Consider the following 140,812-nt stretch of genomic DNA (forward strand, 5'->3'; position numbering starts at 1 on the left):
AAACTTTTCTTTGTGTACCTTTTACACATGGTCATTTCTACAGAAAATGAAACCCAGGGCAAGCTGTCAAATTCCCCCCCCCCCCCCCGACTTCTGGATCTTCCTCTTCCTCCCCTACTTTTGGATCTGCCTATTATTCTCCCACCCCCCAATTTTTGCATCTGCCTCTTATTCCCTCCTGTGTTGGCGGCAAGGCTTTGCTGCTGCTTGGAGGTGTCTCAGGGGCCCAGCCCACCATTTCCTGTCTTTGCCTCAGCCAGCTGGCTACCACCTGCCGCCAGGACACCCTTCATTAGCCTGTCTTCTTGCACAGCAGACTGGATAGGCAGTTTAGGGAGCCACAGTGGGCACCTTGGGTAGGAAAACCTGCTCCCCTGCCTGCCTTGCAATGCAGCTTCTCAGAGGGCAGGCCAGTGCCAGGCTTGGTCTGGCTGCTTTGGAAAAGGGATGGATCACCCACTTGCCTGAGGCTGTTCCGCCGCTTCCACAAACCGCAGGCAGGCAGTGGCTGCCCTAACTCCTCATGGGGGGGCACCAAATGTGCCCCCACATGAGTCACACCTGGGGGACCAAACTTACATGTGAAATTACCAGCTGCTACTAATTCCAACAGGGGAAAAATGGGGTATAATATAGAAACCTTCCCAATCTCCACTGTAGCCATTAGCAGCTTAATGAGTTAACCCTGTTTCCCTAAGGCTGCAGCCTCTATCCAGTACCATCCCTTCTGCTGATATTTTCAGGTCAAAGTGCATATTAGGAGATGCAATCACAGATCCACAACAGTTTGGTCCTCAGTACAGAGTACAGCCCAACAGTGAGCAATGGCAGAATGGCCCTTGTCTCTATTGGGATAGGGCCACCAAGGCCATATTTCCCAGCTTGCTCCTGGGGCAGTTTCAACTTGCAACTCCATCCCAGCTGGCAAAATGTTGAATTCGATCTTGCTCTGTACTTTAACTATAAATTCAGTGATGCAGTGATGAAGATCATATTGCAGTTGTGATTTTTCTTTTTTATTCCTTTGAACAATGCTAAAATGTATAGAAAGATCTGTGTTCATGGCCACGCCCTACAGTTCCTATTGTTTTGGACATTCTGGTCTCACATATTTCACCCAATCCAGTCAAACTAGTTTCCAACAAAGGAGAAGATTTAAAAGGAGAGTGTTACTTATGCTCACACATAAATGAGAAATTTGCAAAAAAGATTGTTCGTAAAAACACTGAATGATGTCCCGGGGTGAAAGAAATGTATACACATTCTGCTAACTCCTGTTATAAGGTTCACATTGTACTTCTGTGATCCTGCAAATTCACTATGGGAACCTCAGAGTAAAAAAAGGAATTAAAGTTCAGTCAGTTCAGTTTTCTTCTGAAAAACGAACAGCTTCACTATCATTCAAGTTGTTCAGGAATCCTGGGATTTGTATGCAAGGTGACTTCCTTTGCCTGTCTGCAGAAGCTGGAAACGCCACCAAACACTAGGAAAGAATAGAAGGTTTCTGTGAAGCTTCTGAGAATGGAGATGCTGGAAGGCAGAAGGCCAATACCCGGATGCTGATGTTTTCAACAGCATTAGGCCTGTCCCACAGGGCATTCTGAGAAAGTTCAACATCTGTCCGCTACTGTCAGAGTCCAGGCAACATTTCAGGCACAGCACAAGGCTCATCTTGCATGTTCAGTAAGGAACTGCTGAACTGAAAGGGAAATTTGAGATGTTATTGATAGCAGTAAGAGGTGATAATAACTTTATAATCAAGATAATGGTCCTAATGCACAGCTCAGCTCCCTGTGGCATACAATTTTTTTTCTAGTTTTTGTATTGTTCCTTTTATATTCTCTTCCAAGAATGGCTGTTAGCAAAAGATCTTCAACCTCTATTTGCTGTTAAGTTTTAATCTCAGGCGCCTGATGGGAGGGTATAAGTGTGTTCTACTGTCTGAGAGCCACTGTGGTGTAGCGGTTAAGAGCAGTCGACTCTAATCTGGAGAACTGAGTTTGATTCCCAATTCTACCACATAAGCGGTGGACTCTTATCTGGTGAAAGGGATTTGTTTTCCAACACATGAAACCTGCCGGGTGGCTGTGGGTTAGTCACAGTTCTCTCAGAACTCGCTCAGCCCCACGTACCTCACAAGGTGTCTGTTGTAGTGAGTGAAAGGGAAACAGTTGGTAAACCGTTTTGAGACTCCTTACAGTTGAGAAAAGTGGGGTATAAATCCAAACACTTATTTTCTTCTGGTATATCAGTTAGGGAATGGAAGAATTTGAGACTTAAGTTTGGTGGAAAGTAGCATCAAGTCACAGCAAACTTATGGCAACCTTGTAGGGGTTTTAAGGCATCAGATGTCAGAGATGGTTTCCTGTTGGTTACCTCTGGATTTCATTGGTGGTCTCCCATCCAAATGCTAACCAGGGGCAACACTGCTTAACTTCCCAGACCTTATGAGATCGGGCCATCCTGGGCTATCCAGGTCAGGGTGAGACCAGTACAGAGAGGCAAACTAACCAATTCGGTTTATAGCATCACAACTCATCAGGTTGAATGCTGGCTGTGCAGTTTTCCTATAATGCTGACAAGGGCATTTAATGATAAGAGAAAATTTGTACCCACCAGGCTGAAGACTAAAAAGTCACAAGCTATTTTATAACATCATGGCAATGTTTAAGAATTATTTCAAAACAAATCTATACGATACAGGCACACAGCAAATTTTAACACAATAACAGCAACAGCTAGCCAGAATCTAAATAATTACTGGCCTCGTGAAAATTTCAAGGCTGTTCTGTAAAACAGAATAAAAAACATGTTACACAAAGCATCACCATATACAGGGAACACCAATTCCAAATCATGGAAATACTTACAAGCAAAAAACAGGGATTTTTTCTCAGTGCTCTAACTATAATCTACAGAAAATGATAAGACATTAGTAACAATATGTACAGCGTTCAACCAGTATTTTTGTTAACAAAGAAAAACAAATACTGCACCAAAATTACCACGTTGGGGCGCGCTCTGCAAAATTGTTTTTTCTTATACCTCTCGCCTCACCCTTGAAACCAAGGACAGTTCCCTGTATATGGTGAAGTTTTGTGTAATATGTTTTTTATTTTGTTTTACCTTCCCCTTAATCTTAAGTATGGAGACAAGGGCATTTAAGCATAACATGGGTGCTGGACCTGTGTCCCCCCAACTCTCTCCCCAGGCAGGGTTTCTTTTGCAATCTAAAAATACCCAATGGCAGAGAAACAGACAGGAGAGGTTATTTCAGATGGGAAAATAAAAGGCAACTCTTTTCACCCGACTGTGCTTTTTTTAAAGCTGCAGTACCTGCTTCGCAGGAATTCAGCAGGAGCCCAGTTCTGTTACGCATTGCATCAAGCTGGTCTCCCTATCATATAGAATGCTTTTATCAAGATCATTTTCTAGAAAAAGAACTTTCACAAAGGAAACAGGTCAGCATTTTCATTGTATGGGCACAACAGCCCATTGGGTAAAACAAGAGAAGCAGGAAGCACAGCCAGCAACAGCCTGCTTGGAATTGTGAAAACATATTTTTTTCGTTATTTAGATTTGTGGAGATAGATGCCTCTCGGCGCCCTCATGTTGCTCTCACCGCCATAGCCAGTTCTACTATGTCTTCACTGCAAAGCAAGATGGATAAAAATCAAAGATTTTTAAAAATTAAAAAAAAATCAGATTTTGTTTAAATCCTATTTTTTAATAAAATGCTTTTTGGGGAAAATCTCTCTAAATATAGTTTTCTGTTTAAGATACATTATAGTCCAAAGGTTATTCATCATTAAATAAGGATTGGTTTTTAATTAGGTAGCATGAGGCCATGTTTAAATTTTTGGTAAATGAATTCCATTAATCCATTCACAATGTCATGCTCTTCCAGAGGTTTCTGTAAGATTGTTTTGGGCAGTTTTTCCATCTAGAAGGTATTATTTCAAATGTTTGGTTCTGAAGTTCTCAAAACTGAATTTGTGTCTGCTTCTTCTTCACAGCAATAATGTTATAAAATACACAGAACTGAGAAAAAGACATTGATCCCAGTGTTCCTTTACAAATCTATGTACACAGAATTGATCTGCACAAGGAGCTAAGTGTAAGGAGGGTAGGCAAGACATAAAAATGAAAGTGAACCCTTTTGAGCAGAATATTCCACAAGTCTTGGAAATGGGATCTTTGTGTGTATAGCCTGAGGTTTATCAAATTATTCTCTCCCTGGAGGAGAAATTTTATAATGGCAGCATCTTGTAAAAGAGACCTAGTTTGGGAATATTTTAATGAAGTTCCTCTACCAGTGAGTAAATGCATGCAAAATGCAAATGCTGCAACAAAGAAATGCAAGGATTGGAGGCTTGACTGAAACCAGAGACAGACAATTATAAAATGATTGCAAGGTGATCTATATATTTCTAATGGTATTTAACCAAATCAGTAATTTTTGATATAATTGCAAAACTAATTTGAAAAAAATGTTATTCTAAAAATGAAACCTTAATCTGGTTGTAAATATTAAGATTATACCAGCAAGAATGAGTCTTTTTGTAGAAAACTGTGATGTAAATGTAGCCTACTGACTAGTAATTTAAATCAGTTTGATTTAAATCAAATCCACCCTGCTGCAAAGGGGGCAAAATCAAAATAAATGATTCAGTTACACATCATTCAAAAGTCTCTAGCTGCCCAGCAGGCAGTCTAGCTCTGAGCACAAAACTTCTAGCCATGAATCCACAGGCTGGGAAGACTCTGGACAAAGCGTATACTAGGCTTAGCTAAAATTGATGCATTCAAGCTGTTGATAAAACTACACAGCCAGGAACTCCTACATGATCTCTTCTGAGGAGCAGCCTCTTGTCACGGCCATGGGACTTAGTGCCAAAGGCTTACCTGATCCTCAATTGTTGCATTCTCGTTTTCCCCCAGATGTTACGACAGCTTCTCTGTGGAATGAGGAACAAGCCCTGGTCCTCACCTTCCTAGGAACAAGTGGTAGCTACTTAAGGCTGTAGGCATCAGGAAATGAGTGTTCTGATGCCTGCCAATGAACACGTGAAGTTGCCTTATGTAAAATCAGACCCTCGGTTCATCAAGGTCAGTATTGTCTCCTTAGACTGACAGCAGCTCTCCAGGGTTTCAGATGCCAAGGACTGAACCTGGGAACGTTCTATATGCCAAGAGATGCTCTGTCACTGAGCCGCAGCCTCTCCCTTGTCTACTTTCCACCTGCAGAAGCTGGCCAGCTTTGATTCAGCCGGAGCAACTTCAAAGTAGTCCCATCCCGCAAAAATGTTTGGTGTTAGGTTGTTGTTTTTAAATCCACTTTGGGAACCACTGTAGAAGCTAGTTTTAGAAGCTGCTCCGTCCAAGACAACGGAGACATCTGTTATGTTTTATAATAGGTCGTAAAGCATGTTAAAGCTGGGAACATATTAAATGTCTTGCTGTGACATTTTATCATAGTCCCAAGAAAAGTAGGGTTTGAAGCCAGGACACAGGACAACCTTTTGTTTGCTCTGTTTAGGTGGAATCCTGGTTTTTTGTGCAGAAAAGCAAAATAAACTTGGTAAGGGAAAGTCACCCATTTTTGACCTGAAGCCAATAAATATTTCTCTGCCCTTCTAAGACTTCAGCGACCAACCCCTAAAAGGATACAGAACCCTTTGCACAACTCACATTGGCAATCTGCTCCTTCAGGAGAGAAATGATTTTCCATTGACCCTTCACCACCTGGATGTTGAGGTAGATCACAGCTCTGCAATCATAAGTGTGCAGAATGTAAAATCACTGCTGAGGAGCTGACAGCAACCCTGACATAAGAAATGCTGACTGGCAAGAATGCTTCTGTCTTTATATAGACAGCACTGCTCAAAGAGGCAAGGATTCACCAGGCCATTAGCAATTCCTGCTGCCGGTGCATCAAAGGACCCAAAATAAACACTCTTCTTCTGTTAACTGTAAATTGTGCAAATCTGATTCAGATTTGGGTCACATAGGAAGTGAAGCGACAAGTAAATTACTTAAATACCTATAAACAGAGAAGCAATTAATCCAAATCCTATCTAGCTGCTGCTAACCAGTGGGCTCTTCCCTGCTTTCTCTCCCATGCAAGAGAGGAATAGGTGTCCATCTATAGGCGATGAAGAGTTAAATCCCCTTTCCCTACCATTCAGCATTGATTCAAAGTGGAGCTGTGCAAGTGTCCTTGTGTGTGCAATTGACCTTTTAAGGATGGGTGGAGATCTATGACCTTCTTCACATATGTTTTGACCCATGATGTTCACTGGAATTTTCTTTCCAGTGTACATTTGATGCCTCAGCCATTATGAGCCACAGCAAATATGCTTGTCTGAGCACAGGACGTGCACTGTTTGTATGTTTATAATTATATTGTACAGCAGGAAACTTATGTTTTTGGGAAAGTCTATATGGCCTCTTTTAAGTACAAAAGGAAAAGTTAGCATGTTTAACTTCTATCATTAAGTCATAGCGCCTCTAGCAATCACTAAGGATTTGCTTCAGCAAACACCATTCATGGCAGTTAATCAGTGACCCAACTCGATTAATGAGGAGCAGAAATCATCAGCCACTACTATGAAACTAAGTATTGCTGGTCATGAAGGTGGGCTAGGAAAAGGGGACAAATTCATATTTCTTTCATTTTAATTATATGTTGGGTTAAGATGAATTCCATACTTGGTAAAATTGTATTCCCCAAATTGCTGACATGCTAGATTGGGAGGGGACAGGAAGGGATTGCCAGTGGATTTTCAGGAATGAATACATAATGAAATTCTTTGAACTCACAGTAAAATTCCAGACATGACGAACAGGAAGAAGGTGTTTTGAATCATGTGCTGATGGATCCATGTAAACCAAGTAAGGTTTGGGTTAGATTTCTCCAGCTGTGTAACCCACATCTTTCCAGAATCATAGACAGTTGTCAGGCTTTGGAAGGGCCCACATATCTCTGATGGCCTCACTCTGAATACACACAAAGCACACACAAGCTACATACTTATTTAAATATATTTATACCCCACTTTTCTCTTGCAATGGGGACCCAAAGGAACATACAACATCATTTACCCTGCCGTCATTGATCTGAGCAACAATCTTGTGAAGTAGGCTAGGCTGAGAGGGGGTGACTGGTCCAACTTCATCCCGTAAGCGTCATGGCAGAGGAGGGTTAGGAACCTGGATCTCCCAGATCCTGCTCCAACACCAGTGCTGGTTCTCCTTCTAATGTGATTAAATTGGATTAAATTAAATTAGAATGTGATTAAATTCTAATGTGATCAAATTAAATGTGATTAAACTAGTATAGTTTGAAATGCAAACTCAGAAATGGAGCTTTAGGGGCATTTCAGAAAATTGGGGGCGGAGCAGGGAACCAGCAGTTTTGATTCATGGTGTGAAATTTAGCTAAGTCTTGAAAAGCCACCAACTGAGTCACTGAAGACACTGGGGCAAGCCAGGATCATGTCCCTGCTCTAAGGGATGCTGGAAGGATGGGAAAGAGGGGTCACTCTTTGATGGCTAACAGAATGCTCCCATGCTAACGTTCTTCAGTAAGGAGCAGGGCAGGCTTTGAAAACCATTTGAAACTAACAGGAGATAGAAATGTAACAAACCCATGGGCCAGTCAGTCACTGTCTCTCAGCTGAACCTGCTTCACATCATCATTCTGGGGATAAAATGAGGGGATGTTAACCCTTGCAAGCTCCTTGGAGAAAAACAGCATTAAAAAGTAATCAATTCGGAGCAATTATAAAAAAAGTTTTTAAAAATCAATTAGCCCATTACGTTCATTCAGACACATCCCACACAGCACTTTCTATTGTATTAGCTGGGTGAGAGGGGAAGAGAGTGCATTATTGCAGCTATTTTCATGAACTCTGGGGAAACACACTTTCCCTGTTACAGAAATGCTGCCTTGAGGACACCACTAACTTGTATGCTGTACAGAAACAGTGCCATTATCATGGGATAAAATTGTCTGGAATGAAAATGAGATCAGAGTAGAGGCCCTGCAAACTACATGCTTTTTACAATATCCTTCTATTAACTCACACAGCCTATATTATATTATGTTTTGTCAGTTGTGCTGAATGAAATATATACATACACGCACAAAAGAAATGTACAAATTGGTATCCCCCCAAAAAGATACCAATGTTTTCACAATGTAGGCGTCAGCAAATGTGCCTGGATACACACCTTGCTGGTCCTTCCGTTGGAACTTGACTCTCCTACATTACCTTCATCTAACCTCTTTAAAAAAAACCTAATTGGGTATATGTCTACACTTTTAGCAGTAAAAATTGATTTTGCCTATTGAAGGGAATTCTCTCATTTATTCAGCAATACTTGAAGTGGGGCATCTCTGACAATGTGCAAATCTGGTATCATTTTACAGAGGAAACCATCCAAACAATTGCCAATTATAATAATGAATGAATGGTTTACAGTATGCAGTACACAAGGGTCATTTGACAAAGGCATAAGGAATACTGCATTAATTGCATATATAAAGAGAGAGTCCATCATGGAGGCATGGACGTAGGCTCAGTATATTACAGAGATCTGGTTCAGACATGATGTCCTTGACACTAGATTAGTTAAAACACCTTCCCCTCTCTTGATACTGTACTATTACTGGGGAAGAAAGTAGCTTTTCCAAGGGATGGAGAAATGGCTTAGATGAAGAACATGGTACTTCTGGTATGAGTTAAAGACGTAGACCAAATAGGCAGACTCAATGGGAGACAGAACTGAAATTACAGAGAAGTGGCAAAAGCATGTTCCCATCATTGTCCAATCTATTACATTTGCACCTGGCAAACTTTCTAACTGCAGCAGATGTTACACTTGCACAGAAAAGCTACTCACGACCAGATGGTGTAGGAGAGGAATACGGAAGCACCCAGGAACGAAGGGAAGCACAGCAAGGTGATGAAGATGGTGCTCATATGAGATGCACGCCACGGTTTACTGGGAGACTGGCAATTTCTCATCAAGCTCATCTGGGAGGGGAAAATCCAGATGGTTTAAACTGTTTCATTTGTTCTTACCCACAAAAGACTTGGACTGAAGCTTCATCAGAAAGCAACTGAACAGGGGACATATACATTTGCAACCCCTAAGGAGAACAACAGCTGGTGCCTGTGTATACGCCTTTGGAAAGCCTAGCTGGCAGGCAAAGGGTTAACTCCCTGCTGTTATTCTATTCTAAACTGTAGCCACCTCAAAACTGGCTTCTCAGTTTGGAAACATAAAGGCTCCACTTTGTGCATTTGAATCTCATCTTATTGTCAGTGACAAAGCAAAAGGTAGGTTGGTTACTGAGGGACAGGGATCCTAGACAGATTTCCACTACTTTACACTATCTCCCTAAAAGATGAGAAAAAACTATACATTAGCTTTTGCGGTCCAGGTTTCCATGTGGAGGAGAGAAAACGCAAGGAAATAACTCCTTTTCCCAATGCTGTGGTGGCAAGGAAAATGGCTGCAGGAAGCAGGGAGGGCAGGAGCCCTTCCTCCCCCCAAGACTGTACTCTCATCCCATCTGGGCTGCGGGGAACACAGACTGAACTCTTTTTAAAAAGCTAACGTCTATCAGGTTTGGCCCTTAGCTATGGATTTAGAACTGTCCCTCCTTCCACTCAGCCTGGCTTGATAATTTTCTACCCCCTCCTTTCTCTGCACTGCAACCCTTTCTGCGGCCTTCTCCATGCTTGCGTCTGCCAAGGCTGCCTCAGTGCCAGGAAAAGAGCATTAGAGATGAGCAGCTCATTACCTTCTTAATATAGAACAGGAGCACCAACTTGAGGATTTGGACAGCTGGGAGGAGTGGGGCAAAGAAGACCCCCAGCCTGGAAGAAAGGGAGACAAAAAGCTATCAGAACAAGCTTGTGTGGTACTCGCAGCTACACAAACACACACACACAAAGTTTGCAATAAGAACCTTGCAGGATTTGGCATAATTCAAGGATTATCATAGGTTATGAAATGTTCTGACAAGCTGAAGGAAAGGTCAAATAGTGTGGGGTTAGAGACAAGTGGGCAGAAAGAGCCAATGATAATGAGCGATGTTGGGCTCTGAGGCTTTACACCACACGGATGCATTTGCAATTGCGGCCTGATGAGAAAGGTGTTTAAATATATCTTAACATGTTAAAAATGGAGGGTTTACCCCCTGATCAGATTGGCAACCTTTGCTATCTATCCCATTCATTTCTGAGATTCCATCAGACACTGCCCAAATATTTTCAGACTTCTCTCTACAACACTGAAGTCTAGAGACTTGGATTTAAAAAAATAGTACACCAAGGTTTCCCAGATTTTAACTTCCATTTCTTCACTTGCATGGCCATCCTGTGAATGCAGAGCTCTTACCTCTACACACTGGAAGAGATGAACATGTAACAAGTGTGAGCCCTTGAAGATGGATGTGCTTATTTAGTGGAGCTAAGCATACAACGCAAAGGATTATGCCTAAATTATAAATGGTACGCAAAGAACCTTAATTTAAACATAGCAATGATTTCAAGAAAGGGAAGTAGATCTGAAATTTAGTGAGATGCTGCATTGGAGGCTTTTCTCTTCCAATCTTTATAAGAATCTGCTGACCTGACAATTGTACCCCTTCCAGGAAAGTTTAGATCTGGCTGTTATGTTTTTGTAACTTAGCTGTTATAATGTGCAGTACATTAGCTGTCCTTGGATAGTTTGAACCCTAAACGTAAATGTCACAGCCTGAATGCTCACAGGTGTGGGGAGATAGAAGTATGACCTATTAGGGGTATTGGTGAAGTTCTAGGTCCAATTCAAGATGCTTTTTCAGCTCTGAAACACTTTGCAGCCTGAAACTTGCACATCTGAGACAATGCCTTCCTCCTTTGTCAAACCTCCTCCTCTGCTAAGTTCTACTGACTGAGACTGAGTTCTACTAGGGAGACAAAACTGAAAAAAATCTACACAAGCTCTGAAAACGAATGCATAGTTCAGTGGTAAAGCTGAAGCTGGATGGGAGTGAGTGCACAGAAATCTGTAGGAAAACGAAAGCAAACCTGTTTCAACAGGCTTTTGAAAGTGGCTAATTAGGCCCCATTAGTTTTAGTGCTGGCCTGGATATTTATTTTAGTATTATTGCTATTGATTTTTGCTATTCTTGTTGGATATTACCTTAAACACTGTGGAGGGGTAGGCTGGCCCTAAATATTTTGAATTAATAATAAATACATTCTAAAGATGCTCAGCTTTCTAAAAAAAATGTTTTATGCTTCAATCTCTTCAGTGTGAGAAAATTTTAGCAAACCCCTGCATGAATGAGTAAATAAAGAGGTAGCAATCCTGCAGAGGATGGGAATGAGAATTTCTCACCAGGTGAGGGTTTGTCCATAAATCAGCTCCAGCACATTTCTAGCAATGTCAAACTCTGGTCTCTGCTTATTCTGGCTTTTCTTCTCCAAAATAATTCTGTATAACAGAGATGCAGATTAAGAAAACAGATCAAGACAATTTAAAAATTGGCTGCTGAATGCCTCCCTCGGATTCTTGATATGCATACAGTTACATTGAAAGTGGTTCACAGCACAAGCTATCTAAATTAAACCGATTCAAAGGACAGAAGTCTCAATTATATAATTCAAGAGCAAAAACAGTACAATACTATATATATATACACACAATAAGGTATTTTTACAGAAACAAAAAAATTTGCACAAAAAGTGCTATACAATTATCTCCCTGTTACTGCCCCTGCCCTTTCCCAGACAATTTTCTCTTCTCAGTTCCCAGCAAAGACATCTTTCGTAATGGAGGAAGTAGCAGGCACCTTTCACAACCCCACCGCTCTGGCTTTCATCCACGTGATCTACATTTTCCTGGGTCTGTCTGTGAAGAGGCAAACTAATGGGGAGAACCATATTAATCCTAATAGTGTTCACTCAGAAGTAAATCCCATATTTTCCAATATAGTTTACTTAGGATTCTAATGAAGGGATGCAAATAACATCCTCCTGCAGTTAATAGCAATTTTAATGCATCTGGCTAGCACCTCAAGGTCAGAGACTTCTTTTCATTCATAAACATACATTAAAAATGTAGGAACAATTTTACCCTCTCGCTAATCTCTTCCTTCTTGACTACAAGTGCCTCAAGGTATATACGATCTGTACTACGGTAAATGACATAGAGCACATTACAGATAGAGGGAGGCTTTTATGGGTTGGCATGTTAGAGAAAATTTTAATATTTGGGAAAGGGTTGTCTAAGCATTACCTCCAAATCAGCTCTCCAAAGAAGATGTCCAATAGGGTAAAAATGAAATCTATCACCACCAAACGGTATAGCTCCTGCCCCACAAAAGTTTCCCAGCACTGTGGAAAGAGATTAGACATTAGAACATACAGAAAAAAAACGGTTCTTCCCACCACTGTTCACACAGCTCCCATACCCCCAAATCCTTGCAACAGGCAAATGATCTGGAAGCAGTTCCCAAATTCATACAGTGCTCAGCCCGTGGGCTACCTTTGTGTTAGCTAGCAGTCACTTACAGGATCCAACTCTTATTCCTACAGCATATAGCTACTAGCAGAGGTGTAGCTAGGGAAAATGGAACCTGGTGCAAAATATGAGTTTTGCTCCCCCACCCCAGTTTGTTTGTGGTTTTTGTATTCTTTAGTGTTTTTTCAGTTTTTGGGCTGCAGGGGGTGCAGTTTTTAGGCTAGCAGAATCAAAATTTCAGGGCATCTTTAGGAGACTCTCCTGATGATACCAGCCAGGTTTGGTGAAGTTTGGTTCAGGGGGTACAAAGTTATGGACCCTAAAAAGAGTAGCCCCATCTACTATTAGCTCCCATTGGAAACAATTTTGGTGCTGCTAGCTTAAAAACTGCATCCCCTGCAGGCCAAAAACTGAAAAACTAAAAAATACAAAAAACAAACCTGAAATTTTTGCACACACACACACACACACCCCCGGGCCTGTGCCCGGTGCAACGCGCACCCCCTGTCCCCCTTGTAGCTCTGCCTCTGCTACTACAGGTGTGGCTCTCAGTCCTTTGCAATCCTGCTTGGCAAATGCTTCTCTAATTAGGCACATGAGTTGAACTGAGCCAGGGCTGAAGAGCCAGATCGACCCACTGACCCTCCTTGAGGAGAGGCAAAGACAAAGAGCTTTTCAACCCCAGTAACAGCACATTATGTTAATGTTCTTTCCATAGAAGTTTTATCTGATCGTTCCCATTTGCTTGATGACTTGCTCACAGATGAGGTACATGGCACAGATGAAGTACATAGCAGGGTTGGCAGAGAACTGCATTACAGCCTTTGTTGCTATTCATGTTTGGGAGGAATGAACTCAAAAGCTCTTTGCTGATGTTTCAGCTGGGAAGGTAGAGTGGGATCACAGGGATTGTGCTGGTGGCTAGAGAAGACAGTCTTGTGGGTCAGACTGATCCCTTGATGACAAGACTTGCCTGTTCCCATTTACTGATAATGCAGCCATCTTAGGAAAAATACTGAGGGACATCCCTCCCCTCCCCCACATGTACATTCCACCCAAGGGGCACATGACATACTTGTGGACACAAACCAGAATGTCCTTGCACACAGTCATGAGATGCGGAGTCCATCTGTGCAAATTTCTACTCTTCTGGAGCCTTCTGCTAAGTACCTTCTCAACATTGTATGGGGAGGGGCCACAGTCAGTCAAAACTCATCCATTTGACTGTAAGATCTGAGCAGAACCTGTTTTTGCTAGACAGAAAGGTCTCTGCTGATGGGAGAGTCCTTCCTACTTGCTTTTGAAGGGGGCAGGGTTCAGTTTGCAGTTGAGTAAGGGAGTACTAGCCCATCCTTAATGAAACCTAAAGAATAAGATACCATATACTGTGTTCTGTTGAATACTTCAGTTGAAATCAGATTGATAAAATGCTTTTCTAAAGTATAACACTTAAAGTATTGTGTAGGAATCTAACCCTTCTTTCGATCCAAACAACACTAATAAAATCTAATATTACCAGGCACCAGGCAAATAATTCACAAAACATGATGCAGCCTGCTCTCGCTAAAAGGAAGTCTATAGAATTTTGTTACATTTCCAGCTTCCAAGTATCTTCCCAAGAAATCTCTCACAGAGAGCACAGTTATAGTCCAAGTGGGAGGTCAGGTTATCAGAACCTGGATGGTTCTGTATTTGAGAAAAAGGGACATGATCATTTGACCTAAAGCCCTTATCTTTAGCATAAACCTGGATCATCCTAAGCAAGAAGACAGGCTGCTTGCTGTACAGAACCTTTTGTTTGCAAAGGGTCTCATTTTGTTAGAGCAGATATCCATGACCTGTCACACTGGAGGCTATTTAACCAACACTGAACCAAAGACAGAGGAAAAAGTCTCCTGTTCCAGTTACACAAAGCCACTTTTCTCATTCCTTCTTTTCTGTTATTCTGCGAGATAAGAATTTGGACCAGCCATTGTGAGACGTATCCCAGAAACTTCTGCAGTTCTCACTGACCTTGATCTCTGAGGATGTCACTTTCCAGCTCAGCCAATGGTAACACAGCAGGCCTAAAATAACCATTTTCAGAATTAAGTTCCTGCATGGAAAAAAAGAGAAAAAATTCCTGGAGAAAAAATGTGCTTCCCAGTCAGATTAACCAGTAACCCTGATCCCCCCCGCCCCCCCTCCACTACTGTGAAGATTGCCAGATGCAACCTCTTGTCTCCTGATGAGATTGCTTTTTGATCTCCTCTGGGTCTGATTTCTGAAAGATAGGAAGGCACAACAATGCTGCACTGGAATCAAATCTGCCTGCCATCTTGGAGTGTGTTTGTACCATTGCAAAGGAAGGACTGCCCCACACAGCAGAACCACATGCTGAGATCCAAGCCCCCTTGCCTGTTCACCTAATGACAGCAGTTGACACAATGCGTAACTATTATTATTATTATTTATTATATTTATAAACTGCCCTCCCCCGGAGGGCTCAGGAACTACACAGGACTCAGGAACTACACAGTTCCTTGCTCCTGGATACATCCCCAGGATTATCAAGCAAATGTGTATTGGGAGTTTTAAGGTAAAACTTCAGAATTCATTGTTGTGTTGTAGCCCAATTTCAATCAGGATCTCTGCATATGGTAAAAGGGAACTTAAGGCTTTCCTTCCCAACTCTGTAAATGATTTTCCTGACCTGAAATGGTCCAGGGAACTGTCAACTTGCCCAATTACAAGGACATTTATCCAAAGGGGCAAACAACAGTTCCACAGAGCCATTTCAGCTTGAAAACAATGTGTGAGGGAAGAGGGTAATAAACCTCCCTTGTGCTGTATGCCATGGTCTCAATATTAACTGGAACAAAACTACTAACAATGGTTGAGCAACCAGCACCATTTTGATTGTTTCAAAGAGATTGGGAGCTCTTGTAACAGATCTTTAGTTCAATGAGAAGCTTATATGGTCCACTGTACACTGATGAAGGCTATCAAAACAGGATAGAACCGACAATGTGTCTGTGAATTGTTTGAATTACTTTGGATAAAACTGCTGAACAGTTTGAACAAAATAAAGAACTATGACTGCGCTGTTCCTTAAGTATCTAATGACAAAACCTCAGCAGAGAAAGACTCATTTCTACAGTGCTTTTGCAAGTCAGCGATTTGTTGCCTTTATAACATAGGATTCCTTGTTTCTTGTTTTGCTCATATAATATTTATGTATCAATGCCCAATCTTAATTGGCCACTGCCTGTCTGGAACTCACTGTGCACGTCTTCTTGATATTCCCTGGGACAGACTAGGAGTGATGTATCATGCAGTCAGGCCCTACAAAATGTCCAGAAAAGGCAGCAGAAGCAGCATGTCGGTTATCATCTGACTCCCTTGATTTAAGCTTCCAGACTCTGGATTACCTGCAGATGGCTATGTATACTTCAAGGACTGGAGACTCTTGCTTCTCCCAGACAGCCAAGAGGTTGTACATGTACGGCATGAGCAAGTTAATCAGACAGACCAGCAGAGGCAGGCCCAGAAGCTCGGCTTCATTCCCGGTCTGGCTGCTTGTGAGCCTCTTAAGGTGAACCTAAGGAGGAGACACTTAACGTATTACCTGTTCCACAAGGTGCAGCGCTAGGCATTCCCAATGCCTTCCCACATTTAACTCAAACTAAGCTAGGACAGGATTTTGGCCCCAGTAGGCTTCTTGCATTACTGAAGAGTCACTCAAATTGCAACAAGAGTCATGCCTCAAAACAGCCTCAGGAGAGGAGAAATTAGTCTCTGTCTCAGTCTATTTATTACACTAACAACATGCAACACAAATGGTTATTTTAATTTACTAAACTCTTAATGTGCTTTGCTGTACTCACATAGACCAGGGGTAGGGAACCTGCAACTCTCCAGATGTTCAGGAACTACAATTCCCATCAGCCCCTACCAGCATGGCCAATTGGCCATGCTGACAGAGGCTGATGGGAATTGTAGTTCCTGAACATCTGGAGAGCCGCAGGTTCCCTACCCCTGACATAGACCAACAGAGAAATGAAAACGAGGAAGGAGCCCAGGTGAGGACATCAAGGATGAATGCATGGCTCGGCTTCATAAATGTTTGCCCCTGAGACTGGTCCCAGAGGGAGCTTGTCACCACTGCAGTTTAAATACTAGCTGGGCCATCCTAAGAAAAGTTAGACCCTTCTAAATCTGTTGATGTCCACTGGCATAGGAGGGCATAACTGAATTTGGGAAGGTGCTGTAGGCCATCCATATGGAAGCCATCAAAAATATTTCCAGGATGATGCTATCAGGTTACAGTCAAACATCTGCTTAACAAATGCAGGGGCTTCATTGCGCACAGACCTTCTAGCTTAGCATCTGCCAAGAATGTGCCATGCTTTTCAGCATGTGTATGTATAAACATGATGCTCAAATAGATGCTAATGTTGTTCCTGGAGAACACACTGGAAAAGAACTTTTTGATATCCTCACATGATTGTACTGTGTAAGATCCTCCATCAAGGCTGGGTGGGGGAAGAGTGAGAGAGAATCTGATCATGTATTATGGAAACAGCAAAGTCATTCCTATCCAGATAACTCCTACAGGAATTCTTTACAATTTTTCCTGGGATCAGGCACCGTATCTTGAGAGCACAGTGAAGGGCTTCCCGTGAAGGATTCCCCTTCATACTTCCAGGAAATCAGAGATAATAACCAGAGACCAAATCCCATTGCAGCTGAATGCATAATACATTTTGGAATTGGAGATCTTACAGGTCACTTACGTGGTGTATGTATTCAGAGAAATAGTAGACAGCAACGACACAACCCAGAACTGTGCCTAGGGATATCGTCCAGGCGAGCAGCAGGACTACCAGCCTCTGCAGCCTCTTACACAGGTTTAATGGGTGTGACCTGGACTGCCGCTCAGCCAGACACTCCTGTAAAAGGAAAGCCAATCAGAAAAGTCCATGAGCACAGGCCTGAATCATATCTTCCAAAGTAAGTGGCCATTAAAGAAAGCACAGCATTCTAAAAAAATGCACCCATCCATAAAGGACCAGCAGCAATTCTATTGATGGAGACAACCTGGGTCCAGGGGAGTGAGCTATAGGCGTAAGGTCCAGGGGAGGTCCAGGGGAGTGAGCTATAGGCGTACTTAGAACAGGAATTGAGGAAAAAACAGTTACAAGAAAAGATGGAGGCATAAGAGAGATATAGTCTTCAAGAAATAACATCTCATTCCAGTGGAACACCTGTGCTAAATCTGCTATGGCCAAAACAACTTAGTCTTGTGACACTTCACAGACACCAGGGTTGGATTTTGTGTGGAAGTCCAAGAACCTGTTTCAGAAGGCCTCCCCAAGTGGTGGCACAGAAAATGGTAATTCATTCCCTTTGTGTAATAGTGCGGTGGGAGGTTGATGCTAGATGTAGGACCATTCTGGAGTAGTTATTACTTGAACCATGAGTAAGGTTGCTCAGGAATGATAAAAGCGGCTATCTTTCCCATTATTTCAGTGCAGGTACATATGGAATGATTGATTATCCTTTATGACTAATGAGTGTGAAACTAGAGGTCCATGTTTATGTCACCTGTAAGGCCCTGTTGTAATCACAGCCAAGGATTATGAGTGGGAACTCTTTTTAATTCAGGGTGGGTTTTGTATGGGGTGGAGATTCCAATGCATTTTATCAATTGTGACAGGAAATAATAGTGGTGCAGGGGGCGGGGACTTGCAGGAGGTCTTTCTCTGTGATTGCCCCCAGGTTCTGGAGCAGTCTCCCCTTGGAGATTTGCCATAGGTCTACCCTTTAGGCACATGGTGAAGACCTTCCCCTTTGCCCAGGCATTTGTCTGCCACCCCTGAAAACCCCTCCTACAGCTGCTGATCTGGGTGGTGAGGAAGTGTGGATTGGGGTTAATTTTGTATGTTGATGTTATTGTTTTGTTTTAATTGTCATAGTTTTAATGTTTTTATTGTGATGTTTTTATTGTTTTCAACCTGTGTAAGCCGTCTAGAGACTTCGCTATAAGGGTACAAATATTTATAAATAAATAAACACTGACCACAAAAATGTGACCTTTTAAATAAGGTAGGGATGGCAGTTATGACAGATTCATTAATCATGGGTAAAAACGTTTCTTCCCACAAAGGGTGACGTAAAAGCAAAGAAAAATATGTTTCCAATTGTGACATTTGGCCTTTTAAATTTGTTCTTCTACACTGCTTGCCTATGCTATGAGAAAAACCTTGTCTGTACATGCACGTGTGCACCCTTAGTTTAGTTGATTAGACTTATACCCTGACCTCCCTGGGATACAAGTCTAATCAACTAAACTAAGTGTGTTCATGCGCCCATGTGCACATACACACAATGTTTGTCTTACCTAGGTTGACAAAATATCTTGAGCCAGTCTGGTTAAAACCCTTTCTCTAACACTAATGGCAGCTTACATTCTTTCCACCTGTCCCATTCTCCTCACCCATAACCACTTCCTGCAAACATACAATAATTAACATTTACTGAGCAGCCCATAACAGTGATGTCATAGAATGTTCACAGCATTCTAAGAAGGGTGGGCTGTAACGAACTTGCCCCACCCTGAAGGGCTGGCGTACAGCAGGCCAAAGGGAGAAGGCCTTAGCAACAGCCAGAAAAAGAGAAAAAGGCTCCACAAGTAGAGAACCGACCTGATTGGTTGAGAAGGGTCCAGTAACGTTTGGAAAAAGCTAGGGGGAGCCAGTATGCTTACAGCACGGAGAGTGAAGGCAGTGCTGATCGGAGTCTGTCAGAGAGCAGAGCAGAGTTGGGCAGTCTGTCAGCTCTGACAAGAGAAGGATTCTGACTCAAGCTGAGGAAGCTTGAGGGAGTGTGTGGAAGGCCCTGAGTCTTGGTGGAGTGTGAACCGCCGCTCAGGTGCCTGGCAGCTAGCCTGCCCAGACATAGTCTGTCCGTCCCCTGTTCTAAACCCAGTCACCAGAAGTCCAGTCCGAAAGGGGGCATTTTAGGCCTGAGTAGGGGACTGATAGAATTGGTGCAGGGTGGCTAGTGTGTGCCAGTCCTACCAGACTTAGACTTGAGGTATATGAACAAGAAAGGGGTGTGTGGAACAGAGACCATCTAGTGTCTGTGAGGTAACATCTCAAGAAATAAGTTTTTCCTTCTAGGCAACCGCTAAGCTTAAGACAAACTTATTCTGTAACCGACAAGCTTTTGAAACCTCTCAAATCACCTGAGAAGCCTCTCTGTCAAGCCATAAATAAACATTTTCAGTTTTGTTCATTTAAAATCTGTTCCAGTGTTTCTTTCTGTCAGTGTCTGTGTTCCCCAGTCAGGGTGGTGTCCCCCTTTAGGTTACATTGGTGGCAGCGCAGTATAATAAGCGCCTTTACGTTACATGGACCATCTTTGAATGTTGAAAAATCAGAGGTGCCTGACATTATGGGAATAACCCTACATTTTATGAAAGAAATAAGCTTGTCTTGTTCTGAGTTTTCAGTAAAACATAAAACTCCATTACATGAAATATCACACCTTGACTATCTATCACAGTAACCTACAAACTTGATGGGGGATCAAGATAGCCACAGTGTGAAATGTTGCATCTTGGCCATCAATTACAGTAACCTATAAACTTGATAGGAGATCAATGAAGAATTTAGCTAGTGCAATACCTCCCTCTTCCTCTTTGCACCTCCACACTATGTTTTGCTTACCACAATATTGTTGTGCCATGTGGAAAATACCATATGATCTTAAGGAACAAGTTTGTTAGTCGAAGGCTCCTATGTCAGGAATTTTGAATTGCCACCTAACTTTCTGATTGGTTCAGAAAGAGTACACCCTCCCACTGAGAACCCTGGAAAATATGTATCACAAAGAAGCAGGTTTTCCAGTGCAGTCCTAAAGAACACTTTCCTAGGAGTCAGCCCAACTGAACGGACTTCAGAAGGATTCTGAATAGACCTGTTAGTTGCCATAGGGAACATTGCTCCTTTTTCCATGGTGATGAGATGTGAGGAAGACTGTAATTAACTTGGGTAGAAACTACCGGTATGTTCCTTTTGTTTTTTATGTATTCTGTAGTTCACCTTTATCAATTTTCCCCGTTATCTGTTTTGTGTGTAAAAATAAACCTGTAGTTTGGCTTTGAGAGACTTGATGGATTATCTTCCTCAAGCACAGCTGTTTTAATCATATTTTGCCATTATTACCTGATGTCAGGGTCGCGACCCTCATAAGTTTCTGTTTCGTGTTAAGTTCCTGTTTCTCCAGTTATCCCCGTTCCCGCCACTAGGAAGGACTGCCCACTCCTACCTGTATATATACTGGAACTGAGGGCAAGAACCCTCAGTTCCAGCACCCTGTACCTTAGGGTAACACAAATCAATAAAGTTCGTTCCTTTGTTTTAAAGCCGACTTTGTCTGAGTGTGTCCAGCCTTACACCTGAGGTGGGGACAGATCCTGCCCATTAATCACACAAGCACACGGCCTTCCATCCAGGGGTAAAGTACTATCTGATCTGAAACAGACTGCCTAATAAACCCTGAGAATTCCCCCTATTGAGTTGCCATATCACTTCCTTTTTCCTTGCCAAAGTTGCCAGTCGATTAAGAGATTACATATCTGTTGCTTAGATATGTAAGTCTTTATCTTAGATGCTAGTTGTAACCGTTACAGAAAGAAACTAGATTAATTGCTTTTGTGATTGGCCTTTTTATCTTGCTGTATCAGATGATCTCATATGCATGTTGATTGGCTAGTTGCACTTATGTTGCTTATCTCTTATTTAATGGTAATCAATCAGGTATTTAACCATATGACTGTGATAAATCAAATTTAGAGAAAGATAAAATGGATGTCTTTTTTAATAAATAAACATTCCTGTGAAAAGTAAATAAGATTTCTCTAGCTGGAAGTCTCAGAACAGTAAGAGGCAAGATCTCTTGGTGAGATTCTGGCTACCTTGGGCTTGTTCAATAATCTCTGAAAATGGTGTGAAAGAAGATGAAACCTGATTTGTTTTAAAACTATCATTAGCTATAATATGATTTAGCAATGCTAGGAACACTGGTAATTGTAGCATTCATTTCAACAGTACTTTGGGGTTAATTATTGTTTGCTTTTTTCCTGTCTTGCTCAGTAAAATAAATCCTGTTCAATAAAATTGAAATCCTGTTCAGTTGTCTTGTCTGGCTTACTAATCGTCCAAGAGAAAAAGGATGGACTCGTTCCCAAAAATATTTTTGTATTATTAGAGTAAGAGACAGAAAAGTTTCTCTAACATGATAAACCATGGGGAGCTCTGAGTCTAATTAGTTTTTACACAGACAAAGCCTTGAAAAATGTCCAGTGCAGAGTCTCCATTAGGGTGTAGGGGGTAATCTGATGCTACACCCCAGATAATGGTAGGGAACTCAGCAAAGGTGTATCTCTGGAGCCCAAAAAATGCTGGGAATATGCAGAGCCCATTGCTGTGGTCAGAGAAATACAGATATCAGAGATCATCACACAGAGAGTTCAAAGAAATGTTTTCAATTAAAATCTACACTGTAGATGAGGTTATCCACACAAACAGCAGATCACAGCTGACACGGGTTAAAACTTTTGGTTGGTTAGGAGTAGCATCAGCATTGCAGCATAATGGGCAGAACAGTTTCTTGTCAATGCAAGTTCACATTAGTGAAATGTGCTGCACTTGAGCAGGAGTTGCAGATGCCTGACCCAACTTTTCCCAAAGAGGCCCCTGGAAGTTTCCCTTCTACAGCATGAATTCCCCTGCTCAGTATTTACCTTCAGCTGAGTGCAGATGTTTTCACTCTGAAGTCGAACAGAACAAGCCTGGATCACTTTATAGTCCCAGGCGCAGAAGACTTTAACTGCCAGGTCCCCAGAGACACTGCCTACACGATAGCTTTCCCCAAAAGAACGAGACATGCTGCAAAGAGAAGATACAATGATTATGATTTTTTTTTTGCACCTGTAGGCCAGAAGATAGCCTTATTTTTACGGCACAGACTGAAATCAAGGTATAATGCAGAAATTATAAGGTACTCAGATAATTTCTAACTGCAGTACAGAGTGAAGGGCAATATGAGATGGCTGGCTGTTGTGGGTTTTCCAGGCTGCGTGGCTGTGGTCTAGTAGTTTTTGCTCCTAACGTTTTGCCCACATCTATGGCTGGCATCTTCAGAGGCAAAATGTTAGGAGCAAAACTACCAGACCACAACCACACCACCCAGAAAACCCACAACAGTCAATTGATTCTGGCTGTGAAAGCCTTCAGTACGAGATGAAGTCTTCTACCTGCAAAGATACAGAATGCTGTAGGAAAAGACAGAGGGTGATAAGTGCCTTGAGACCATGCAAAACAAGTCGGGGATGCATCTCACCTGTACACTAGAAGAATGCATGTCACAATGAAGGAGGCCCCAACAACAAACACATAAGCCAATGGCATATTGTATGGCAGACGGACATCTCTGGATTGCTGGCAGTGTGTGATGTGATAGCCAGAAGCACAAGGATCATTGAGAGTGAAATTGCTATAGTAGCCATAATACATCAGTGTGTGAGTGAAGTAGCCCTGAAAAGAGGAGAGAGACATTAACAGCTGCAGCTGTGGGATCTGCTACTCTTCAGAGATGGTACCTGCATGTGGTTTCATGGGGCTTTTCACACATGCATGCGTGCTACAATTAATGCAAGCTAATTTTGATAGATAAAATAGACAGAATTTTTTAACCACCTCCTATCTAAAAAACACTGCTTTTCTGCACTCACACACATTCGGGTGCCAGTCACTAAAAAATAAGAGATGAACCATCTATATCTCTTATCACAATAATAAAATTGTATATAAATTGCCAATTGTCAGTTTCATAGACTGAAGCAGGGGCTCCCTAAGCCTTATCCTACACGGGCTTTAGCTTTTCCCTGTTCCTTCCCCAATATACAGGTTTTATCTGGATTTTTAAAAAAAACCACTCAATTGTACCTGGGGTACAGTGGGGGTGGGTGGGTCTTATTAGCTGTAAATTGAGGGCCAATAGGTGTGATGATGTCGCTTCCAGAACTCACACCATCACATTGCTGATGTGGGAGGTGCTCCATTATTTGGGCAAAACAACTTCTACCATAGAAAAGGAAAAACAGCTTCTACCATAGAGTTTTGCCCCAAATAACAGAGTGTCTCCTATGTTGGTGTTGATGTGACAACATCACTTCCAAAAGTGACATCATTGTGCTAATAGAGCTGAGGCCCAGACCTCTGGTGGATGTCTGAACAGCTTGTAAGACCTCTGCTGGATGTCTGAACAGTGCTGGGGGAGGGGGTCTGAAGCACGGGTTCCCCTGCCCCTGGTGGGGGCTTGGCAACCCCAGTACCTGGATACCCTGATGCACTATATATCATCCAATACATGCCTTTGTCAAAGGTGTGCTAATTTATCCTAAAGATGGATGAAAATCAGATTCACAAAACCCTATAACAGATATGCCACTCAGCCAGGTCGTAGAAAGGGGGAGAGAGGAGAATATGATTGATACCTCTTATCATTAGCAAGAGCCTGATTTCATCTGATGAATACTCACCGCTCCAGTGAGGAGCTCAAGCCCTGTGAAGGATTCGCTGTTAGGTATGGCAGAAGGGTAAGCAGCCTGCATAGCGACCACAAAAACCATCAGGATGAGGAACAAGAAAAGATTGAACGTAATCAAGGTCTTGAGGAACAGGAAATAGGAGAGAATGCTGGATCCAAAGCGACCACTGATCTGCTTAAGGGAATAATGCCAAGGCTGGAGCATATGAAAGAAGGAAAGCCAACTGTACCACAGATTTCGGAACCCCTGTGGGGAAAACAAGGAAATTCTCTTTAGCTGAGCAAATTCTAGCCAGAAGCACCAGAGCTAAACTCCTTTGATTTTTAAAAAATGGAATCAGGGGTTCAAGTGCTCCTACATGAAAAAGAAAGCTGCCAGTTTGTCCTTGGCAACCATTTGCCATCATGCCTATGCAAGATGAAGAAGAGGACAGGCAGCTTCTCTTCCAGATGGTTAAACACTCTGGTCCCATCTTTCTTTTGTGTCGTAACCAAGGAATCATTTCCATTTGGGCAGCTCCAAAAAAGTGTTACAGAAGTGACAACTTTTGCCCAAACTTTGGAGCACTATGAAGCTACTGTATCCAGAGTCACCATCCCGCCAAGAGACTTCTGTCACTGTCGCAACTGACAAAACATACTTGCTTATTTACTCAGTGTAATAACATGGCAAGATCTTCCTAAAAAGTTAGAACAACTTTCCTGCCCTGTTGGAATCAACAGAATCTTTAAAGTTAGCAAAAAACATGACACAGTAGGCTAAAGCCTTCTAGCAGTTCTTCCTTCAGCTCTCAAAATAATTGGACATTCCTATACTCTGTCCCATCAAAAGATAAAAATGTGGGTCTGTGTTCTTCCTTGGAAGTGAAAGTAGTGTGCTTCCACTGTAGAAAAAAAAAGTCCTGATGTTAAAATGGCCACCATGGATAAAACCACATGTATCTCTTGAATCCCTTGGGTTATCACAGTGGTTTTAACTGCATTATGCTCAATGGCCGCTGAGAATTCTCCATTATTCAGCTTTTTGAAATTTGAACCCCCTGATTTTTCCAAGGTGGCCACCACAAGTAAAGACACCTGTATCTCTGGAATCCCTTGGTTTTAACTGCATTCTGCTTTACTTAGGGATTCTTCTCCACTTATCGGTTTTGCAAAACCCAAACCTTCCAATTTTGTTATTTTCACCTGGTCCCCTAAGATGGCTACCACCTCCTTTCAGTACAAAGAAAGTCCAGGAAGTGGCTGTGGATTAATTCAATAATGAGTTTCTTTCCTTCTGTGTGACAAGGTAAAGAAGGAACTTAATGGATATTTTCTCCAACTTCCTATAGGAGGACACATTTTCCCACAATAGTCAGTGACCTCAGAGGGTGGGGGTGGGGGCGGGGGGGGGGCAGGCTCCTAACAAGGAAGATACATATATTTTTAAAGATTATTTTGCAGGGTGTTTTACAGCTAGGGTGTGAAAAAACGAATGATTTCATCTGTACAAATGGAATTAGCTTCCGTGATGAAGTGGGGATCAGAATACCTTTAACAGAAATGAGGTTATGCCAACATTTTGGCAACATCGTGCATTAGGCTTACTCACAAATTCTCCTCTTTGTCCATGAACAAGAGGTGGTACAGAAAATCCTCTCTTAAACTACACAGAATAGGGTGAGGTTCAGTACTCACTATGATGATGTAGTATTTAAGCCGGCTGCAATGTGACAAAGGAGCTGTTGTCTTAGGTTTCCTCAAGGTACCCGAGTGTCCACTTGAATCCTGCCTTAAAAGCCAAAGACAGACAGGAGTGCTTAAAATCTGTGCTTCTGGATGGAATCAGGTTCTTTGCATGGTTTTCAGGCACAGAACCATCAGCATCTAATTTTGCATTCCCTGATCAAGAACAGCCTATGAGCAGAAAAGGCAAAGTACACTTGCCTAAAGTCCTCACCTGAGGCCACGCTTCTCTGCCAGACTCAGCGGCATAGTTTGTAACATACTAACACGCTGACTTGCTGGCAAACTCTGGAGTTCTTTCACCAGTAGGCTGCGCTTGGCTAGGGAAGAAAGAACAGTGACAGTTAAAAAAATAATGAAGTACAACAGTATGTTCAATGAAGGACTTGGATATTTTGGCACCAAAAGAGGTGCGTGGGGGGGGGGGGGATCTCAAATGGTTGGCCATCTTGCTCCCCCTGGATTCTGGAATGCAGCTCAGTTGTAAAAAACACCACACAGACGTAGAGGTTGAAAGCAAGAAAATGACAACACCATTTTGAGGCTGGTCTTATGCAACTCTTTGTCCAAAGAGAACACTTGAAGCCACTTTATACTGAATCAGACTATTGGCCCATCAAAGATAGTCTACTGTGACTGGCACTGGCTCTCCAGGGTTTCAGGCAGACATCTGAAGGGTGAGACAAATCCATAACCTGATACGGCAGTGTTGCAGGACCGGGGTGATTTGTAATATCATTGACCTGGAAATATAAATTGCCTCATCTATGCTAGTAAGAGAGCTCAGTTTGTATAATGTTCCATCAATATCTGGAGAGAGGGGTTGAGCATGAAAACATATGAAAAATGAGGCCACATGAACAACAATTATTTCCCTATAAGTTTGATCCACCAGCGATCCATCTCTTCGCTGTAGCAAGGGCCAAGTGTGAAACATCTTCCGAACTCTTTCAACAGACTTACTAGCCATTTCTTCATGACTGGAATCCAGGCCTATCTCAAGCTGCCGGAGGCTAGGCCGTGCAGAGTGGGACACTTCCTGCAATGGGGGACGGGTACTTCTACGACGCAGTCTGGCAGTGCGATTATAATACTGGGAAAGGATGGCTCCTCTACTGCGACCTGAAAGCAGACAGCAGGACACAATAGGGGTTCGGGGGAAGGGGCAGAGTAAAGGTTTTAATCTCTGAATTTCAGCTTTCAACCCCCACTCTCAGAGAACAACTAGACTGGGATCAGGGCCACAAAACAGGAATGCTCATTCACCTCACCGATTGTACGGCTGGGCATGCTGGCTAGGATGCGCAGCGTAGCAGAGGAGAAGCCAGGATGTTCCTCAGTCTGTTCTGATGCTTCCAAAGCCTCAGTCTGGCGGGCAGAAGAAGCTGTATAGGCCACATTCTCTGGAATGGGAAAACAGAATATTTTTGTCTTAAAGTCATGGCAGTGAACAGCCAATCTCCTGTTACCGGTAGCTGCCCTGTCAGAGCTGGGATCCCCCATTCCTACTGTTTATCTCCAATTTCCTATCAAATTTAGCATTCATCAGCAGTTCTCAGACTTTTTGAGCTCAGCCATCTCCTCCAAACTTATTCTGCCATTAACTGCTTTGTTCACAGCAATGGAAATCTTAGCATGCAATCATGTACAATCACTGCTTTGGGCAAATACCTGAAGATTGAGGTGTTTAGATCAAGACAGCTTTGACCCTTTATAAAAACACATACCAAGAAGCACTATTAAGACAAGACAGCAACTCTATCTAAAAAGACTGAGGGGGAAAACAGTCATCTCCCCACATGCCCAACGAAAATGGATGAAGATTCTCTTCTAGAAAGAAGAAAACTGCCGTGTGTCTGGAAATTGAGGGATCATCCCAGATTCCCAGCACACCCCCAACTCACAGGCTGGCCAAATGAGGAAAAACAATGTTGACACGAGGAATCCCACATTCAATGTGCAATTGTGGTTATCTCTTTACCGAATGTCTTTGAAAGGCAAATGTGTCACTTTTTACCCATAGTGAATACATATCTGTGCTTCACTGAAGTTCTCAATACATCAGATATGTTTTGTACAGATTCTGATTATGGTGGAAAACACATAGACTGAAGTTGCGTAGAATTAGTCTAGACTTTGAATGCCTTAGAGCCTTGGTGGCTAAACTATGGCATGTGTGCCAGAGGCGGCACTCAGAGCCATCTCTGAGGGCACATGCCCACAGAGTTTGTCATGTGGGGAGGCAGAAATGGAGGCGTAGCTAGGCCAGAGTGTGCCCGGTGCACATTCTGGCTCCCCCCTCGTGCCCCCCCCGCGGCACTTCATTCCATGTACTTTTAGGAAAGGAGCAGGCCGAAGAAGCCTGCCTGCGTTGCCTGGGCCTGGTGGGAACTACCTTTCCCAGGAACACCTGGGAAATGTAGCTCCCACCAGGCCCAGGCAACGTAGGCAGGCTTCTTCTCTGGGATGTTCCATTCCTAAAAGTAAGTGGGGGGCGTGCCGTGGGGGGGCAGGGGGCGCCATAGAAGGGGGGCGGGGGGAGTGCGGGGGGGCCGCAGGGGAGGCTGGGGGATTTTTCCGCCCCCCACATGACCAGAATCGATGTGCCCGGTGCATTGCGCACCCCTGCCCCCTGGTGGCTTTGCCACTGGGCAGAAAATCATCCCCCCCACACACACACACACATCTAGGCTGGGCGCCCAACTACCATCAAGCTTACTCCCGAGTAATGTGCACCTCGGAGCCAACCATTTTTTCTAAACGAAAACCTCAGTATTCAGGTTAAATTGCCGTGTTGGCACTTTATGTATTTATTATTAGATTTTATATATCGCCCTACCCCCAAAGGGCTCTGGGCAGTGATTAGCAATTTGTGGGGTTTAAGTGGGTTTTGGATTGCAGTTGGGCACTCGGTCTCGAAAAGGTTCGCCATCACTGCCTTAAAATTTCTGGCATTTAGTTATGTTCGAAGTGTTAGAGACTCTACACTGAAAGTGGAAGCTTCACTTTATACCAAAAGGCAGGGTACAAATTAATTAAATAAATAAACACACTTTCCTAACAAATAGTAGCCTAGTAAGCAAGATTATTTAATTTATTATTGTTCTTATTTCCATGGGTGTGACAACAACATAATAATAATGATTGTTGTTGTTGTTGTTGAGTGGAACTCAACCAGCTTTTTAGTTGGTGAAAAAGGAAGGCAGGGTCCACTATGACCTTAAAGAAAGCTGTGCTGGAGACCATGGACCAAAAAGCCATGTTGGATAGGGATTCTAATAAGGGGAATTGAGTGACATTCAGCAAAAAATCAGAGTGGATCCACTTCAGTATTAGTAATCACAATTATTCATAATTCTTTTTATAGATGTGGAACTGAGCTGTAACAAAACAAGCACAAGGACCAGTGTATGGATATTTAGATTAGACAGGGATTAAGGTGTCCACATGCTGTTCCTGCACTTGGCAGGCAGAGAGACAAAACACATGCCACAGATGGCACAAAGGAGATGCGCTACTATAATATGCTTATTCACAAATTAGTGAAGCTTGTCCATCTAATATGGCAATTACATTGCCTGAGATGTTCTAAAACATGGTCCTGTTGTAGAAACTTGCTCTTTCATTGACTAGAAAAGATAGCTCTCTTAGTTGTTTGGACTCCACAGCTTTCTAAGTAATGTGTATCTGTTGATTTTGAGAAGCACTTGAAAAATTATAACATTTAATTACTTGACACAGTCAGTCCATCTGGCCTGATCACTCAGTGCCCAGAAGAAATCTTCCCTAGTAATTGTCCAAAGAAAATATGAGACAGCCATGAGACAAATCTTGAGGAAACAAAGAACCCACAAATCCTAATTTTAATGACGCCTGAGAATCTAATATCTGATCACTGTCAAATTTGTTTACTAACTTATGACTTCATGTGTTTGCAATTTGGTTATTTCGGTGACTGATAATTGTGGCATTTCACTCATTTAGCAAACTCAATGAGATATGATAAGTATCTTTTATTTGAGAATACATTATTATTATTATTATTATTATTATTATTATTTATTTGACTTAATATACCGCCCAATCCCCGAAGGGCTCTGGGCGGTGTACATCATAAAATCACATAAAACATCATAAACATCCATAAGTTATAATAAAACAGCAATTATAATATATCAAGATGGCGTCCTATCTAGACCTAATCCCTTTAACAAGAGGGGGTAATGGTCCCGGTGGTATAAGGGAACCATAGATCTTAATAATGGATCCCGTTGGCATTGGGATTCCAACCTAGGGGAAGGAAGGAAGGGGGCACTCAGTGGCTGGTTTCTCTAAAAGCCCGGTGGAACAACTCGGTCTTACAGGCCCTGCGGAAATCCCCAAGGTCCCGCAGGGCCCGGACAGCTGGAGGAAGAGTGTTCCACCAGGCAGGGGCCAGAGCCGTAAAGGCCCTGGCCCGAGTGGAGGCCAGCCGCATCATTATTAGCTATTTTTTTCCAGAAGTATCTGAAGTGGCTCAAAATTAAAAATATTTTCGTTTTAACAGCTTGTGGCCAGACAAAGGACTTTCTCCCATACTAGTATTGCCATGGAGAGGTTTAATACTGCTGAGGCCAGTGATATTTTCCTCTCAGTGAAATGAAAAGGGATGAAAAGTTTTTCTCCTTCAAAATTATGTAGGAAACATGCTTAAGTAGGAGATAGGGGGCGGGGGAGAAAGAATGGAGAAAAGCCACTGAAAACCAACAGCTCATTCAAAATGACAGTAGCATGCATTTGAAAAGAGAGCTACTATGTGCCTGGTAGGCATATTCTAAGGCTCAACCAAAGGGCTCCCATGGCTCCAAGGCAAAGATCACTCTCATAGGATGTTAGTGATTTCCTTACAATGGGAAACCTTGCTGAGGTGAGGTCATCTAGGGGATTCATTGATAGCTTCATAACAACATGAGAAAAACTAAATAACTGGAAAGGCTATCAGATTAACAGAGAGTCAGACACCAGTTGTTAAATTATTTGAATCCCACCACTGGAACCAGTTGTTAAATTATTTGAATTCCTCCACTGACAGGCACCAAGACACACCTCTTTCCCTTGAGGGGACATTTGTCATCTGCTGCATCTCCATCAGCTCTTGCTCAGCCAGCCAGCTCTGCTCCTGGATTAGCTGGTGGAAGGAATCATGTACAGCACCTTCATCATAGGGACTTGGGGCTTCACTGCAAGAATCAGAGAACAGGATTCAGATCCATTCAACTAGCAGACTCTCTCAAGATGACAGCATTTCAACTTTCAGTGGATTCACATAAGATGATCTTGGAGTCAGATATATAATGAACAAGCCTAGGAGGGAAAGAAATCTTACCAGACTGTATGCCTCCTCAGCTATAGCTGTATGGAATGTCAGATTCTGTATACAACACCCTAGTATAAAATATATAGCGCCTTGTGAATAGGAAAACCCATGTCCTGCCAAGCTGTTTCTCCGAAGAGGTACTTCAAACATTATAGCAGAAGCAGGCACACTTACCACTAAAAACCATAGTATTTAAAAAACAAGCCATTATAAAACAAGCTACTCGGTCTTTAAAGGTGCAAAAAAACCAACAACTTTATTTGAGCCCAGAAATTAACAGATAGCCAGGGAAGTTGTTTAAGTATTAGCAGGATGTGTTTCCTGTGTTGCTCAGCTTTTGAACAAAGTTAAGTTTCCAGATAAACTTCAAAGACAACTCTGCACACAACTCATTAGAGTAAGTAATTAAGAAGTGATCAAACTTTTTAAGCAAGTTTGATCGATTTACTAACTCATGGCTTCTGGCCCATAACAACTTGAAACTTGATTCCTCTTTGCCTGCCTGAAAATCCACCCTGTACTGGCATGACAAGCTTTTAAAACATGTAGTGTGGATATCTATTTGTAGTCAGCTAAAAGCATCTCCAAGCTCTGAACCTGCTCCTCCACGTATCCAGGGCAGGCTTAACACAAACTTCTCCAACACCGTCACCACTGTAAACAGCATTTTAGACTTCTCTGGACTGAGAAGTTTTTCTAGCACTTGGTGCATCTTGCCCAATTTCAACTTCCTGGCTGACAAAGAAACACATTAACCAATTCTTGTTATTTCTCTCCATTTCCAGTATGAAGAACCCAAAAGCCTCCTTGCTGACTTTTATAGTAATGAGATCTTGGGAAGTACAAATTATTTTGTGTGGAGGAGTGACTGACAAATGAAATGTCTCCCTTTCAAAATCTCCTAGTCATCAGCCATGTGTGTGCCACATTTAAAATCTCTGGAAATATCTTAACAACTTGGGGTTACACTTTGTCTCCCCCATTTTGAAGGACAGAAGAACACATATTTTATTTTCAAGCAACTGAGATGCCCTGAGCTACACATATATATCAGTTTCAGGGTTTGTTTATGCTTATGAGGCAGCAACATTGAAAACAATTTTAAAATGATGGCAGTGCAGTTTGAACATCAGATGTGCATAAAACTGTATCACTCACCTGCCATTCTCGGGGCCAAAGTTGAAGGTCAGTGTGTGGGCCATCTCGACAGATCCACAGCCTCTTGTCTATCAGCTCGTTTCTGTCTTCACTTTTCAGTTGCAGACATCAGAATACCACTTGATGTTACTTGTGGGAAAACTGCTTGGGCTCATCACACCAGATGTGCAAGACTTGGAAGTCAAGACAACTGATCTCACCTTTAGCTGATTCCTAAGGCCAGCAAAGCAAGAGCGGGGAGCCTGTACAATATTTAAGCCTGTATGCTACAAGGAACATAAAGGGGGGAAAATGTAAAGCTATACACACCATCTCCGCATGCAAGATTTATTACAAAAGACCAAGTTTGCATCATGCAACAGCTGTCCAGTCACCCTGTCCAACACCCTGAAGAGGAGGAAGGAAGCAAAGTCCACACAAAGGCTCCAATTCAGTATGGTAGTGCAGTAACTTTGCTTGGCATTTCAACACTCAGATAACGCAAACACAGCGGCAAGTTCCAGGCTTGTGTACATCCGGCCCCTTGGCGTGGGAAGGCAGAGAGGACCATTCTGCCTTTCTGGGACTGAAATTTGAGGGGCATGAGGAGGTCTCCAAGTTTACCTGCAGATGTTTTTAATCCAGACTGGACAACAGCAGAGTCAGATAAGCAAGCAAGGCTAAAGTTTCTTTTGATTCTCAGGGTTCACTAAGCAAACCTCACCACATGTTGCCTGGGTGATAAGCATTTTTGCAGTCTGAGGCACAAGGACGGCATGGCTGCAGAGTACAAAGATAGCTTAGCCCCTGCGTTCTTGGAGGAGGGGGAGCACAGCTCGCTCACAACTCTGGCAAAGCTCTCTCTCACGAATGCTTCACTTGCTTTGGGCCCTGAACTGCAAGCAAGCAAGGCAACTAGTGCTTCCTGACTGACAGGAAACCTCTCTTCACCACAATCTGTCCCCTTGCAGGCTGCAGGAGAGATCTTAAACTGGGAGGCAAACAGAATAAAAAAGGGGAGGTGACTAGGTGCTTGAAACAGGTTATACATAAGAACGCCTGTCTGAACAGTATAGCAAGTGTTCCAAGCCAGCAAAACACTAAATTCAGAATATGCCATTACTTTTTCACTTCAAGATTATGTACAGCAAAAGTTGCAACATGCATTTTTCACTTCCAAGGACGTATTATTTCACAAACCTGCATCAACAATGTATAACAAATAAAGCGACTCAGTTATATCCTTTCTTTTTTTAAAGGATAATCTGGTGGTTCCAACGGCAACCACTAGTTCCAGTCCTTTGAAAATTATTTGGAAAGATCCGGCAAGGCAGGAGCTTCTAAGCAGTGGCCTTCAGCCATCAGAATGCATTGCCCCTTACTTCTGACCTTCTGAAAACACATTTCCAGAGGTCTTTTGGTGGTGGATGAATCTGAAGTGGAGCTAGGACTTGAAAGTCATAGTTGGGAAATTCCTAGAAATTTGTGAATGGAACCTGGGGAGGAAACTCAGCAGGGATGAAATGCTAACGAGTCCGCCCTCCAAAGGGGCCACTGTTTCCAGGAAAAGTTTCTCTGCCATCAGTTGTTATTCCAGGAAAAATCTTGTCTCTGTCTAGAGGTTGACAATCACTTTGGAGCTGGCTTTGCATGTCCATCTAAATGCCACATAATGCCTCAAACCTTGCAAAACTATAAAGTCTAATAATCTGTGGCAGATATTTATTTAAAGTGCTAAGGAACCAGTGGTGTATCTGCCAGAGGGACAAGGGGAGTTAATTGACCCTGGGCGCCACCCTGGGCTGCTCCTTCAGTTGGTGGAGGAAGGCGGTGGCGGTCCCAGGTGACTAGGTGCTTGGCAGTGCCAGGCCAAAGGGCAGCTTGTGGCAGACTCCTGGCCCAGCCTCTGCCTGCTAAAGGAACAGCCTGGCGGGGCGGGGCTGAGGGGCAAACTGGCCCTGCCTGGGACCCCCACTGCCCTCCTCCACCAGCTAAGGTAAGTGGGGCACAGGGAGGGGGCGTGGGGGCCCCCCTGTCACTTTCCCCGGTACGCCTCTGCAAGGAACACTACTGAGTGCTACATTGTCAAAGGTACTTTTTCCATCGACCAGCTCATGTCACAGCTAAGGGACCAAATTTCTGCCTTACTTTTAAATTTTTAACTCTGTAATCAAATTTGACCTGCCTTCTCTTTCTTCTAGTCTTGTATATGCCATTTTATTCCCTTTGCTGGATTAAATATAATTACATCAGCGTGGTGTGTGTGTCTGTGCTATCAAGTCACAGCTGACTAATGGCAACCCCATTGGGTTTTCAAGACACTAGACGCTTAGTTGTGGTTTGCCAGACCCTGACTCTCCATAGGCTGAGAGATTTCTGAGAGAACTGTAACTGGCCATGGTCACCCAACTTCATGTAGAGGAGTGAGGAATCAAACCCAGTTCTCCACCACTCCTACCCACCACACCAAGGTGGATCTCAGCATTACATAATAGAATGCTGAACTAGGAATAGGAGACCAAGATTTAAATCTCTACTTGCCATGAAACTTCATTCTCTCTCCGCCTAATCTATCTCATAGGATTATTGTGAAGGTAAAATGGAGAAGGGGAAGAACCATGACCTCTCTAGAGGAAGGGAAGGGCAATGTACAAAAGAATAATAAAGAAATGTCACACACTTTAAAGCCATTGCTTTCTGAATCATTTAGAACTTCATCCACTCCATAAACTTTCAGATTAGAAAATAACTGGCTTTCCACTTGCATGTGAATTACATGAGCCGTAATGAAGCAGACCCTAAAGTGCCAAGCCTTGCTCTCTTGCTGCTTACCAGAATGCAGAGGTACAGTCAATGATGCAAACAAAAAGCAATTGTTTGCCCAGTCAGGGCTGCCAGCCCTGCCGCTTCCATCATTCCCCCCCCCCCCCCCCAGCCCCCATGTGAATGAAATGGCTTTGTCCTGTTCTGGCATCAGCTAAACAAATAGCCACACCCGTCTCCTTCAGTCTAATGCTTTGGAATGTTCCCCACCTTTGGAGAATATTTCACCTCCCAGAAACTTTCTGCCCAACCCCTTATGGGACTACAGTCTTAAAGCTTCCCCCCCCCCCCCCCCCCCCCGCCCCCAATGGAATGTTCTCCTGATCAGTTTTCATGTAACATTCATTGAAGGAGGCAATGGACACTCTCAGATGCATTCACATGTAGAAAGGTATTTTGCATATGCACATGGCCTATTGTGTTCTTTTTCTCTTTTGGAAGTAATGCTTAACCACAGAGAAGCAGCCCCCCCCCCTTTTTGTTTTTGGCTTTGTAAGAGGTAAGGATTAACCTAAGGTTGTTCCTGGCCTTTGATAGGAACAGCTGTACACAGTCTTATACCCTGTAAAACTCAGCAACAATTTCATAGACTGACATTATGAAGATAATTCTACTGGCCAAGCTATGCCTGGACATGAGAGAGTTAAATGCAGCAGATTCAGTTTCTCCTCCCAGCCCCCAGATGCAGGAATTTCAGTGTTTTGCTCACCTACCCTGTAGCAAGTCTAGGCAGGGAATTTGGGTTGGGTGTGTTATATCACTTTCTTTACTTATTTATATAGAAAAAGGATCCAGTCTGTACATTATTATGCATAATATCTGTAGGTACTTGAACCCCTCAGTGTGCATGGAATGGGATGTTGGCAACTTTATGATCAGCAGCATCTTCACACGTATGCTCAACACAGGAAAAAAAGGATCAGAAACGTGCAGTAACAACTGAGGTCTGAGGTGATAAGCTATTTGTTGCCCTGTATATAATGATGCCTTAGAGATCAGCCATAGAAACACAGGTGTTGGTCAGGGACTAGATCACCATGCAACAACTCTTATAGAGAAGGATAAACCAGCCCTGTTATCCCAAAAGTCACTGCTACAATTTGAAAGCCCAACTATAACCAAATATGCTGAAGGCTTAAGTTTGAGCTAATTCCCAGCCAGTCACTATGGGTTGAAATACAGATGATAGCTTGTGGGAAGGAATCCCTCATGCTGCCAGTTGAATACTACTACAGTAGCCAGGCAAGAGAAAAACTGCTGTTAGGCTGTCTTTAGTGTAACTGGTAGCTCCCACCCTCCAAATACAGGCAGAGTACTTACTTGCATAAGATCTTTTACTCCATAGAAATTTTCATGCGTCCACTGTTCGATGCAGCCTACATCCTACTTTCCTGGCAAGCCTGCTGGCAATTTTACAGTCGCTCTTAGCCTTTCTATGCAGCAGCTTCTGAAACAATGGGAGTGCTGCCTGCCCAGGGCTTGCGGGGTGGGGGGTGGGGGAGAGAGAGAGAGAGAAAGTGTTCCAGGGATCTCCACCCCTGCTGTGTCAGGCATTACAGGCTGCCTTTTCACCCTCCCCCCTTCTCTGCACTTTCTGCAAATGTCTTCTTTCAACTCCCTTTTCTGGTATATTTGGACATCACTTAAGTCTTCAGTAAAGTAATTGCTCTACTACCTCCCATGCCCCAAATATGCTTTCTTACACTAAAGCTGAGTTTCTGAGCAGATTTACTGTCAAGGAAGTATATTTAAATTGCTGGTAAATCTTTTCAAGTTAATGTCTTTGGGATCATAAGGCTGCTGTTAGAAATGATGACTCTGGTAAGCAGGGGTGGGGGGTGGAGTGGGGATAGCTGAGGCATTATCCCCCTCCCAAACAGACCCCTGCTGCCAATTGCAAGACTAGCTTCCAAATCATGTTATATTTTCTTATATCTGAGTTACTGGCATAACTGATGCAGCTCTGTTCTTACATTTTTCCATCATAATGGGTTGGTCTTTGAACTCTCTTTAGTATGCAGGAACCATTATATATCTGATGGCATTTTACAGTCAGTAAATAATGCAAAGTATGGATTGAAATAAATGAACCCTTAAAATCCACAACTGCCTGTTTTATTTTTAATTTTGATTTCTACCCCACCCTACCCCAGCCAAGGGCTGGTCTCAATGCAGCCTCAGAATTTGTAAGGATAAGAATTGTATGCTAAGGCCTTCATGTTGTCACTTGATAATAACTTTTTGCCTAATCCCCCAATATAAACATTCTGGTTTCCACTCCCAGGTTCTTCTGGCTCAAAATTCTGCAGAAACTTGCAGTTTTAGAATCCTGAGAGGTCTGTCTCTACTTGTGGCAGGAGGAAGGGTAGAAACAGGCAAGTGTGTATTACACCAGCAGCGTTTTTCATTAGTCAACAACCAGATTGATTTGACCACTGCTGACTGCTGCAGCAAGAAAAACCTGCCTATAAGGAAGGGATCCTCTGAGTTCAATCCGATTCTTGGTCTGCTTTCTCCAAAGTTATACCATATTAGCTGGCTGGACCACAGGATTGAGAATCAACCGCAGCGTGTACCCAACCTGCATTCAGGACACAGCTGCAGGTCACTGATCAAACAAAGGAATTGGTAAAACATAACAGAATATTTAAAAGCTTATAAAATAAAAGAAACAACTTTTTCATAACTCTACCCACCCCAAATATCCCATGCTTGCAAGTATCACCAACCTTGTAACTTCTTGCATTTTGCCACGAAACTGAATATTCTAATGCTGTCACAGAAACTTCTCCAACTTTCCTTCCTGTGTTTGCAATCAGACCACACCCTGTGCCTCACCTGTACTACAAAGGACGATGGAAGTTGTAGTCTTTTTTCTGAAGTAAACTCCTAGCACTATTTGATATTCTTTTAAAAGGACAAATGATACAGCTTCCGTAGGGAACAAACAATGCTGTTTGTTCAAATGGGCTCCCCCAAAGATCGACTCAAGAAGGACTATTTTGATAAGCAACTAAACTTCATGAAATAGTTCTGGCTAATGAAATTTTATGTCACAATAACAGCATAATCCTAGATTACTCCAGTCTTTGACTTGTGAAAAAAGAACTTGCCAGTTGATACTCCTAATAGCTCTTCCATTCAGGAATCAGCCAAACTTTAGTTAGAGATCGATCCTAAAGGAAGGCCCTGTGTGGATCTCAAGTCTCAGGTCAGCCAGTGCAGGCAGAATCTTCTTGCACAGGGTTTAGTTTTTAATTGGAAATTCTCCTCAATTTTCCCTACTCAACTTAAAATTCTATCTGCACCCTTCAAATCTATAACAGTTTTAATGACAGTTTACCTATAATTGCTTTCCTCAAGGTATCCTGGAAACTGTTGCTTAATGACTGCCCTGAGCCTTATCTTTCAGACATCTCTGTTCTCACTCACAGAATGTCAGTCCCCAGAGTCGTCTGGGGAAAAGAAACGTCTGTACAACAAGTTAAGACTGTAGTATAGACATTCAATACATATTCCCTTATTGTATGCAGTGCTGACTTCCATGGCCCTTTCTAAATCCAAATGAAATGGTAATTCCCATGGAAACTTTGAAAATGGGAGGAATATATAGTTGAATCTCAGTACTGAAAAGTAGACAATTTAAATGTCACTTTGGCTAGGTATATTATAAGAACCAGCCAACACATTTGTATCTCAGAATGCAGCAAGGTATACAAAAGCATCAACACCCTGAAGTTTTCATAAGTCTAAGTGGAGCTGCTACCTCTGCTGAATTGCACACATTCAATATTTTGCATTTCTGCATTTCACCAGCAGTAAAGATACTGGAGCCTGATCTTGTCAGATATCACAAGTTAAGCAGGCTGACCCTGACAAGTGTTTGGATGGGAAACCTCCAAGGAATGCTAGGCTCGTTTCACAGAGGCAGGTAATGCAAAGCACTTGTTAACATCTCTTGCCTTCAAAACCCCACTAGGGCTCGCCATACTTCAAATGTCACTTGACTCCCCCCCCCCCCAAGAAAAAAAGGTCACTATTTCTTCCCAGCATGCACAGTTGCACTTGGAACAGGTAACCTAGATAAAGGATACCAGTGCAAAACATGCTGCCCACAGTGAATACTTTTCAGAGAGATGTTTTTATCCCCCTGCCCCAATATATACTAGTAATATGTAAAAATACTTTTGTTGCATGACCCCACCCAGATATTGTGACCCACTGCAGTACAGGAAGTTGCCTGTTCCTGTCACATGGCCATGCTTCTATATCATCCCTTCTAACAAGGAAGAAAAGAGTCGTAACTGAGGCAACTGCTTATATTTCTTGCCTATTTCTGGAGGGAGTGTCTTTGCCAGAGCACAATTTAGGGGTGACTGGATGGGGTTTGGTGGTACAGTGAACAAGATGGCATTTCCTTGTTTCACAAGACTTCAAGAAGAAACAACATTTGTGAGTACTACTTTCCAGACAGATTGGGATGAAACTATTTGTTTATACTAGGGATTTCCAACATGGTGCCAATGGGTGCCATGGAGATCACCAACACCTTTTCTGGCACCTGCCAAGTGTTTCTAGGAGTGGGGAGGGCCAGGTAGGGCTTTTGGCCGGCAAGGATTCTGATTGATTATTAGAGATTTGATTGGCTGTGCAGATTAATGTTGCTTTAGCAGCTGTTGTCACTACAGCACACAAATCTGCACTGTGTTACTGAAGTTAAGCTGTGGGCCATGGCAAACATTTTGTGGCTGGCTCCACCTTGTAGCAGCCGTTTTATTGCTGTATCCACCATGCTTTTCACAGTCATGTGTGATTTCCCTCTGCTCGAGCGATAGCATCATTCCATGACACTTCGCCTCAATGTTCAGCTTTAAAGTGTACGCCCCCCTCCGTGAGATCTGTCAATCTTACTTTACTGTGATGATGTCCAATTCCCAAAAAAATGTGAAGGACAATCTAGGATTAGGCTATAGTGTAGCTATAGTCTTTGAAGGGCAGCCATGGAGCACAAGCAGGGTGGTAAAGGATGATTGAAACATCTAATTTCAGGGTCTTTTCTTTAAGGCCTCATAGCCTGATTTTTGTTGTTGTTGTTGTTGTTGTAGGAACTGAAAGTTATGGAAGACTTCCAGAACCTACGACATGGACTTCCGCAGCATGATGTTCTAACCACCAGCCCAGACTTGAAGACAGAACCCTCCCTGGAAGGGTTAGGTGACCAACAGCTGTTGCTCAGAGCCATGCCTTATTCCATGCAAGAGAAGCGTTTCCTCAGGTTGGGAGTGAGATCATGAGGGAAATCATAATTAGCATTGTGCTGTCTAACTGCAAAGAACGTCTGACACAGTCCATAATATTGGATTAAAACCACAGCCCGTGACACAGCCACAGGCCAGAAAAATGTTTTTCTCAGGAAAAGTACTCTAATGGGTAGAACAGCCCCACGGAGTGGAGATATTTGCTATAGAAAGATGGTTACGATCCACAAAGAAGTGGGTGAATTCTGTATTTATAGTTTGAGGTTATGAATCTGTTTTTAATTACATCACCCTCTTATCTCGTAACAGGAAGCTAAGAAGCTATCCCTCAGCAAAACATTTGCTGACTTAGAGTGATAGTAGTTGAGCAGAGAGAGACTGTGTCCCTCTTTGGGAGCAGGGGGAAGCAGCCTAATTAGGAACATGGACGTGTGATTCCCTTCTAACTCAGGCCCCTTCTGCACATGCAGAATAATGCACTTTCAATGCATTTTGCAGCTGGATTTTAACTGAGTGAAATAGCAAAATCCACTTGCAAACAATTGTGAAAGTGGATCGAAACAACGTTATTCTGCATGCGCAGAAGGGGCCTAAATCTCACAGTGCCTCACGGTGCCTCACAGATTCGCAAGGCAGAAAGGAACCTTGAACCCATTTTCTTTGAGCAGGCGGCTGAATGCACCCACAGAAAGAGAGGTGTCTGCTTGGGTGACCTGGTGCCGAAGACGATACAGGGTCTATAGGCAACTTCAAGAAGGTATCTGGAATCTTGCCAGAATCTGTCAGCTCTGGAAAGCTTCTCTGGATGAGATTGAGGGTAAGAGGAACATTCAGCTTTATAAGTAGATCTGCTGAAAGAAGGTCACTGGCCTACTTACTGGTATCTGTGTCAAACTTTAAAACTGGGGCTGGGACTAATGAGAATGTGTCTGTGGCATCAGATCAGTTGGAACACTTGGAGGAAAAAAGAAAATCCTCTCCATCATTGAGAAGGGACCTAGTTTCATAAATGCTGCCACTCAAGAGAGCCCTCCATCGGCCTGTCTAATTACTTTTATAACCCCTGAGCAGGCTGGTATGAGGCAAGGGGGACCTCTAGAGGCTGGCTGGCTGCAAAGGTGTTAAGAACACAGAAGGAAAATTTAAATCTGCTTCTGAAATACCTTTGAGTCATGGGCTTATGTGATTAGTTGTAGATCAGGAAGATGAGGCAGTCAGTCCATGAGTAAGGCTATTGCATGCTTTTGTATGTTGACTAAGCCCTGTCCTGGATGGCCCAAACTAGCCTAATCTCATCAGACCTCAGAAGCTGAAAATGGTTGGCCCTAGTTGGTACTTGGATGGGAGACCGAAGGAATACCAGGGTTGCTATGCAAACAAAGGCAATGGCAAACTATCTCTGCTGGGTTGCCATAAGTCAGTTGCAACTTGATGGCACTTTACACACTCATATTAATTAAATTGAACTGTGTGGATATTTCAGCTTGACCAGTGACTGGCAAAAACTCTAATGAGGCCTGACTGAAACCAACAAGGGGGCAATAATATGGGTCAGGGGTCTGCAACCTGCGGCTCTCCAGTTGTTCATGGACTACAATTCCCATCAGCCCCTGCCAGCATGGCTAATTGGTGATATAGGCGATTGTGAATTTGGGCACATTGTCTCTTGTGCGTCATCTCTGCCTCCACTTTTCCTCTCAGGGATTTTTGGCCCAGGCATCCACTCCTATTTCTATTTCCTGAAGTTCCTGCTTTTTATCAATTTCCTGGCTATGCTGCTTATCACAGGATTTGTACAGCTGCCTGTTACCATCTCCCGTGACACAACCAGTTTTCTGAAGGGTCCAGGTGCGGGTGAGTCCTTCAAGTGCATAGGCACTAGGGTTTCTGTCGGCACTCCTACATTGCTGCCTGAGGGCTGGAGGATCAACTGAAATGCCACCCACGTTCTTTCTCCTAGAGCTGGAGTGCATGAACTACAGCAGTGACATCAGTCATAGATCAGTCTGGCAACACATTCAGGACGTCATCACTGGGGAAGTGAGTTTGCAGGAAATATGGTTTGCAGGTCATTTCCTGGGCAGGAAGTTTTCATGGGGAGGCAAGTGTGTGGGGTTGGAGATTCAGGAATGTACCTGAACTGTGAAAAATTGAGTGGTGGAAAAGAGGGAGACCCTTATGTAAAGACAGGTTGTGGTCTCTCTTGGATTCAAGATGAACTGGTAGAAGAATGCCCACTAATTCTTTTCTTAACGTTCTGAGTTTAAATCTTTGAAAATGATTGTGGCTCAGGCCTATCTACAAGTTTCTTCTCATTTCTTCTTAGGGCTATTTGGAGCATTCCAGACTATTTTATGGTGCTTATCATGTAAAACAGGATAACAACCACCACTATAATATACACTTAGCCTACCTGCTTAGCATCTTGGGATACCTCTTTGGTTGCTTCCTCTGGATCTTTTGGCGGTAAGTAGCCCAGATAGAGACCTGGTCTCCAAACTGACAAGGTATGAAAGTATGAGAGGGAGCCTGTACGGGAGAAACGTAAGTAGTAGCAGAACAGAAGGTTTGAGACAGGGAGGGATTTACATATGCAGTGTGTTATGACTCTGGAGTTATTAATTGCTCCCTTGTCTCAAAATGTCACCTTTTCCCCATAACTCAATTGCAAAGAGGCAAGATAATCTATCACTTGACATTAATTCTCAGTGAAGAACTTCACCACTGCATATTGTATTTATACCATGTCATGCTGCCCAATAATTAGAAACATTTATCTAATGGAATAGCAACAGTCAATGTGGTGTGTTGGTTAAAAGTGGCAGACTTTAATCTGGAAAACCGGGTTCAATTCTTCACTCCTCCACATAAAGCCAGCTTAGTGACCTTGGTCCAGTCATAGTTCTCTAAGAACTCTCAGCCAACATGGAGGTAGGCAATGACAAACCACCTCCAAATGCCTCTTACCTCAAAAATCTTACATGGTCATGGTCACCATAAGATAGCTGTGACTTAATGGTATTTTACACACACATAATATAATATTGACAAGAGAGGGGCTTGCAATGCAGAAGTCCTGTTCCTCCCCTTCCAGCTCCTACTTCCCCCCACTTATTTCCATTCCACTGGTACCTACTCCACAAGTTCAGGGTCAGGTTTGACTTCCCCTCTTCTCTTGCAATTTCCTTCCCTTTCACAGCTGTTCTCTCCAGCTGTGCTTTTCTCATCCTTTTTTGATGACCAGTATTGGCATCCTAAAATGAGTCTATATCAATCTAATATTCCACCCAAACCAGTTTTTTGCAACGTGTGTTGGGGGGTACACTACTTTACTTTTAAACATTTCAGATTTTTTTGGCAAAACTGAGAGTTCCCCAAAGTTTTTGGAATCTGAAATTGTAGCCAGAGGCTGGCTCCATTTTGTAAATGTTTTGATCTACACAGTCCCAATGTGTTATCCTTGGTTATAAGGATAAGTAAAATCTCCTTGTCCTTTCCCCATCTCTTCTGTATTCTATAATAATCTATCATATTTTATCCCTTCCTTTCCCACTGCATCTCAAAGTGGTTTCCTGACTTTCATGGCCTATCAAAAATGTCCATTTTTTCCTGCAATGTCTATCTGAGAAGAATTTGGGCATCACCAGTGCTGATTCACATCCCCTGTGCGGATCTTTGTGCTGTGACAAGCTCCATCTTCTTGTTCTACCAGCTGGGTTCTATATTACATATGACAATTATATCAGTTTGCCAGGAGAAAGTTTGCCAGGAGAAAGGTCGTGGGTGCCTCCACTATCCCAGCTTCAGCCAAGAGGACCTCACTGGTGGGCTCTGCCAGCTCTACTGAGTCATCATTGGCCTCAGTTTGGTCAGAATTGCTAGAAGCAGATCCCTTCTCTGCCCTGGCTGGACTGGTCCACATCATTAAGGAGAAGTCCAGCAACTTTCTCTCTGGCTTCAGACTCTGCCTCCTTTTGAGAGGGTTGCCCTTTTCTTCGTTGGTCCCCTGGGTTACCTGAGCCAGGAGCAAGCTTGCCCTGGAACCCGGTCTATCTTTGCTTTGCTTCTCTTCCTATCCCTCGTCTCAGCCCCAGGTGCTACTTTCCCTGAAACCCTTTCCCAAATCCTCCTTTCACCTGACAGCTTCGCTGACGAGGTTGTAGTCTGGCTCTACTCTGCTTGGGCTTTTGCCCGGCCCTCCGTTCCCTAGCCTGGCTTCTCCTGTGCTGGCTGAGGGACGCTCTCTTTTCTGGTGGCCTGTGAGAAGCCAATCTCAATCCTCAAAAAATGGAGAGGTGAAACCTACTAGTATACCAAACAACACAAAACACTCTCCAGTGGCCAATAGATATCAAATGCTAATACATATAATGTGATATAAAGTGATATAAAGTGCACCTGTGTGATACAAATATACAAACTCATCAACAGACAAGTGTGTTACAATATACATGGAGTATCACCTATGACAATAAATAACAATAAATATGAAAATAAATAACAATAAACAACACTATTAAAAATGCCTCTGTTTTTCAATGGGGAAAGTCACTCCAGTATTGCTACTACAGTCCACTCAGCATGTCTTATTTGCATGAAGTAAATCCCAATGCTTTCAGAAGGCATTATTCAAATAGCCTTCACAAGAGTCCTCCGCTACTTCTTGTAACACTGACACAAGCCGTTTATAGTCATCAATCAGACCTGGTTCAGTTATTCTCCTAGATTTTTGTTTCTTCTTCAGTGGATGGCAAAAAAACCTTGAGTTGTTTAGGACTTAACCATCTGTGAGGACTTAACCATCCATGGGACTTGACCCTGTGTAGTTAGATAGCTTCGTCTGTTGAATTGGCCATTGGAGAGTGTTTTATGTTGTTTGGTCTGAGAGAAGTCTTTCACTGGTCTGTCACCTTCCTGCACCCTCTAACTAGCTTCACCACCTGGTCCTGGGGTATCCTGATGAGCTCTGGTCCTGTGCGCTCAGCCTGGCTCTCTTGGGGTCAGGAGCTCCAGAACTGCTCCTGGTTCTGGACAAAGGCCTTACATATCTGTGACAAACCAATCTACTGTCCCAATATGCAGAATTGTTGCCAGTTTGGTGCAATGGCTGACACTACGAGGTGAATTCAAGACACGCATCAGGATCTTTGCAGAATGGGATTTCTGCATCCAAAATCCTGAGGTGGCTACCCTCAAACAGCGGAGTATTTACAATGTCCTTAAGGTACAGTATAGTTTGCCGGTGGAATATGATAATCTGATCCTATCCCTTTACCCTATAAATTAATGTGTAAATTCATAACACATTTTAAATTATCTATCACTTAAACTGCTGGCTAGACTTAAAAAATAATGTTTTTTGAAGTATGAGCTAGACATGTAAGCATACACATGAAATCTTTTTCCTCTCATAAGCCAGGGTGCCCTTTAAGCTTTTTTGACTTGTGGCCTAAAAAGGGCATCACATTTCTTAGTTATTTGAAGAAGACCTAGAAGAATGGCTCAGACATTAAGCTCCTGGTCTCCTGTGATATTTGCCTGGGTTCGAATCTTCATTCAGCTCTCGTGTCCCCTCGTTGTTACCTTATTTGTAAAGCCAGGTTGTAGCCATTAATAGTGCTTGACTAGATTGAGATCTACAGGAGCAGCCCAGAGAAACAGGATTTAAACCAAATTCCTGCCTTTAGGGTAATATCCCAATGTTAGAGGCACTCATTGTTTCCATCCTTGGATTACTGTACATCCTGTATCCTCAGATGTTAGAGCTTTGCTGGAGAGGCCTTGCATGCTTAAACCTTAGAAACACATTATTCCTTGCACTGATAGAATTGACTTTATTTCTCTTCTGCATGGAACAGATTGATATGGCAGAGCAGACCCGGCGTGCGCAGAAGCGACTGCGGACATGGAAACAACTAACACAGCTCTATCTGCTACGCCTGCTAATTAATGGCGTCATCTTGCTTCTGATTTCTGCTGCTTTCTTTTGCATTCACTTGGCCACAGATGTTTCCCAGGTAGGCCACCTCCTCCTTCCTAATCAGGGTCAGCTCCATAACGGGACCTTTAGTGGCTAAGCCTGAATCTGGATCTGGAGTTCATGTTCTCCAATCTGGATTAATTGCTAGAGCTCAACTGAAAGCTTGAGCTGGCATGATGCTTGGTGCTTGCTGAGCAACAGGCACAAGGACAGAGATCAGTTGCCAGAACTGGATCAGGGACTTTGAGCTCCTAGACTGTATACCAGGAATGGCCATGTAGGGGCTTCTCATTGCCTGCCAATTCCAATGGTTAGAGTTGCGTAGCCTTTTTTTCGTGTTGTACCTGGAAAAACTTGTGCCCTCACGTAGGCCCCTTCCGCACATGCAGAATAATGCACTTTCAATTCACTTTGCAGCTGGATTTTACTGTGCAGAATAGCAAAATCCACTTGGAAACAATTGTGAAAGTGGATTGAAAGTGCATTATTCTGCATGTGTGGAAGGGGTCGTAGTCCTGGGTAGCTCACTTAGTTATATCCCAGTTTCCCACCATGAGATTAGTTCAAGCCTCCAGATCCCTGAGAGCCAAATCCTTAATTGACAGCTTACTTGAATTTCCCTTCATACTTGTTCACTCACAGGGTGTGAGGCAGATAGTGGTGAATTGTGGAAAATCGGGCACTTAGATCTTCATGGTATATATAGGATAGATTACTTTTCACAAATGATTATATCACCGTGTAATGAATGGCCAAGTTAATTCTAAAACTGAAAGCCTCACTGGGACAAAGTTCCTGGATTCTGACAGATATTATCATGATAGAAACATCCACTGCCCATAAATATGCTTCCTTGTGCCAAATGCATCTCTGACTTGTTTGTTCCCAGCAAGATGTTGCCAGCCTCAGTGTAGTAAACCAGTATCTGCCACCTGTGGTCATCTCCATAGTGAATGCTCTCCTGCCCTTTCTGTTCCATGCTCTGGCCCAGTTGGAGGGCTGCTCTCCCAAGACTGAAGTTAACCTTACTCTGGTCAGGTAGGTGCTTCCACTGTGGTGTCGTCTTTGAGGAAAGAAAATGACAACTACAAATGCACTGTTTTATTCTTTCCAGAATGTCGATTTCAGTTTTTCTTAGAACAAACAATAACCCCCTCTCTTGTAAACATCCTTTGTATTCTGCTATGCGTGTGAAGTGTAAAATGTTTTGTTTTTCTGTTGGCTGAAATGTTTATGGGTGAAAGTAGTAGCCTTAATCAATAATGTCTAAGTTTTAAAGTTATTCCCTTGTCAAATAGATGCTCTGGTTTTCACCAGAGCTAATGGCTCATTGGGCCCTGCTGTAAAGATGTTCAAAGGAAAGGGTTAACATAACAAAACCTGTTATCAGGAACAGGGTGTTAGAATTCACACTCAAACCCTCCTGAGTAACTTAGAGACATCTTGTGGCCCTGTGTATTTCCTCCCATAGTATAATAATGCCAATGTTGCTTTGATCAGCACTTGGAAGTATGAGAACCGTATAGTCTGCTGTCAAAACATCTCCCGGATTCTGGAATAAACAAGGTGTCACATGGGGTCAGGCTGACACCTAAATGACCTTGTTGCCCCATTTTAATGTAAAATCTCCACACAGGGGAGGCACTTAGATGCGTCTTTTAGATCATGGATCATATGAAGGGGGCTTCACATGTACTGGTATGTTAAGAGAATGGTGTATTTTACCTCCCCAATGTGATGATGCTGACTTTATGACTCTGTAAACTGCATAAAACCTGGAAACCCATGGTATTCTGGGCTTCTGCCTTCAATGGAATTTGGTGCTGCAGCAACAATAAACCATTCCTTTTATTTCACCCTAACTCTCGCCTCCTGAGTGTTAATTGGGTCAGGGCTCAGGAGAACATAACTGATTAAAAGTTCCCTAGACACATCACCACCTCAGGGGTGACAGATATTTATTGTGGCAAAAAAAAAAGTTAACAGGGAGGAAGAGTTTACAGACTTTGCCTGTGGTGTTTGTTCCAAAGTTTCATGCTGGATTGGGCTGTAAGACACCCAGAAAGCCTATTTGAATCCTCCATGTGTCCCTCTTGGTCCTGTCAACAGGCACACTCAGAAAATTCCAGGCTCAGAACATAATTCCCAGGCATATATGGGGCCAATTTGGATTGGGACCATGGTGTGCAGGCAGTGGGGGTTTAAACTATTTGTGCAATTTTTTTGATCTGAAACAGACATGGGGAGATGCTGTTCGCTGCATTGGGGAAGCTTCTGTGTTTTGCTGTGTTACACATAAGCTTTCCCAGAAGGACAAATAACTCCCTGTGGCCTTTCACTAAGGTCGTTTTTGCATGGTGGCAGAAACAGCTGTCCACTGGCATAATTAATGCTGGTGGATGCACGAAACCATTCGCATGGTTTCGTGCAGGCAGCGCCAAGGCTGCTGCGACTTGCAGAGGCGGCTCTGCACAGAGCTGCCTGCAGGTCATCCTGTTCACCTACCTCTCCTCCTTGCACAGCTCTGGATGGCTGCCAGGAGTCAGAGGGCAGCGTGGGCGAGTCTCTCCAGCTGTCCAGAGCTGCACAGGGAGGAGAGGTAGGTGAATAGGAACACCAGAGGGGCCAAATGTGGCACCCTCATGCTTATATGCTTCGCACTGCACCAGCGGGAAGACGCTGCTTTTGAAAAAACTCGCTCAGGGAGCGAGTTTCAAAAGCAGTGTTTTCGCACAGGTGGGGGGGCAAGCACAGCGCTGCTACATCGGGCAGCTGTGCAAACAGCACCCCAGGGATGGTGTTTTTACCATCCCTAGGGCGCTGTTTTTCGGCTGTGTGTAATGAAAGCTTATGCCTCCAGCACTCTGTCCCCATAAATGCCAGGGAATTAAATGCTGAACACAGAACTCCGGTTGAAAGGACCATAGCCAGTACATGGGGGACATGAGGAGTTTGTAACCTGTGATCAGGCACTCTTTTATTATGTAGTAATTGATTGTGGTTTGCATATAAACTACTTAGAAAGCTGGTTGTGGATGTATCATCTTGCATAGTGGTAAAGAGATGCAGCTGCAGATCTTGTGTGCGAATATGTGGCAAAAGTCATCAGTATTAGCTCACAGTCAGTTTCTCAGACCCTAGAGTATGTGGTTTAAGTGGCTAGGCAGAACTGTACACCCTGTGTGTAAAGTGTAGTCTCTTTTGTCTTATAGATGTGTGATCCTGAAGCTGTCCAGCCTGGGAATGTTCCTGCTCTTTCTGAGCCAGAGGGTCCTGTGCACAGGGAGAAGAAATGCTCCCCAGTGCCAACCATGCGGTTACAACAAACTCTATCAGGTGACTGGAGATACACGGGATAATCAGGGTGCACGTTTCTGGTTCAGAGCAAATTGTGCCAAATAACATGTTCGGATGTGAAACATTCTGGAATTAGGCATCTGTCCATATGGAAGAGAATTAGTTGTCCTTGATGTGGAACGGATACACTGGTACTTTGCATATCTAGCCAGTGAAAATTACTTTATATTTTTAACAGCATCTCTTTCACTAGTCTCTTTTGGCATTCCTTTCCCTGGCATCCTTCCTTGGACATTAGTGTGTCTGGTTTTCATTTGTGTTGATTCCAACTCACCCTGGACTTTTTGCTTAGCTACAGTTCTGATTGTCATCCTGCAATAAGGAAATCCTGGTTGATTATGAGCCACTAGTAGTAAAGCCTACTGTACGAACAGACACAATGGGCTCTAAAAACCTGTTGGTGGGTTAATGGTGCCCACTGGGGAGGCTAAATCCTTCTGCCTTTCCCCTCCTCTTGGCCCCACAATTTTCCACAGAGAATGAAAACCTAGGCTAATTATTCAATTTTTAAAAGCTTACTTACAGATTCCCACTGTTCCCCCCCCCCCCTGCACAGACCAGCTCCCCTAGTTTGCAAGCATGCTCTCCTTTCTCACATTTTACACACACATAGTAGTAGTAGTATTTACTGCATTAGCCATAGGCTCCACACACACATACACAGACATATTCGGTTCTCCTAACTTTGCAAATGGGCTCTCCTTTCTCAGATTTCCCCATGCAAATAAACAGACAAGTTTCCCCAACTTTGCTGTCTTTTCTCAGCTTCTCCCTACCCGCCCCCCACACCCCTCGAGAGGCTCTCCTAACTTTCCAAACAGGCTCATCCAGCTCAGCCCCAACTTGACAGAGTTTGTTCCATGTTTCCAGGCAGGAGGTTCTTCACAATTCATCACAAGGATCTAGTCCTGAAAGGGAGAAGCACATTATGGAGGGTGGAGGGAAATATGGCTTCCTACTGTACTTTCCCCCCTTTTCAAAGCTCTTCACCACCAGGGAGAGGCACACAGTGGAGGGAGGAAGAGAGAATGGCTTCCTGCAGCAAGGGCTGCTGGGAAGTGTAGTTCTTGCCCCTTTGGGGCAGCTAGAATGTGGGACTTCCTGGTTAGCTGAGGACTATACTTCCCAGCAGCCCTTTTCTGATTCGTTGTTGGGAACATGCTGCTCAATTATATAGTGAGATTAAATCTTTTTGATTTTAATTCATTACAAATGACCACCTTGAATAATATACAAATTGAGTGGTGATTTTCTCCATGGAATTAGAATAAAGGGCAAACATATGCTCTGTTTGTACCATCAACCCCTATAAAATGATATTGCACACATTCACTGTGACTTTAGCTTTTAAAAACACCAATAACTCCATGTGACAGTCTATGTATATTACACTGACATAGGATAACATTCCTAGAAATAGCATTCCTTGTGTGAGTCACTCTGGTGATATTGTTGTGCCTGCAGTGCTGGGAAACTCACATTGGACAGGAGATGTATAAGATGACTGTCTTCAGCTTCTTGACCACCTTGGCATTTGCTTTCCTTATCAGTCTGCCACGGAGGTAAGCCAAGAGATCACCACTGGTGTTCATCTACCTTAGGGTTTCCTTGACAGTGGTCCAGGGGCAGAGCGAGGGGGAACTGCGCTCGGGGCATGCCTGCGCCTGTGTCCCTGTCACGCCCCCCACTCTGGAACAACACCACCGCCACACCCCTGCACCGGCGTGCCCCCGGTGCATCACACCCTACCCCGTCCCCTTGGTGCTACGCCACTGTAGTGGTCCTTTCAAGGGCCAAGCAAGTTGTTTTCCTTATCAGTGGGTAGGGCACTTCTTTCCTTTTGGAGGTGTTATGTAGTTGATCTTCTCTGTCACTAGCTTAGTTCCCAGTAATACTGGGTGGTATGGAATAATAGCATTGGGTCAGTGGTCATCTTGTTGTTGCTGACTGGAGAACATTTGTAAAGCAAGATGTATTGCCCATGAGCAAGGGGCAGAATACATTACTTTGCTGTAGTTCACTTCCAAGGATCCAGCTTAGGTAGGAAGCTGTGTGCAGTCTTGCTGCAACTCTCTCTCTTTTACTCCCAGGCTGTTAGCTAAACATTCATCCTGTGCCCTGGCTCGCTGGCTTGGCAAAGAGGAATTCCTGGTGCCTCACAATGTGCTGGATATTGTAGCAGTTCAAACAGTCATATGGACTGGGATCTTCTTTTGTCCTCTCCTGCCTTTGGTCGGATGTGTGGTCATCTTCCTTACATTCTATATAAAAAAGGTAAAGACTCTCTTGCATGTTTAAACAACACATACTACAAAAGGATACCAGTGGGTTTTGAGCACAACTCAGGGGATTAAGAGGTGGTATCTCAACACTTGCTAGTGATGGAGGACTTTGGCACTATATATATAGAAGTGGGGGAAATGCATTCTGTGTATGGCTGTCAAAATATATCTCATGGAAACTGAAACTGCTGGCTGAATCCCAGAATTGTGGAGAAGTAGGGTGAAGAAAGTACTACTCTCCCTCTCTTTCCTCCTTCCTCTTCCCTAATTCCTAAATGCTAAGTGGGAACATAGGACCCTCATCCCACTATACTTCATGATTTTCATCTCTCCTAGTGACAAGAGATTACTTATGCTCCAAGACCCCTGTGTAAAACTGCTTTCTCACACAATCTCTTTCTCTCACGCCAGTACACTTTGTTCCAGAACTGTCGGCCTTCAACTCAGCTGTTTCGAGCAACCCATTCTAAATTCTTCTTTCAAATTATGTTACTACTAGGCTTGTTTCTGGCCTGTGCATCTCTGGGCTATGCCATCAGCAGGTAAGTGAAGGGGAAATTGAGGAGTAGACAATCTAGGCATAAACATTTGGTGAAACCTTTCCTTGACAGTCACTCTTTTCTCTTTCAGTGTCCGCCCATCTCAGGCCTGTGGGCTGTTTGTCAACTATTCAACTTCTTGGCAGGCCGTGCCTAAAGCAACGTCCCACCTACCTACCTGGGCACTGCTTATTTGGAATTATGCCACATCGAATATCTTCTGTCTATTACTCTTGATGCTGCTCAGGTGAGTCCCATTTGAGACGTAAGTAAAAATACATGGAGGTAGTGATGAAGGGAACACCTACATTGGGAATGAGGAATAATTGTTTAATCTTGTTTCAGATCTCATCAGATCATGGTTCTGATGCACTTGTACCTCTGACCAACTCACTAGTTTTGAACACTGAACAACCAAACATGTGGTCTACTTAAAGTCTATTAACCAAAGCAGGTTTACCTGTTGCTCATTGGCCTGGCAACTGTCGATAGGAAAGATGACACACTGAAGTGGTTAACCTTGGCCCGATATACATGGAATGTTTATTTCGAGGCTCTTCACTGCACAGTGGGCTTGTGGTTGTAGTTTTCCTATTTACACATAAGGAGGCAGACTACAGCCTGCAGCACAGTTTGTCTGCAGAACTCTGTTGGGCCTCTGCTTCTTCCGGTTCCCTCAGTTCTACCCATCAGCTTCACCTTAAAGGCACAGATCTCACCACACCTGGTAGTCTCAAGACTAGAGCTGAAATTCCCTGCCCCTCCTATTCCCCCTCTGCAGAAGCAGAGCAGGGGAGGTGGTATGCAGCCAAAAAGAGACCATTGTTCTGTTCCTTACAAAAGTCAACTCGTTGTTATTATTATGTTTTATGCCTGTTAAAGGTTAATAAAGATAAAGAATGTTATTATTATGTCAATATATTGATATATCAATATGAGCATTTAGAGAAGCAGGAAGGAGCCAGCAACATAGAACAGGGGCAGTGGCGTAGCATCCACAGGGTGGGAGGGCATGATGCCCCAGGCGGAGCCGTGGTGTAGGCATGGCCAGGCCGTGGCAGGGTGTTCCAGGGCGGGGTCACTGCAGCAGGGGCACAGGGCACACGCACACCCCGGGGATAGTTTCCCCTCGCTTCGCCTCTGAACAGGGGTGAGGGGAAAGACGTGGACGGCAGTGCAAGGGAGTGGGAAGGATGGCTGTGAGTGGAGGGAAGATGTCTGGGGCAAAGCTGTGTTCACTGTCAAGTCTCCCTGCTCTAGCAGCGAAGCAAATGAAAAGCCATGCTAGAAGTGGTGTTGCTTGCTGTGGAGAGATGGAAAGTGAAAGTGGGGCTCCAGGAAATAGGTCTGTACAAGAAAGCATGCCGTGACAGACATTCATCCCCACTGTGCCGCAGACATCTTGTGCATAATCAGCCATTAGTTGCCATGTCCAGTCCTATTGCTCTCTTGGACTTAATTCAGACCATTTACTTTGATCTATAATGACCACTGGAACCAGAAACCTTTCCCTCTCCAAGAACCATGTTCTGCCTTCAAGCTCTTTTCAAATCAGGCAAGAGAAAATAACTGATTTTCTTTGTATTTTATGCACCAATGGAATCAATGCTACGGTGCTACCAAAAGGACAGGACTCGTTTTTTAATTACAGAAAGACTCTTATCTATAGGTGTAACAATCAAGACCCAATTTTGTGCCAAAACCTTTCTGATAGTATCTCACCAGCATGGGTGATATTCATTCCCCTATCCTGTGCCTAAACCATGAAATTAAATCCCCCTTTTAAGGTAGTTGTAGTCAGGTGTGGGTCAGACCCTCACAAACAGTGAAACCACTCCTGTAAAAGCTTTAGACTTTATTTCAGTATATAATTAAAGATTCAGGTACAAGTACTTTTTGATTAAGTTGGTAGAATAAAATAACAAAATCTAACTCCGAATACTTTTAAGTACAGTCTCAAGCAATTCCATGGCTTCAGCACATGTAAGCATGTGAGCGAGTGAGAGCTGCCTGTTTTATAGAAATATCCCCCCCCCCCTCATGCACACACACACACACTTCCATTTTTTCAGGCGACTTTTTCATATTTGGCCAGGATGTTAACAATTAGGCCAGCTCTTTTGTTGTTCAAATCGATCTCAGAAGCTTTGATGTAAAGCCCTCTTTCACCCAACAGGATGTTTGATAATTTGACCAAATCTTAAATGTAATCCTTGATCTGTGGAATTGGTTCACATAAGGATGTCTGTCTCTCGACATCTTGAAAAACTAATTTACAGATGCTCTAGAAAATGTCAGTCTTGGCAAGAGCTCATCAATATTATTGATGGTAATTCTATTATTGTAGTGAATGGTCTAAAACCTGATGCTCTAGGTATCATCTTGTTGAATCACTTGTATAGTCAATCCCCAACACTTTTAAAAAGCATATTATGGGTACAACAAACCTGCACAACATCTACCAGTTCACACGCAGAAAACATCTACAACATCTGCCTACATCAACATCCTCACCAGTTCACCTGATTATCAGTTTGATGCTTTGATAACATCAGCAGGACAAAAAGAGTTCACAGCTATAACTGTTGTTAAGCAGTCTTTATTTTTAAAAACTTAACTGTGAATATGTATTGTCGAAGGCTTTTACGGCTGGAATCACTGGAGTGCTGTGTAGTTTCCGGGCTGTATGGCCGTGTTTTAGCAGCATTCTCTCCTGACATTTCGCCTGCATCTGTGGCTGGCATCTTCAGAGGATCTGATGTAGGAAAGGAAAGCAAGTGGAGTATATATACTGTGAGGTCAATAGGTGAGGCCATCTGAATAGAAGTAGCTTGGCATGTGAGTAACAATGAAGTCTGTAGCATGTAAGTCACAATGAAGATAGCAAGGTCAATAGAATAGAATAGAAGTAACCTGGCCTTTGTTCCCTTTGATTGCTATTATCTATAGTTGTCCTGTGTTTGTGTGGAGCTGATTAGTCACTGTCTTGATGCTAGTGTTTTTCAACACTGGCCGCCAAATTCTGTTCATTTTCATGGTTTCTTCCTTCCTTTTGAAATTGTCCATGTGCTTGTAGATTTCAATGGCTTCTCTGTGCAGTCTGACATCGTGGTTGTCAGAGTGGTCCAGAATTTCTGTGTTTTCAAATAATATTCTGTGTCCAGGTTGGTTTATCATGTGTTCTGCTATTGCTGATTTTTCTGGCTGAAATAGTCTACAGTGCCGTTCATGTTCTTTGATTCTTGTCAGAGCACTGCGTTTGGTGGTTCCTATGTAGACTTGTCCACAGCTACATGATATGTGGTAGACTCCTGCAGTAGATAGAGGATCCCTCTTATCCTTTGCTGAACGTAGCATTTGTTGAATTTTCTTAGTGGGTCTGTAGATTGTTTGTAGATTATGTTTCTTCATCAGTTTTCCTATGCGGTCAGTGGTTCCCTTAATGTATGGTAAGAACACTTTCCCTCTAGATGGCTCTTTATCTTTGTTCATGTGGCTTGTTCTTGGTCTTGCAGCTCTTTTGATGTCTGTAGTAGAGTAACCATTAGCCTGTAGAGCCCAATTTAGGTGATTCAATTCATCTTGAAGGAGGTGAGGTTCACAAAGTCTGTTTGCGCGATCTACCAAAGTGTTTATGGTGCTCCTTTTTTGTCCTGGATGATGATTGGAGTTTTTGTGCAGATATCTATGAGTGTGCGTAGGTTTTCTGTATACTGTGTGGCCCAATTGTTGGTTTGGTTTGCGGATGACTAAGACATCTAGAAATGGCAGTATTCCTTCATTTTCTTTTTCCATAGTAAATTGGATGTTTGGGTGGATCTTGTTGATATGGTCCAGGAACTTGTTGAGTTCTTCTTCTCCATGGCTCCAAATGATGAATGTGTCATCCACATAATGGAACCATATGGTGGGCTTTTTTGGTGCTGTTCCAGGGCTTGTTCCTCAAAGTGTTCCATATAAAAATTTGCTATTACAGGGCTAAGAGGGCTACCCATGGCTACTCCATCTTTCTGTTCATAGAATTCATTATCCCACTGGAAGTAGCTAGTAGTGAGGCAATAGTGAAACAGGGCTGTGATGTCTTTTGGGAATTTCTGGTTAATGAGTGCCATGGTGTCTGCTATGGAGACCTTGGTGAATAGGGAAACCACATCAAAGCTGATCAGTTTGTCATTGGGGTTGAGTTTAAGATTGCTGATTTTTTTCAATGAAGTGAGCAGAGTCCTTAATGTAATGTGTAGTCAGTCCAATATGGGTTTGTAGTTGTGCAGCCAGGAATTTCGCCAAATCATATGTAGGGGATCCGATTTGACGAATAGCAATCAAAGTTAACTGTGAATATATCTATAACTGAGTTCTTGCAGCCACATTCTTAAAATCTAAAATGGCATTACTTCTTTGGTGAGTTGGTTGAGTGGGACCCAAGAGAAAGAATTGTTGCCATTAGTATGATGGTATCTTCCTTTCCCACAGCCTCATCCTCACCATCTACGTTTCTCAGGCACGAGCAAATAGACAAGAGATTGAAAGGCTCAAGAGGCAACGAGTACAGGTGAGTGGTCCTTCAGGTATTTCAGAGGAACGTTAGCTGATCTATAATAAAAATATCCATCACTGCATCTTTAATAACCTGTGACTGGATGATGTTCTGAATTCAGTCTGTGTAACACAATTCATCTCTTCTTTGCATTCATCTAGTGTGTCCAGGAAAAATGGTGCCTGATAAAAAAACTGACTTTGCACCTAGTAGATCTTCCATGAGTTTGGTGAGAAAAGTCGTCGAGAGGAAATAAACATCTTATGAAAGGACTATACTGATATGTCAATAGCAGGAAAATTTTCCTCGCTTCTGAAGAGGGACGAGAGCTCAGAATGACCAAAATCTGCTTAGACTGGTCACAGAAGAAGCCAAGGAATCCCCTTTCTCTGGTTGGTTTTTATACTGAGCAAGGTCTCATTGTAATGGGGACAAACTGGCTCCTACATTCACTCTCTCATACCCTTGATCTGTATCTACTTTCTCACTGTTTGTACAGGCTGCCTTACATATTGAATTATGTACCTAATATTGATCTTTCCCTCACAGTCTCACACTGGAACAAGCAGGAAGCTTGCTACTGTGTACTAGAAATGTTGCTGTTTTGGGAAAAACAGGCATGTCAATAAAGATATGCATGCTCATGAAACTGACATAAGAAAAAGGGTTTTCTATATTTAAAACTTATTCAGTAGATCATGCCATCAGTCCTCATTAAAGTAGTCTGTTCACTATCCGGATTATGAATGTCTTGGACATGCAAAAGAAATCGAGTGGAATGTAATTCTGTCCCAGATATCATTATTATGGTTGTACAAATCTGTACTTAAGATATGTGTACATGATATGCATGAGGGTGAGTCTATTTGTGAGAGGTGCTGATATGGGTGCATAGGGAAAGGAATGCATGCATGAGTATATTTGGGGAGCTCCCAGAGGCGTATCTAGGGAAAATGTAGTCCAGTGCAAAATCTGAGTTTTCTGCCCCCCTGTATGGGCGGCCACCTCCTTCCCCCACCATGACCAAACAACAGTTTTTTGCACCAGGTAATCTCAAAGTCAACATCATATTATAGAACATGCATTAACTCCGGGAAAAGGAGGAGGGGTGTGTGGGGGGGATTTCCAACCCCGCATATGTCTAAATGGCTGCAGCCCAGGGATATTTCACCCCATATGTCCCCCTGAGTGGTACGCCCAGGGGAGCTCCTAACCTTGTTTTCCATAATAGGCCAATTTATATTTTACATAGGCAATGGCAAAGCTGTTACTTTGTCCCATTGATCAGCAAGTAACTTTTCTTGGACTACTCCCTACTCTCCCTGAAATGTCTGTGTAACATCCAGCGTGCTGCAGAACCACAGACAAAAGGAATTACTAATTCCAGGAAGATAAAGCACTCTGACATAATGGTTCACCTTTGTCCTTAGGCAATCAGTGTTTGGAAATCAAGCACAGTAGTTTGATTGGGTCACATGTTTGAGTTGCTATGGGAATGATAAGGAACTGTAAAACTGAATACAAAGAAAAGAACACCATAAACCCATGCAAACCTATTCTTCCCATTCCATCTTACCAGTGCATGTATCTTACCAGAGTGCTTAGAATTATGCCCACTGAAATCTAACACAGCAGTTGTTCTCATAAACTTTCTGGGGCAATGCCCCTCCCTCCTTTGGTGCCATAAAACTTTTTTGTTTCCTTCTAGGACCCATGCAAACTTGTAAAATTCTGAATGTCACCACACCACTCCTGGTTCATTCAATCTCAGAGATATTGGCTGCATTTAGTGCTACAGCATGAACATTCAGTCTATGTCAGTGGTGGCGAACCTTTGGCACTCCAGATGTTATGGACTACAATTCCCATCAGCCCCTGCCAGCATGGCCAATTGGCCATGCTGGAAGGGGCTGATGCGAATTGTAGTCCATAACATCTGGAGTGCCAAAGGTTTGCCACCATGGGTCTATGTTATGTGTGATTGAATGCAAATCTTACATAGATAGAAGACCACTTAGGTAAAAGGCAAAGGTGTGAGCACTGTGTGAGCACTAGGTCATTACTAACCCATGGGGTGACATCACATCACAACATTTACTGCACAACTTTGTTTACAGGGTTGTCTGCCATTGCCTTCCTCAGTCATCCCCAGCAAGCTGGTGATTCATTTTATTGACCTTGGAAGGATGGAAGGCTGAGTCAACCTTGAGCTAGCTACCTGAAACCAACTTTTGTCAGGATCGAGCTCAAGTCGAGCAGAGCAACTTACCTCTCTGTACCGCGGGGCTTGCTCAGAAGAAGACTTACAGCCCCATTCAGGTGGCAGGCTGCGGTGTGATGCAGCGCTGCCCCACTGCTTCCTGGCTTGTCAGGAGAATCACAACTCAAAAAAGCCTCCCCACCTCTAAGAAGCTTCTATGGGCCACAACAGACTTATGCCAAATTTTGATGGCTTAAGTCTGAAGTGCGGCCTGCCACATTAACACTGGCAAAGGCCAAGAGGGAGCTGACTAACACTGGCTCCTCCCTTGACTATGGCTCCAGTCCACACCCCCACTATGCCAGCAGCTGGCAGGCGTCCAGTAGAGTATCCCAGGGGGCCCCTGCGGTGGTCTCATGCCAATACAATTCTCCCTTCTGCCCTGTGGAGGGCAGATCCACCAGTGCAATTGCGCACCCCTCCCATGAGCAAACACCCCCCCCCCACTTTGGATGGGGCTCTTAGCCACTCATAATCCAGACTCCATTTCTGCACAGACTTATCAGATGACAGCACCTGGGATGATTATCTGTGAATCTTCTGAACAACCAGGAGCCCTCTGGCTAGAAAATACCATCTGTTCCTCCCCATGGTCATGGATGCTCAAATAGGGAAATCCAAATTGCTGCCCCATTGTGGCTCTTACAGTCTCTGGCTGTCTGTAAAGAGTGACTGCGTAGTAGATCTCCAAGCTTGCTGCTGACAGTAAAAAAACACTATATTCCAGCTACATTTATACTGCCACTGTGATTGTGAAGCTGATGTCTTTGATTTTGCTTAGTAAGTCAGGCTGATTATGTCTGTCTCAGTGACTTTCTCCCCTCACTTGTCCCCCCCCGCCCCCGCCCCCAATCCTATCTGTGTACACAGTTTTGTTCCTATCTGGCTCAAAAAAAGCCTTTTTGTTTTGAAAAATTTTAAATAAAAATTATTTAGCAAAAAAAAGAAGTTAACATTTGCAACAGTTAACATTTGCAACGATTTTTCTATACTGTCAAGAAGATTGTTTTCATAGTTTGTTCCTTTGCTGAACCACTTCTGAATTGTCACTTTTGCCTCTGAGTTGTATATCTTTCCATGTAATGACAAACTCCCTGAGCACTCACCCACGAGAAGGATGGCAAAAGGGAGATGAATTCTTGGGGAAGGCTTCCTGATAGCTCCTGGGGCTCAGAAGGAGTCTTGGGGGAGGATGAAGGAATTCCTCCAAGGGAAGGTAGAATTCTTGGTTGGCCACTGTGTGAACAGACTGCTGAACTTGACAGGCCTTGGGGTGATCCAGCATGGCTTTTCTTATATTCTCAAAAACTATTAAACCTGCCAGGTGTGTCAGCTCTCTCTCAGCTGCTTTCGAAGATTGAGTGACAGACTGGGGGCAGAGGGAGAAGCCTGAGGGGAATTTGAGACATAATCCAATGGTGAAAACAATGTGAGGATTAGTAACTTTTATCAGCACCAGAACTGTGGCATATATTCCACATTACGCTTAGCAGGAACAATTCTGTGCCAGAGAAGGAGAGTGGTGAGAACCTCAGAGGCATGCTAAGAGGCTACGCTTGAAAGAGAGACCCAAGATGTTCTCCTGATGTTCTTTAAGAAATAAGATACAGGGGAAGTGAGATGTTGTGCAGAAGATTAAATCACTTTTGTCCCCTTTATGAGTGATTTATAATGTACCAACAGAAATGGGGGAAACCTGGTATAAGACAGAAACTGTAGGAAAAAAGACTGCACTAATGAGCTTTGGTGACAATGCAATTGATTACAATGTCACCACAGCTTATTAGCATGATTCCCCCCCGCCCTAATCTCATCAGATCTCAGAAACTAAGCAGAGTCAGCCCTGATTAGTAATCAGAGGGGAGACCACCAAGGAATGCCAGGGTTGTTGTGCAAAGGAAGGCAATGGCAAACCACCTCTGCTAGTCTCTATGCTTGAAAACCCTACTGGGATGCCATAAGCTTGACTGTGACCTGATGATGACACACACAGATCAGTGCAAATGCATACAGTTATTCCAGTTTACTATACTCTGTCCCACCAAAAGATAAAAATGTGGTTCTGCGTTGTCAGTGGAAGACAGAGTAGTGTACCTCCATTATAGAAAAAAAGTCCTGATATTAAAATGGCCACAGCGGATAAACCATGTGGTTCTCTGGAATCCCTTTAGCTATCACAGCGGTTTTAACTGCATTCGGCTTGGGGTCACCTAGGGCAGGGGTAGGGAACCTGCGGCTCTCCAGATGTTCAGGAACTACAATTCCCATCAGCCCCTACCAGCATGGCCAATTGGCCATGCTGACAGAGGCTGATGGGAATTGTAGTTCCTGAACATCTGGAGAGCCGCAGGTTCCCTACCCCTGACCTAGGGATTCTTCTCTGTCCATTGGTTTTTTCAAAACTCACACCTTCCAATTTCATTATTTTTTCCTGGTCCTCTAAAATGGCTACCACCTCCTTTCAATACAAAGTAAGTTCAGGAAGTTGCTGCAGATTAATTCAATATTGAGATTCCATCTTTCTGTGAGACAATGGCCCTTTCCGCATGGGCAATAAAGAGCGCCCCAGGGATGCTAAAAACAGCGTCCCTGGAGAGGGGTTTGCATGGCCGCCGCTGCTGCATCACAGCAGCACTGGCCTCGCAACCCCCGAGTGGCGCGAAGATGCTGCTTCCGAACCTCGCTCACTGAGCGAGGTTTTTCGGAAGCAGTGTCTTCCAACTGCTGTCATGCAAACAGCAGCGGCTGGAAGGTGCCATTTACCCCCCTCTCCCGAATGCCTTACCGTCCCCTCTGGCCTTCCAGCACATTGCACAGGCCAGGGGACACGCCCCCCCCCCCACCCTGCGACTCCAGAGCTGTCGCACAGGGGAGGGGGGCATGCCCCTGGCCTGTGCGACGCACTGGAAGGCCGGAGGGAACAGTAAGGTGTTTGGGGGATGGTGTAGCCTCTGGGCAGGCTGCACTGACTTCCCCACCCCACCGGGACCCGCTCTGTGCGAACGGTCCCGGGGGGCGGTGCATCAGCGTCGTTTATGCCGATGCACCCCCACAGCGTGGCCATGCGGAAACAGCCAATGTATAAGTTTGCTGAAATCCATGGGTTTATCAGAGGACTGCATTAGAGGACTGCATTAGAAGAGTCCAAGACGCTTTTATGGTGCATAAGCCCCCTTCTTTGAACTCCATAGATCCTGATGTACCTGCACCACCTCCTTTTATAGGCTCCCTTTCATCCCCAGTGCAAATCAGCCTTTCTTCCCATCCTCTTGCTACTCCTCTGCTCAAAACAACAACTGTCCATAGGTGCTTTTTCAGAGAAAAATTGTGCAGAACTGTTGGTAACATGCAGATTGGCCTGCAAATAAAAGGGCTGGCAAAAACATCTGAATATGGCTGTGGAAAATAGAACTGCTGCCAAACAGAGTAGATAATATTAGGCTAGAGTCAGGACAAGGCAGGTTCATATGCATTCATTGATGATCATTTTGCTCAATTATACTTACTTTGCATCAAGCAGTTTTCAAACGTCTACAGAACCATGAATCCTGCTGAAACTTGACATCCCAAAATGTCTTCAGTCTGGCATCTGCTACCAACTGGGACGGTCTTTCAGTATTTTCCTTGCTTAGAATAAAAAGTGAACTCATTTGCCTAAAATAATCTGTATGCAGAATGTGAGGTTTCTAATGACACTTTTTTGCATTATTACCTGACAGTAGAAACCTTTAAAGCAGGCACAGGTTATAAGTGTTTGTTTCTGATGATCCAACTATCTGTTTTCTCTACAGCTCTTATCTCTAGCCTACAGAAGATATAGACTTATGCCCAATGACAAATGTTGTAGAGCAGAAATTCCCCACAGTTCTGCGCTCATTAGCACTTGAACAGAATTCAGATATCTTGGCAGGAAAACAAATTATCTTCTCCTAATCCCTGGACCCCCTCCAACTATCCTTCACTGTAAACACTGCTAAATACAAATATCAGGGGCAGAATGTTCTGGGCATGGACATGCAGGTAAATAGCAGGATCTAAGACCAGTGGAATGGTGGCAACAACAGGGCCATATCCAGACAGGGACTGAGATGGTACTTCTAGAAGAGCATGCGTGGGCATCATTTCAGTCAGTCCTAGTTTTTCATATTCTTTTCTATAGTATATTGCAGCCAACCCAGGTTTCCAATGGAGTGTGCACCTAACAGAGAGCTGCAGCCAATTTTAACACTCTCATCTGGGTACATATAGCAATGTGAATTTCTAAACATGAACTGTCCCAGTCCTGGCTATGAGCATATTAAGTCTGTGAGGAAGCAGATTTGGGGTGGGGTGGGGGGTTGGGCACATGTGCATTATTGCTCCAAAAATCGAGAACAGGTAACATAATATCTTGAATTAGATCCATGTATGTCAGTGGAAAGCCTTTGCACTACAAAGAACAGAATAATTTTAGAGGCAATAATGGTCACAAGAACACATTTGTGTAACAGATAGTGAGCACTTTACAAAGCAGTTAGTGTTCAAATGGAAACACATTCACCAGCAGGCTACCTGCCCAAGCTGCAAGATACCAGCACCCCAAGGCTGCTGTTTAATCCACTGCAATGTAATCTATGGCCCATTACGCCTGGAACACTTATTTCAACACTGATCTCTGCACAGTGGGCTCTCTTCCCATTTCTCTTTTTATACTCAAGGAGGCTGCCCACAGTCTGCAAGGCAGTTTATCTGCTGAACTCTGCTGGGCCTCTGCTTCTCCCATACACAGGGATTTTTCTGCAAAGTGTCCTAGCCAAACTGATCCACAATTTTATCCCCCTCCCCTCTTCCTCATTGTTTCCGTTTCCTCATTTTCTCCCCTCCATTCGGGGAGATTGACTACCACCCTTTTTTTCCTGATTTCTTTGGCCTTGTGTTAGTTTGCTAGACCATCTCGATTTCTTGTCAATTACACTGGGTCTGTTGCTTCAGCAACAGAACTTCAGCATGCATTTATTTAAAAAAAGCTCCCAAAGCTTCTGATCCTTTTGAAATGGTGACGTGAAAAGTGGGAGGAATTGCTGTGATGGGGGAAAGTGGGGTAGACTACTGCAATAATAAGCAGTAAAAATATGAAGCGCTCTTAAAGCAATCGAGATCTCAAATTACAATGAACCATCATTTTTCACAGTCAATCTGAAATAAAGACAGTCTTTCACTTCCCCTGGAAAGAACCTAGACAGTGATGCTGGTATCTGAAGAGGAAGGAAAAGCCACAACCAGCCCAGGGGGGTGGGGAGACAGAAACTACCACAATATAATGTGATCCTGCAGAGGTACATCTGAGGACATGTGCAGAATAATGCACTTTCAATCCACTTTCAATGTACTTTGCAGCTGGATTTTACTGTGCGAAATAGCAAAATCCACTTGCAAACAATTGTGAATGTATTGAAAGTGCATTATTCTGCATGTGTGGAAGGGGCCTAAGCCGAATGGGTGTAAAAGGGTTGTAATTCTGCTTAGGAGTGTACTGATATTTATTTATTTTTATATTTATACCCCGCCCTACCCCCAAAATGTCTCGGGGTGGCTTACAGTGGCATAAAATCACTGAGTCTTCACCAGTTGGGTCTTCAAAGAAAGACTAACCAGAACATAAGAAAGAGCCTGCTGGATCAGACCACAGTCCATCTAGTCCAGTACTCTGCTACTTGCAGTGGCCCACCAGGTGCCTTTGGGAGCTCACATACAGGATGTGAAAGCAATGGCCTTCTGCTGCTGCTGCTCCAGAGCACCTAGTATGCTAAAGCATTTGCAATCTCAGATCAAAGAGGATCAAGATTGGTAGCCATAGATCGACTTCTCCATAAATCTGTCCAAGCCCTTTTTAAAGCTATCCAGGTTAGTGGCCATCACCACCTCCTGTGGCAGCATATTCCACGCATCAATCACACCTTGCGTGAAGAAGTGTTTACTTTTATTAGTCCTAATTCTCTCCCCCCCCCCCCCCATTTTCAATGAATGCCCTCTGGTTTTAGTATTGTGAGAAAGAGAAATTTCTCTCTGTCAACATTTTCTACCCCATGCATAATTTTATAGACTTCAATCATATCCCCCCTCAGACGTCTCCTCTCCAAACTAGAGTCCCAAACGCTGCAGCCTCTCCTCGTAAGGAAGGTGCTCCAATCCTTCAATCATCCTCGTTGCCCCTCTCTGCACTTTTTCTATCTCTTCGATATCCTTTTTGAGATGGAGCGACCAGAACTGAACACAGTACTCCAAGAACCTTGCCTCAGTTTTGTTGACAAGACTAAATGTTGTTGCTTCTAGCCCCAACTGGGCGCAAACGAGGAGCCTAGCAACCCGCCTCGCCTAAAATCCTGCCTTGGGACCTGGGCGAGCGCGCGGCCCCCACTCCCCTGCCCTCGGGTTAGGTCTCCACCCTGGAGGCGGAGCTCGTGGACGCGCAGGCACAAGTTTGGGCGAGGCGGCTTCAGCAAGTTCCGGGCCGGGACGGTGGTGGAAATCAGCGTCAGACTCATGGAGAGCGGCGGGAGCGCATATGGAGCGGCGAAGGCCGGCGGCACCTTTGACTTGTGGCGCTTCTTGCAGCAGCCACAGGTGGTGGTGCGCATCCTGAGCGCGGTGAGCGGCGGGGCTCGTAAGGCGCCAAGTGGGGGGGTGGGGGGGGGGGAGGCAGGCGGGCTGATTAATTATTTGCCGCGCCAGAGACCGTCTCGCCCTTCTTCTCGCTGTCCCGGGTGGAGTTTGGTGCGCCTGCCTTGATGGTGCGGAAGGGAGGGAGGGCGAACGAGCTGGGTAGGCTGGCCCAGGTGTTTCAGGAACAGCTTGAGGTGGGACTATTTCATTGGAGGGGACGGCTCGTTACCGAGCCAGGCACCTGTGCCTTGGGAAGGGAGTGGCCGGTAGTGTCCTGCGGCGCTATTCCAGAGTGGACGCCGGGGCCGATCCATCATGACTTCACAGAGGCCTGTCCCGAGCCGCTGCTAGGAGGAGTTTAGGTAGTTTGCAAAGTACCTGCGCTTCCGGACGGATCTCGTGGGACTGGCGCCCTCTCCTCCCCCCGCCCTGGTACTCTCCCCTCTGTGTGCTCAGAAGTGGAGACGTTGGTGCCCTTACATGCCTTTCCAGAACTGTGGTTAGTTAGGAGGGCTCCTCCAAGCGTCTTCGCGCTCTGGGGGGAGCCGGAGGCAATTAAACTCCCTAAAGGCCTCAGCTCTAAGTGCGGGGTTGAGGTGCAACCTGGTCATGTGGGTGTCAGCTGATGGGCAGGGGGTGAAGGAGGCGGGGGCGGCTCGTTTCAGTGTCTGTTTACTAGCTGGTGACAAGCATGTGAGTCTGCTTTAGGCTTCATGTTACCATGGGCGGCTGCCACCACTGCTTGGTGGGTCCATTTATTAGTGGACATTTTTGGGGGCAGGGAATCCATCAGTGCCCTGTAACTTCTGTAGAGGGTGAGCAAGAGGGAACAGGGGAGCTAGCGGCCAAGCTGTGTCAGGCTCCAGACACTGTCCTTCCTGACCGTCAGGCTGCCTTCTGAGGAAAGGTGCATCCTGCTACCGCTGTACTTACACTTCCGCTTTCCAGCACTTCTGAAGTGCTGCTGGACTTGAAAGTAACGGTTCTACTGCTCTGTGCTCGCCAACACAATTACCGTCGCCAACACAATTACCGTCTGAAACTTCTGCTTTCTGTCTCTGCCTCAGCATTGCTTTTTTCAGATCCAAGTCTCTTTTTTCTGGACAGTGACCAAGGATGCCTAGTTGTTGACCTGTAGCTAGGACAGCAGTAGTTCATTTGAGGCCCACTTTATGTTCTGGGAGTCTTAACATAGATCTGGAGGGAATTTTTTTTTCTCAGAAAGGAAAATTTTGTTAACAGAACCCTCAGATGGTGCCTTAAATATTATGTAGCCTTCTGTCATTTGGTGGAGATGCATCTTCAGTAGCTTTAGTGCTTCATCCCCAGTCTGCATAGTACTACAGAACTCTGCCACCTCATTTAGGCATGGTATCTTGCACTCACCGCAGTTACCACTTCCCTTCTCCTGGGTGTGAGATGAGACTTTTGCAAATATATGGGGTCTGCAACTTGATAGTGTACACAGAATGAGAACAGCCATGTAATCTTCCAGTGTGGGCAAAGACACATGAAGATAAGTGCTGTATTGGGGTAACAAAAATGAGGAACACACATACCGGATGTGGGATACATGGCTAAGTAGCAGTGCATGTGAACAAGATATTGGTGTATGGGTGGACAGTAAGTTAAATATGAGCAGCCCGTGTGAGGCAGCAACAAAAAAGGCTAATGCAGTCTTAGGGTGTATCAACAGAGGCATGACATCCAAATCATAAAATGTCATACAAACACCATACCTCACCTGGGATATTGTGTGCAGTTCTGGAGGCCTCACTTCAAAATGGATGTGGACAGAATGGAGCGAGTGCAGAGGAGAATGATGAGGATGATCAGGGACCTATGAGGAGAGGCTGAGAGACTTGAGAATAGTTTGGATAAGAGAAAATTAAGGGGGACATGCTTGTTCTCTGTAAGTATTTGAAGGGCTGCCACTTATGGGAGGCTAGGGAGCTGTTCCTGTTGGCAGCAGAGGGTAGGACTCACAATAACAGATATAAATTATGAAGAGAAAGGTTCCACCTGGATATTAGGGAAAACATTTTTACAGAAAGAATTGTGCAGCAGTGGAATCAGCTGCCTAGAAAGGTGGTGAGTTACTCCTCACTGGCAGTCCTTAAACAATGGCTGGAAAACTCCTGTCTAGGATGCTCTAGGTTGGTCCTGCATTGAGCAGGGGGTTGGATAAATGGCTTGCATGGCCCCTTCTAATTCTATAATTCTATGAGGATGTTTCAAAAGTCATGCTTACATAGATGCTTGGGGCTTGGAGGTTTGGTTGGAATTGTTAATGGCTTCATATCCCATCCCAGATGTGTTGCTGAATCCCCTCCTTACACACTGGAAGGTGCTAGCTTTATATTCTTCCTTTGCAGGTGTTTGCACTCATAGTTTTCTCCTGCATCATTGGGGAAGGTTACACCAACCGTCATCCATCAGAACAGCTTTATTGCATCTTTAACCATAGCGAGGATGCCTGTCGTTATGGCATTGGAATTGGTGTGCTTGCCTTCCTGGCCTGTGTATTCTTCTTCATGGTTGATGCCTACTTCCCACAGATTAGCAGTGCCACGGATCGCAAGTATCTCGTTATGGCAGACTTGGGCTTCTCAGGTATTTGATGCTCATGGGGGTGGTCTGAAGCAAAATATTCAAGGACTGGATATTTGTGCAGCTGCTACTGATTTTCCTATTCCTCTCTCCTAGCATTCCCTCTCCAAAGTCTGACAGTGATGCCCTTTTCTTGCTGTCAGAATGATTCGTGTTTGGATCTGACCTGGTGCCTGTTGGAGTCTGGTTTTTTAATGAATGAAAGTACCCTACAGGAGAAATGGCTTGAGTAACAGGCCCATTCTGCATGTAGTGCTTCCTGTGGTGCTCCCAGCCCTGTGGTTCCTTCGCAGTGCAGTCGTCTTGCATTTCCCTGTTTAAACACAAGGTGGAGCCCCACTGTCTGACACACAGCCACGATCATTCTCGCAGCTACCTGTCCCTGCTCAAAAGGCAAGATATTACCTTTTAAAAGGCAAGATATTACCTTATGTTGATATATAAATATTGTTGGGGCTGCTTTTGGTTGCTTTTGCATTTTTAGGGAAAAGCTGGCCAATGATTCCTGAAGGGGGGGGAACATTCCCCCCCCCCCCCACTCCTCTGAGGGATCCATGGCTGGCTTTTCCATAAAAAAGCAGAAGCAACCAAAAACAGCCTTAGCCGTATTGATATTATCTTTAAAGAAACAAAAAAGCAACCTTCATCTTGCCTTTTGATTGAAGTGACCCAGAAGGAGGGAAACCCTGCATTGAGGCCCCACAGTTTCCCTGCTCTCGCAATCTGCTGGGAGCTCAGAATCTCTCGCAGTTCAACTCTAATGGCATCAGTTCAAGAATCTCTGCCCCGCAGGAACCATATGCTTGCTGCGGGGAGTATGCCAGTGTACAATCAGCCACAGAAACACTAATATTGCAGTTCTTTGGCAAGAGTTCTGTTGGACAATGACTGGGATCCTGATGTTCCTCAGTATAAACAAGCACGCCCCATGCCCTGAAGAAAATATCAGCAGCTGCTTGAATGAGACTGCTAGGCAGTGTTAAGTGTACCCTGAAAGACTCTTGCATAGAATGGATACTGGAATCCATGTGAATCCTAGAGCTGAATGAAGTACTACACAAAGAAAAATGGTATCTGTGTACTATTTATTTATTTGTTTATTTTGTGCAATTTGTAAGCCACCTTTCACTACAGGGCTTAGGGCAGCTTCCAACATGTGAAACACGGATCATATAATAAAAAACATTTTTTAAAAAATTCTATCCATTAGATATTAATTGGATGGATATTCATGGCATAACCTCAAAAAGTCATCCTGACTGATTGGAGAGTAAGCCTAGCTTGCTCATAATGAAATTTCCAGACAAGTCAGATCATACTCTGATGTGGCAAAGGTAAGCAACAGCTGTGATTCCCCCAGTGAGAAAGAAACTGGAGAAAGCATAATGAGAAGTTATAGTAGAATGCCCATCAGCTGGAGTTTAGCATACAAGAGTGATTGGTATGTGTATGCTGTATAGCTTTCTGTTGAGTTTTCTGCTTCCAAACTAGTGGTGTCTCAGAACAGGGGCTAACAGAAGTTTCTGTATACTGTTAATAATATATTGCAGCTTTCTGCTCCTAAGCATTCTTTTTCTTTCCAGCCCTCTGGACCTTTTTGTGGTTTATTGGATTCTGTGTGCTGACAAACCAGTGGGCATCAACATCGTCTGTGGATGTAAACATTGGGGCTGATTCTGCTCGTGCTTCAATTGCCTTCAGTTTCTTCTCCATTTTCTCATGGGTGAGTGAGGATTACTCTCTCTGCCCCTCCCCTCCAAGAGTTCATGCTTGAACCTTGCCAGCTAGCCAGTTCAGGTATTTATCTAGAGACTGTCGAAGGCTTTCATGGCTGGATTCAACTGGTTCTGGTGGGTTTTCCAGGCTGTGTGGCTGTGGTCTGGTAGATCTTGTTCCTAACGTTTCGCCTGCATCTGTGGCTGGCATCTTCAGAGGTGTATCCCAGTGGGAAGTCTGGACACAGTGTGTAACAGACTTCCCTCTGTGATACACCTCTGAAGATATCAGCCACAGATGCAAGCGAAACGTTAGGAACAAGATCCACTAGACCATGGCCACACAGCCCGGAAAACCCACCACAACCACTATTTAGAGACTGTGGGGAACTAAGTAAAAATTGGTGGTTGTTATTTTGTACCTTATCACAGCCAGAACCCGTTTGAAATCTTACCTCTGCCATTAACTGACAAGGTTGCCTTGAGCCTTTCTTGACCTTAAAAAGGTAAAGGTAGTCTTCTGTGCAAGCAACCTGTCTTTACTAACTCATAGGGTGATGTCACATCACAGTGTTTACTAGGCAGGCTATGTTAGCAGGGTGGTTTGCCATTGTCTTCCCCAATCACCTACACTCTACCCCCAGGACCCTGGATACTAATTGTACTCTTGGAAGGATGGAAGGTTGAGTAATCTTGAGCTGGCTACCTGAAACCAACTTCCATTGGGATCGAACTCAGGTTGTGAGCAGAGCTTTGACTGTAGTAATGCAGCTTACTACACTATGCCATAGGGCTCTTTTATTCTGGGCCTAGAAAGTGCTATAGAAATAATGGTGGCCTATTTTATGGGGGAGACATGTTAGTATTAGGTAAGGTATTAGGGTACTGTACCAGAGAAATCAGTGATTTGTGGGGAGGGAATGTCACCTTGCTCTTCAGGGAATACTAGGAAGCAGCACATTCATAAGGGGCAATATTATGATCATAGGTTTTCGACTCTCTTTGTGGTTGAAAAGCTCTTGTGACACACAAAACCTTGTAGAACTCAGCCCTCTGCCATTGCTTTGGCACGTCTTCACAAAAATAAAGAAAAAACCAGAAACAATTTAACAAGCATAATGTTCAGATGCAAAAATTATAATTAGTACTATTTGGAGAAAAATGCCTGGAGAAAGAGGTGTAAAATCTCATGCAATCCTTGGTCCACAGAGCCTAGGCTGGAAACAACGTTGTAGTACATTCAGGAGCAAAGTAGTGGCATTGCCAAAGTTAACAGAACAAAACCATGAAAAGTTGGGGTTCAATTCCAATTGAGACTCAGCTGCAAGTGATATTGTTCTGATTTGCCTGTAAAGTCTCAGTGACAGCATGGCAAGTGTGAACCAATCTACTTAATTAAGAGCAGGTGCACTCTAATTTGCGGGACTGGGTTTGGTTCCCCACTCTGCCACTTGAGCTGTGGAGGCTTATCTGGTGAACCAGATTAGCTTGTTCACTCCAGCACATGCCAGCTGGGTGACCTTGGGCTAGACCAGTTGTTCTACGCTCTCTCAGCCCCACCCACCTCACAGGGTGTTTGTTGTGGGGGGGGGGGGGGAGAAGGGAAAGGAGATTGTAAACCCCTTTGAGTCTCCTTACAGAAGAGAAAGGGGGGGATATAAATCCAAACTCTTCTTCTTCATTTCTAAATACACTTAAGAATTTAAATGTAGGAAATACTGTAATTATCATTTATCTGAGCGGTAGCATTGGTGAGCTGCTGCACTCTGCTCTGCCTAGAATTTAGCAGGCCAGTGTAGCCTCTGGGGGGCTCTAACCCTTAGAGTTCGAAAATCTGCAGTAGAGAGAACCCCAAAAGGGGTATACCCTTCAGATTCTGGATATATGTGCTTGTTAATTCTGATGGAACCAATTAGTGTAAATCAAACCCTTATTCTGAACCAGTAGTCTGATTTGGAGTGTTTTGTTTTGGGGGTTTTTCAGTGGATCTGTTCAAGTTCTGTTCTAATTCAGGGTTTTTTTTAGTTCAGGTTTGAATCCTGACCATACTCGCTATCCCCTCCAAGCTACTCTAGTGGATGAATTCTCTTGTTGATCAAACAGATAACTTCCTGTCTCCGCAGGGGCTCCTGATCACTTTTGCACTTCAACGCTACCGCATGGGTGTGCAAGATTTTGCTAACAATTACGTTGACCCGGCTCCAGATCCACCCACCCCCTACTCCAGCTATCCGAATGTCAGCCACGAAAGCTACCAGCAGCCCCCCTTCACTCACATGAGAGAGGACTCAGAGGGCTACCAGCCTCCACCGGTGTATTGACATGCTACCGTGGTTAAAAGTATCTAGCAGGGATAGCCATGAGTGCAGTTGATTCACTGCTTGGTTGGGGAGCGGGCATCCACTGCTAAAGTGGCAAGGCTGCCAGGTGTTTTTTGTATGGGATAGGTTCAGGGATATTCCTGCTCTCCTTTGCCGTTTCTGAAAGTGGCTTCTCTTAAAGAACATGCTCTATGTTCCTTTCAGCTACGGGCTGAAAGTATTCTTTTTGGCTTGTGTGTGAATTATAAGACATGACATTGCTGGATCAGTGCAGTGGAATCCTCAAGAGTGGGCATCAGATCTCTTTGTTGTGGCATATTTCTGAGATAGGTGATACAACTTATTTTTTCCACCAACAGCAAGTAGAGAGTTAAATGTACCATTCTTTTATTCCCTAGGGAGAACTTTGACGTTCCTAATTAAGGAATATGTTTTCCCAGATGTGCCATTATGCCACTGCCTAGATAGCCTTTTTCACTGTATTCACAACTCCCGTGTAGGGTTCAATTCCCATGGCTCCTATGGTGCTGCTTTTCTAGATTGGGTGAAGGAGGTGTAGTTCATCCTTAGTTCTGCTTTTTCATCATGGATGGACTTGATGCCAAAGCCTATATGTGCAGGCCTTTTTGGTTCTGTAAAACCACGTGTATATAAAAATGTGGACTTAACTACTGCAATATGAGTAGACGTTGACTGCTGTATACCTTATCTATTCAGTCCTAGTTCACAATGGGGAGATGAAGCTTCCTTCTGGATTAGGTATTCAGACCATGAACTGCAGCTACTGATTCTGATATGCGCATATATTATGAGAAGGCATGACAGTTCCTATTCTGAGATAGAGATACAACTTCAGGCTTTCAGTGCCAACTTTTCCTGGATAAATAAAACTTACAGGAAGAACTGTCGTCTCCTTTCTTACACAATTGCAAGCAGGTTATCTATTTCCCAACTCTACTTGATATTAAAAAAATGTTCTCTAGTAGTAGGAAGAAGGTTCAGAAGTGTTGAGCACCAAAACTGAAATAAATATTTTCACTTCTACTGTTTGGCTTGTGTTGCAGTTTGATTTGTCTTCGCACACGTTAGTGGAGATCATGCACACCTACATGGGGCAGTGTAGTTAAGGGGAAATTGTGTCTGTAGGGAATACAGTTTGAGGTCTCAGAAGCTGCCATGGCAGACAAGCGTAACGCTAAGTTGTGGTTTTTAGGGTAGTCTCACTACATCCTGCTTTTATGACTCAACCCTCCACCCCTCCCCATTTATTGTAGCTTCAATACTTTAAGTTACTAGGGCAAAAAGGGCTTAAATGCTGTTAATACCCTTTACTCAGCTGACTTGTAAGCTTCAAAGGAGTATTTGGCCTGTTTTCACCGATTGAGCGATACTTTGAAAATCTATGCCTAAACTTGTTTCTAAGCATGTTTCTGGTTCTGACAAAACAACTAAATTCAAAATAAATAAACTTGAAGTACAGAAACTAAGACTACATTCAATATTTTTAAATTATTTAATAAGATTATGAACACCGGCAAGCCATAAACATCCCACAGCCTTAGTTACTATTAAAAAGAAAGCGCCATATTCCTAGCAGAGGACCAACAGTTAAAAGTGCAAAAGTATCCTCTGAAGCAGGTGCAAAAAACCCGTTTTTTGTTAATAGAGGCAACTGACACTAACAGTTCAATCCGAATAAATTAAAGACAGAACTTTAACCAAAATTGTACTATATGTAAGAATGTAGACACCAACAGTGCATCTTATACAAAGCTATTCTAGTCAATGCCCCTAAAACCAATGGGTCAAGGACTGTAGTAATTCTTTACAGGAATGCACTGTGAACTAGTCACATCACAGAACACTTTATCCCATAATATCTAACTTGAATTAGCGAGATGCACGTATGAAGTCAATAAATAAATGCTTTTATTCAGTCTGGTCACTTCATAAGGAGTTCGATAACTCCGATTTAAGAATCCCATACCAAAGAAAGGGGTTAAACCTTTAAAAAAATTCATTTAATTAAGAGGAACTTTAAAGGATAGAATGTCGGAGTATAATTCATGCCCGGTTTTTAATTATGAAACAGGTTCTGCTAGCAAGCCCAGCTGCTCTTTACTGTTGGGGCAGTTAAATCCAGAAGTAAAAAGGCAAGATTCATCAAGAGAAAGACAGCAACACAGGGAACTGTTTCTCAAGACAACAGGCTCCTGAAGGGATCCTCTGCTTAAATGAGGAAAACCCCCAGCCTGCTGCATTGTGCGCCTGCCTCGTTTTTCCTGGAGCAACTGCTTCCTATGCATCACCATTAATTCTGTGAGTCTGCTAAGTCCATTAAAATCTTGCTTCCCACTTCATTCAGTTTGATGGGCTCCACTGCATGATCTGACGGGCAGCCAAGACCTTCCTGGGTACGGTTATCTCTAAGCCTCTGTTTCCTCCTGGTAGGTTCTCTTTGTCCTCAGGCAGTGGCTGGTGTGATCGCTTCTTAAAGTAACAGACGCGGCAGACTGAATGATATTTATCTGCCCCTCCAATCACTTCTACCTGGTTGGACAAAAGGCGATACGTTAAATCCCTTACAAAAAAGCAGCATTATTCTGATAGTCTATAACTTATACTTTTGACACAGATGAGAACCCTTCTACAGAACAGACTCTTACCTCCTTCTCTATTCCCAGTCTTTTCGTGTAAGAGGCCTCCCGATAACACTCCATACAGACCGCATTTAATTTCACCACACTTTCTGCTAAGGGGACCAGCTGCAAGATGTTCCCAAAGGCCTACGGTGAGAGAGTCAGGCATATCATATCTACAGTATACGAACAAATTAGAAGCCACATGGAGAGAGGAAATGTCAGCTTACCTTCCTCTGGAAGGTCCCGTCAAGGGCCGCAACAATTACTGTCTTCCCTGCATTGGCCATTGCCTCAGAAAACTCTGCAATATCTGGAAACTGGAATGAGGGGGGAAACTACATTACTGTCTCTCTGCAGCATACACACTCCTCAGAAACTATAGCACATATAGAACATCCCTCAGAAACTATAGGAAAGTATTATCCAGGAAGAAGAAAATACGTTTTCCCTGATCTTTATTAATGTACATAACTAACTTGCATATGAATTTAAGATGGGTTTCTCTTTTTCAACATGACACATGTATGAAAAAAAAATATAAGCGTGAATCCTATAACTGCATTCCATATGCATTTCACTCTGGCCCCAGAGCAGCTCGCTTATTCTGCCACTAGAACTTCAATTTACAAAAAAAACAGTGGCTGCTTAGGGGCACTTGTGCAAGCGAACATGGTAGTTGTAGAGGAAGAGAGCTACACTACTAGAACTAAACACGTTCAGAATGTCATTGTAGGATCCAAGCTCTAGTCTTCCTTTGAGTCAAACAGAGTAAGATACGGAATATCCAGAAGTGTTCATATGATACTCTTACCTATGTCTACTGAATATAAGTCTGTATTCTTCTGTTACTTAAGATACTGCATGCAGAGGTGCTGTAAAGGTCCCCAACTGATACAACTAATTGAAAACTTGACAAATAACAGAAAGAACTTACAAACTGGCCCTCATCAATGCCAATCACAGCAGAGCTCAGGGCCTCTTGATGCACATCTTTGAGATTACAAGCTGACAGGGCCTCCATGGTGTTCCTGTCCAGAAAAAGAAATGTTTCTGACATCAGAATGGCTCTGTTCCAGGTTTTTGGTCTCTGGAGAACTGTCACACAAATGAAGTCTAGCTTTGAAAAAGCTGTATTAACATAGGGCAGAATCACAACAAATTTTATGCATTGGAACGATACAGCACCTGGTCACATGTTATAGTGAATGTGCCTACATCTATTTATGAAAAAGAACAAAAAAGTGTTCATTTTACAAAAGAAACGAGACCACTACCTGTGTAAATGTGGGGTTTAAAGCCTACGTTCATATGTAAGTGCATTTAATTTACCAGGATAATTACCCATCTCATGTATAAAGAACAATCAAGTGTACACTGTGTACATCAATTATACACGTGCTCAGTATAACTTGTGAACTGGGCGATTATGTATTTTAAAATACGGTTTATTTTATTTCTATCCCACCTGCTCCCTCATTGCAGTGGGGCTTGGGGAGGTTAAAACATATAACATACATGATTAAAATCCAGTATATAAACACAAAATTAACTTCAGATTAAGACATTACATTATATAATATGGCCCTAAAAACTCCATGATGTCACTTAATCATTTCTCCCATATGGGACGGGGAGAGACCTAGTTAGTGTCAGCCCTAGGCTGGTACTAGCATTTTGCGGGGGGAGGGTGTGTGTGGACACATCCAGTGGCTACCAGCAGCTTCACGGAAGACCAGAAGCAACACCTCAGAAGGAAATAGGCAGGTAGATGGGGCGGTTAGCTGATGTCACAACCTGTCACTTCCCTCAACCATATGCCTGGTGGAACATCTTGGTCTTACAGGCCCTGCAGAAATAAGCTAGGTTATGCAGGGCCTGGGTCTTTCTAAAAAGAAAGTTCCACCAGGCCTGGACCACAGTTGAGAAGGCTCAGGCCCTGGTTTGGAACAGCTTCTGTGGGCCAAGAATTACCAGTTTGTTGACACCTGTGGAATGCACAGTACTTCGGGGAAAATAGTGGGAGAGATGGAATCATAAATAGGAGGGTCCCAGACAATACATGGTCTAAATATAGTAAATATGAAGTACAGTAAAATGTTTGTTTTGTACATTAATAAAAATTAAAAAGTACAATGGTTAGGCTGTTGGATTAAGACTGAGGAGACCTAAGTTCAAATGAAGCTGACAAAGACCCCTTCTGTACATGCAGAATAATCCACTTTCACAATTGTTTGCAAGTGGATTTTGCTATTCTGCACAGTAAAATCAAATGTACTTTTAAAATATCTGGTTGTCTGTGCTCTAGCTACATATTAAGCTTTGTGTAGGGCAGTCCAAGATTACACATATCACATAAAATAATGGCAGATGAGTAGACAAAAATAATACTCATCTACATAACGATAAAGGAGTTAATTATGAAAAACAGAAGAAGGTATCCTAGACCAGGTTGTCCATCTTTGCCTTATTGGTTTTTTTGGTATAAGCTTGTCTTGCAGAAGTAGCTCAAACTGAGCTCAACAGGACTTACTCTCAGGGAAATCTTTATAAGACTAAAGCCTGAGTCTTTTCTATCAGTCCAGTAAAGGAATTATTTATATGCTTGTTTAATGTTCTTTACTGTGTTTGCTTAGCCATAGTAATGACACAAATATATCAAGAACCCTGATCACTAAGTTGTTTGTAAGGTATGAACTGGTTGTGTGGTTTAATTGAGCACATGCTAAGTATGCATATACGTCTTGCCCCAAAGTTATGATTTCTGCTTCCTCCAGAAAGCATGTCAAGAGTCTGTTTTAGCAAACAAACTGCCCTTTCTTTCCTCTAGCCAAAGGACACCATTAGAAGAAATTTACCTGTCATGTGTGGAGATCCCATTGGTACAGTAGCGTGTATCCTTGGCATACTTGATCAGCAGACATTTGTACTGTGCAATTTGGAAACGACGGACCCGGCGCATGAGTTCAGTGCTGCAAAAAAAAAAAAAAAAAGTAGGACATGTTTAGCAGCAGATAATAGCAAGGAGATTTGCCTATAAAAACTGTGGTCCCCCCTCTGCAAGATGGCAATATGGACATGGATGCAATCAGCTGGATGAAGACACAAACTAAAGAAGCACGTAGTCTGCTGTATCCTACCCTGTCCCGCAGGATCCATTCATGGCCCAACAGGAAGGAAGGCATTGGAAATCTTACCCTACCTTGAATAGAGTACTCAAACTAGTTAGAAATTGTGCTGCAAGTCAGATTCAGGGTACAATAGAGTCCTTCTCAGCCATGATACAATAGATATGCAACCCCCACTCCCCCAATGTGCCTTCATACAGTTTTGCCAGGAGTGTTGGAGAGCAAGCTGTGATACTGAAGAAACAGTCAGTCAGCTATATGCCACGGGTAAGCACACACTCCCCATGCCACTTGTGGAACTAAGACTGTAGGTAGACAATACTGGTGTAATAGGCTCAACACCCAGACTGCTAATTCTAATTAGAACAATATTGATTTTGTATACCTTTTCCCAGAGAACATGGGTCCAAAGATAACCTAAAATGGAGAGGGAACAAAGGATAAAAAAGATCAGACACATCCTCACCAAACACTGCCCAGAGCCCTCCGGGGGTAGAGCGGTATATTAAACCTAATAAATAATAATATACTGCAAATTGGCTCCACTGAAAACATGGTGATACAGACTCTCATCCAATTCAGGAGGTTTTCTTCTATGATATCAAAGACAAACTACTCCCCAGAGCCTCTTCCCTAGGCTGACTGTACTAACACCCAATCTGACAAACTAGTATTACTAATTTATTGATATTCGTGTTTTTGACTTTCAACTTATCTGGGAGGCCCAGGTTTGAAAAGCAGTGCCATGGAAGCTTTCTGGGTAACGGCAGGCCAGTCGCGCACTCTTAGCCCAACCTGCACTGCAGGGTTCTTGTGAGGATATAATTGAGGAGAGGAGAACGATGTAAACCGCCGTGGGTGTTGTTTTCAGAACAGAATGGCGGGCTACAGATTTGCTAAATGCCCTCTCCGGTTTCTGACTCTAGCAAGCCATATTATCCTATTCCCCACCCCTCCTTTCCCAGCTAGATAGACGCATCACCCAAAATCCAAACGACCCCTCTTCCCGCCCCAACCGTGTAACTCGACAACTGCAGCCCCTCCTGTCCAAAACTTTGACAAATATTCATATTATATTAGATGCATCGTCCCCGCCCCCGCTTGCCTGTATCTGACCGCGGGCCTTGCAAGGAGACCCCGGCTGTACTCCTGGCATCCACGGGGAGTTCATAATGCTGATCCCAACCACCACTCCTTTCTCCGATCAGAACCGCTCAAACTGATTTCGGGCGAGCGCCGTTCTTGCCTCCTTTACACCCAGAACGATGGCTTGTCCAATCAGAAAGAGCCGCGCCAAGCTGGGGACAATCAAAAGAATCTCCGCCTTCTCCGAAACTTGGCGGGAACGAATTTCATAGTACGATTTTCCGCTCCCGACCTGCTCCACGAAGGGAATTTGGGGCGGCTGATTCTCTTGCGCTCTGAGATCGGCGGGAATTTTTTTTTTGTCAGACTGCGCTAAAGGTTAATTGCCAGGAATGCCTGGATCCATTAAAATGCACCGGATAATTTAATCGATGTTCACATAACTGAAAAATGGAGGCGCCCTATGACCTGGTTAAGGATCCCAACTGCGACTTGGAAAATTCATGCAGCTATTTGGATGGAGCAGCTGGGCAGAGATTGTATGGCCACAGAGTCTAGGCGCCAACTTCCTCCAAGGGAGCTGATCTCTGTAGTCTGGACGCTGGAGAGCAACTGTAACTGCAGGAGAGCTCCAGGCGTCTTCCTTAGAGAAAGGGCATTATCTTTTAAAGAAAAATTTTAAATGGTGGAGAGTACGTCGCTCTTTATAGTTCATAATAAACTGTTCAATCGTGCCTTTTTAATACAATCAGTCGTAGTGTGAGTGTTCATGAACCAGAGCTCTGACAAAGTGGGTTCTGACCCACAATGAATTGGTAAATCTTCAAGCTCCCACAAGACCCTATTGTCATTTCACCCTACAACTAGCACAATTATAGTTAGAGATTCCAACTGTAGGTTAGGGAATTCCTGGAGATTTGGGAATGTAGCCTGAGGAAGGCAAGGCAGAGTTGGGGAGGGGGCTCAGCAGGGTATAATGCCATACAGTGCACCCCCCAAAGCAGCCATTTTATTCAGGAGAATTGATCTCTGTTATATGGAGATCACTTATAATTTTGGGATGTTTCCCCAAAACCTGGAAGCTAGCAAGTCTAAATATATGATGAGAAAGTCTAGCAAAACTGATCACCACATTACTTTCTAGCTTCATCTCACACCTTGTATTGGGTACAGTTTGGTTCTCCAAAGTGTTAAGCATTGAGACAAAGTGTTTGGAATTCCACGCACACACTGGTTGTTGATTATTCAGTAGTTGTCCCTGCTGAAAGATATGAATTATTACTGTTCTTTTTCAGGGCTTCTGTGCTATCATTTGAGATATAATTAAATAGCTGTCTGATTTTGGTCACACAATGAGGAAATGGCCAGTAAACCATTACAATTACTAATGTTTCTGTTGTTTGGAATAATGGCCAGGAGGGGATGGGAGTGTTTCACAGTGAACACTGGAATCTTTTATGGCCAATTTGCATATTCAGAGGCACTAGTAAAACGTAGCTGCTATCACACCTAACCTTCCGTCTATTGGGAATCTAACTATAAACAATCTTGTTTATTCAGTGTCAGTGCTGTCTGCATGCGTGTGTTCCTCTCCTTCCCCCCCATGGCTGTATTTCTTATACTCTAACAAATTAGTATCTATGCAATTAATTTTGACTGTTTTGTATGCACATTTCATACCATGATGATCCTGAAATCTAACAGCAATAAGAGAGCTGTAAAAAAGTATAAAAATAGCTTATTTCTGCCCCACACATTAGAGCTATATGCTCTTCTATTCATGCAAAGACTTTCCCTCTGTAAATGCTGAGTACCTTTGGACTGAACTGAGGGCCTGCATGAAGATTGCAAAATCGGTTGTCAGCCTGCAGATGGAGCCTAAATATCTTCTGGAATTACAACTGATCTCCAGACTACAGAGAACTGTTCCCAAGGGGTTTTGGAGGGCACAGCCTATAGCATCACATCCCTGATGACCTCTCTGCCTCCTTGAACTCTACCTTCCCAAGGCCTCAAAATATCCAGGAATTTCCCCAGCCAGAGCTGGCAACTGTATGAAGCACAATTCAGACATGAAGGGGTTAACTGTGTGCATGCTAATTAGCTACTGAGGTCAGCATTTTATGGCCACTCCATTGATTAAGCTATTGGTCAACTAACCCCAGCATTGCCTATGTGAGACTAGACAGAAGTTATAAAATAAAGTATGTTTCTTTGTTTGAACCACCTGAGGTAAGACCTATTGCCTTGCTAGGTAGGCACCATGTAGGAGCTCATGGTACAGAGCTATGTAACAAAGTTAGTACTAGAATAGAAAGCTGTTATTTATTATTTCTTCCATGTAAACCCTCCCTAATAGATAGTAAACAGTTATATAAAAACCAACTGTCTATTGGTTTCTTCTTCTGCTACTCTGCTAAATATATTAAGTTAAAAAGTGCAACAGGGTCTCCTCCCATCACCCCTAGACAGTTGAAGTAGAAAGGTTTCATTCCTCTCTTAGTTTTTTAGAGAATTACCTTACTACAAAGAAGTCTATCCAGAATTTGTTTATGGGTTTAAGCTTGCATCAGGAGAAAGGCAGTTTACTTAGCTTTCCTGGGATGTCTGTTCTAAAGCAAACACTGAGAATAAGTGTGACTGACTGATTTGTTTCCCATTGTGGGGTAATGTTTTAGCTTGTTTCTCTTATCAGCAATTTTACTCTGAGGCCTTGGGATTGCTGATTTAGCTCATGAACTACATAAAAGTTAAAGATTCCTTGAATAGTTTGCTCTCAAAGGTTGAATTGAGTCATGTGGTTGAAGTAACTCTAGTTTAGTGGCTCTGCAACATACACCTCCCACAGATATAAGCAATACAGAAGAGGCCATATCTGAATTGGTGACATGGGAAAGTGGCAGGAAATGACAAAGGAGGTAATGACATTTGTTAGGGGAAAACTGTGTCATTGCTTGTGTTTTACAATTACAGGCACAAACAAGAGTTGGGGCTTCTTTTGGAGAACAATGTATTCTCAAAAAGTAGCCATTTAAGATAGAATTGACATGATTTTGTTACAGCAAACAGACAAACCTTTTGACAATCTGTTGCAGTTCAGTGCTTTCTGGATAGTTTTTCTGCCTTTTTAACAGATGTGATTGAAGTACTATGTTGCCAGCTACGTTTTCAAAAGCACTTCCCCTGTATTCTAAAACTAGACCCAATCCTGCTGTTTAAAATAGAGTAGACTAAATTTTGGTGAAATCTTGCCACAAAATAAGTCAAGGGATGGTGGTGCTGGGTGCCTGAGGTAGGTAGCGAAGACTAGGCAAAGTATTTTCCAGTACGGGGAGGGGTGGAGAAAGAGTTGAAGGGGGGAAGCTTTGTTTTTGTGAAATGTTGCTGAGGACAGGGGGGAACTGAGAATAAATTTTATGTGAAAAAAGCAAATGTAAATGTTCCTTTGCAGCTTGTGGTGGGGTTGTTGCTTAACTTATAATGAGAGAAGCACTGAGACCTTAATCTGTGAGGGAAGAGATGCCAGCACTCTGTAAACACCACTTAATTTTAAAGCTGTGAAGGAAGGGAAGAGTGATGTTGTTCATTGGTGTGGAAACAGTATCCTGCATATGGCTGCTTAAAATGCTGTGCCAGGGGTACTCTGACTGATGTACAGCCAGGCCCTTATTGACCTGTCTCAGTGTTCCTGAGTAGCTGTAAAACAGAATCAGGGTACATATATTTGTTTCAAGTTGCACTGTTGCTTTTGCCAGCTGGAGCCATTCTGTGTAAGGTACATTTGAATGTAGATTGTGTTTCTTCTGTCATTATCTGCAAGGCTCTGTCTACAGTCCACAGGTTCTATGGAATACTGGAGATTGTAATATGGCTGCCATTTCCTCGGGGAAGAGGAGTGGCAAAGGGATTTAAAAATCATTCATTTTTGAGCACCCCAGCCATTTGTTTGAAACAGAAAAATCTCCCATTGCCTAATATTAGGGATGTCAGTTTCAGGTTAGTAAATTCCTGGAGATTGTGGGATGGAGTCTGGGAAGGGGAGGGTTTGGGGAAGGAGAGGGGCTTCAGTGGGGTATAATGCCATAGAATCCACTGCCTAGACCAGCCATTTGCCCCAAGAAACTGATCTCTGTTGCCTGGAGAGCAGTTAATCCTAGGAGATCTCAAGCTATCACTTGGAGGTTGTCAACCACACCTAATATTAAGGTTAATCTCTAACAGTATTCAGATGGTGTTCTAGGAAGGCTTCAGGTTCATAAGAAGTTTGTCATGCTTTTATAAGTGGGGGAACTGGCAATTCCCTGAAACACAGTGTTTATTTATTTTAATATTTATATCTCACCCTTCTCTCCAATGGAAAGGGAAAGCAGTTTACATCACTCTCCCCTCCTCTATATTATCTTCACAACATCACCCCATTCTCACATTTGGAGGGCATGATCAGGATCAGGCCCTTGCAGCATTTTAAATTGTTTCAAAATGGTGGCAGTATTTCCATGCTGTGTACAAGGACACCATCTCATCAAGTCTGGTCCTCAGCAAAAGTGCAATCAGTAACTCTGCTGAAGATCACACTGGAACTTACTGTTTCCTATTACTGAGCTATTTCTGCTTTTCACTTCCTGCTACCTTTAGTCAGGCCTGTTGCAGAAAGTGGGGGCACAGAACAAGTTATAAGAGAGACTGTTGAATGTATCATTTAAAATGCATTCACTTGCTGCAAATATAGTGTGTTCTCTGAGACACATATCCTTTTTCAGGCTATAAAAACAGAAGGCAAAAGATGTGGAACCAGCTGTAATTTTATAGCTTTTTGCAGAGTTTGTCTGCCTTGCCTGTAATCCTGTCATGTAGCCAGTAATTTACAAATGTTGTTGAACTATCATCCTTATTTCTCTGCTCTCAATTAATATGTAACTACTTGTCTATTATTGTTTGTGATTAGTGACTCTTCTGCAAAATGCTGGTGTTTCTCTACCCTGTCCCAGTTTTGTTGTTTTTGGGTAACATGGGAGATTGCTGATGTGGCCATATATGTTCTCTCTCTTTGCAGGAGCTGGAAACTCAGTACTCCCCTAGCAAGTGGTCTCTTCGGCGGGTCAAGGATGTGATTGAGGTTCATATACAGGCAACTAGTGATGGTAAAGGGTCTGAGGCAGGCTCAAACGAGATGTGACATTTATTTAGCAAGTTGTATTGGAGTTCCCCTGATCCAACTCTTTCCCCCCGCCTTGACACAGCAGCTACTGGGAAGGTATTTTCCCAAGCACCATGGGGCCAGGTTCAGATTGGAACTATGGTACAGGGAAGGAGAGCCTCTGCTTTCCCCATGCTATTTTAATGAACCAAAATGGATCCAGAAGGCACTGCAGCAGCCTGTCATGGGTCAGTGTCTGGGAATAGGGATTCCTTGGGAAAAGAGCTATGAGAGCAGACTCTCAGCTTTGTCTTATTTCCCCTGGCTACTCTGAAGATTTAAAAGTCTGCTGCCTAGCTCTGTTCCTCTCAGTTGGCCAGGATGCTGAAACCTGACAATAGCTGCCTGTAGCCTGACTCAGTACACAGCCCTACAGTAGGACCAATCTGGGGTCATTTTGGCTCTAGAAAACAGTTGGTGGAGCTGTGGTCCTGATACAAGCTGGGACCTGCAGTGCTTGGGGAAGTAAGGTCACCTATCCTGACATATGGCTGTGAGGAAAGTGATTGGGTCTGGGGGAACCCCAACTCTCTAAGGTCAAGTGTAGCTTGCACCATACTTATGTGCCAAGTGGGAGTGGGGAGAAAGCTCCAATTTCAAGTGGAGCATTTAGTGAGAGAGGGGGGCTTCCTGAGTAAGAATGCTAGTAGACTTTGACCTGGGTGATTAAGACAGCACTTTTGTTGTTAATTCAAAGTGCATCCTCTCTTTACACAATTATTTATTTATTTATTTATTTATTTATTTATTTATTTATTTATTTATTTATTTATTTATTTATTTATTTATCGATTTGTTAGTCGCCCTCCCCCGAAGGGCTCAGGGTGATGTACAGCATTAAAATATAAACAGAAATTAAAAACCTACTATACAATATTTAAAACAAAGACCCAGATGGTGATAAAAGTCCTCCCTCACCCCCCCCCCCCCCCCGAGCCCACTGGAGGCTGGGATGATGGAACATACTTCAGCCTGGCTGGTCAAATGCCTGGCGGAACAGGTCCTTTACTGTAAAAAAGTTTTGTGGATATGAGCTTGCACTGTAAATTTAAAACGTATGGTGGATTATGGGGACTTGGATTTTTAAAAAATGTGTACCTACGCTTGGGGTGTGTGTGTGTGAAAGACAGAGAGAAAGACTCCTTGGCTGATTTTTCACATTGAAATTGCTCCTCTGTTGCCACAGGGAATGCCCCAGTGCAATTGGGAGTTCTTCACGGCACCCAGTGCTGCTGCATGGCTGCCACGTTTTTGCACCGGAGCCATTCCATGCAGAGGTGGAGCAAGGGGAAACACACCACCACACCTCTGCCGTGGCTCCACCCAGGGTGTCGTGCCCCTCTTGCTCCATGGGCACTTCGCCACTGGCTCCACCAATTTCCTGAACCACAAAGGTTGAGGTTCTTTTGAAATACCCCTTTGTTGCTCTGGAGGCTTCTGCTGCCATGCAAAACTTCTCCGTAGCAGAACTGGGGGGGCATTTTTCCTGCCTCGCCGCTCTGGCCTGCCCCATCAATGGACAGGTGCTGAGAATCAGTGCCCTCTCCTCCCCTTGCAGTGAAAAAAACACAGAGGGAGAAACCTTGGTTTTTAGAAAGGAGGGAGAAACCTTGGGCAGAAAAGCGGCTTGTGCAGGCACTGCTAATGTGACGATGGCGATTCTCTTACACACGCAAGGATTTTAGATTTAGATTTTAGACAGAGAGGGGTGGAGGATGGCAATTCCATCGCACATGCAAGGATTTTAGACTGGGGGGAGGTGAGGGCACTGATTCTCAGCGCCTGTTTTCTATTCAGAGTCATTTAAAACTAAAATAGTGAAAGTGAGCGGGGGAGGGGGAACAGGGGAAGATTCAGCCAGTCAGAACACAGGAAATGAAGGTCTGCACATGCGAGGAAGACACTGCGGAAGAGCTTGCGATGCAAATGGAGAAGCACCAGGCTCGTGAAGAAACATTTGGGGCATAATGCGCTGGCCCTGTCTCGAATCCCATGAAGAACCAGGGAGCAGTGAAGAGTCAACAGTGTGGCAAAAAGTGCTGCAGCAGGCACGCTCCCCGGATCTACTATGGGGCATTTTGACTGTGAAAAATCAGCCCATGTAAAGAGAGCACCAGGGCACACTGGATCACTGGATCAATGAATAGCCTCCTTCCTCCTGGGATAATATAGCAATAGTAAGACATGCTTAGTTTTTTCTCACAGTCTGGTGGAACAGTGTTCAGTTCTAATTGTACAGAGCCTTTCATCTCAGAAAAGTGGGAATGCTGCCCAGATATGATGGCTCCATCTCTTGGGTTCTTTTCTTCATTCTGCAGCTACCCACAATGCCCAGGCTGCCACCAAGACTCTGCTGAATGTCCCTTATGGGCTTGGAGAGGGAGAGAAACTTGATGTGTATCTTCCTAAAGAGCCCTCTCAAAGTAAGAACACAAGGGATGCATTGTAAAGAAGGGGATGGAAAGTAGCAAAATGGTGATAAGGGTGTTAGTGACCGAAGGTTTCCAGAAAGTTTAAAGCCATGCAAAAAAAAACCCCACCCTCTTCCCCACCCATGAAAAACAGAAATTTGAGGGAAAATGGAAATATATGCCACATTTTCGTGTCCAACCTAAATCTTTTTTGTTGCTGTAACACCATTTATAACTTAGCATATAAAATTGTATTAATTGGCATATTTGTGGAATTTACAAGTATAAATGCTTTAGTTTCCCATGAGCAAAATTTCAAGTAGGCCAAATATTGAAACAAGGGAAATCTGCCAATTGCCACATCCTATATTATCTTACCGCTTTTCACTTATTAAAAAATAACTTTTTATTACTTCCCCAAATGTTCCCGTTTTTAATCAGAAACACACACACACACACACACACACACACACACACACACCCACCCACACACGCACACACACACACACCCACACACACCCACACCCCCCGTTCTCAGAATTTTCTACTGGAGAAAATGAAAAAAATCCTCAGACTTTTTCATACGATACATTTTGAGTGAGTAAAACCTAGCCTTAAAAAGCAATTTGCTGATTATTTTAAAGTATTTCATAGAATGTTTTTCAGTTCCCCTCAAAATAGTTTTCCATTGGAAAAATGGAAAATAAGTCCTCAGGGGACGAGAAGGTAGATGGGGACAAACGCCCCCTGATCTTTTCCATTCTTCTTCTGGACTTTCACATCTCTAGTCATGACTAAGAGCCACCCTATGGGGGGGAAAAGGAACAGAAGGAGTGGGCAGTGCAGTAGCTCTAGGTGGTGGGTTTTACTGTCTGGTTATTCACAATATCTCTTTTCAGCCTTCCCCCTGGTCCTTTACATTCATGGTGGCTATTGGCAATTGCTGAGGTGAGTTATGCTGTACATTCCTTAAGCAAGGGAGAGTAATGGCTCTGAGCTTTTGCCCACATGACTCAAATGGGAGCCTTCCTCAGACAACAGAATTCCCCATCTCCTCCACATGGGATTCCTGGTCTCCTTGTTCTTGGGACTGGGATAATGGTGGTGATGAAAGGGTGTCCAATGACCATCTTTTCCTTTTTGCCTTCCTGCTTCAAGCAAAGAGGTTTCCGGGTTTGCTGCAAGGCCTCTAGTGACCCATGGCATTGCCTTGGCTGCAGTAGACTATGATGTGGCTCCCAAAGGTAACTGGGTGGAAGTTTCCCCCCTCCCTGTTCTATTGTTCTTGCCATATTGTGACAAACTTGGATTCTGTGCTTTTTGCTCAGGCCAGTTGGAAGAGATGGTCAGACAAGTGCGTCGTAGTGTGGCTTTTGCAGTTCAACAATACACATGGATCAGGTAGGAGTTGCTTATATGCTTGTGAGGTGCTATGTGTCTGCATGAAGCTATCTGGAGAAGGGCTGCAAAGGCAGAGGATCAGAAGGTGTAAAATCTCCCACACCTCCCTTCTACCCAGGGTGTGTGTGTGTCTGTGTAAATATATGTATGTACACACATATACATACTAGCAGCCAAATTGTATGGCTTAATAAAATGGGCTCTAGCAGGAAGGGGGAGAGATACATTGTCTTTCCTGCCTGACTGCCTTCTCTGCTCCCCTATTTTCTTTGCTACTGCTTCCCTCTCCCCCCCTCCCAATTCACCTCTTGGTTCGGGGTGTGAGAGGATGGATGGGGGAGGCTTGTGGAATGCTTGTGCCATCCCAGGGTGATATGTGTGTGTGTGTATGGGGGGGGGGGGGGAATGGTCTCTCTGGATCTCAGAGTTCAACTGTTTACATTCTTGTCAGAAGTTTTGACTGCCTGAGTATGTGAGTGACAGGCTGGGAGTCCATCTACTCCTATCACTCATATACTCAAACTCTGTGAGAGATTAACATTTTACAGTCAGGCTTTTTTGCCTCTGCATGCTGCTTAGATCTGTCACACGGGCATCCTAGGGAGTAGCATCCTACCCAAGTCCAGCAAGGGGTTGATAGATGCCTCTGCTACCATTTGAGTTCTGGCAGTGCAATTCTACCGTCTTCTCTCTGCTCATTGCAACTCCATCTCATTTGCTCCTAGTGATGTTTATCTGCTTGGGCATTCAGCAGGAGCTCACTTGGCAGCCATGGTGCTTTCCACAGACTGGACAGAGTTTGACGTTGTGCCAAACATCAAAGGTAACTGTCTGGGATTTTCCACACCTTCCCTTTGTAGCTCTGTGAAATATCAGATCAAATGTCCTTAATGGTCAAAATTGCTTCAGCATGACTTTTCTTTACTAAGGCTTTGTGGGTTTGTCTCTTTTCTTCTCAGGAGCCTTTCTGGTGAGTGGCGTGTATGACCTGGAGCCTATAATGCACACCTATGTCAATGATGTACTGCACATAAACCGGTGAGAGCTTAGAACAGGAGTGTACACAACTTGCAGAGGCTAGCAAAATGGGACTACTTGAGACACTGTTTCTTCTGTGCTTGCTTCTCTTGCCTGCCGTTGATAGCCTACAGCAAAGATATGGATGGGTCACTAATATCTTTGTGACCAAGGCATTGGGGCCATTCGGCTCCCTGCTCATGAACAGGCACACTAGGTGCCAAAGAAGTTGCCATATTCATTCCACAGAAGGTTGTTTGGTCTCCTGTCAGCTGAATATCACTGCCTTAGGGCTTCACTTCATACAAATTGAACACAAGTATGAATGGTGGGTTGGAGATACACATAGCCACGCAGCAAGTTTGAGTTCTGTTCTATTTTATTATCCTGGGTTGCCCCAAGATAAACATCTGGCTTTTGTCTCCAAATACATTCAATCCCCACTCTATTTGTCTCTCTTCACTGTCCCACAGAATCTATTCTCATGAACATGTTGCCAACTGTGCCCGCATTTTGTTCACATTTTTATCACAACATACAATCTAGTTTGACCACCTAAATCCACACGCACGCACACACGCACGTGCACACACACACACAGAGTTCTTCCATATCCAAAGACTCTGCTTTCTTACTTGCATCTTAGAGGCTTGTAAAAAGGTGTTCTATGCAAAAACTAGAATCTCCTTGCTTTAACAGAAGCGCTGCCCACTCCATCTGACTCTGTCTTCTTCTGATCTCTGCATGATATATTACCTATTTGACTTTTCCTAGGGAAGTGGTCCAGTCAAACAGTCCTTTGCAGCGTGCCCATAAGTTGGAGGGCAAGAAGGGTTGCCGTGTACTAATTGCTGTGGCACAACATGACTCTCCTGAATTTCACAGACAATCCTGGGAGTACTTTGAGGTATGCATGTAGGTGGATCTCCACTCTTCCTCCAAATCTCAGTTGTCTAGTCATCAAACAAATATATTTCTAGACACCAGCAACAAATAGGTTCAGGACAGTTTTGTTAAATGCCTTCTTCCTCACAGGCTGTACGCTCAGCTGGCTGGAGTGCCTCCTTTCTGGACATCGCAGACAGAGATCACTTTGATGTGGCTGAGAAACTTTCCCAAGAGGACTATGTTCTCACACAGGTATAAAAGTAACATGAGGCTGCTGCTTCAGGCAGAGTACAATACCCTGCCTCTCAAGAATCAGTGATTAATTTGTGTGGCTTGGAGAACTGGTAATAGTAGCTAGAAGCAAGCAAGACTTCTGAAGATGCTGGTACAAAAATGATTGGATTTACCAAGCTTAGCTTTGCTATCAGTGTAAAAGGTGTCAACCAAATACCCCCTTCACACAAACACCTTGCACCATGTGAGCTATTTTCCTACGTGATGTGATTCCATGCTGGTAGATTATTCTGATATTCTGATTATTCTGATGGTCATTGTGGTGATGATCCCAAAGTATTGTTCAGCCATTATTGCCATCTGTACAAATCAAATAGGAAAGATACACACAATTGGCTTTGTGGTTGGAATAATACCCTGGAATCCCAAGTGGCATGAGATTTCCCCATAGAGAAGTATCGGTAGGTCCTGTGATGTGGTGTGAGAGACAGACAGACCCAACTCTGGTTTCATTATTTGCCTCTTGCATATTTCTCTGAACTCTAAAGCAGTTCATGTACTTTCAAAATGCTTGTACCATCTGTTCAACACAGACATATCTCTGACTTGTGCTTTTTTTCTTGATGATTCAGGTTATTTTGAATATGATTTCAGGAGAGTGACTGGTTGGACAACAACAGAGCTCTCAGGCCAAAGTTTTCTGCTCCATCTGTGAACATGTCTGCATCATTCATACATTGCCTTTTTCTTGAATGTCTGTCTGCAGTGCCTTCGTCTTTCAAACGGAGAATGGCCTTCCTCTCGTACTCTCCTTTTCTGACTACAGTTGTAGCCAATCCTGAGGGTTTTTTTTTTTGGAAAAGCAACATCTGTTTTGATCTGAGTCATACTCTTCCTCCTTGATTTTCTGCAAGGTATACTTGAAGGGAATGTAGTTCCTTATATGTGGACTGCATGAGTCACACATGGAAACAGCCTCCTAAGTAGACTTTAAATTCCTCTTCTGTGAAAAAAACTGCTTTCTTCCAGCTTATTGGGAACATTAAAATAAAATTGGGGCATAAATTTTAACTGGATTCCTGTTATAAATCACTTGTTCCCAGGAGCTGGTCTGGCAATGAAGCTGAGCACATAATTATTGCATAAATCACTACCTTTCCTTATTGTTTGAGCTGTCAGCTGAAGAACATGGTCTTTCTCTTATGGTACAATCTGAATACTTACTAAAACCTTGGGTCCATATCACACTACCTAATATGGAGGCAGATATTTAGTGTTACTGTTACTGTTCACTGTGGCAAAATGTTTTTTCCCCCAATTCTGCTACCTGATTTTTATTTTTTTTAGAAATCTGGAGATACCAGAGACTGGTGCCTCCTCACAAATGTTTAGCAGGGCCAGGGGGCCTGTTCCTTGATTCCTTCCTGCACAATTGAATTCCTGCACTGTTTCCTTCCTGCACAATTGAAAGGCAGTCTGCTGGGTATCTGAGTGCTGTCCAGAGTTTATTTAGGGCAGAAAAGCAGCTAGAGTGAGGTGCATCTGCTCAATTCATTAAGAATGTGAATGCTTCAGACCAGAGGCATAGCAAGGGAAGGCATAGGCATGGACCAAGGATTGCATGAGATTTTATACCTCTTTCTCCAGGCATTTTTCTTCAAATTGTACTAATTATAATTTTTGCATCTGAACATTATGCTTGTTAAATTGTTTCTGGTTTTTTCTTTATTTTTGTGAAGACATGCCAAAGCAATGGCAGAGGGCTGAGTTCTACACGGTTTTGTGCTTCACAAGAGCTTTTCAACCACAAAGAGAGTCGAAAACCTATGATCATAGTATTGTCCCTTATGAATGTGCTGCTTCCTAGTATTCCCTGAAGAGCAAGGTGACATTCCCTCCCCACAAATCACTGATTTCTCTGGTACAGTATCCTAATACCTTTCTCGGGTCAGAGACATAGAAGGGGGAAATGGTGCCTGGGGCAACAACTGCTCCCCACTTAACTTAGCTGGTGGTGGTGGTCCCAGGCAGCCTGGCTGGGCCAGGTCTGACCAAGTGGGGCCGGGCTGAGAGGCGCCCTCACCAGGCCGAGCCAAGGGGGAAAGGAGGGGGGAATTTCTGTCCCCTTTGTGACCAAACAGGGACTGCCCGGGGCATTTGCCCCCAGGCTGCCCCATGGAAGCTCCACGTCTGCTTCAGACCAGATCGAAAACCTGTTCTGAGCTACTGTAGAATCTGGACTACATTTATACTGCTGCTGTTTTTTTTTTTTTAGTTTCCCCCAAAATGACTTCCACAGGAACTGAACAGAATATCTCACTCCTCACACCTCATGGGAAGCAGGATAGCCTGAAGGGAATAGAACCAAATTATGATTGAGGAAAACCCAGTTGCTCACCAGTCCTCATTCCCTAGTGAAAAGCTCTTTTATATGGATGAGGGAAGCCAATAACAATCCCTGCCTTACAGTGGCCCGAACCACTTTCCAGACAGCTTGCCATGTTCCAAGGAAAGTCCTGGCAGGCACCATGCTGCCCATAAGTACCACATAGTACAACCTTGCTTTTTAGATTATTTATATTTAGCAATACACAATGGCAGGAGTTGGTGTTTTAATTTGCTGAGAGTAGGTTTTCCATAACCATGATCCAGATGTCAAAATGTCTCTTATTTTACAGCAGTTCTGCAAAACACCTTTCTTGAGGGCATGTGTAAACCTGGTTGTTTAATATATCTTGGGTTACATTCCTACATGTACCAACTTGAAAACATGTTCCATAAAATTGAATAGGACCAGAGTTGTCAACTTCCAGGTGGAAGCTGGAGATCTCCTGGAATTATGAATGATCTCTAGGCAACACAGATAGTTAATTTATTCAAACATTTTTCCACTTCTCCTGGGAAAAAATGGCTGCTTTGGAAGGTAGACTGTTTGGCATTATATCCTACTGAGGTCCATCCCCTTCCTAAACTTCATCCTCCTTGGCTCAGCCTTCAAATCTCCACGTATTTCTGAACCTGAAGTTGGTAACTCTAAGTAGATTTACCTCTAAGTAAATACACTCAGGTGTGTGCTGCACATTGTTTTATTGTCCTATAGGAGAATCAAAGGGACTTCATATTTCCCCTTTTTCTCCTGCAAGTAGACTCAAAGGGGCTTACAAACTCCTTTCCCTTCCCCCGTCACAATAAACACCCTGTGAGGTAGGTGGGGCTGAGAGAGTTCAGAAGAACTGTGACTAGCCCAAGATCACCCAGCTACTGTGCGTTGGAGTGTACAGGCTAATCTGAATACCCCAGATAAGCCTCCACAGCTCAGGTGGCAGAGCGGGGAATCAAACCCAGTTCCTCCAGATTAGAGTACACCTGCTCTTAACCACTATGCCACTACTGCTCCACTGTTTAGCTGGGACAGTTCTTCTGCTGCCACATTCTCTGTTTCCTCATGCTCCTGCTGTTAGATTTCGTTTAGAGTCATGGATGTGCCCAGTAGTGTGTGTGAATGCAGTTTATAGAAACTTCTCCAGAGACATAAATGTAAAAGGTAAAACTTACATTTATTCAATCATCTTCAGTTCACAACTTTGTTCCAAGAAAAGGTAGATAGAAAGAACCCTAGTCTAAAGAGATTACTTTCCCTACAACAAGTGGGCACAACTAACGTGCCATCACGTGTGTGGAGGTGAGAGGATGCTGCAGTGGGAAAGGCCCCACTGAGCAGGCTGCCATTAACCATGCGCTCGGGTCAAAGGCTAGAGCAGAAGTGAAGCTAGCATGGGGAAGAAAGGAAGTTCGTGGGTGGTCTCCTGGCCCAGACAAGGAGGGCAAACAAGAGAGGCAACATCACAGTTAGAGTGAGATACACAGCACCCCCCAGCGTCCAGGCATGCAGAAGTCGCTTATTCCAACAGCTGCCGTGTGGATGCTAACTTCCAGGTGGGATCACAACGTACAAACAAACAAAAAGGTGAAACAAAAGACCTGAAAACTAACTACTTTGCACCTGGTGGCTTTGCACCTGGTGGCTTGCAGGACAAAAGTACTGAATAATCCCCAAGATAAATAAAAGCTTGTTCCTGTCACAAACAGTGCTTTGCAATCTCAGTTTTAATCTAAACAAAGTACAAGCGTATGCTAAATGAATGAGTTTTGTCCTTGATGCAAATTGTGTCTTACAATTTCAGTAGTCTTGATGAAGTCTAAATTTATGCTGTAAATGAGTCCATGTTCATATACTTGTTTTCTCAGTGTCTGGTGCTTCAGGCTGGTCTCACCAGCTGTATTACTTTACAAAACAAGATAAACAGTAACAAATAAATGATATAGTTACCATCCAAGACTGCATTTTGACTCTGTTCCTCATTAAGCCTGCTAAAAACTACAAGTCAGTATGGTGTAATGCAGCCAGGGTCTCCAAAGTGGATAATATAAGACCCCTGGGGGTCAATGGGACTATCCAAGGGGTCAATAAATGCCATGGGGTCAAAAGGGGGTCGATAGACATTGGGCTTGATTATGAACTTTTGGGGTCAAAGCTGACATTTGTATAAGAAATAGAAATACATTAAATGATACAATAAATTTAAATTGTAACTTATTGATGCACGGCTGCTACATAGCCCCGATTGGATGTTACATGTTATTGTTATGCAAATAAAGGAATGTATTATTGCTAATATTTATTTAGTTATTTATTTTACATATCTAGGGATCGATGAGGGATCAAGGATCCCATGAAGGGGTTGATGGTCTAAAATGTTTGGGGGCTCCTGGTGTAATGCGTAGTCTATAAGCAAGATACTGCCATCTTCAGGTGATTTTGTTTAGTTACTCAGGGGCAGGACTCCTGTACATTTACTCAGCATCATACCCGGATTAATTAGAATCACCTGAAGATGGCAGCATTTTGTTTATATCACAGAGATAGGAGATTAGGCTTAATGAGGAACAGGTTGTATCCCACTGAGATCCCTCTTATCCCCTGTCTCTATCCCCAAATCTCCAGGAACTTAACAACGTGGGGCTGGCAACTCTGTCCTGCCATGCCTGATGGTTTTTCTACAAACTGCTGTTAAAGGATGCTAGAAGGTACAGTAGCCCCAGACTCCATCTTTTCAGGGGTCGGAGCCTTATATATATATTTCAACAGAGAATGCAATGTTGCTTTAAAAATCCAGTTGTACATCACTTGAGTTTGAGAAGGAGCAGCAACACGGTCCATCCCACCCAAAGGCTTTGAAAAGTTTGCAAAACGTTTTGCAAACATTTTGAAAATAAATCAGTGGTGGGATTCAGCAGGTTTGCACCACTTTGGCAGAACCGGTTGTTAAACTAGTGCCCGTAAACAACCAGTTGTTAAATTATTTGAATCCCACCACCAGAACCAGTTGTTAAATTATTTGAATCCCACTGCTACATAAAATGGTGGGAAGCCAGAGAATCATCCTAAAATGGTGGCTGACAGGAGAATCAAAAGTATCAGAGTAGAAGTGGCCGGGGTCAGGGAGACTGCAAAATTGGGTGGGAAAAATGAAATGTTTCCTGCTTTCCACACAAGCAAGCAGGCAATGTTTGAAAAACGTTTCAGGGAAAAAGAACGCTAGAATGCGTTTTCAACGTAAAACATTGTAAGGGGGAAAAAGTGTTCAAAATGAAAGCTGTGCTGAATTCCAACTGGAAACTTTTATATTTCAGCCTTTAAACGTTTCATTTGTGTTGTTCAGAATCGACTGCAGTCTCCACCGTGCTTATTCTCAGTGTTCTGTTATTCACTGACAAACTGTTATTCACTGAGAAAGCTAATCAATCTTAAGTGCTAAATTCTTTATTTCTGTCTGTGTGTGGCTGGGACGGGGAAGGGAAGGTATTAACTGAAACATTTTACAGATGAAAATTGGTACTTTTTGTAACATCCCAGTTTTCATCCCAAGGATAATTGTTCAAGGCCCGCCCCATTGTGCACACTGGGCCTGCTGTGTGTTGTGTTTATTTACTATACACCAGACACTTCACAATATACCTTAGCAGTACAAATATGCAAAACAGCTAGCTGTGAACATCATGGCTTCTTAGAGTTGAGATGTGAGCATTAAATAACATGAATCCATTCTTCATGCTGAGATTTAAATTGCAACGACTTGAGGAGGAAGCAAAATGCTGACAAATAATATATTTTTAAAAACTACCCTGCCATTACAACCATTTTAAAAAGATGTACTCAAAGGACAGAGGGGCAATGCTTTCTGAAGGACAGAGGAGAACATGGGCCAGATGGAAAGTATGTAGATTCCCTTAAAAATACACATTAGAACAGGATTATTCAATGAGCAAATGAACTTTTGAGGAGTAAAACTTTGAAGTACTTTGAAGATGACTTTGAAGTACTGCTTTGAAGAAGAGCTAATAACCCTGATTGATATAAAAATCTGATCTGATATAAAAATGGTGGCATTCAAAGCAGGCTTGGTACCATTTTAGTTTTCCAGTACTGCTGCTGATCTGAAAAGTCACAGTTAATGAAAAAAAAATCTACTGAAATAGCATTCATTAGGAAACTAGCTAAGATTTCGGGAGAACAAGCCACTCGCCCGCGAGCTTACTGTAGAGACTACAACTCCCAGAAATCCTTTGGCGCAGTATAACCCAAGATGCTCTGCGGGTCTGTCTCATATTTCCCGCTGTCGTTTAAACACGGCTGTGTTCGTTATGGCTGCTCAGGCGCCTGGGTGGGCGAAGCTGTTCCTTGCAGAGTATCGTGTGGATACTTTCGCACAATGGCCTTTCAACGACGGCTGCCTTTGTACTCCGGAGCAGGTTAGAAGGGTGCAACCAAGAGGATGCTCTGCTGCATGTTCCACTTCTTGCAGGCTCTCCTTTGAAAGGCAAACCAAAGTGGGAAGGCTTTGAACTCTAATAAGAAAACAGTGGCTAAACTGGGATTTTATTGAGCGGGAGGTGAAGATGCTGCAGACTGGCACAGCCAGAAGTGTGGCCCAGAGAACCAGTTGATAGCCAGCTACGTGGAAAGAATATCCAGTTAGCCGCCAAGTGGGGACTAATTGGGTTTTTGTTTTGGTTTGTTGACTGTGCTTCCTGTTCTTGTGTTGCACTCTCTTCTAAGACAAATAAATCTTAAGAAACATTTTTGAGCTCTTTAGTGCTTACCAAATTGCAAGAACCAGTATTACTCTACCCACATTGATACTAAGCCTATCTTGCAGGGCTGGTGTATTTATAGGTTAGTTTCCCACCACTGCGGCAAACCAGGAGGTTGGAAAGCCAAAGTTCTGCCAGTTGGGGAGAACTTGCTGACAAATGGTTTTATGTTATTTTTGCTGTAATGCTATCTTAAATATTTTATGTCAGTTCTCACATAGGTGTTTCTTATCATTTTGAAAATGGATGTTTTGATTATTCTGGTGAATCCATAAATGTTTATGTATTATTTTCTTAACTGTAATTCCACAGAAGGCCAGTGCCAAGTAGTAATGAATGAATGGGATTTGATAAGTGTATGTGATTGAGAGATATATTGCTTCAGTACATAAGAAACTCTGGGCCATGGGAACGTGCAGTTAAGCAATCTCTCCTGTGCTTCCTGCTACGAAACTTAGGATATGTACCATGTCCTTGTTGAATAATTCTCTTTGGGGAAAGGCCTTGGATCAGTGGTAGACAAGTTTTTGCCATGCAATTTCTGGCATTGCCATTGAGATCCAATACAGTGTAGTCAATAGAGTGATGCATTAGGACCTTGAATGGCCAAGGTTTAAATCCTCACATCTACCATAGCAGCTTGCTAGCAGATCTTGGGCCCATCATAAACCCTCAGCCTGGCCTATCTTACAGGGTTGCTGTGAGAAACTGGAGGGGAGAATGATGTTCTAACCTGTTTTAAATCCAAATGGGGGAGAAAAGTGAGATATAAATAAATAAATAAATAAATGAAACTGCATTTGAAAGGATCTGCTGGTAGGTGATGTGGAAGACCATCGCTTGTGATGCTGAAGAGCCATTGTCAGTCAAAGTAGACAAGACCGACCTGGGTGGAACTGATGGTCTGATTCAGTACAAAGCTGCTTCATGTGTTCATTTCCCAACCCAGATGGCAAAAGCTGGATTCATTCACTGTCCTGGTGACAATGCCCCCGATGTGGTGCAGTGCTTCTTCTGTTTTAAAGAATTAGAGGGATGGGAGCCTGATGACGACCCTATGTGAGTATCTTGCAATCAGATTCTTGTTTGCTAGCCGAGATCTAGTGCTTAGGATGAAGTACGTTGATGTTGTTGAAAGTCAATGATTGATGTGAGCTCTACAAGATTTTTGCAGCCAGAATTAACAGGGAGTCCGAATACAAGTGGTGGCCTTCACAGATCTCAGGATCCTGCCAACATCACTCCTGGTAACAAGTGAAAATAATCCATAAATGGACCAGATGGTACACCACACACTTCTGCTGCCTGAGCTGCATTACAACTGGTATCCAAATCTGAATGTATTTGAAAAAGTTGATCAGCAAAACAACTTGGTAAAAGTGTCACAACTTATCAGATTCTGAGAATTTAAAGACTTAAGAGTTGGCAGGTGTCGGACTACCAATGAGCCAGTTATGAACTAGCTGCTACAGTAGTGGAGAAATAAGATTTATTTGCTGCTGTAATGCTTGCCTCACAGGCCTTCCAGTCAACTTTATAACTCATTGTGTCCAATCCACCTTTTCTCCGTCCTCTTTAAGTAATCCAGTTCCATGGTAAATCAAGGTGTTAAAGGCTATATTGATGGTGGAAAGATGGGGGGGGGGGTCAAAGACCTTTCCGGGGCTTTGGGGTGGTAGCAATGCCAAGCCCCGTGTTCTGAACCAGTACTCAACAGCACAAATCAGAATTGTTATAATTTTTATTTAAATGAAAGGTTGCAAAATAACAGCTTTAAAAATAGGCAGTGAATATAAAATCATACAGACTCACAACGAAACAATAAAGTACACTTATGTACTAAAAGAAATACTGGCTAAAACCATAATAGAAATCCATAGTGCTTAGGCAAAGTTCTTCAAGGAAAGTAGAGGCAAAAAAAGACCAAAGATAAAGAAAAAAATATCTGCTAACTCTAATGGGATTAATTTATGACAAAAGCTGGCCACACCAAATAATTACCAATTAATCAATTAGGTATCAAGTTAGTGAGAACTCTCTGGAAGATAAGCAAATTACCCATCCCTTTGAAACTTTCAATTAGGGCTTTTGTTGATCAGTTGAATCCAGCTCAAAATAACTGGAGATAACTCCATGTTCACAATGAGGAATCTGACCTTTGTGATGGTACAGCTTATCTCTATCTAGAAGCACCTGCAACTAAGCTATGTGAAAAACATGAGAGACAAGATTTTTTAAAATAAAATTTACAAAACAAAAAACAAAATGGTGTCTCTTTGGGCATAGCAATGTACAAGCAAAATAGTTATTCTCATCACTGTGGGGGAGGGGCAATTCTATGCATAGCCTCCTGGAACTTTCCCCTCCAACTAACATTGTCTCATTGTTGCTGACCCTTCACCCTTCTAACTATTTGTGGCAGGCTCAGGCAGCTTCCGAACTATTCTGGGCAGGTTTCCCTGCTTTTGCAGTGACTGAGCTGTTTTGATGGTAGCGTATGAGGTGTTTTATGCTGGCTTGCTCAGCCTTGCAAACTCCAGAAAGGTGAAAAGAGCTTTTTTCCCCCTATGGAAAAAAAACCCTATTCAAGGCACCACTGAGGCAAATTCAACAAACAAAAGTAACATTTATCGAAGAAACTAGATGGGATCAGGAACTATTTCAGTGGATGGAAATCAGGTGGGAATTAATTATACACAAATATCAGTTTTGGCACAGGCCCAGTTCTTAATCCAACTTTAAGTTTCTTCCATTGCTTAAATATGATGAGAAGTTCTTTACTTTAAGATGGTCCAGTAAGACATTAATGCACAGAACTGCACAGCCAGTCGTATTAAATGGATCAATCTTGACTGCGAGGCTTAACAGACTTTCCCTAACTGACGCAGTGACAGCGACTGCTGTGTGCATATCCTCTGGAAGGCTCCCATGCTTGCAGAATGCCCAAGGCAAAAATGTTCAGGAAGGCCTTTTTACAAAGAGATTAGAACAACAGTATAATGAAACAGTACAGGAGGTCACTTCTTGGCAGGGCTTCTTAACCTTTGCATGCCCATTGCTCTAATATTGTTTATCCTCTTAATTTTTAGGGAAGAGCACCGAAAACACTCCCCCAGCTGTGTATTTCTTGCTCTCCAGAAGGATGTGGCCGACTTGAAAATGCACGAGTTCTTAAAACTGCAGAGGGAGAGAATGAAGAACTATACGGTATGGATGTCATGTCCCTGACCTTTTGAAACTAAAATTAATAGTTGTTTAAAACATTGATTAGCCATCTTTCTACTTTTTATAAGAACTCATCATGGCTTACAATGTAAATAATAAAATACTTAAAATCACTAGTTTAAAAAAAATTGAAAATGGTAATAGGAAGAAAAACTAATCAAACGCCATAAACTGTCTTCGGCTGCCTCCTTGACATCAAGAATGATGGGGTGAGGGGGCACCTCCCTGGGGGCTCCTTCCATAACCATAAGGCTATTACTGAAAAGGGCTTCTCTTGTGTGTCCATCAAATGAGCTTCTTTAATGAAACAGTGATTTTAGTTCCCAAGCAGGACCATATGGGAGAAGATAGATAGTCTTTCAGATACCCTGGCCCTGAGCCATGTAACACATTGTCTCATGATCATAGACCCTTCTGCCTAATTTGCAAGCGATGTTTTCGTCACTGTGTTGTAACTAAGCCAATTTCTTCTTTGTATCTTGCCTGATATCACGATATCATATCGTTTGCCAGTTCTTTGCTGCTTTGAGTGAATTGTCATACCCATCCTTTCCACAGTAAAACCCTCTACAGTTTTTTCCCCTAGAACTGGAAATGCCTTATTTTAACAGGATTTTTTCCCTCTTGTCTTTCTTAGAAAAAGCTCGTCATGCAGAAAGCAAATGACTTTGGGAAGTATGTATCAAATGTGCGCTCGGAAATCAACCGACTTCTTAAATAAAACTCTGCACTCTTGGACATTGTGGGCTTATGGGTTGTTGAAGTGCTGCTTACTAACTGGCTGTGAGCAGATGGTAAATAGTTATGTGGCTGAATTTCTGCCCAAATGTTAAGAGCTTCCTGTTTCTCTTCTCTGTGGATACCGCCTTGTTTTTTTAATAAATATTATTCTCTTCAAATATTGTACTTGGTCCTGATGGGAAATTGTAGTCCATGAACATTTGAAGCACCAGAGTTGGACACCTCTGCCCTACAGGCTGAATAAAGAGGTCTGCAAGTTTCTTTTCGTCCCAGTGGGTGTTGGGGGGTGGGGCACACCAGTAGCCATAATCCCCTCTCAGCCCTCTGACTGCATCCTCTGATTGGCTTGCTCCCCTCATAGCCTTAAATCAAAAGGGAAGGGATTTGTTGCCACCCAGGCTGGGCTTCTTTTGCCAGTTCCCATCCTGTACTCTCTGACATTGGTGGTGCGGTGCTTCCTCATCTGGTCCTTTTAAAGAGAATGCAGCAAATTGTTTGTGTTCTCTCATGCAAACTTCCTGTCTTTTAAGAGGCCAGGCCTTCTCCCTGCTGCTGTTTTAAGTTGACCACTCCTCAACTTGAGGTGAGGTGGCAAGTCAGAAGCCTCGTTTGAGCAGTTACCTCCTTCTACCCAAAGTACCTAGCAATGAGTTCCCAGTCCCGAGGTGGAACAGTGCTCTGATACCCTAAGATAACAAGCCAGGGAGCTGCATTGTATAAATGGGATATCTATGGTGATTTCCGCACAGCATAATTATAGCATCTTGAGGATGTTATTTAGATGTTTTGGGGGGAAGTTTGCACAGCCTTCTCTCCCAAAAGGTTTTCAGGCCACTTTATTTTTATCAACCTGGGTTTTTTGAAAACTGATTAATTAGTGATCTTTTTTCCCCCTTAAAATGAGTTGAAAACATTTCCTGCTTGTCCTGTGTGAATTCTTGGGCTGGTCAGAACCTCTGGATACCAGTTTGCTGCTGGTATTGATACACAGAAAGAAGTGGGGAGCAGAAGGGAGAGAAACCTTGCTGGAGACCTGAGTAACCTATTTCTTGCAGTGCAGAAAGCCTTTCTTACCACGAGGACCAATAGTTGGGTGTTGAGCAATGACAACATTTTGTAGGAAGATGGTGTTTGCACTATAACTTCCAATGGAGCTTGTGCCTAGTTCTTATTTTTATTCACACAGAACTTTTCCTCCAGTGGACCCAAAGAAGAATCCAACATCAATTTCCAATGTATCCTTATGACCACCACCCAGCGAGGTAGATTATGTTAAGAGAGACCGCGAGTCTGGCTCAGGATCATACAGTGAGTTTCCATTCCAGAGTAGAGATTTCAGCCTTGGTCTACCAACTGCTAGTCTGACACTTTATCCACTATGCCAGAAGTCCCCAACATTGTGCTTATGGGCACCATGGCACCCAAGGACACTGTTCCTGGTATTCATCAAATATGTTCAGGAAGTAGGTGGGGCTTTCTGGGGATATAATTGCTTTGGCCACTGGGGATAAAACTGCTTTGGCAGTAGCTGCCTCTATAACACACAGTCTTCTCTTTCTAGGAAATTCTAAAAAAGAATGCTAATATGTCAATAGTGAGGTAAATGGATTAGTTTCCAGTGAATAGCATAAGATTAATTTGTCTTCACCTCTTGCCAAAAATTATATGATAATTGGTCTCATCCATAACATGTGTCAAATTGGCTTTTAGGTGCTGGAGATGTAAGCAGCTGAGCCTGAAAGTGCCATTTTAAAGAGTTTGTGAAGCACCTAATAATGGAGAAGAATATGTTTTTATATTGTAATCTGAAGAAGTTGAATATACAATAATTCTTGCATTATTTTCTGCATTTGCAAATTCCATTCCGTTTTCAACTAGGTCATAGTTCTTTGATTGCAGTGTCATGATGCGCTTTTAAATAAGCATACAGCAGTGTTGTGATCCAACTGATCATACGATGTATGTATGTCATATGATTCTGGGTTTAGCCAGATGAAAGATTTACCTGCAGTTTTTTAATGTCAGGGTTTCCCCAAAGCATCAACTCTACATATACATTTGGATCACATTTTTGAGCTAGTTCAATACCCTTTTGTATTCTTTCAGTTCTGACTGGCCATTGATAAATTCTTAGAACAAACATAGAAAACTGCCCCTTACTGAGTGAGATTATTGGTCTAACAAGGTTAGTAACTGTCTAGTAGCTGTTCTCCAGGCAGAGGCCTCTCACATCACCTGTGACCCAATCATTTTGGGGATTGAACCTGCCTGCGACTCTGAATCCAAAGCGGGTGTTCTACCACTGAGCCGTGGTGTGTAGCCCTTCAGCAAGGCAACTCTTGGGTTCCTCAAGGATAACCTTCCTAGTGTTTCCTCTGTGACTGAGTGCTGAGGTCTAAGCAGAAGTACTATTCTATCACATTCAATGGAGACAACTATTTGCAGTGTGTAGCCAGAACATGAACAAGCTGAGTAATGTGAACGTGTAGTCAAATACCAAAATACAGTGTCTTCCTGCCATTCCAGGTTACTCTGTTTGGAGCATAGTAATGTGTCATTTGAGAAAGAGCTATGGTATTGGCAGTGTATTAAACAAGTAACTACTTGTCAACATGAAGTTACTTCCAAGTAAATGTTTCATCCTATTAACATCCATAGGAATTACATAGTTGAGAGGGATGCAGGAGTTGTATTTGTGTGAAATAGCTTTAGGAAAAGGGGAGTCTGGCCAGAGTTTCTGCCTAAGGAGGGAGTATTGCATAACTGGTCCCAAGTTCTGCCACTTCTTCCCAAGTGTCTTTTTGAAAGGAATGATGGTATGAATCAAGACTAGAATTGGTGACCATTCACTGCTATGATCATATCTGGTAGGAACTAATTTTCTTATTGCTGAATGGGGAGGTGTTCTTGCACAGCAACCGTGTCAACTGCAGGCACCTAATCACATTGTGAAAGTTGACTGAGAGGTCACCAAATCTTTCTTCCAGAGATGACAGGATAAACTAGACATTTCTGTCTGTTAGCCTGTCTGGGGGATTGTAAGCACTTTCTGTTGAGAGCTGGCAATGAACTAGCAGTGCTGCTGCATTTTCCAGATGAGATTTAACTTTGTGCTTTCATTTGGTGGTGAAGGCATACTGGCCCCCTAGAACATAAGCCAGTGATGGCGAACCTAGCTTGATTCTGCTGGTGTGTCACCCTCCACCTCAAACAAAAGGGAAACAATTATTTATATATTAATTCATTAAAAATATATATATAGTCCAACCATGAGAGGTGCTATGTATTATATAAAGAGATATCTATACAAAAATGACTCATACTTCAAACAGGAAGGATAGTTGTCATGTATTGGTGAATGCTGGTGTATCACCCAAAATGTCATAGATGTGTCATAGGTTCGCCATCACTGGCATGCACCAACAGAAGAAATAACAGGCTCTTGTTGAAACGGCTCTTCAACAAGCACTTTTAGTAAATCCTATTTTGGTTGTCTAGCACCAAGTTCTACAGTAGCTGTTGTCCTTTTTGCCAGAACCAGCATAGCCGGAGGCAGAGGGGGGTGACCTAAAAGGAGGACTTCGGGGTACCCTTAAAGGGCAGCCAATAGAATGTCCTTGTTACAGTAGCAAGGGGGCAATGGTGCCTTTTCTCACTGAGAAACTCTCTTAGACCAAGGATTCCCCGGACAGTACTCTGGTAACCAACTGCCACCACTCACGACCTCCTGGGAATGTCTAGACTGACCTGCTGAGAGAATAATCTTCCATGACTATGCTACAGCAATAACAAAATATAACCAACATTGTAGCATCATGTAGTCTAGCACAGGGGGGAAGAGATTAAGAGAAAATGTTCTCAGAGGAATAGACTGTTGTGACTGAAACCAAAAGAATGTCTTTATAAAAAGGTTTACTGTAAAGCAGAGGAATAGAAGAAAAGGGAAAGGGTAGCTGGATTAAAAATGGGTGGGAAAAGGATAGAACAAAAAAGAGAAACACACAACAACAACACAGATATTCAGATGAAAAGCAATACAGTTGAACTAACCAAATACTTTTTACCTATGATGAGCAGGTTCCTCAAAGTATGCAATTATTTAATGTTAAGAGATTGAAGGCGTGGTGAGCTCCAACCCAAGCTCCTGTGAGCCCAGTTTCCACTGAAGACAATAGAAATCCCTAATGTCCAGATATTTGTGCTAAGTAGAGTTGGACCTAAGCCATCCTCCTTTTTAAGAGTGACAAATTGATTTCTCCAATCCCATACAAATCTCTGACCCTGACGTCTGAAGCTACTTTTACCAGTCACAGGCATACGCAATATAGTTCCACCCCCATCAAACACTGATGGATCTGAACTTTCATGACAAATAGGTAGTCCGGCCCAGATTGGATTGTCATTTGTCCAAAAGAGATTACATCTGCCAGGATAGTTCAATGTGGAATGGAAATAAATGGCTCATTCTAATGGAATCTATTGGGGCCCCAAGATTCCAGAAACTCTAGACACTCTTGAGCTTTAGTAAGTTTTAGGGTTTCTGTTATAGTTCTATTTTGCATCAGAATACCTAGGACTATCCGTGTTCATGGCTGAAGACATGGCTGAACAAACTTTAGCAGGGGGTGGGGGTTTTTTTTGTTACAATTGGCCTTTCCGTAGGTCAACTTCCTGTACCACCATGGCCTGTATTGCAGTGAATAAACAGGATGTCACTCTCAGTAGTGGATGTGTGGAGCTACAACTAACAAGGGGTTGCAGGTTGAATGAACCCAGATCATAGCTGTGCTGAGTCTCTTCAGCAAGAAATTAGAAATGTTTGATAAGTATGTGTATCGGGAGATGTTGTGTCTCAAAGGAGGCAGCAGTCCTCTGCCATGGGTAAATTGGTAGGGACTGTATGATTTGAATTTTCCCGCAGGCTTTTCCTTGGAAGGCCATTAATCACAAGATTCCGGTTTCGAACTTATTGAATAAATGAGTGTCTTTAAGCTCGTGCAGCGTGCCTTTCTTCAAGAATATAACAAGAGGCTTGCTGACTCAAAACAGTGGTCCAGGTAGTCTAGCTGGCAAGGCATCTCGGAAAGCCCACAACTGAGGCCAGTTCCTTCCTATGTTGTTGCCAATCAGGTGCATATTGCCTAGAACACAGAGGTCCCATTTAACTATCCATGAGTTTGCTGAATCCTTTTCAGAAACCCTCATAGCTAATGTCCATCAGCAAAACACTCTATCGCCCACCAGGCCATGTCAGAACTCCATGTGTGCCTGCAGGCTCCAAAAGGTTGGAGACCCCCGTCATACCCCTTTGACTTTCCCTGCTCCCTTAGCTTTCTGAACTACACAGTAAGCCCCCCTGTCTTGGCCGAGATGCTTCTAGCATTTACATGAAAGTGACTGTACCAGTTGGTTTCCGTATCCAATAGCCTTAGTCATGCAAGTTTTCTCCCTGTGACCTGTGGTCTCCTGCCATAATCTCACTGTCAAATCCTATCTTGTCTCTATGCAGATTAGCCTGTCTAGTTACCTTTTCATCATTTCAGGATGACTCACTCCTAAAACAAATGCTGTCTTGAGGTTTGTTTGAAGCTGTTCTGCAGTCCTTTAAAAATACTTAATGGCACTAGATTGGTTCTATTTCAGGTAAAGAGGAGCCCAAATTTTCGTATCCGGTCAGCTTGCCTTCAACCATCTCCAAGGTCTAGCAGCCTAAATTGAAATTTTTCCTCCTGCTATGGTTATTACATCCAGTATTGTCAGCTGTCTGGGTAACCTTTCATGTGCAACAAAGAGTTCTGAAGTGCTACTTTGGAGGTCCTGAGTTTTAACCTGCTGTCTAGCAACATTTCACATCTCCACGACCTCCCTTACCTCTGGGCTTCCCTTTTGAGCAGACCTAAGCCATAGCATTTCTCCCTTTAAAAATGAAACCTTTTGAATCCTTCAGTGTGCTGTCACATGGACTCAAAGCAAGGAAGAAGTGGGATGATGGATTTGGGATTGGGATTGGCCCAGATTGGCTGTAGGGAACCCATGTGCATGATTAAAGCAATAGCACAGTCTGAGAATGTCTTCCTGGGACTTGCACTGCAGGGTTGCGGAATAAAAATCTTGACATGTTCTTTAGAGATTCCTACCCACTCTTTCTTGTAAGACTGCTGCCCAACTTCATCAGACATTTTGCCCCGGGCACCATTCCCCGCCCCTCCCCATGCCACTGCTTAGCCACCGGGCAGGTGTAGTGATGAGTCTTGGTTTAGGTAGCTTAAGAAGAAGACTAGACAAATTCATATGGGATACATTCACCAATCACGGTTACTATTTGTAGTGGTTGAACGGATCTCTGGCATTAATCCATTACATCCCAGGGTGCGGGGGATGTCCCATTAGGATGGAATAGGCTGCTTGCTTAAGTCTGGAGGTTCTTCTATTCTTATGGGATGTACTTAGGAGTAAATGCATAGACAGGATTGGATGGCAAGTTTCTCCTGTTCTTGCCCTGACATCTCAGCCTGGCCAATGGAGCATTTCCTCCCAGGCTGGCAGAGAGAGTCAGCGTCGTGTAGGAGTTCAGAGTGGCAGATTCTAATCTGGAGGGGCGGGTTGGATTCTCCACTCCTCCACAAGAAGCCTGCTGGATGACTTTGGAGCAGTCACAGTTCTCTCAGAACTCTCTCAGTGCCTGCAGAGACAGACAAGCACCTCTGAACTTCCATTGCTTTGGAAACCCCATGAATCGGCTGTAACTTGACACTGTATGTTGGGGGACAAGAGAGGCGCGCGCGCACACAGAGCAAGGCTGGGACGCGACAGGCACACTCCTCAGGAGCAGGGTCCGGTGCTTTGAGGCTGTCGCTTGGACTGCGGCGACTGAGGGCTCGAGGTGGTCCCCTGTCCCCCAGCGCTCCCGCCCACTCCCGCCTCTCCACCGGGCTCCGCAGGGGTTGTGCGGAGGGATCGCTCGCGGGTGCAAGGCCGGCCCGCCGGCCGAAGGAGGGCGGCGCCCTGGGCGGATCCTCGCCACGTGCCTGACTCCTGCGCGCCCAGCTGCAAAACAAGCGGCGGGCTCTCGGCGGGGCAGCGTCGCCGCCGCCGGGATGGGCCCCGGTGGGTGTGGGGCGGGCGCGGCGTCTCCGGGCGCGCTCTGCCTGGGCGCTGCGCTCAGCGGGATCCTCAGCTTCGGCCTCTTGGCTGCGGCCATCGGCACCGACTACTGGTACTTGATCCGCGTGGAGGCGGCGGGGCGCAACGGCAGCGCTTGGGAGGCAGAGCAGCTAAGTTCCCATTCCGGACTCTGGCGCCTGTGCGAAGGTAGGTGGGCAGGCAGGCAGGCAGGCGCCTCCTGGCGCGGTTCTGCTTAGCCGCCGGGCAGGAGATTCGAACCTGTTCGCTCAGTAGGCAGAGGAAAGCTAGGGGCTGCCCTCGCAGCCGGGGTTTGGCGGTGCGTGTGCCTCTCTGGGCTGCAAGAAGCGCCGTCCTAAAGGTTTGCGGGAGCACCCCGCCGGCTCTAGATTCCTTTGGCTACCTGGGGGGGGGGGGGGGGGGGGCTGCGGTGGTCCCCGACGATCTCTTTTGCGTTTGTCCAGCGGTTCTCTTTCCCTGTGGGTGCCTCAGTGGAAAGTCCCCCCGTCTGCATCGACCATGCGATCCGCCCGAGGTCTGTCGCCCACCTAATCTGGACCTGCCGCCAGCTACGCTGGTTGTCTGACTGCAGTAGGAGGCACGACGGACTCTGGGTGCCTCTGATGGTCTCCCGGGATGGAGTTAGTGAGGGCAGCTGGGCATCCTCAGAAGTTCCCCAGGAGGTTTGTGACGGAGGAGCACAGAGGGGCCAGAAATACGAAGGGATGCTGATTTAGGAACCCCAGACAGAATTGGATTAAGCTGGAGAGGGCTGAGGAGAGGAGAGAAAGGGGTTGCAGCCCAGTGGTAAGAAGGCAGAATAAAGACTTCACTGCAGTAACTGGTAGGAGGGCTGTAAGATGCTTCCAGTGGACACCCCCTTCTCCCCACACACAGTAGCTTAAAAAGAATGGGCCAAACCATCTTTTCAACCATCAAACATCACTCCAGCCCCCTTTCCTTCTAACATATCTTTTAGCCTCCCTGTTGGGCTTGTGTTGAAATTACCTCTTACTAAAATGGGTGTGTGTGTGTGTGCTTACTAAATCAGTGGATGTCCTCCAATGCAGAGCCCATCTTTGTTCCGGAAACCGTTCTGTCTCTTGTGAATAGCTGCTGCTCACAGATGCCCTCTGCAAGTTTCACCACCTCAGGAGTGGTATGGAGGGCAATAACTGCCCCAAAATCTCTGGGATGGGATCTTTCTCAGTAAGCCCACAGAGGGCGATCTGCTGGCCACATTTGGCTTCTCAAGGGGTTCTGTACCAGCCAATACATCCCTTTTTCATGTCAAGAGGCAGAGACTTTTCAAGCATGGGGGATGAAATGGTACAGGACCAGCAGAGGATAAATCAGCTGCCGTGTCATCCCTCATAGGGAGCTGTTGATGTGCCATCTTAAGAAGTAAGGGGATGTAGACATCTGATTACTTCTTCTTGCCTTCTCATAATAACTTTTCCCTGGTTAACTCCAGCATCACTTTTGTTTCACAAAGTTGTTGTCAGCCTAAAATGCACGAATAGAGAGAATGAGGTTTTTGGATCTACTTTGGGTGAAAAAAAGGGATATAAATGTCTAAATAAATGAACCACTTTAATAGAAAAGGATGCCAAAGGTAGTTCGCCACCCAACAATTCTAATTTTGTCTTCTTTAATCTAGTTAGCTGTATCTCCCTTCCTCTCAGTGTATGTTTCTGTGTGAGCTGTAGAATATCCCAGCTGGATTAGAACCACTGAAGGTGAGGCATCACCCAAGCATTTCTCACAGTAAATCTCCAGACTGTGGGTATTTGTTGCATTTTCCTCGTTGAGCCCTTACCTTTCTCTGTCTTCTCCTCAGGACGGAATGCCTGTATACCTCTCATTGACCCATTTGGCCCTGAAAGCTGGCAGGTTCCATCATCACTTCAATATCTTATCAGTAAGTAGGGAATAAAAAAGCCTTGAAAAGGGCGGAGGGAACCTCATTGTGTGGCTATAATGCACTGGGGGCAAGGGGAGCTTCTGAAATGGGTCTCGTTTGCTGGGAAGCTGAAGTGGGTTCCCTCTTTGCAATTCCTAGTTCCTTGTTCTCCAGTGCAGCTGTTGAGAACATTTAAACCATTCTGAACGTGAAATAACCTTGGGACCCCCTAGCAATTTGGAGATTGCCCTGTCCGGGTTGCTTCAGAGTCCTGTCCAGTTCAAAGCCTGGCTTTCTCAAGAAGTGCTCCTAAGTAAAGGATACACCTGGCAATCACATTGGTCTTTTAAGAACTGAAGACTAAGGAAGTGAAGATAGTGTGCTCCAAAAAAGCATTGGACTGCCCTCATTCAGTTGTTGGAGTGAAGGTGTGGTTGATGGGTATCTTCTTTATGCGGAATAAGGTTGGAGTTGACTCTTGTCTTCATTCTGGAGGGTGGAAATAATGGATTTGTTCCTTAAATGTCTTGGGACAGGATTATAGGACCGCAGTGACCCTGAAGACAGCATAACCCAGCCTTCTAAACACAGCCAGAAGCTTGCATTTGATGCCTCATCCCTTTGTCTCTCTCTACCAGGCATGCAGAGGGCTTTTGTGGTTCTGCTGCCGCTCAGCCTCATCTTGCTTGTCTTTGGCTGGATCTGTGGAATCATCAGTTCACTGGTCAGGAGCACCCGGTTTCTGCTATTCACAGGCTGCTATTTCTTGCAGGGCGGTGAGTGATGCCATCATCAGAGTGGTGGTTGACTGGTGGTGGTGGGAGCCGATTTGCCTTTCTAGGATTTGCTGCACAGGACAAAATGTCTTTGAATTCTTGCTCACATCTGGCTGTTAAGAGTGAATTTGGCAGAACCTATTGTTAGTGCCAGGTTGCAGCTGCCAGTTGACTAGAGAGTAGTAACTGTCAAGGTGCCAGACAATGGCTATTTGTGTTCTTATTGCCATGGGAACTGTGTTCTCATTACTACCTCCTGACCGGTTCTCTTCCTAGTCTTTCAGTTTCTTTGCTTAGTTGAGGCTTCAATGCGATGAGCCACAGTGGCACAAATACTATTCAGAAACTTTGTGCTGCCTGGTCCTCACAGACAGTGTGTCAGTTGCCAGAGAGATCTTGCTAAGACTTCAATAAGTTCTGGTGGCAGTTTTTTGTTAACCATATCAACAGGATACAACTAGCGTGCCAGGCTAGGGCATGTCTTTGCACACTGACGTCATTTAGAGGTGGTTTGAATGAAATAGATATGTGGCATTGCCAGTCCCGTTGGGAATGTACCATTCCAGACTGGGAGATTACATATGTGAATGCTCCTCCACATAAAAAAAAAACCACACACCCTGTTTTTGGAAAACTAATATGTAAAGGAAGAAGAATAAGAATTTGGATTTACTGTGTTTCCCCGAATATAAGACAGTGTCTTATATTAATTTTTGCTCCCAAAGATGTACTATGTCTTATTTTCAGGGGATGTCTTCTATTTCTGTACTCTGTTCGTCAGGCATCCTTCCAAACAAAAACTTTGCTACGTCTTACTTTTGGGGGATGCCTTATATTTCGTACTTCAGCAAAACCTCTACTACGTCTTATTTTCCGGGGATGTCTTATATTCGGGGAAACAGGGTATATCCCTCTTTCTCTCCTATACCTCTCCTTTCTCTCCCGCTGAAAGTGGTTTACAAGCTCCTTTCCCTTCCTCTCCCCACAGCAGACCCCTTGTGAGGTAGGTGGGGCTGAGAGAGTTCTGAACGAACTGTGACTAGCCCAAAGTCACCCAGCGGGAATGTAGGAGTGGGGAAACACATCTGGTTCACCAGATTAGAGTCCATCTGCTCTTAACCACTATACCACTATAGTGACTTGCAAGTTTTTAAAGTACATTTCACCATCTGGAATTTGAAGTGGAATTATTCCATCAGGGTTGTCCTATATGATAACCAATTTAGTATCATTAGTATAATAGGCATTCTATAGAATATATGACACTGTCGAGGCTCAGAGAGTTAACCATCTAAGTTGAAAAAAGGAAAACATTAGCAAACATAGCCTGCTAAACGAATACTGAGAAATGGTAAATGGGAGCTATCTTCTAAGCCGAAAAAATGGAGGTGTGGGGGCTATGGTTGGCAGGACCCCCTTTGGCCCAGATCTCATCAGTGTTCCACGAGTTCATTTCATTTGAGCAGCCAGGAACTTTTCTGGAGCTTGACCACTCAAGTCTTCTGCAGGCTTCCTAGGAATCCGATGGGTAAAGGAAACAAGAAACTCTGAACAACCGGTTCACCCTGTAAAGCAATCAGCATTTAAAAGTCTGTGTCTTCACCCGTGACCTTCCAACCTTTGATCAGAGTGGATCAGTGGTACAGTCGCTGACTACTGTCCTCCAGATCATCTGTGATTTACTTCATTCCACAATATTTTATCTTTAGTGGGATTCTAGGGACCTAAGTCTACAACTCATAGTGTGCAGGAACCGATATTTACTGTAACAGCCTCAGCTTCTGTGTTCTGTAGCAATTGAGTTCAGAAGCAGGTCACTTTGAGGCTTGGAAATGGGACCTTTGTCCTTCACGCGCGCACACACACACACACACACACACACACACCCTTGACAAAGTGAGCCTTCAATAAAACTAGTGGCTAACCATGACCTCAGGTCAGGGTTCTACAACTTGTGGCTGTAGAGGCAAATCTGGAAATGACAGAGGTAAATGACTCCCAGTAATCCAAGAGCAAATCACCAACAGATCTATGCCAGTTGCACTAAAGCAATTGTGCAGCGTTCTCCTGGATATATTTGTTATTTATTGTAAGACCTTCCTAATGAAGGACTCGCAACAACTAGTTGCAGGCACCATGTCTGTGATCGGTAATGTTAAGTTGTATAATTTCAGTTGCACAAACGGGCTTTCTTATAGTGGCTCTCTTTTGAAAAATCTTGTGCTCTGAATTTTGATGCCATTTATTAAATTACAAAATGGTTGCTCATCCCTGCCTTTATGAGGCTGGGGAATAGGCATTTAGGAAGATGTGGGGGTGGGGCAGCTTCCAAGATGTATAGGGTGTATTTTTATTAAACCCAGTCAAGTTGTTTTAGTCCTTGAACACTTCTACATTAACACTGGTGTTTTGTTTTGTTTTTGGTGCCCTGTCGTTTCAGATTTATGTAGCTGGTCTATGTGCATTTTGGTCAAACTTATAACACTGTGTCACACAGCCAGCCAACAGTCTGTTTGGATTCATAGGGGCCAGTTGTGCTTTTAGCAGTTAATTAATGCTGGACGCAAACTTGGCAACAGGTGAGCCAGTCTGGAGAGCTGGTGAATCAGGGTCTTTCCTGCCTCAGGCAATGCAGTGAGATCACCCCGCTCGCTAACTGACATTGCCTCCCATGTGTCTGGGTCAGTTATATATGTCCTGGTTGCAATTACAGCAGCTACAAATCTTTCTCCTCATGGAAAGAAACAGATGAGCAAAGCGTTGTTCTCTGAGGGGCTTGCAGTTTGCTGCAAAACGGAGATGAAAATGAAACCAGTTCGCTGAAGAATCCCGACAATTATGGGCTTGTTGATCACACCAAAGATACATCTTGGCCAAGCTGTTTCTTCCAAAAGCAATAATCTGAATGAAAACTCATATGAGGAGGGCAGCCTTCCCAGTGCATTTGTCCCCATATTCTGCTAATTGGACAGATAGCCAGTGTGGTGTAACAGGTATTATTGGACTGTGATTGGGCAGGCCCATGTTCTGGGATGTACTTGAACCACTCTTTCTCTCTTAGCCTAACCTGCTTACAGGGCTGTTGTGATGAAACAGTTGGGAAGAGACAATTGTGGACTACCTTGTTTCTAATCAGGGAAGTTTTTTATGGTCATTGGTTGAAATGGCTGTCTGCTGCTGAACCTGTTGCTCTACTAATACTTCCCCTTTTTCTCCCTGCTTAGCTCTGCTGACACTGGTAGGGACCACCGTCTACATTTGCTACTCCAGGGCTGCGTTCACAGAGACAGTGCAGATGTTTGACCGGCAGCGCTTTGAGCATGTCCTCATTGCCTTTGGCTGGTCCTTGGCGCTCGCTTGGCTGTCCTTTGGCACAGAAGCATTGGCTGGCATCCTCTTTCTCCTGGCTGCCTGGGGACTCACCTTGACCCCAGAATCGTTTTCAGTGGCCATCTGATCCTTGCAGAGAGAGAGATGGCGGAAGTGCAGCATTGCCAGGGCTTTGACACCATCCGGTCCTTCACTGGTACTTCCCTTGTGGCACATTCTGATGGAACTGCAATGTACATGTAGAGCTTCCGAACAAGGGGAGGCGGCTGCAGAGTAGCAGGCTCTTGCTGTGGACATGATGAACTGGGTGGGTGGGTGGGTGGGTGGGAGAACCCCTGTTGATGCAGCATGTCCAGTGGAATATTGCAGGGAGTTCCCTTACTTGATTATTGACATGTGGGTGGAGCTAAGGAAAGCAAGAGATCAGTGCTGCGCAACCCCCCCCCCCCCAATCTGCGGCAGCAGCCATGGCCCTTTTGCTCTGCTTGATATATGCATTTAATAGTCATTCTCCACCAAGCTTGCCCTTGTGTCTGTCCTCCTTGTTGAACCTGGAACTCTTATTTATTTTATTTATATTTTATCTTTAAATAAAGGGCTCTGGTAAGACTTGCTGTTTCATTGGCAAATATATTGGCAAAACAAGAGTACAGTGCTACAGGAACTGGGAAGGGTGCGTCAGATTGAAAGAAAACCCTGCCGGACCACACCAAGAACAGGACATCTGAGTCCATCTTGCCTGTCTCCCGCACTACCCAATCAGAAAGCCCACAGCAGGGCACAGAGGCAGGAACACTCCCCTGCTGCTGCTGCTATCCTTTTTAGCAACTGATATTTACATGTATACTACCTCCAACCATGGAGGTTCTAATTGGCCATCCTAGCTAATAACTTAGTTTTCCCAGAGCTAATACAGATACTGAATGCAGCACTCTGGTTTGCAGCATTTCAAAAGTGTTTGTAGAGGGCTGCAAACAGCGGGCAGCAGGAAACAAATCCAGCCTGTTGGCTCTTGTGGGCCCCATACTCCTTCCCCAAAGCTGCCTGATGCTGCTGCTTCCAGATGTTCTCATGAACTGAGTGATGCAGAGCATGTATGCCCCATTTGTGCTGTCAAAATTGAATTCCTCCAGACACAATACAACTACTATGCAACCACTGGAGTGGTGTAATGTCTCTTAGTCACAGCAAACTCAGCAATCCTCAGACATGCTCATAGGACAGCAGTAGAGCGGTATCTTGCTTGTAGAGCATAGGTGTCAAAACTCACGGCCCTCCAGATGTTATGGACTACAATTCCCATCATCCCCTGACAGCATGAGCAATTAGCCATGCTGTCAGGGGATGATGGGAACTGTAGTCCATAATATCTGGAGGGCTGCTAGTTTGATACCTGTGTTGTAGAGTGTCTCCTCGTCCCTGCGGAGTTGCACAGAGAGACAAGGCAATCTTTTTTTTTAAAAAAAAGGATGCGCTTACAAGTGGTGCCTCCCATCTGGTGCTGTTTGCTTGGCACCGGGTGCAAATCGGTGTTTTAAAAAAACCTCACTCATTTAGCAAGTTTCAAAAACACTGGGTGGGGTGGGAGCATGACTCGTTTCGGGGGCAGCAGCTGTGCAAAATTCTCCCCCCAACCAATGTTTTTACTGGCCATGTACGGGTGTTGTTGGCCCGTGCTGAGTGGGTCAGACAGAGAACAAGAACTATAAGAGAACATCAATGGCTCATGATAAAACACCAGGTTTAATAAACATCAGGTGTACTAGGGGAACAATCCTACTTAAAGGAACATACAAGTGTCATAAAAGGCTGGCAGATGTCTGTACTTAAACAGGGTTGGGGCATTTTTGAGAAACAAAACGCTCATCATCATCTTGAGGAAGCAAGGCTAAAAGAGGATCCTATTGCTTGGCAAGGGAACAGGACAAGTGGTAGGTGATTAGAACCTCTTTTTAAACGTTTCAAAATTTGTACTTCAAAGTCCAAAAAGTACACAAAGACAGAAATTCACCAAATTATAAAGTATTTATTTCATATAGATTTCCAATTTCTTCTACACTGAATATTAACCCTTAAATCCTACACTTTCAGCACTTGGCCATTAAGCATCAAAATGAAATTAAATCTTTACCACCATTATTAATAAAAAGTCTCACTTTTCTGTATTGGATTTTATTTCAACAGTCCTTAACCTTCAAAATCACTAGGTATCAATTTATTTTTTCTATTTGGTCTAGATATACTATCACAGGATTCCAATTATTGATGGACTTAGTTAAGTTCTTTTCTTTAAGTAATGAAATTAACTTGGCCAGCTCTGACACTTTCACCCACTATTAATCAATTGTAGAAATAGCTTTTCCATTTCTGCACATATACTATTCTTGTTGCTGCTGTCACGTATAAAAACAAAGTTCCACGTTCTCTTTCCAAAGATCTGTTCATAAGTCCCAACAGATAAGCCTCTTTTGTACATTAGTCTTTAAAATCTTTTGAATTATTAAGTAGACCTCCAAAATTGTTTTGCTTTCCCACAAGTTCACCACAAATGATAAAATGTCCTCTCTTGATGGTCGCATTTCCAACACTTATTTGAAACAGTTTTATACATCTTTGCCAGTTTGGTGGTGTCATGTGTGATACATAATTTTATAAAACCTCTCCTTCAACGGTGACTAGAGCCCCTTATGTGGAAAGCTGTTTATTTTTATAATGGAAGAGAGAGGCTGTTGGCTTTTTGTCATGGGTTGATTCAGCCAAATATCCAGCAATGTTTCCAGTAAAGATGAAAGAGTGGTTGAGCTGGAACAGAAGCCCTGAACACCAGCTTTTCTTTGTACCTGTGCTAGTATGTTATGGCTCCTACCTCCTCTAGCCAAGCCAGCACTGACCAATCACAGGTTTACATACATTCTCAGAAATGCCAATTTACATCAGGCTTCAGCATACATGTGTACGTTCCCACTCACACTTGTCCAGTACAAAACACAACTTGTTCCCAGCCAACTGCGTGTCATGAGCAGAGACATCACAGTGCCAGACAGCACGCAGGGAACGCTCACCCCATGGGAAAAGCCGCACACTAATGGCTTGGCCTGTGGTAGCAACTTCCTCTGCACTCACAGCTTCCATGAGCTCACATAGTTTGGCAGGACCTAGCCAAGGTGCTGGCGTTGTCATCATGACGATATTGGTCTCCACAGAGGCTGGGTTTACAGAGCAGAGTGGAGATCCAAGGTTGCAGACTCCTGCAAGAAAGGAGAAGGGAGCAGTTGTTTGATGCAAGCATGAGCTTTCCTGTGAAGAAGAGTTTGGATTTTCATCCCCCCTTTCTCTCCTGTAAGGAGACTCAAAGGGGCTTTCAATCTCCTTTCCCTCCCCCCCCCCACAACAAACACCCTGTGAGGTGGGTGGGCCTGAGAGAGCTCCGAAGAACTGTGACTAGCCCAAGGTCATTCAGCTGGCATGCGTTGGAGTGTACAAGCTAATCTGGTTCCCCAGATAAGCCTCCACAGCTCAGGTGGCAAAGTGAGGAATCAAACCCTGTTCTCCATATTAGAGTGCACTTGCTCTTAACCACTATACCACACTGGATCTCTGTGATAGAATCTGTGAGAAGTTTCTACACAGCAAAGGTGGCTTGGGGGAAATGCGGAGGGATTCTCACCATACAATGGGAAGAAGCCTCTGCAAAAATCAGAAAGGAGACCCCAGTTCAGCAACAGTGAACCACAATCTATCTGGACACAACATGGGACAGTAGCCATGGCTCAGTGGTAGAGCATTTATTCTACACGCTGAAGGTCCCAGGTTTGATATCTGGCATCTCCAGTCTAAAGGATCAGGTAGCAGGAGATGCAGAAGACCTCTGATGAGGCTCTGGACATCAGCTGCCAGTCAAAACAGACAATACTGACCGTTTGGTTGTGGTAGGTTTTCCAGGCTGTGTGGCCGTGGTCTGGTGAATCTTGATCCTAACGTTTCACCTGCATCTGTGGCTGGCATCTTCGGAGGTGTGTCACAGAGGGAAGTCTGTTACACACTGTCTGGGCCAGGTCCAGATGCCGGGCCCCCTCCCCTCCCCTCCCCTCCCTTGCATGCCACCCCTCACTCCCTCCCCTCCCTTGCCTGCCACCCCTCACTCACCCTCCCCTTCCCGTGCATGCCACCCCTCCCTCCCCTCTCCCTCCCTCCGCTAGGGTGGGTGGGCCAGGTCCAGATGCTGGCCCCCCCTTCCCTCCCCTCCCTTGGATGCCACCCCTCATTCCCTCCCATCCCCTCCCCCCCTTGCATGTCACTCCTCCCCCTCCCTTCGCTAGGGTGGGTGGGCCATGTCCACATGCCGGGACCCAGTACATGCACACATATGCATGCAAACTAATCACTGACAATTCAAACAGCTAGTGAAAGCCTGTAAAAGACTTCCCTCTGTGATACACACTGTAACACACTGTAATACACACTGTAACAGACTTCCCTCTGTGATACACCTCTGAAGATGCCAGCTACAGATGCAGGTGAAACGTTAGGAACCAAATCCACCAGACCACGGCCACACAGCCCGGAAAACCCACCAGAACCAGTTGAATCTGGCCGTGAAAGCCTTTGACTATACTGACCGTGATAGATGAATGCCCTGGCTTAGTATAAGGCAGCTTCATGTGTGTATGGTAATGGGTTCACTATGAACATGAGAAAAGTGAACCTGAATGGTGCTGAAGCAGCTGAGAATGAAGCCTGGTCTCCCCTTCTCCTTCCAAGACATGCACCTTCAGCAAAGCTTCTAGCATTGGTGTGATCCCTCTGCAGTATTTCCTCCATGTGTCTCAATCCAACAAGGGCAGCTGCTGCCAGAACCCCCGCTTGGCGCATCCCACCTCCGAGAAGCTTCCGCACACGCCAGGCTTCGACAATGAATTCTCTCTGTCCGGCTAGCAGGGCCCCAGCTGGTGCGCCCACACCCTGAGGAACACAAACAGAACGAGTACTAGGTGTTGATTTTTTTTTTTTTTGCCATCAAGTCACAGCCAGCTTATAGCAACCTAAGGCAAGAGATGTTCAGAGGTGGTAAGCCATCCCCTGCCTCTGCATAGGGACCCTGGTATCCCATATGTGTGCAGTTCCTTAATTCATCCCAGAAACTGACCCCCACACACACACTTCCATATACAGCCTGGCAAAACAACCACTTCTGCTGTAAATCCAAGGAAGAATCACAAAGTTTTGAGGCAGATCATGGTTAAGTAGGCCACATGATCAAACCTCATGGGTGTTTTCTTGCACTCTTGCCCTCATTTTGCAGTTTAGCATTTGCCCACCTTAGAGAGACACAAAGTGACGGAATCACAGTGCTGGGTGATTTGATTTGGCAGGACTCCCAGGGCCACTGCAGCATTAAGCATCCGGGCACCATCCAGGTGTATCTTCAATTCATATTGGTGGGCAAGCTTATGAACCTGTGTAGAGAAAGGAACTCAGCACCCTGAAGACTTACAAAAGGAAGAAGGAGGAGGAGGAGGAGGAGGAGGAGGAGGAGGAGGAGATGTTGGTCGTGGTCGTGGTGGTGTAGGAGTAGTTTGGATTTATATCCCCCCTTTCTTTCCTGTTAGGAGACTCAAAGGGGCTCACAATCTCCTTTCCCTTCTCGCCCCCGCCAAACAAACACCTGGTGAGGTAGGTGGGGCTGACAGAGTTCCGAAGAACTGTGACTAGCCCCACCCAGCTGGCATGTGTTGGAGTGCACAAGATAATCTGGTACACCAGATAAGCCTCCACACCTCAAGTGGCAGTGGGGGCAATCAAACCTGGTTCCCCAGGTTAGAGGACACCTGCTCTTAACCACTACACCATGCTGGCTCTTAGATCACCAAATGGTAGCTCTAGCTCCAGATGAACGTTACATGGCAGCCTTAGAGTGTAGCTGGGCAGCAGGTGCCAAAAGACAGATGAGCCAACATTTTCAGACATATTGCTTTCTTATCATTAAGTCTAACTGTGAAAGAGATTCTGCTGGGCATTTTGATTTAAAAACAAGAACAAAATCTAATGTGACTGATTACTCTGAGAAGGCACCACTGATAACAAGTCAAATTCAGCTAGGTAATGAATTTACATAGCTCAAAAGTGTCAGGCACAAAATGGATGGATGTTCACCTCTTGCAGGTACTGAAGGGGAAGGATCCGTCCTCCTGCTGAGCAATGTGTATTCTCAAGGCAGATAAGCTCAGGCCGAGGGTGGTACTGACTTCTATAGGTCTGCTGGATCTTATGCTCCAGTTCATCAAGACTTATAGTCCCATCTGGCAGGTCCTGCAATGTCTCTGAATGGACTCCAGCCACCTGTTTCAGAACAAAATGGGTAGGTGAGGCTGTGTCAACCAGGTGAGATCTAAACACGACAAATGATTTGTGCTGAAACGAGCTGATGGTATCCATATTTAAGGTGAGATTTGGTGCATGAATTCACTGCAGGAAATGAAATTCTGTTTGCAAAGTCACACAAACCTGCACATGACCTCTCTGGATGACCTTGACTGCAATGCTACTGATGGGATCAGATTTATACTCAAAATGTAAAGAGGATTTTTTTGTGTGTGCAGAAAATCAATGCTGATGAATAGAGTGAACTTTCCGGATGATAAATCAGCTAAGAAAACTCAAGAGCCTCATCTTCTGCCTCTAGATCAGCTACATCTTTAGACGGGGAGCCCTCTGGATGACTATTACTGTAGATGCTGATAGCAGGGTGAATTGAGTACTGGCAAGAAAGGTTCTGAAGTGTTGCGGAATCTAGAAAGAAAAATTTGGAAACTATTTGCAGTTCCCTTGTTCTGCTAAACTTACCTAGGGTGGAACTCGCCAAATATCTTGCGGCTCAATTCTAAATCACATAATAACAGAAACATGTCCTACTGAAATCAATGGCATACAGAGCAAAGCAATTGGTCTAGAAGCAGAATAGTTGAGCAGCAGAAAAAACAAAAGGGGAGGGGCGACTTGTCAATAATTCAGAAGTCTGAACAGTTTCCAGTAAATAGTCGAATTTATACCATGATTGTGAATAGTATTCCATTAATACTATTTTCTAGTAGGAGGAAATCAATGATCTGGATTAAAAAAGTGTTGGCTTGATGTTGATACAGGTAATACCAAGTACAGCAAACAGATTAGCTAGGAATCTGCTACAGTTCAGGACAAAGTAAATTCCAAACATCTAAACCTGATTATTGTTACACAGTGAGATCTTAATCCCATGTCCAAGAACATGGCTCTTTTTGAATCAAACAATGGAACAAATTCAGAGTTCTAGAAAACATACAATAAGTGAAATGTGATCTCTCTAGAAAGAATCCTGAAGGTTTCACATCAAGCAGAGGTTAGGCCAGGTTCCTGTAATGAAATCTAGGCATATAAGGAAACCTAGGCATAGTGCTTGTGGAAGTCTGTGTTGGACTTGGACTGGGAAGTAACAGGTTTACATTATTTATCTCCACCTTCAAGCTCACTGGGCATGTTAGACCACTCACTTTCTCTCAGATTAATTAATCACATAAGATTGTTGTAAGCATAAAACGGAGTCAAGGAATACTGTGTGTATGGCATGAATTCCTTAGAAAAAAATGTTAGTTTGTGGGAGACAGAAAAGAGTTGTAACTAGATTTTGCTTATTGTTTTGGGGAAGACTAGAGAAATTATCAACCTTGCAGGACACGTAAATGTCTGAGCATTTTCTTCCTCTTTACAAATCAAGATAGAGGTGCCTTTTAGAGGCCCCATCTGAGTTCTGACACATGGTATCTTACTTGTTGAGGCCATGTGCTTACATGGAAGTGGGTCTCAGAAATGTACCTGTCTTGAGCAGAAAGGAAGGAGAATATCCATCCCTCAGGGGTTCTGCAACTAATGAACTATTTTGTTTTCCTTATTACAATGAATACTTATTTCTCAATTAGGCAACCCTGTTTTGAGTTTGGGGGTAGGAGTGAGTTCTGAGTTGATGAAGTCCTGACAATCTAAATACAGAACAAATAGGGAAAAGCACCTTACCAGGTATGCATTTATTCCCCCAACCCCTGATCACCCTGTCTAGATAAAACTCCATTAAATAAGATCCCAGATGACTGGGCCCGTGGTGGCGAACCTATGGCACTCCAGATGTTCATGGACTACAATTCCCATCAGTCCCTGCCAGCATGGTCAATTGGCCATGCTGGCAGGGGGTGATGGGAGTTGTAGTTCATGAACATCTGGAGTGCCATAGATTCGCCACCACTGAGTAGGTCCCACCATTCAGTAGGTACTTTGCAAGACAGTGCCATCATCTGCCTTGGCAGCTGTCTTTACAGCCACCCCCCCCCCCCGCAGACCTGGACACATGTTGAAAAATATACCTCTGCATGTTTGATTTAATTTGGTTTCTTGATCAGTTTCTTTTTTCCCCCCAGATAATTTTTTTCTCTCCAACTGACTCTGCCTCTAGAACAGGTGCAGAACTGTGTGCCTAGTTCTGGGGTCCCCACAAATCCAATGTGCCAGTACATTCAGTTGGGCCCTAGAAGGTATCTCAGAGCTAAGAGTTACCAGGGCAACTAATCTCACCCACTGTCTAAGGGACAGGAAGTTTTCTCATGCCACATTTAAGTTGGCTCCTAATGTGACTACAAAACATGCAGTGACTGGGATGTGCATTCTGCAGTTCCTAAGTTACAAACATTCATACAATACATGAAAAATAATATGTTCAAATGCACTTCAACATTCAGTATGCAAACGCCCTCCAACATCAGCTGGTCTTGAGTACAACCCACCAGAAATAACAAGGCTACATGCTAAAAGAAAGCAGAATTATATCAGCAAGGGCTTACCTGTGCAACCCCTCCATGCTCAAAAATATGGATATGGGCCTCCCTCCCAAGCAGAAGCTGTGCTCCTCGCCTGCGACAGTGACACATGACTGATACAAGAGAGGGCAACTGTCAGGATGGGAGAATCCACAGTGGGTTGGGGGTGGGGGTGGGGTGGACAACAGGGTGTGGATGGGCAACAGGAGAAAGGTAGATGAATTTAATTCTCTCCTAAGAGACATATTACTTGTTGCTGCTTACATCGTTGATGGAAGGCATCTAGGCAAGAGCTGTCAGGAATGCTTGCTTTGTTTTCTCCAATACCTTCTAGGCACAATAGTTGGGTGGTCTCATTTCAGAGTGAAAATGCTTTCCTGGTGATTCTAGTCTAGAATGTGCTCCTTGGGGCCGTGACCTTTTTGTGTATTGTACATTTATGGTGTTATATAAACAGTAAATAATAATACCCCATACCCCAGACTCTCCCTGCTATACAGCGCCACTACTCTGACTGCTTCCCATAAAACTTACCAGCAATGAGATTAGCCATGGTGGCCGTGGGTACAAATAAAGCTTCTTCCTTTCCCAGGAGGTCAGCAACTAAACTCTGCAGCTCTGCAGGGGAGAAATGGGGTGGGAATGGATAAGGTCACAGCCATGGTCCAATTCACAGAAACAACTTAGCGTTGGGTTTTAAAGCCTCCCAATCCAGTTGCCACAAAACTCTTCAACCAACATAACTAGAACTTGCCTCACATTTAACAATGGGATTATTTGGAATTTCCTATTATTTGATACAATATATTTAACATCACGACTGGAGCCCAGAGAAGCCTTGCACACAGACATTCACTGGTCAATAGTACTCTCTCCCTCATAGTCACAGAAAACTAGAGATGTCCCACTCTTCTACATTCTGAACTATGATGTGTCCTCAGTACAATGTTTCCTGAGCAGCTGCAGGTATGAAAAGGTTCTCTGACGCCCCTAGTGTCATTGCTTTAACAGGCTGGTTTTGCAAGTGCATCCAAGGACGTTTTGGGGTCTAAGCTATCTTCATTTGTGGGGGATGAGACCAAGCATCCTCAAGCTGAGTGCTCCAGAGAACGGCTGCTGTCTGGGCCATGCTTGCCTTTACGTATTTGGCGATGTTCCTTTCCCCAGACTCACCATTGACTGTGGGGTCCTCCCCGTAGTCATCGTCTCCCACCTCTGCCTGGGCCATAGCTTGCCTCATTTCAGAGCTGGGCCGAGTCACTGTATCACTGCGCAGATCCACCACATGATGCTCAGCTTCTGCGAGGGGACCTGTTCGATAACTGTGAGCACCGATCCTGCAAGCAGGAGCAAAGGCAGCATGCCGTGGGCGCCACCAGGGTAGAAGAGTACCATGCTGGCTAGCCACAGTTTGGCTGTGACACCTTGCATCGATTCTAGAGAGCCAAGAACGCTTGGGGATGGCACTGATACTTTGCCATTTAGAGTTGGGATGGGCTAAGGTCCCATTGAAAGCCTGGTTCTGATTCTTCTGGATCCAAAGGGCACCCACACCTTGTTGACAACATTCAGACAGAGTAAGGCACGCACTCACTTCCTGGTAGCGACACTGGAGCTCATGTCCTATCGGGCGGCCTTTAAATTCGTAGCAACAACGGTAAGCTAGATTCCGGGTGGTGCCCACACCCGGGTGCCAATATGGAGTAGTAGTCCCCCCTAACCCTCTGCACCAACGCGTGGACTGGCGGCCACGATCGCGGAATTCACGGCAATGAGTGGGGCTGCCGATGCCACGATCAACTTTGCCTTGGCTGGCAACGTGTGCGCGACATGAGCAGAGGAGGGCACGGAGGTCCTTGCGCAGAGCACCGCTCCCCCACGAGCCGACCTTTCCGCTCAACAGCAGCATTTCTGATGTTGTTTCAGCCCCCCGCCCCTTTCCTTTCCCCGGACGAGGAGAGACCAAAGAGAATCCACGCCTTCCCTGGGATACCGAACTACGACTCCCAGCAGCCTTCCGGGCGCCGCGGTTTTGTCACCTCTCACGTACAGCATTCTGGGCATTGTAGTTTTCAGCGGGGAGTTTAGGAAAAAGGGTGAGATGGCATGGCGTGAATTTCTCAGCGTCTCAAAATCACTCGCTCTCTTGGCAGGCTGATTGAAAAGCACATCATTCAGGACTCATAGTCCCCGCAGGATGAGAAAGAATCCCCCTCCCCCCTCCCCCCTCCCCTTCCCATCTTCCCGGTTCATTTCAATCCAGCTCCCCCAGAAACAGCGTTCTAGAGGCAGAATTATCTGCCCGCCCGGCGATATTGTTTTATGATATCAGAGTTAATCCAGGTCAGGTCATCATGCCTGATGAAATCTCACACTTGCCATCCAGCCAGAAGTGACTTTTCCTTGGCATGCGTGAAGAACAGAAGTGCAATTTAAAAACATGCCTGTTTCCAGATTTCAAATCGACTGCCGGCTGTGCTGAAATCAACGTTCCTCTATTGGAGGTGGTGCCTCGCCAAATGAGCTGCAGAGTCTTATCTGGTGAGCCAGATGTGTTTCCGCGTTCCTGTTGGGTGACCTTGGGCTAGTCACAGTTTTTTGGAACTCTCATCCCCATTTACCTCACAAGGTTTCTGCTGTGGGGTGAGGAAGGGAAATGAGTTTGTAAGCCCCTTTGAATCTCCATACAGGAGAGAAAGGCAGGGTATAAATCTAAACTCTTCTTTTTCATTTTGCCTACTTTTTTTCAATTTTTCTGTAAACCTTGATAGTTGTGGTGTTTTCTGAAAAATCTTTGTGATGTACCCTAATCTGCAGATGTAAGTATTCATAGAGGGGGCATGATGATGGTGGTGGTAGGATGAATTATTCTGAAAGATAAAAAGAGGGGGAGAGAGAGAGAGAGAGAGAGCGAGAGCACAAAGTTTATCACAGGCCCACAATGTAACCTATTGCCCTAATGTTAATATTGCAATTGGAAATGAGTCTGAGGCAGAGATGAGCGCTTTACAAAAACCCTGCAATGTATGTAGTTCAATGTTAGCATCCCTACGTTGTAGACAGAAAGAGAGTTGTAAGGTACTTTTCAACCCCACAAAGCACGTTCAGTTTCTAAGAAATGGTAGCAATCCTTTGTACAAAAATAACAATCAAGACATACGTGCTGTTAGAAGTTCTGCAATTCATCTTGTTTGTTTTTAAGGAAAATGAAGGTTGTGGGACGGAAGCTGTGAAACTGATTGCAGCAGCTGTTACTGCGGCATTGCAGGAGAGGTTATTGACTTTTTGAAACCATATTGATGACAGACCTACCTCCCCACCACCGATTTTCTACCCATGAACTGAGTTGAGTGCTGACCAGAAGTGCCTGTTAGCTGGAACTAATTCAACTTTTAACTAAATAACTGGAGGCTGCAGTGTCTAACCTCTCCCTTTCTCCCCTTCAGCATCCAAAAGAATTCCCAACAGAAAGTAAGGGGTGCAGGGGCACCTTTGTCAGATCTGATGTTTAGAATCACATGTAAAACCATGATTTACAGACCCAATAGTTTTGTTTAAGGGAAATGCAGATGGGCAAGCAGGCATGTGAAATTCAAAGTAGCAGCCACTGCTACTTTAGGAAAGGAGTTGAGCTGATCTTTTGCTATTGTCACTTGAAACTGGTAAGGGAAAGCTGTTTCAGCCTGATTTTTAAAAATAATTTCCAGTCATGCCGGGGATGCTTCCCTGCCTGGAATCTCTGGAATCTGAAGAAATCAAATTAATAAAAAATACTTTTCTGTTTCCTGCCCTGTGCTACATTTGCCTAAATCTGAGTACTGGTCCCCCAGCAAGGCAAAGTGTCATAATCAAGGGAAAAACAGATTTTATTGTCTGGAGAACGTCCTTACACGCCATATTTTGAATATAAATCTGGGTCAGCACTGCTTATGGTTGGTTTTGATTTACTCTCTCAGGTACAGTGTTAGCTTCCAGTTTTAATCAGCCACAACCTTCACAGAGTCAACTTGAAATATATCAAATTATATGCTTATGAATTTCACACCTAGACACAAATGATTTTCATCATGCAAATAAGTACATTAAGAATTTGCTCGGAATATCTCTCACACAGGAAACTCCACTAGAAGGCAGTGCTGGATTTATATTTGCCTCTGCTCTGGAAACACTGTACCATGAAATGCTGTGTCTGCTGATGATGGGACAGTCACTGGGTTTTTGACAACTGCTGTGTTGTGGAATGTCTCTTGATTTTAATTGGATCTGCTGGCAACCCAGAAAATTGCAAAAGGAACTTTCATGCCACATTCTTAACCCAGTATAACCATACATATCACCACTTTATAATTCCCAGGAAATAATTTGCCTCTAATTCTTGACCTGCCTCTGCTTACTTTGGGAGAAAAGTCTCTGCCTCCTCCTTGCCCTGGAAGAAGGCACAGAGCTGGCAATTGTATGATGATAGTTTATTTCTGTGACACCCCCAGTGCACATGACACTTTTCAGAGTGGCACAGCCAAAACGAAAGCTTCTATAAAGAAACACAGATATATGTATGTATGTGGTTGGAGATGAGTACTAAGGTCAAAGGTATGGATTCAAGAGGGAAAAGAAAGAATATAGAGATTATTTCTAACTGGCCTTTCTTTGCCACATCTCCACATTCACACCTTTCTGTTGCATGTAAATCATTGATGTGCATTCCTGTCATCTAATGAAATGAGTACGGAGTCATGAAAGCTTATACTGAAGTACAACTTGTGAGTCTTTACAGTGCCACTGAATTCTGGTTTGATTTTGCTGTAGCATCCCAAATATGGCTACACCCAGTGGAAATATTTCGTTTGACTATTCTGCTCTCAATCTCCTTCTGTCAATCTCAACATCCCCTGATGCAGCTGCCTGCTGCCCCTGGGGCTGAGACACTGGCCAAAGGGTAGCCTGACTACTTGCCAAAAGGTTATTGGGAAAGCATCCATACAGTCTGGCTTCGTCTCTGAGTGAGGGGCTTGTCTGGCTCACTCTGCCCACAGAAGCTAATTGTCTGGTTTTATTTTACTTTTAAGAAATATTTTCCCAACCGCTACCAGGAAGGAAGTCAGCAGTGTGACCTCTGCTGCTGGGAAGAGCTGGCCCAGTCTCACTCACAGTGACAAGCCATCACGGCAGAGCTGACCCCAGCTCCCAGCACAGCTGCACAAATGTGTTTTATGAGCTCTCCATAAACCTTCTCTTCTTTGTGGCTGACGCAAGATGTCTTGTTCTCCCAGGTCTATAGGGCATTTGGAACGGAGACAAGATCAACACAATGCTAAGAGGTGCTAATTGGCTCTGGGTGCTTCTTGGAATTGTCCATCAGGCCTGCTCTCTTACCTGCCTCTGCCTGGGCTTGCCTGCATGTACAAAGGAACCCACAAAAGCCTGAGGGTCAATGGCATTCACATACAGCCCTGTATGTATACACTCACGTTTGCACAGAGGTTCATTCTCTGCTGCTCCTCCCCTCTTGCCCCTATAAAGTGAGTGACTGGACCATAAACAACCCATCTTGCAGCTACTTCTCACCCCATGGCAAGGGCCAGATGTTAACAGTCATGCTTTATTTATTGCTTCTATTTCCTCCCAGTTCCAGTAACTTGTTCTCCAGCCCAAGTAGCTCATGATTAGGTAGCGAGAAGCCTCTAATCTTGCCGATCTGATTTACTGACATTGAGAATAGCCTCTTCCCGTTATTGGGCCCAGGCTTGGGAGCAGAATCCGTGCAGACCTCCTGTCCTAGTAAATCCACCCTCCAGGAAATCCTGGGCCAGGAGGGCACAAGAGATGGCTGGGTTGGGAGGCTATCAGAAAGAGGAATGGGGGAAGGCTTGGGAAGACCTTGGGAAAAGCTGTCCTTTGTTGGAACGTGGTGTCAGGAGGTTTTTGTGCATCAGGTGTATGTAGCAGGAACACCACAAGGGTGTACTAAGCAGGTTGGAAGCAGAATATGACTGTCTCTCTCTCCCAACCTGCTGAGCCAAATACTGCACACCTCCAAGGCTTCTCCATCTAGGCAAGATTCTGTAGTGGCTTGCTCCCACTTTGCATTGAGAAGAAAGGATGCCTTTCAGGAACTTTACAGTTATGCTTCCCTATGTAAAGTGAGTTAGGAGCACAGGCCTTTGCGGAGGTGCAGAGGCCTTTGGGCATATTCTTGTTCATCAAGTTGGCATAGGAAGAAAGGGACACTTGCCAGACGGCAATCTGCCTGAGACACTTGGGCCACTTTCAGCTTGGAAGATGCCTCTCCCTCCTTCACCAGTGGAACACATGCCCTTACAGGCACACAGGGATGTGTTAGTGTGCATTGTTCCCTGATATTCCTTACACTCACAGCCATTTCTAAGCCTGAACTTCAAGTTGCCATTGGCAATTATGCCCTCACAGTGGTTTGAAGGGCTGTGAAGAGAAGGTTAAGAGGTGACATGATAGCCATGTTTAGATATTTTAAGGGATGTCATGTTGGCAAGGGAGCAAGCTTGTTTTCTGTGGCTCCAGAGGCTAGGACCAGGAGTAATGGGTTCAAGGTGAAGGAAAAGAGATTCCACCTAAAGATCAAGAAAAACTTCCTGATAGTAAGGGCTGTTTGACAGTGGAATGCACTACCTGGGAGTGTGGTGGAGTCTCTTTCTTTGGAAGTTTTAAAGAGAGGCTAGATGGCCATCTGACAGGAGTGCTTTAATTATGTGTTCCTGCGTTGCAGGGGTTTGGACTTGATGGTCTTTGTGGTCTTTTCCAACTCTATGATTCTATTTCAGACCTGTTTCCAGCATTTTGGTTTTGCAAAGTTTCTGTCCTTTTTTGGAGAATGTAGGCCCTCAAAAATAAATTTTCCTATAATTTAGGTTGGGATGTCACCCTTCAGCTAATGGCAGCAGCTCTGCTGTGCTGTCTTTCTCTCCCTATAGACATGTCAAGGAAGTCTGCACCCGTTTCCCGTTGGCATGCCATGATGGTCCACACAAGTTTTATCCCGATAGTGCTTCTTTTACTGGGAGATGTATATTTTGAGAAAAGTACAATGTTCTATGCCTGGAAACAGGCAATATAACTCCCAGATCCTGTGTTCATACCTTGTTCAGATAGGAATGTGCATTAGGAGTTGTCACGTGGCCCCTTCAATATGAGTAACTGGTGACAGAGAGCAACACAGTTCCCCCCTCTGCTCATTTAAAACTCCTGTCGTTAAGATATCCCATGACATTTTGTTAGGTTGCGTTTTTTAAAGTTGTTTGGCGGAAAGGAGGAAACGGCTAAGTTTTTTGAAGATATTCTGAATGTCAGACAATTTTATGTTAGATAAATTTCATGGAGTACGAATTGACCAATGGCTATTAGCCATGAAAGCTAAATGAAACCTTCAGAAGTAGTGTACCTCAGAATACCGATTGCAGGGAGGATCAACCATGGGGTGGGGAGAGGGGCCTTTTGCCCTCATTCCTTGCTTATGGGCTTCCCAGAGCTTCTGTCTGACCACAGTGGTGACAACATGCTTGGCTAGCTTGGTCTGATCCAGCAGCAGCTGTGGATTTAAAACATGGGAACAACGAATTCCTGCTGCATTCAACCCCCCTAAAGAAAAACTAATTCACTGCGCTTTCATTACAGTATTTCAGAGGTTAGCCATTTTGGTAATCAGTTGTACAGCTAGAATCAAGTCCAGTAGCACCTTAGAGACAAACAAGATTTTTGGGATATGAGCTTGCAAGAGACAACGCTCCTTCATAATGGTAGCTTTGACTTTCCAAAGCACATACCCCCAAAACTGTGCTACTGGACTTACAATGTTGTGGAAGGATGGCTACATGAATTTTGCAAAAATAGCTAAAATAATGTTGAGGTGCATTTAAACAATTGTACAGAAAGCCCCTCAGACATATTTCCTAGTGGAAATAGCCAAGGGTGGTAAAGTACTTGTGGATTCCCGGTTACCAGAATCAAAATTTCAGCCTCATTATAAAGGCATTAGCCCTGGACAGGGATGCAAACAATGCCATTATTCTTAAGGTGCTTTTAAGCATATTTGAAATATAGTTCTTGAGTGGCACAATTCAAAATGTAAGATAGCAGTCCTGTGGGAAAATAATGCAAGCTATTTCACTTGGGAACAACTGTGTCTCTGCCTAGTGAGAAATGCCATGCTTTGAAATGATATGCCTTTTCAAGAGTGGTCTGTGTATACATATCCTGACCATCCTTGTGGTAAAGGCACATGTAAGACCACCACAGACTTTATCACTCAGGATTCTTCTGTACAAACCCAGAAAAATAACCTTTGGTAGAAGAATAATCAACCTCCCTAAAGGATCTGCATCATCTTTGCTGCCACATGCAATGGGTCCTCATATTCTCACGATGTCCCCAGAACTAAAACTGGCTTTTAATACAGTGGGTGCACTGCAGGATGGACAACTCGCCAAAACCTAGAGAAGAAATCTGCCATGAGGAATGGTAGAGGGAAAATTTCCCTACTCTGCCTGGTTACAATCAATTGCAACATCACACCTCTGAATATGAAACAAATGCAATTCCTGGAACTGAGCCTCAGAATCTCCAATGTGAATCTTGCATACAGCTTCAATTATTGATTGGGAGGAAGGACTTACATCCTCCCCCATGGGATATAGGGGCATGTCAGGCTCATGACTTCTCCGGGATGTATTTATCACACAGAGGAATGCTAAATCAATAAAGCAAAGCTTTATCAACAGCTGAGGCTCTCCATCATTTATGGCTGGGAATCTGAGGCAGGGAAATCCACAGGAGAGGGGGTGGGGTATGTGGTTCACTTGCTAGCCTTTCCAGTCCTTAGAGCAACAAGATGCTGAACAAAATTAATCTTAAATAATATTTCATGTGAAGGCTACAGTTTATTGATATCTTGGTGCTGAGTTTCTGCATCTATTCAGGCTGCTATGTGGATTCAGAGGCAGTGTCTGTGGGCCTGATGGGTAATGCCACTTTGCAGTCACTGGTGCTTCAAGTGCCACATGCCGTTATTAAGCACAGGACACTGGTATTGAAGAGAAGAAAATAGAACAAAGTGACAGCAGGTTGACTGGCGTGTGTGTGTGTGTCTAGTTAGTGTGAATTTTGGTGGACGTGTCACCCTCAAATACAAATAGGACAAGAGGACACACAAAAGCCAATTAGAAGAGAGGAACCCAAATTCACATATCTATTTGAAATGCTCCAAGACATATTTTTCTTTTTCTCTCCAGCTTTCTTCTTAAAGCATGCTTTGCAAATAGAGGCCCCATATGTGTGGAGATCTTTGGTGGGTCCTGAACATTGACCAATGATAGCAGGGTCAAGCATTCACCATCCCATTCAGTTATACTATTACTTCCAGTGGAAAGAAAGCATCATCAGCTGGCTTTTAAGACATGACTCCAGCTAGCTTCACAAATCACACACAGCTGGGTATTTAAAAGGATCTGGCACCACCTCCTGGTCTCCAGGCTGTGGCCTACCTTCCTCTTAGCTTTAGTATTGACGTGGTTGACTCATTTGAGCTACTGTCTCATTTTATTGCTTGGCTTTCCCAGATGAAATGTCAAGGACCAGGTTACTTCTAGACAAGCACAACAGGAGATAGCTGCTATGCGAATGATGATTGGGGTGATAAACATAATAAACAAAATAACTGACTTTTTTTTCTCAGTGAAGGTGCTGTAGGACACAGAGTAATAGGTCTGTATCAGAACACTTCCCCTTCTTCTGTTTCTTCCCAGGGGCTCAGGCTCAGTATGTCACCGTCAGGGAAGTTTTTAAGAAATCATATCTTCCTTCGGAGGCATCTTGAAGGTTGGTCTCTCAGTCCTGCTGCAGAGGTTACAGCTACCTTCACTCTCAGGGTGGCTTTACATGGCAGAGTCTAGAAACTAGGCCGAAGTCCTATGGCATCTTAAAGACCAAAACACTTACTGAGGCATATGCTTTCTGGGATGGTGCCCCCTTCTTCACACGCTTGAAGTGAAATTTCAGGCAGCAGATAATGTATACATTCAAAAAGCTTACAAAAATGAGTTATATGTCTTGAAAACTAACACACAATAAATCTGTGCTGTAAGGCTACTTTTTGATTTTTTTGCATGGCAACAGACTAACAGGCTACATTCTCTGTAGTTTGTAAGGCAAAATGAAACAAAGCGAACATGGCATGTCCTGACTGTGTTTGCCTTGTACTGAGTGCAAGGAGCATCTGTAGGAGAGAATTGGTAGGTAAGGGTGTTTAGCAGCAAGTCAGGAGCAGGCAAAAAGTCTGGACTCCTAGGCACATTTACTGTGTCTAAGGACATGCACCTTCATGCAGCTGCTGTGGAAAACACTGGGATAATTGCATATAGCAGTGGTTCTCAACCTTCCTAATGCCGCGACCCTTTAATACAGTTCCTCATGTTGTGGTGACCCCCATGTTATGGTGACCTAACATTTAATCCATTTTACAGATGTAGAACACTGATGCAAAGAGTCTTAGACAACCCCTGTGAAAGGGCTGTTCGACCCCCAAAGGGGTCGCGACCCACAGGTTGAGAACCACTGGCATATAGTGTCATGTGATCCTCAGGTACTGCTTGTATGTAGATCAGCAGGTTGGATTGCTTCTATCCTTACAACCTCATAGGTCCATTTTTAAGAACCCCGTTTCTATGGCCTGCAATAAGTAGCCAAATCTGTGAAATCTCTAACTGATCTTCCTATCTTTAGATGTTGGCGTCATTAAGTCTGTCCCTTAGAGTGCACCCAGATGAGCATTTCCGATTTTGATCTGCTGCTGCTATCCATGAAAGAAAGGACCGTGAGGCCTTCATAGAGAATTTGCATGCCTGCAGGTTCAGTCCCTGGCATCTTCAATTTTAAAAAAATGCTTAGGTGCAAGGCTTCCACCTGAGATCCTGGGGAGCCTCTGCTAGTCAGGCAATCATGACCTCAATAGACCAATGACCTGGCTCAGTATTAGGCAGCCTCTAGTGTTCAAGAAGTTGTACAATTCACACTGCCTGTCATGATCTATTACTGTGGTGTTCAGCCTCCTAGCTTTCTCTTCATTCTGGCACTTCATTGAAGAGATAGAAGATTTTGTACAATTGGTCTCATATGGTGATGCATCTTTCTTGGCCATTATCCCTCCCCCTTATCCGCCATTATTAACTTCCTTCCTTCCTTCCTTCCTTCCTTCCTTCCTTCCTTCCTTCCTTCCTTCCTTCCTTCCTTCCTTCCTTCCTTCCTTCCTTCCTTCCTTCCTTCCTCCCTCCCTCTCTTCCTCCCCCCTCTTCCTTCCTTCCTTCCTTCCTTCCTTCCTTCCTTCCTTCCTTCCTTCCTTCCTTCCTTCCTTCCTTCCTTCCTTCCTTCCTTCCACTCTCCCATGTAGCCATTTCTTTAGTCTTCATACTAATGTGCACCTCTATCTATGGATTCACTGGGCATTCAGCAGGTTATCTCCTCAGAAAGTGAGCATAGGACTGCAATCTTAATTTATTTGCTGGATCCATTTCAAGTTTTTTCCCCGGGCATTTTCCAGCACATTATATTTATGAAGTGTGCATAGGTCTCAATAGCACACTGGGTTTGTTAACAGAATAAAGCAAACCTGTGAGAAAGAAGCATATGCTCATGGGAAACGCGGGAAGATTAGTTCCAGGGCAGTGATAAGTAAACATGAAATGATGGTTGATAAGACTGCTGGTGGAGATGTAGCCACACCCTTAGACTTCTCTAAATCTTGCCTGCTTTTGCAGAGGAATGTTCTTACAGCCTCTGAGGTTTTCTGTTCCTGCAAACCTGCCAGACTGCACACTTCTGAGAAGATGTTATGAGCTGTATCCACTCTGAATCTTGAACATTTGATGCTGCCTCCTACTGAGAAAGACCATGGATCCATTTCACAGCATTACCCACTCTGCTACTCCAGGGTCTCGGGCAGAAAGAGGTCTTTCACAACACCTATTACCTTTTAATTTAAGATGCCAGTAATCTTCTGAATCCAAAGTATTTGCTAAACCATGGGGCAATGGCTCTTCTCCCCCTCTGCCCATAGAATCTCCACACCCTGTTTATCTGCTGCTGTTTCCTTGCTATTAAAAGATGTAAGCTAAAGTTAAAACAAAGTGCAACTTTGCCCTGAGATTTCTGGCCAAGAACCGAGAATACAGGCCTGCTGAGGTTCCCAATAAGCGCTGAGACAGTGCTGCTGCCCATTCCTTTATCAGTTTAATCGAAGATATATGTTAACTGCCGAAACGTTCAACATCTAGGAATGACTGGGAACAGGAGCAAATTGTTTAAAACAGTGTTTTCTTTTGTAGCTCTTCACTGCCATCATTCAGCTGCCAACATGGATGCCCTGGGCATAGAGTCAAAGAGAGAAAGAGTAGCAATCATTGGATAAGCTCAGTAGTAGCTCTGTGGTGCCCAATATTTCTTTACAAAATATCAAGCCAACAGAAGAGAGTTTTAAGTTGCTTTATTTGCAAAGAAAGGGGAATTGTCGCTACATAGGCAGACTCCACCAAAACAGTATATCCACAGCATGTCTATTCCCTTCTCCCGTATTTGCCACACCCCCTCTGTTGAGTAAGGGTACTTAGAGTCACAACTTTCTGGACCGCCTATTTACATGTTGCTCCTTAATATGTGCCCCCTCCCATATTCTTCCTGTATGTTCATTATGATACAGTTTGTCATCTGAGCAGGAGGAGAAGAAGTTAACATGCATTAGACTATTAAGCATGCTCAATACGTAATCTGATACGTATCTCATCTCTGCATGACCCTGGCTGAAACTTTTCCAAGCTGGTTTCCTTGAAGTGCGGTATTCTTTTAGCATTTTAAATTTCCTGCTGAAAAGCTGGCTGTTTCTCAAGCCCTTGTGCCCTTGCTCAGCTTCCCACTCAGAGCATGGCCCACCATTTTTCGTGTACCTCACCTCACTCCTTTCCTCCCCCCTCACCTCTTGGTTTTCATCATTTTGTGCATTTTATATTTGTTGGCTTTTTTCTCAGTCCTCTCCCCCTCACATTTTCTCTTATATGTGGGTAAATTTACTCATGAGTAAACTCATAATTACATGAAGCAAATTGTTTTAACTTATTTAATGTATTTTATGGTGTGTAATGTAATGGCCTATTGTGTATAATATTGTTTTGGCCTTCTGTACACCGCCCAGAGCTCTTTGGGGGTGGGCGGTTTAAAATCTAGTAAGTAAGTAAGTAAGTAAGTAAGTAAGTAAGTAAGTAAGTAAGTAAGTAAGTAAGTAAGTAAATAAATAAATAAATAAATAAAGTAATAAAGTAATAAAGTAATAAAGTAATAAATAAAGTAATAAATAAAGTAATAAATAAAGTAATGCTCAAACAGATTGACCGGGCGTTGAATCAATAGATCAGCAAAAAAAAAAAAAAAAAACTTTTGAAGAGAGGTGAGTGTGGACAAACATTGTAATAAAGGGGGGAGGGGATTGAAAACATTCTGGAGACATTCTAAACAATTTGTGTGAAAAAGGACAGGGTTTTAAAAAAAACTGAGAAAAAGCTGCTTGGAAATGTTTTTGGAACCAAAGAGGGAAAAAACAGTTTCCTGCCTGAAAAGCATTTTAAATAGTGTGTGCAAAAAGGGCCCCTGTGTGAAAATTCCTAAGGTGCCCATAGGCTCAAAAAGTTTGGAGATCCCTGGTGTACAGTAATTGTGTGGGAATTGCTGAGAGCATTAACCTGTTCCCCTACCAAGGCGTTCCATCAACATTTCAAAAACTGATTTTTTTTCTTTTCATGAAAGAGGGAGACAACTCTACATTTAATTGAACTAATCCTTATATGGTGCTTCAAGATTAAAAAAGAAAAGACAGACAGTCTGTCTGTCTGAAGCGTGAGAGGAGGGGCAAGACAGACTGGCATTTGTTTTGCTGGCCATACATCTGTCAAATAAGTTATGAAAAGGAGTGGGTGGCATGGGGGAAATTAGACTTGAGTAGTGGGAGAAAAAACCTGCAGCCAATCCTGATTTTTAATGTAAGTCTGTATGCCCCTTAAGGGCTATTGGCAGGTGGTGAAAAAGCACACATGTCTTGATGTAAAACTCAGGCATCATCAGACAAAAACTCTGGTTGGCTGCCAATGCAAGCACAAGTGGATCGTGCAGGTTCTGAGTCTTAACAGAGGATTTATAGCAATTAAAAAATACATTATTATAATTGCATGCTCTGTTGGTAACACTCCAGCTGGAAGGCAGGTAGGGAATGAATTCCAAGTGAGGATTTTTAACCTGCCCAGTCCCCTAAAGCTCAGGGTGGGTAACCAGCTAATTAAAAAAATGTCTAAATTAAAAATGGATCTGCTATTCAAGATCCTGAAAAGAACTTCCAGCTGCTGAGACTTGCTCAAAAATACCACTTTTCATAGTATAAAGAGGATAAGAGAAGAATCTACATCATGTAAAATCTGCATCATGTGACTTGTTTGAAAACGTACCCATTCTGAAGCACATACATACAATTGCACACATGTATAATGTCACATGTATTAATCTACATGTGCACATGATATAGTATTATATTTTGAAATAAGGACTGGGCATGCCACAATGAAAGGCCACTGTGTTCCTAGTATCGTTTATGCAGATTATCTTGCACAAGTGTGATTTGCATTTATTCTGCTTGCCTCAGTTCTCCATCTATAAAATGGGAGGTAATCAGCCACTGTGAGTTTGAACAGCCACATAACCACTTGTGAATTTAACAGTTAATATTCTTTAAATATGTGAATCTTTGGTCAGCAATTCATTTAATCAGAATTTGGGACTGTGGTCCAAGGCTGCAGTCTTCCCCACTTCCAAGTAGGTTGGTGGCAATTCAGTAAGTATAATACAATACAGTACAGTAACCTTTGTTAGGCATCAAAAAGAGAAACACCAAATAAAAATAGACAAGGTAAAAGAACTGGGAGGGATGTTGAAAGTGTACAAACATAACATAAACAGAGAGGGAAGCCCAGAGGATTATTTCGGAGTATTAATCAAGAAATTAGCCACCATTTCCAATAACATAGGATCCAGATTATTCAGGAGATAGTTCAGTTTGGAGCAGGGATGGAGTGAGAGGGAATTGTGCCCTGGGGCATGCATGCGCCCTGTGCCATGCCGTCGCCCGCCCCGCCCCTGCCCCAGAACACTCTTGCCATGCCCCCCCCCCCGGAGAGCCCGCCCAGCGTGTCGCGCATCCCCCTTCCCCCTTGGCGCTACGCCACTGGTTTGGAGTTAGGAGGGCAAGAGCCTTCCAAAATTGGAGCCTTAAGAAAGAAATTGGGTCTAAATATGCTCTAGCAACTCTTCAGAAGTTAGACAATACACACAAACGCGCTTCTGGTGTAGAGATTTTGTAAATCTCTCTGGGGATAGTGTAAGAGGAAATGTGTTGGTTCTTGCTCTAGTAACCACACATCTCAGCTTGGGGTCAAACAGTATGTTTAAATAGCCGGCTATCCTACATTTCCTGGGTATAATATCAGAATAGTGGGGGGAACACAGACTTTGCCGATCAAAAGTTGATATTCCTGGTCCAATAACTGCTCCTTAATATGATGGAGAATCTCATTGGGGGAAAGCATGTGAAGCTGATCCCAAGTAAAACCCAGGGAAAAAATATTGGATTCAATAAGGGACCACCAGGGAGAAAACTGAAGTTCGGGGAAGGCGAGATAGATAAGACAGTTTGAGTTGTGAAAAAAAACCATAGCTGGACTCAGAATTTAGAAGAAGAGTTTGGATTTATATTCCCCCTTTCTCTCCTGTAGGAGATTCAAAGGGATTTACAATCTCCTTTCCCTTTCCCCCTCACGACAAACACCCTGGGAGAAGGGTGGGGTTGAGAGAGCTCTGAAAAGCTGTGACTACTAGCCCAAGGTCACCCAGCTTGCGTGTGTTGGAGTGTACAAGCTAATCTGAATTCCCCAGATAAGCCTCCACAGCTCAAGCAGCAGAGCGGGGAATCAAACCCAGTTCCTCCTGATCAGAATGCACCTGCTCTTAACCACTGCGCCACTGCTGCGTAATCCACCATGCCCTTGTTTCCAGAAGACGTTGTTCTGCTTCAAGGAAGACAGCATAAGGTACACAGTCGGGGATCCCAAATAGTTTGTAGAGGAATCTGGATTGTATTCACTCCAATGAAATGTGCCAGGCATCAATCCATAGGAGAACCCCATAGAGAAGTTGTGGAGACACCTAGGAGTTAAATACCCTTAGAGTTGCTGGTATAAACCTGTGGTGGCAGTTCCTGTTATTTCAGCTGCAACTCTTTCCACAACCTTGTCCTTTGGTAAGTGAAGGCCAGCAAGTACATGGACCACATTTAATGCAAAGGTTTCTAGTTGCTGGCCTCTAATACAAATTAGTTTTTTTTTCGCATGTAAGTAGCAGAGAACAAGGGAGAAGGGGTAGATCTACAGTGTGGGTGAAGGGAAATGTGAGCACAGGGACAGGAGTTCTTAAGATCTGAGAATGCCAAAGTTCCCAAAAGTTCCCTTTTGCTATGCCAATGAACTGAACTATGCTGATTCATGTCTTCCCAGTGGATTGAAATAAATAAGCAAAAAAACCCCTCCCCCCTGCGTCCCAGAGGCAACTATTCTCTGAAACCACACTGACGCAACTACCTTTCTCTTACATCTTGTCCAGGTTGTGAAAGAAAGAGCAGTTCCTTAAATCGATCCTGGGGTTAGCAAAGAATCTGAATGGTAAACCTCCAGCCTTTCAAAGTTTCCAGAAATATGAGTAAAACAGAAAGCATGCCTGTGTTCAATGAGAGAATCTTCCTGGTCAGTTCTCTCAGTGAATAAAACATCCTATGTAATACTCTGGGAGTGTCAAACTAGGCATAGGCCAGCGCTATGAAAGTACAGATAAGAGAGGCGTTAGTAGTTTTGAATGCAGTTTAGAAATTGGGTATGATCTCCTGGATTTCATCCAAATCCACTTCTGTAAGGATTGCACTTCACAGCACAGATACCGTTTCCATCATT

At 43.8% G+C, this 140,812-nt stretch overlaps 8 protein-coding genes and 2 long non-coding RNA genes across 15 annotated transcripts; 7 read left to right on the forward strand and 3 right to left on the reverse strand.

The window, feature by feature from the left end:
• Positions 1–994: 994 nt before the first annotated feature.
• Positions 995–37,984, reverse strand: TMC6 (transmembrane channel like 6). Of its 4 annotated transcripts, XM_048489980.1 has the most exons (23): positions 37,894–37,943; positions 36,485–36,642; positions 32,363–32,628; positions 30,934–31,067; positions 27,120–27,251; positions 26,812–26,970; positions 26,063–26,168; positions 25,801–25,894; positions 24,116–24,370; positions 22,915–23,108; positions 22,316–22,460; positions 17,301–17,456; positions 15,936–16,105; positions 14,539–14,620; positions 12,301–12,398; positions 11,401–11,496; positions 9,815–9,890; positions 8,908–9,041; positions 6,823–6,999; positions 5,692–5,770; positions 4,906–4,994; positions 3,337–3,397; positions 995–1,699 (listed from the first exon to the last, which is right to left on the reverse strand). In XM_048489980.1, the coding sequence occupies exons 3-22, from the start codon at positions 32,404–32,406 to the stop codon at positions 3,352–3,354; spliced, it is 2,466 nt and encodes an 821-aa protein (XP_048345937.1). In that variant the 5' UTR covers positions 32,407–32,628; positions 36,485–36,642; positions 37,894–37,943; the 3' UTR covers positions 995–1,699; positions 3,337–3,351. The 4 variants fall into 4 exon arrangements, with proteins under 4 accessions (XP_048345937.1, XP_048345938.1, XP_048345940.1 ...); XM_048489981.1 differs by lacking the exon at positions 36,485–36,642 and having other exon boundaries at positions 37,894–37,984; XM_048489983.1 differs by lacking the exons at positions 3,337–3,397; positions 37,894–37,943 and adding an exon at positions 2,871–2,912 and having other exon boundaries at positions 36,485–36,645.
• A 2,420-nt stretch (positions 37,985–40,404) lies between these two features.
• TMC8 (transmembrane channel like 8) lies at positions 40,405–57,770 on the forward strand. Its single transcript, XM_048487417.1, has 15 exons — positions 40,405–40,439; positions 41,091–41,239; positions 42,124–42,276; positions 42,383–42,462; positions 42,749–42,888; positions 45,505–45,646; positions 46,281–46,439; positions 47,292–47,440; positions 49,615–49,738; positions 51,224–51,321; positions 51,850–52,033; positions 52,453–52,583; positions 52,672–52,827; positions 57,054–57,132; positions 57,279–57,770. The coding sequence occupies exons 1-15, from the start codon at positions 40,405–40,407 to the stop codon at positions 57,339–57,341; spliced, it is 1,842 nt and encodes a 613-aa protein (XP_048343374.1). The 3' UTR covers positions 57,342–57,770.
• An 8,066-nt stretch (positions 57,771–65,836) lies between these two features.
• SYNGR2 (synaptogyrin 2) lies at positions 65,837–73,714 on the forward strand. The gene is made up of 4 exons (XM_048491848.1): positions 65,837–66,004; positions 68,395–68,632; positions 70,213–70,352; positions 72,468–73,714. Exons 1-4 carry the CDS (start codon positions 65,900–65,902, stop codon positions 72,663–72,665), a joined length of 681 nt encoding a protein of 226 aa, XP_048347805.1. The 5' UTR covers positions 65,837–65,899; the 3' UTR covers positions 72,666–73,714.
• A 450-nt stretch (positions 73,715–74,164) lies between these two features.
• TK1 (thymidine kinase 1) lies at positions 74,165–79,740 on the reverse strand. Its single transcript, XM_048487660.1, has 7 exons — positions 79,538–79,740; positions 78,818–78,849; positions 78,163–78,276; positions 76,242–76,335; positions 75,535–75,624; positions 75,332–75,451; positions 74,165–75,215 (listed from the first exon to the last, which is right to left on the reverse strand). The coding sequence occupies exons 1-7, from the start codon at positions 79,601–79,603 to the stop codon at positions 75,027–75,029; spliced, it is 705 nt and encodes a 234-aa protein (XP_048343617.1). The 5' UTR covers positions 79,604–79,740; the 3' UTR covers positions 74,165–75,026.
• Positions 79,741–82,386: 2,646 nt separating this feature from the next.
• On the forward strand, positions 82,387–92,616 carry AFMID (arylformamidase). Its single transcript, XM_048491025.1, has 11 exons — positions 82,387–82,436; positions 84,572–84,659; positions 87,034–87,138; positions 88,026–88,074; positions 88,285–88,370; positions 88,455–88,527; positions 89,253–89,350; positions 89,487–89,565; positions 90,319–90,451; positions 90,580–90,684; positions 91,299–92,616. The coding sequence occupies exons 1-11, from the start codon at positions 82,407–82,409 to the stop codon at positions 91,326–91,328; spliced, it is 876 nt and encodes a 291-aa protein (XP_048346982.1). The 5' UTR covers positions 82,387–82,406; the 3' UTR covers positions 91,329–92,616.
• A 4,720-nt stretch (positions 92,617–97,336) lies between these two features.
• On the forward strand, positions 97,337–101,945 carry BIRC5 (baculoviral IAP repeat containing 5). The gene is made up of 4 exons (XM_048487223.1): positions 97,337–97,479; positions 98,771–98,880; positions 100,911–101,028; positions 101,684–101,945. Exons 1-4 carry the CDS (start codon positions 97,372–97,374, stop codon positions 101,765–101,767), a joined length of 420 nt encoding a protein of 139 aa, XP_048343180.1. The 5' UTR covers positions 97,337–97,371; the 3' UTR covers positions 101,768–101,945.
• A 1,054-nt stretch (positions 101,946–102,999) lies between these two features.
• Positions 103,000–103,627, forward strand: LOC125429129. The gene is made up of 2 exons (XR_007243953.1): positions 103,000–103,095; positions 103,498–103,627. It is a non-coding gene; the product is annotated as an uncharacterized LOC125429129 (long non-coding RNA).
• A 4,968-nt stretch (positions 103,628–108,595) lies between these two features.
• Positions 108,596–115,527, forward strand: TMEM235 (transmembrane protein 235). Of its 2 annotated transcripts, XM_048487867.1 has the most exons (4): positions 108,596–109,098; positions 110,750–110,830; positions 111,451–111,588; positions 114,813–115,527. In XM_048487867.1, the coding sequence occupies exons 1-4, from the start codon at positions 108,885–108,887 to the stop codon at positions 115,043–115,045; spliced, it is 666 nt and encodes a 221-aa protein (XP_048343824.1). In that variant the 5' UTR covers positions 108,596–108,884; the 3' UTR covers positions 115,046–115,527. The 2 variants fall into 2 exon arrangements, with proteins under 2 accessions (XP_048343824.1, XP_048343826.1); XM_048487869.1 differs by lacking the exon at positions 110,750–110,830.
• A 1,397-nt stretch (positions 115,528–116,924) lies between these two features.
• Positions 116,925–125,931, reverse strand: LOC125428084 (probable low-specificity L-threonine aldolase 2). 2 transcript variants are annotated; one of them, XM_048487694.1, is made up of 7 exons: positions 124,932–125,931; positions 124,293–124,376; positions 123,783–123,871; positions 121,072–121,257; positions 120,237–120,374; positions 119,688–119,880; positions 116,925–118,166 (listed from the first exon to the last, which is right to left on the reverse strand). In XM_048487694.1, exons 1-7 carry the CDS (start codon positions 125,665–125,667, stop codon positions 117,859–117,861), a joined length of 1,734 nt encoding a protein of 577 aa, XP_048343651.1. In that variant the 5' UTR covers positions 125,668–125,931; the 3' UTR covers positions 116,925–117,858. The 2 variants fall into 2 exon arrangements, with proteins under 2 accessions (XP_048343651.1, XP_048343652.1); XM_048487695.1 differs by having other exon boundaries at positions 117,924–118,166; positions 119,624–119,880.
• Positions 125,840–127,542, forward strand: LOC125428085. The gene is made up of 2 exons (XR_007243767.1): positions 125,840–126,299; positions 126,961–127,542. It is a non-coding gene; the product is annotated as an uncharacterized LOC125428085 (long non-coding RNA).
• Positions 127,543–140,812: the final 13,270 nt, after the last annotated feature.

Source organism: Sphaerodactylus townsendi, linkage group LG03 (genome assembly GCF_021028975.2).
Source record: "Sphaerodactylus townsendi isolate TG3544 linkage group LG03, MPM_Stown_v2.3, whole genome shotgun sequence".
NCBI lineage: Eukaryota > Metazoa > Chordata > Lepidosauria > Squamata > Sphaerodactylidae > Sphaerodactylus > Sphaerodactylus townsendi.

Excerpts from the sequence above, each read along its gene's own strand:
- TMC6 (XM_048489981.1), bottom strand. The coding sequence starts at position 32,406 with ATGGCCCACACACTGACCTTCAACTTTGGCCCCGAGAATGGCAG. Across the intron at positions 7,000-8,907 it reads CTCTCCTACACCATCTGGTC|AGTGAGGCCATCAGAGATAT; the intron begins GTGAGTAGCTTT and ends GTGTGTATTCAG. Across the intron at positions 4,995-5,691 it reads TGAAGGAGCAGATTGCCAAT|GAAGGTGAGGACCAGGGCTT; the intron begins GTGAGTTGTGCA and ends ACTTGTTCCTAG.
- TMC8 (XM_048487417.1), top strand. The coding sequence starts at position 40,405 with ATGCCTTATTCCATGCAAGAGAAGCGTTTCCTCAG. Across the intron at positions 42,463-42,748 it reads AGGACGTCATCACTGGGGAA|GGCTATTTGGAGCATTCCAG; the intron begins GTGAGTTTGCAG and ends ATTTCTTCTTAG. Across the intron at positions 52,034-52,452 it reads TTACATTCTATATAAAAAAG|TACACTTTGTTCCAGAACTG; the intron begins GTAAAGACTCTC and ends CTCTCACGCCAG.
- SYNGR2 (XM_048491848.1), top strand. The coding sequence starts at position 65,900 with ATGGAGAGCGGCGGGAGCGCATATGGAGCGGCGAAGGCCGGCGGCACC. Across the intron at positions 68,633-70,212 it reads GGCAGACTTGGGCTTCTCAG|CCCTCTGGACCTTTTTGTGG; the intron begins GTATTTGATGCT and ends TTTTCTTTCCAG. Across the intron at positions 70,353-72,467 it reads TCTTCTCCATTTTCTCATGG|GGGCTCCTGATCACTTTTGC; the intron begins GTGAGTGAGGAT and ends CTGTCTCCGCAG.
- TK1 (XM_048487660.1), bottom strand. The coding sequence starts at position 79,603 with ATGAACTCCCCGTGGATGCCAGGAGTACAGCCGGGGTCTCCTTGCAAG. Across the intron at positions 78,277-78,817 it reads CCCATGTTCTCTGGGAAAAG|CACTGAACTCATGCGCCGGG; the intron begins GTATACAAAATC and ends TTTTTTTTGCAG. Across the intron at positions 75,452-75,534 it reads ACGGGACCTTCCAGAGGAAG|GCCTTTGGGAACATCTTGCA; the intron begins GTAAGCTGACAT and ends CTCTCACCGTAG.
- AFMID (XM_048491025.1), top strand. The coding sequence starts at position 82,407 with ATGGGAAAGTGGCAGGAAATGACAAAGGAG. Across the intron at positions 84,660-87,033 it reads TATACAGGCAACTAGTGATG|CTACCCACAATGCCCAGGCT; the intron begins GTAAAGGGTCTG and ends TTCATTCTGCAG. Across the intron at positions 88,075-88,284 it reads GGCTATTGGCAATTGCTGAG|CAAAGAGGTTTCCGGGTTTG; the intron begins GTGAGTTATGCT and ends TCCTGCTTCAAG.
- BIRC5 (XM_048487223.1), top strand. The coding sequence starts at position 97,372 with ATGGCTGCTCAGGCGCCTGGGTGGGCGAAGCTGTTCCTTGCAGAGTAT. Across the intron at positions 97,480-98,770 it reads GCCTTTGTACTCCGGAGCAG|ATGGCAAAAGCTGGATTCAT; the intron begins GTTAGAAGGGTG and ends TTCCCAACCCAG. Across the intron at positions 98,881-100,910 it reads GAGCCTGATGACGACCCTAT|GGAAGAGCACCGAAAACACT; the intron begins GTGAGTATCTTG and ends CTTAATTTTTAG.
- TMEM235 (XM_048487867.1), top strand. The coding sequence starts at position 108,885 with ATGGGCCCCGGTGGGTGTGGGGCGGGCGCGGCGTCTCCGGGCGCGCTC. Across the intron at positions 109,099-110,749 it reads ACTCTGGCGCCTGTGCGAAG|GACGGAATGCCTGTATACCT; the intron begins GTAGGTGGGCAG and ends TCTTCTCCTCAG. Across the intron at positions 111,589-114,812 it reads CTGCTATTTCTTGCAGGGCG|CTCTGCTGACACTGGTAGGG; the intron begins GTGAGTGATGCC and ends CTCCCTGCTTAG.
- LOC125428084 (XM_048487694.1), bottom strand. The coding sequence starts at position 125,667 with ATGCTGCTGTTGAGCGGAAAGGTCGGCTCGTGGGGGAGCGGTGCTCTG. Across the intron at positions 124,377-124,931 it reads GGAGGACCCCACAGTCAATG|AGCTGCAGAGTTTAGTTGCT; the intron begins GTGAGTCTGGGG and ends TCTCCCCTGCAG. Across the intron at positions 123,872-124,292 it reads CATGGCTAATCTCATTGCTG|TCATGTGTCACTGTCGCAGG; the intron begins GTAAGTTTTATG and ends CTCTTGTATCAG.